The sequence below is a fragment of the Saccopteryx leptura genome, chromosome 5 (assembly GCF_036850995.1).
Source record: "Saccopteryx leptura isolate mSacLep1 chromosome 5, mSacLep1_pri_phased_curated, whole genome shotgun sequence".
Taxonomy (NCBI): Eukaryota; Metazoa; Chordata; class Mammalia; order Chiroptera; family Emballonuridae; genus Saccopteryx; species Saccopteryx leptura.
The window spans coordinates 202,162,443-202,269,334 of NC_089507.1; the positions used below are offsets into that span (position 1 = coordinate 202,162,443).

Sequence of the window (106,892 nt, forward strand, 5' to 3'; positions counted from 1 at the left end):
TGGAAAACCTAGAGGAGACTGCCTTCAGGTATGGCTGAATCCAGGAGTTCTAATAACACTGTCAGAATTCAGTATTTCAATCTCTGACTATTTTTCCCCATATTTGGCTATATTTCTAGGTAGTCTATCCAATTATGATGAAACAAAATTCTAAGACGTGAATACCAGATGCTTTCAAATAACTTATGGTCTTTTCATTTAGAAAATAAAAGTTCTAAACCGGGCACTGTGCAGAGCCTGAGGAACCAGAGAGAGGCAAGATAACCCCTTTGGACTTCTTTGGTTTTTGTATGCAAGGAGCACAGACTTAAATTCATACCAGGACTAGCAAGTAACATAAATGAGACAAGTGTCCTGAAAGAGAAACCTTAGGTGGAAGCAGAGACTGCAGCAACCTGGAGCTCACGTCCTGCCTGACGGGGACAGTTGTAGCTCAAGAGCAGTCACTGCTCGGTACCAGCCCTAGTTTCCATGTTACACAGGAATGCAGGCCCAGTGTTAATTACTTTCTCCAATTTTTTAAGAGAAGCCAGAAATCAGATTTTTATGTAAGCTCTTCTGATGTTTAAATCTTGACTCAAATAAAAAATACCATAGTGGCCAAAAAACACACGTCTGTAAATTACCAGCTCATAACCTCTGCTGTCTGGTGTACGGGATCACCCAGAGGCTTGGAATACTGCTTATACACTAGCCCAGGGGTTGGGAACCTTTTTGGCTGAGAGAGCCATGAACGCCACATATTTTAAAATGTAATTCCATGAGAGCCATACAACGACCCGTGTACGTTAGGCATTATCCAATAAAAATTTGGTGTTGTGGCCCTGGCCGGTTGGCTCAGTGGTAGAGCGTCGGCCTGGCGTGCAGAAGTCCCGGGTTCGATTCCCAGCCAGGGCACACAGGAGAAGCACCCATCTGCTTCTCCACCCCTCCCCCTCTCCTTCCTCTCTGTCTCTCTCTTTCCCTCCTGCAGCCGAGGCTCCACTGGAGCAAAGATGGCCCGGGCGCTGGGGATGGCTCCTCAGCCTCTGCCCCAGGCGCTAGAGTGGCTCTGGTCGCAACAGAGCGATGCCCCGGAGGGGCAGAGCATCGCCCCCTGGTGGGCAGAGCGTAGCTCCCTGGTGGGCGTGCCGGGTGGATCCCGGTCGGGCGCATGCGGGAGTCTGTCTGACTGTCTCTCCCCGTTTCCAGCTTCAGAAAAATACAGAAAGAAAAAAAAAAAATTTGGTGTTGTCCCAGAGGACAGCTGTGATTGGCTCCAGTCACCCGCAACCATGAACATGAGCAGTAGGGAATGAATGGATTGTAATACATAAGAATGTTTTATATTTTTAACATTATTTTTTTATTAAAGATTTGTCTGCGAGCCAGATGCAGCCATCAAAAGAGCCACATCTGGCTCATGAGCCATAGGTTTCCAACCCCTGCACTAGCCATTTCTTTTCTTTTTTCTTTTTTCAGATATACTCTGATATCAGTTTAGCTGGTTTAGGCTGTGAATCATCTCAGGGAATCAAGGAAAAAGTAATAAAACAGCTGTTTGCCAATTTTATATCTGTATACCTTGTCACCACCCCCACCAATAGGATCAGATATTCCTGAGGTTAGAGGTGTGTTTTATTTATAAGTTTCTTATATACCCTCCTACAAGAAGGTTTATTTATTCATTCAACAAATATTTATTGAGCAGTTACTCTGTACCTGGCATTGTGCTAGGCACTATAAGAATAGTGAGGCAGACACTGTTGATTGCCAACCCAACTTCAATCTCCACTTCTTCCTTGTTAAGAAAACTTCATTTTGTAAGGGAAGTGATGAAGTTAGGTCTATGGGAGTGAATCCTGTTCCTTTTGTCAATGATTGGTGTAGGAGTAGCCATGTGACCCATGGTAAGGAAATTGGCAGTAGATGGGAGAGTATAAAAAGAGAGAAGCATGACAGGAGAATTATTTTTGGCTGCCTTGGCCATCTTGTTCTTTGTGCCTTTGAACACAGTTTTATGGAGACTTCTGTAAGGAGAGGTAGGTGGCAGCCTTTTTGTGACTCTGAGGCAACAAACCTGGATAGAGATCCAACATAGTGTAGAAGACAAAGCATAAACATGGAAGAAATCTGGGTCCTTAATAACATATTTGAGCTACTGAATCAACTTTCATACCACCCTCCTTTGAATTTTTAATGTAAGATAACTAAATATCCTTATTCTTTAAGCCCCTATTGATTAAATCTTCTGTTACTTGAGATGAGCAAGACAGACCAGCTCCTGCCCTTGAAAAGCCTATAATTTATCAGATAATGAGAGCTAGAAATGAGTAATTGCTTTCTATAAATTCCTCATAATACCCTATAAAGGAGGCACTCGCTTTATTCCCATCCCCATTTTACAGAGAGAAAAACTGAGGCCCAGAAAGATTAGACTACTTGCCCAAGGTCGTTCTGCACGTAAGTAATGACACCAGTCATTCTAACCCCAGAACTTGCTCTCTGAGCCACTAGGTAAGCTACACTGTCTTCCTGAGTAAGTTTGCACTGAATCCTTATTGAGTAAATGAATGGACAAATTGTAGCAACAGAGCTGTTTGCTGGTAAGTGACAGAGCTCTTTCCACTTTTTGTTCCAAAATTTAGGTGTATCCAGATGTTTTTTATCTGAATCTGGAGCCAGACTTTTCAGGAATCAGGCCACCTAGAGGGAAGAATCTGAATGACATGGAATATCTAGCACTAGCCTTGACTAAGGAATCACCCCTGTCAGAACCTTGTGGCTGTGAAATTGCCCAGCCACCCCCACCACCATCATCTCAGTCCAAGCCCTATTACCTCTGGTCTGGGCAATTGAAGAAACCTCGTGATGCGTCTTCCTGCTGCCACTTTTTGTCTCCCAATACTCCATAATGTACACAGCAGCTGGAAGAATCACTTCAAGATATATATCAGCACGTGGGACTTTTCTGATTAAAACTCTATTACGGCTTCCTATCATGATTTCTAAGCTCAAGCTCATTCTTTAACCTTTAGTATAAAATCCCAATGAAGCTCTACAAGTCTTGGTCCTGTTCACCTCTCTAACATCCCTTCTCAAGCTCGTTTCCACCTGAGGGCTTTTGCTCTTTCTGGTTCCCTTGCCTGTACCCCCTTCCTCAGAACTTCACATGGTTGTCTGCTCCCTGCCCTCAGGTACTCAGCTTAGATGTATCACCTCCTCCAGGAAGCCTTTCCTGCTTGATTACTCTATCTAAAGTTGCTGACACCTCTCTCAAGAATGCTCTATTATTTCCTCTTGTTTACTTTCTACATAGCATTTGTTATAATCTGAATAATCTGTTTATTTATTTCAGTGTTTATTAACCAAGTTTCTCACCGGAATAGAAGTCCATGTGTATAGAAACTACCTTTTTTATTCCCCTTGTATATCCAGTGTCCAGAGTAGTGCTTGGCACATAGTAGGTGCTCACTAATTATTAGTTGGAAGAATAGCATTTCCAGACTAGGACATACTTTAACTTATATTAAATTAATCAAGGGTTTCTCAATCTTGGCACTACTGACATTCAAGCCTGGAGAATTCTTTATTGCTATGAGAATGCTATGTATTGAAGGCTATTTAGCCATATTCCTGCTCTGTGCCCACAAGATGATGGCATGTTAGACAAGGGTCACAATGGTGGAGGTGATGAGAAGTGAACAGATTAAAAATATGTAATAATATTATGCTTAACTCTATGGAAATAAACCCCTTTAAATTTAGAAATGAAGAAAAGGGCCAGACTCTCCAGAGAGAGTCTGGAGGCCTGGTGGCTTATTCACAGCTTTTCTCCTCCAGAGCAGAGGTCTCACTGCTGTATCCCAAGGCCTATGATTTTCATGCAGTTAATATGTATTTGAAAGAATAAATGATAACATGGTGGGGGAGGGGATAACTATGGCATCCTTAGCAAAGCTTTGCTCACCTCTCCAGGTAAATACTTTGGTTCTATATTCACTTTTGGGGATTACTTCATTGATTCTGTCTCCTCCACTGGACATGGAGCTCCAGGGGAAGACATTTCTTCTATTGAGACTGCCACAGGACCTGGCACACAGGAAGCTCTCAATAACTAGCCATCCAATATAACATGAATGAATGAATGACCAGGCTATATAAGCTAAATCACCCCTATCTTTCTCCTCACCTAGCTTTATTTTTCTTAGCAGTTATCACCGACTGCCACATTGTATATTTGTTGATGTATTCATTGTACACATTCCGCCCACTAGAATTCATTCTAGAATTAGATGTCAGAATCTAGGATGGAAACTCATGAAAACAAGGGCTATTTAAAATTGTAATTTGGCCCCAGCACCTGCCTCTATCCCTCTCCTTTGCTTTATTGTCCTACCCCCCCCCCCACACACACACACACACGTGTTCTTTGACTTCGGTTTTGGTCTGTCTCCAGCCAGCTCCACAAGGGCCTAACGTTTGTGTTTGGTTCACAGCTGAATCTCCAACGCTTATCCTAGTGTCTTGCACGCAGTAGGCACTCAACTCACGTTGTTGACAGGACTAAGGAAGGCGGGATTGTCATCTAGGTAGTGGAGGTAGCGCAGGTGGAAAGGTTAGGACTGCCAGGCTCCTCCTCGCTCGAACCTTCAGCTCGCCCCCATCCTCACCAGCAGGCTAGGCCGGGAAGGCAGGAGTTAAGGGGAGCGCACGCTTGCTACCCGCAGGTGGCGCCGTCCCACCTCGGTGCCGGACTCTGGGCGCTCTGAAGTGCGGGACAGAATCGCTGCGAGCGCGGAGCCGAAGCTCAGCCCGGACTTGTTGATCTCGCCCCAGCAGCCTCCACCGCCGCCGCCGGAGCAGGAGGAGGAGGAGGTGGAGCAGGAGGCGCCGCCGGAACGCGGTCCTGCCACACACGCCGGCAGCGTCGGACTGCGCCCCCAGCCTCCGAAAGCGCACCCGGCTTCGCCGCGTCTGCAGCCTCGGCGCGTCGCCGGCCCGGCTGGCGTAGGCCCGGCCCGACCCGGCCCCGGGTCCGCCGCTGCCCGCGGGCCGGGGCGCCCGGGCGGCCGGGGCGATGCGCGGTCCCTGGCCCCGGGAGGCGGCCGCCCTGGGGGTGAGTGTTGGGGCGTGCGGTCTGCGGCGGGGGCTCACGGGGACACGAGTCGGAGATTCGCCTGCCGCACGGCTCGGCCTGTTGGTTTACCTAGGCTCCGCGGCTTGAGGCTGGGGGGTGGGGTGGGCGGGGGGGGGGACGGACAAGGGCTGGGGCCTGGGGAGACGCACGATCTCATTCCGGGGCTAGGGGAGAAGGCGTGAGCCTCACTGCCGAGGGGCTCAGAGGAGCCCCCGAAATCACCAGTGCGCGGTAGGAGAAGGGCACGTTTTAAAGGGCCAGAAAATTCAGCTCGTTTCCCCGCCTCCCACCTCCCCCACCCCTTCCCTTCTAAGCCCCGGGAAAGGCGCAGAACCCGGAGTTATAAAAAGCCATCGCGGGAGAAGAGCGAGGAGGAGGAGGAGGAGGAAGAAGAGGAGGGGGGAAGGAGCGAGGGGAAGAGGGAGCAGGTGCTATCCCTAGGACTCTGCGTGCCCCTCCTGCGGTGGGTTAGGGAGCCCAGAGGGAAGGGTGGGAACCCGCGCAGAGCGTGGCTTTGCGTCTTCAGAGCTCATCTCTTCGCCAGAGCGACCTCAAAAGATGCTCCCGTGGCTCAGGGAGAGGGGTCGCTCCAGGACAGCGGGGCTGTCGTGACTACCTTGTCTGTTGTGGCCTCCGACAGGTGGGCACCTAAAACCCCCTCAGAGTTCCCCTGAATCTTTTAAGGTTTAAAGAAAGCAAACCTGCTACCATCCAACTAGCCCTCAAATCTCAATTATCTCGGGACAGAAGAAGGGAAAGATGAGCAGTCTTAAAAAAAAAAGAGAAAAGTTTTTCCTGCAGCTCCCCTCTCCCCATTTCGAGACTAGGTTCGAGCTGGACGGGGATGCCCAGAGAAAAGCGAGTTTCAGCACTCGACAGGGCGGACAGCGCCCCGGGCGGCTGGTTTGGGCCTGAGCCGCAGAAACCCTGGCGGGGGCTTCCCGGGTGTCTGGGGTACCTCTTGGGGGCCCTCTCCCAGCTCCGAAGGTCGGTCCCTTTCCCAATCCATGGGGTGGGGCGGGCTTCAGCACCGGAGGGAGGGACAGCGCCCAGCCTCTCTGCCCCTCTCCTCTGAGCCGCTTAAGCCAGGAAGGTCAAGGCCAGCTGGGGCCCGGCTGGAGAGCTGGGGAGGGGCCGCGCCCAGCTCCGTTTGCTGACCTGCGTCCGCTTTCTGCCTCGCAGCCGTCGGGATGGAGGTGAGAAGACGGCCGTGACGCGCGCCTGCGCGGCCCCCTGCACCCCCAACAGCCCACAGCGCTCCCTGCCCCCCTCCCCCACGGCGGCCGGCCTTGCAGTCCAGTGACAGCGGCCTGGGGGGGCAGGGGGGGCGGGGGCGGCAGGACCAGAGATGCCGGCGGGCATGACGAAGCATGGCTCCCGCTCCACCAGCTCGCTGCCGCCCGAGCCCATGGAGATCGTGCGTAGCAAGGCGTGCTCGAGGCGCGTCCGCCTCAACGTTGGGGGCCTGGCGCACGAGGTGCTCTGGCGTACCCTGGACCGCCTGCCCCGCACGCGGCTGGGCAAGCTCCGCGACTGTAACACGCACGACTCGCTGCTTGAAGTGTGCGACGACTACAGCCTCGACGACAATGAGTATTTCTTCGACCGCCACCCAGGCGCCTTCACCTCCATCCTCAACTTCTACCGCACTGGACGGCTGCACATGATGGAGGAGATGTGTGCGCTCAGCTTCAGCCAAGAGCTGGACTACTGGGGCATCGATGAAATCTACCTGGAGTCCTGCTGCCAGGCCCGCTACCACCAGAAGAAGGAACAGATGAACGAGGAGCTCAAGCGTGAGGCTGAGACCCTGCGCGAGCGTGAGGGCGAGGAGTTCGATAACACGTGCTGCGCGGAGAAGAGGAAAAAGCTCTGGGACCTACTGGAGAAGCCCAATTCCTCTGTGGCTGCCAAGGTGAGCCTGGGATATGGGGGCTGCTGAGCTTGGGGTTTCTGTCTGTGTCCCCGGTGCTGACCACAGCTGGGGGACTCTGGCTTGGTTCCCAAATATGAAGACCAGGAAGGGGGAGGGGCTATAGCTGAGACCTTGGCTGTGAGGACCAACCCCTTCAGATTGTTCCTGTGTGGTATTGGTCACCCTGTCTTTTTATTATTCAATACTTTATACACCGACTTTGTTGGAGAAAAGAACTTACAGAGACTTATAAAAACCCACAGCAAGAAGATGGACACTGCAAATGAGAAAGAAAGCACAGAGAAGCAATTAAGTTTAGTCCATTTTACATGATGCTCCCTTGTGAAGTCCCAGATCCAGGCTGGAGAGGGTGTCACCCTGCAATTTTAATGCTTGGCCCTATATTTATAACCCCACTTTGCCTGCAAGAAGGGAATGAAAGCAGCTTATAGACTTGCTTGGCGGACATTGAAATACTGTCAGGCAGTTTTAACGCAAGTAGGAAAAATGAGGCAAAGGGACTCTGAGGGGTGCGTGTGTGCATGTGTGATGCATGCAGCTGGCTGTGGATGCTGGTGGGCGAAGGGTCACCCCCGGTTTGCTCTTTATTTATGTGGTGAGTTTATTCAGAGAATGGTTTGATGCAACTTGTAAAGTTGCTTTGGCTGTTGGAAGAGGATGTAAATTTCAAAATAGGTGAGAGAAATGAAGCAATGTGAGAAATAAAGCAGAAGAAGGAGGCAGGGATGAGTTTGATCACACCCGGGGGGCCAGGGAGTCCTGTGCGCTGCCAGGTAAAGGCAAAGGCAAAGGGTGTAAGGGACTGAGAGAGGCTCTGAGTGGGGGCCAGGCCAGGGTGGGAGCAACCTCTCTGTGTCAGACTGGGATTCGGGGCTGTTTTGGAGAGATAGGGGTCTGTCTTCATGTGGCCAATGTACTGGGTGTCAGAATAAATGGCAACGTGGTATGTTCAGCACTATGAAGGAGTTCATCTGGGGCCCAGGGGGAGCCCAGAAAAGAGAGGTGTTGATGTCAGTATCCAAGAAGACCAAGTTGGGAAAGCTGTGTGGAACACAACTCACCTTCTGAAAGCAGAGCCAAACGGTGCATGGGTGGGGGGATAGGTCAGTGTATACATGGAAAAGGGGAAAGAAGAAGGAGGAAGTCCATGTGTATTAGCTAGAGCTGCCTTCACCCAGCCTGGCCCCTCATTGTGCAATGCCCCTGGCTCAGTTAGCTCCTCACTGAAGGTTCATCTGTGGGGCCGCATCTGAACGGGACCCTGCGGGGTCCTTTCCTGACTACCCGAAGAGAGGGTTAGGAGAGAGGATGCAGGAGGAGGTGACCAGTAGGAGTGTGGAGGGAAACCGGCAGGTTTTTCCTATTCCCTGTCAACCCTAAAAAGATGGAGAGATTCCTGGGCCTGATGTCCTCTCGGGTGCTGTGGGCTGCGTCTGGTTATAATCCTGCCCTGGGTTTTGTGTCCTAAAAGCCACCCTCTTAAGACAGAGTCACTCACCCTTAACCGGCTTAGGATCAACAGACTTATTTTGCTATTTCCAGGCCTGACACGGGTTCCTGCCCTCCACATCCTGTTTAGGCCCAGATACACTCTCCCTCCTCCCTGTTCTGTCCCTAAGACAGGAGAGTGAGGGGCAGGTGGGGGGAGGGCTGCCCTCCCAGAGAAGAAGCAGACAAAGGGCAGTGTTTAGGTCGGTGTCCGGCAGCAAGGCAGGGAAGCTCAGGCTTGCAAAACACACTCTTTGGGAGTAAACAGCCTCATCTCTCCCTCGGGTTAATCTGCTCACTCGGACAGCTTTGTGACCTCTCTGTGATCCCAGGCTCAGCCAGCACACAATCCTGGCAGATGGATGATCTAGGATACTCAATGGCCAGAGTTGAAATGGAAAGGCAGGCAAACTCATTGCCTCTAAACTCAGTATAGAAATCCTGACTGCCATTGATCAAACACCTAGTATGTAAGAAGTATAACAATGCAATTAGTTTTATTTACTGATTCACTATTATTATTCTTCCTTTCTCAAATAAGGAGACTAAGAGAGGTTAAGTAACTTGCCTAAAGTCACACAGCAAACAATACAGAAGTAGTCAGAAATTCAAACTCAAGTGTGATTTTTAAGGACCCTGTTCTTTCCATAGTGAATAAGTGCCATAGTCCCATCCCCAGTCTTGCCCCCGCCAATCTCCCTGCTTCCACTTTTGTCCCTTGCAATCCACTGCCTACACAGTGCCAGAGTGAGCTTTCCAAAATGGAAATTGGATCGCATTATTTATCTGCTCAAAATCCTCCAGAGGTTTGCTGTCATACTCAGAATAAAATCCAAGCCTTCACCATGGCATACCAGCCCCTACTGAATCCAGGCCCATGACGTCTCAGCTCATTTCTTCTCCGCTCCTCTAGTTCACTCACTCCAGCCCCACTGGACTGTTTGCTGTTTCCTAAACAGATCAGGCTTTATCCTACCTCAGGACCCTTGCACTTGCTGTGCTGGCTGCCTAGAATGTTCTTTCTCAGATTATCTCTTGGCCAGCCACTTCCCCTCATTCTCCCTTATTTAAACAGGTTCCTGCCCAAATATCTCCTCCTTGGAGAGACCTTTCCTGAGCCCTGTCTAAAACAGCTTCCTTCCCCTTAGTCTTTGTCACGACATGTAGTGTCTTTCCTGCATAGGCTTTAAGCACCATCTGAAATGGTATTTACTTCCTTTTGTCTCTCTGTCTCTCCCACACAAGAATGTGAGCGCTACGAGTTGTATTTACTGCTCTGTTCCCAGCCCCCATCATGGTGCCTGGCATAGAGGAACTCAGATGACTAAATGCAGAGTAAATAAATGGATCAAGCAATCAGTCAGTCACTGTGTCTCAGGGTTTGGGGATCTGTCACTCCTTCCTCACTGCCCACCTGCAACCTAATTCCCTGTGCTCACCTCTTCCCATCCATCCCCCAATGTCGATGCCTTGCTCGTTAGATAGTGAGGCCTGTGGAAAGTTCTCAGATGCCACGAAAAGAGAGGGTAAAATGGAGGACCATGTCTTTGTGGTTGTGAGATACAGAAATGGTCATATCTCATATGTTTAAGAGCGAGGCCAGGCTCCAGCACCCTCTGCAGTTTCTGGCCTTAGGCAAGTTCTTCAGCTCCCCAAGCCCCAGCCTCCCACCTGTAAAATGGAGATAAAAGGCCCACCTTGCAGGGTCATCATGAAATCATGTTTGCCAAACCTTCGCATAGTGCCTAGCACACAGATGTGCGGCCTGTGGTTGTAAATAATAAGGAGCAGAGTCCTTTCTCGATGACGGGGTGGGCTGAGCCACGGCAAACCCTCTCCTTCCGATAGCAGCGCTGGGAGGCTGGGCTGACGCTGTTAATAATTGATGGGATGTTCTGGCAGTGCAGAGACAAACCAAAGTACAGGCCGTAGCCTCCACCGTCAGGGCAGTGAAAATCAAAATCCATTAGGCTAAAGGCAGTGTGATTGATTCTTGTTTGGAACTGGGGTCAGCCCCAACAAAGTGACAGGGTTTCGGCTACCACTGGGTTACCACGGGGCTACCACTGGGTTTCCACTGGGTTTCCGCTTTCTTGGAAAACTCTCCAGGCTTTTGTCCGTAGGAGAGAGTGGGAACTAACTCACCAGGCTTGGAGTGTTTGTGTTCCCTGGAACGGTCTCAGGATTCCAGCCTTAAGATAATTCTTTTAATATCCAGAGTAGCTGCTGTTTATTATGCCAAGCACTGATTAGTGGAACTTTCCATCCACTACCTCATTGAAATCCCTTCAACAATCCAGATAGTCTGCCTGTCCGGGCTGCAAGTAACACAAAACTCCAAGTGGCTTCTATAAGGGGGAAGTTGTATTATCTCACATAATAGGAATTTCCAAGGTAGCTGATTTGGGGCTAATGGCTCCACGGTGCCATCAGGATTCTAGATTCTTTGCATCTGTTGGCTCCTCCAACTCCTGCAGGTGGCTGGTCCTCAGGCTTGATGCCTTCATATCACAAAATGGCTACCCAGCCCCAGCCTTCAAATGTTGACACATAATATCCAACCAGTGAAGAGGAGCACTTCCTCCTATGTGCCACATTTTCCCCTGAGAGATAAACCTTTCCTAAGAGCTTGCTTAAATCTCATTGGCCAGGACCAGGTCACATGCTCATTCTGTAGCCACAGGAAGCCTGGGAAAGCACTTGTCTGGCATTTGCAGATGAGGGAGAGAATGGATCTGATGAGCGGTGTTAAGACTCTTACAAAGAGGAAATAGATGGAGGCACTGAGAGGTGGAGTCACTTGTGGGAGCTCACACTGCGAAGTGCTCGGTAAACATTTGGCAAAGTAATGAAAATGGCAGAGCCAAAGTTTGAACCCAGGGTGGTCTGGTTCCCCCAGGCCAGTGTTTCTTAATCCTGGAATCATTCGAGCTCTCTGAGCTCCAGTGAACTCATCTGCTGAATGGTGACCCACTTCTTTGGGCTATTTAGATGATTCAGTGAGATTTCAGATGTAAATGTAATTTGCAAATGGAGCGTACTTTATTATTGTGAATTATTGTTATTCTTATATTCAAAAGAGGGAGTATTCTTTTTTAGGGACAGTGTTTAGTATTTTTCCCACCACTGACTTGATTAAGAATCAACTCTGGAGTCTAACAGATGTGGTTCATTTCTCAGCTCCCCAGGAATTTGATCTTGGGCAAATTCCTTTCCTTCTCTGAGTCTCAGTTTCTTCTTCTAGAAAATGGAGGCCACCAGGTAGGGCCACTAGGAGATAATCTGCATAAAGAGCTTATCCCAGGGCCCAGCCCATGGTAAGCATTCTATCAATGATCATGAAGATTATTTCGGGGCATCACTGAATTCAACTATTCTAGCTACATCCTGGTTGGCAACGTCCCCTGTTGCAGTGGTTGATTGTGGGGTCACTGCCTGCCCTATCAGGATCCCACGCCTCTAGTGTGATGGCGCGTCTGCCTTCCTGACCCGAACCAGGGGGCCCATGCATTCTCATCAAGAAAAAGGAGGGAAACCAAATCAGGATTCAAGGGTTTCTCAGTGCCATGAGTCGTCTGGCTGGGCTCTTGCTGGCCCCGGGTTGGTCATCTGGATGCTTGTATTAATTCCTGAAAGGCAGTATGTCAGAGATTCAGGCAGTAAGTGAGAGATTCAGAATCCTAGCTGTGGAGTCACACAGACCTGGGTTTGAATCCCAGCCCTGCCATGTGCTAGCTCCGGACTTTGGGTAAAGCATTTCCCCTCCCATAGCTGCCATTTCCTAATCTCTAAATGAAAATGGTAATAAAACCTACTTCACAGGGTTGCCCAGAGGATGAAGTTTGATAGTACATGTAAAGTGTTGAAGCTCCCTTCATAAATCCAGTACCCCAGTTTGATAAAGGGAAACATGGAGGATGCTTCAAGGACTTGCCTGGTCACACAACAAGTTGGTAAAAGACCGGAGACCATTTCCAGACCTTTCTGACCCCCCACCTCGTCACCCTCATTGAGGCTCAGGGATCTTTGTGTTTCTCCAGTATGCTTGACCAGGGGGAGAGACCTTGGCAGCTGGTCTCTCGGGGGCTTTGAAAGTCTCTGATAGGCTAGGGAATGTGGAAATGCTTAGGAGGAAAAAGTGATGGCCAAAGGAGCAGCTTGGCCAACGCTTAATTAACAAGCGTGCATTAAGCACCAACCCATACTCAGCACTTTGTGTACTTCTGTACCTGATAGCATTATGGAGAGGAGCCCTGATTTTAGCGGTGGATCGCCCAAGTTCAGAGTTTGGCCCCTACTCCCTAACCATGTGATTTGGGGCAAACTACTGCACCTTCCTGTGCCCGGTTTCTTTACTCATAAAATGTCTGTTCTGTTGGACTTTGGCCTTTCCTGTGAGCCGCTGAGTCTCCACACTGGCCTCCCGGCCTTCAGCCGTCTCCTCCAGTCCATCCTCTGCGGGGAACCAGAGCCATCTTTCTCGTGTGTTATCTGTTCATAAACAGATGACCCGCTTCCAAAAATCCTTCCATGGTTCTCGCTGCCCCCAGGATAAAGTCCAGACTCCTCAGCCTGAGCTTCAAGGCCCCAGCCAACAACTCCAACTTCATCTCCTCCCACCCCCGCTCCATGGTGCGGTCTGCCTCCACCATGCCCGGCTTCGGCATTCCTTGAATCCTCCATCCTTCCCCAGTCCTGCTCCACACCTTTGCCCAAACTGATTCCTCTGCCTTGCACCCTCTTCTTCCTCTTGTCTGTCTGCAGCCTCTTTCCTCCCACCTTTCAGGGCCCTGCTTCTTCCTCCTCCGCCTCCCACACCCCCTTCCGGCAGCACTGGCTGCTCCCTCCTTTATGCCCTGAATACCTGACGTTGAGAACTTCCTTGCACAAAACACTGTGAAGAATATCTTATGGGTTGTTCTGTGGATGCCAGGACTAAACCACAGACAGGACTGCTTAACAGAGCAGTCTCTGAAACCTGACTGCGTGGGTTCAAATTCCAGCTCAGCGCTTTTGAGCTGTGTGCCCTAAGGTGAATGACTTCACCTCTCTGATGAATTTCCTGGTCCATAATTTGGGGACTTCCACAACCACCAATTCTATATGAAGCACTCAGAGTAGTGCCTGGCACTCAGTGAGTGATCAGTACAGATTAACTAGTGGTGTTGCTGTTGTTGCAGTTAAGTGGTAGTAAACATTTGTGAAGTAAATAAATGGGAAAATTTGCACATGATCTTAAGATGACTGATCAGAGGGGTCTCCTTTACAAGGCAAGGGTCTCCCTCATATACCCCTCCATCTCCACCTACCTTCCTGGCTCTCCCTTCCCACTACGATCTCCACACTTCCTAGACCAGGAAGAAGTGATCTTCTGTCTTCCATTCACAGCAAGGAGACCGGATTAAATTAGACACTTGAGGTGTTTCCTCACACCTCGACTGTTCTATTTTGCACTGCAGTGAGGCTGGTATCTGCCATAATTGCCCACCATAGCCTGGCTAGCAGATACTGTCTTTGAGAGAATAATGTTACATTTGCCAATTCCACACCATCCCTCACATCCGCCAGGTAATGGACCTGGAATCAAACATTCTAAAAATAAACTACCACATTTCACTAATTGCTACCTAGGGCCCTTCCCAGAGTCTTTCCAAGGCCTGTATGATCCTTGGAGCCCTTGACCTTGGCCAGCATTTCCTCTCAGAGTCCTTGCAGACCCAACTGTACCAAAGAGGCAGCCTATTATTGCCCTGTCAGGGCATATGAGAAGCAAAAGGAAAGGCAGAGATAAGATGACAACGTTGAACCAGCCTTCCATTTGCTTATCATGCCTGGAGTCCCCACTGTCTCTTTGAATGGATCAATTTTCTTTTATCTCCTATGCCTTGGATAAGTTTACACATCCTTTATTGTTCCTTGAAATACTGACTGCAATTTGATTCAGTCACTCCCTTCTATTCTTGGGACAATCTTTTTGGTTTCAAAGTGAGCTTCCTTTCTAGGCTTCTCTGATCCTTGTAACTTTATGTGGGTGTATGTGAGTGTTTTGAAGTCCTGCTTCAATGTCACCTGTGCTTTGTATGACAAACATTTATATGCCGGGAACAGTGCTGGCTGCTTGAGAAGCACTATGTGTATCTATTAGTTAGGATTCTTTTGGTTGCAGGTGACAAAAATGCAGCCCAAATGGATTTAAGCCAAATATAATTGAGAAGTCCTGGGTTAGGTAAGGCTTCAGGTAGGGCTGAACCCAGGGGCTTAAATCGGTTATCAAGACTTGGTTTCCGCCTGACCAGGTCAGGCGGTGGCGCAGTGGATAGAGCGTTGGACTGGGATGTGGAGGACCCAGGTTTGAAACTCCGAGGTCGCCAGCTTGAGTGCGGGCTCATCTGGCTTGAGCAAAAAGCTCACCAGCTTGGACCCAAGGTCGCTGGCTCGAGCAAAGGGTTACTTGGTCTGCTGAAGGCCCACGGTCAAGGCACATATGAAAGAACAATCAATGAACAGCTAAGGTGTCGCAACGAAAAACTAATGATTGATGCTTCTCATCTCTTTGTTCCTGCCTGTCTGTCCCTATCTATCCCTCTCTCTGACTCTCTCTCTCTGTCTCTGTAAAAAACAAACAAACTTGGTTTCCAATATCTCTAAGCTCTCTTCTCCTCTGTGGTGGCTTCTCACCATCCCTTAGCCAATCACATAGCCAGATGTGGATCATATGTTGATAGCCAGAGCTGGGATGAAACTGAGAATGGGAATGAGGTGGTTCCCCAAAGAAAAATTGAAGTACTGTTTCTAAGAAAGGGAAGAATAAATGTAAGCTGGCAAAAAAAAAAAAAAAAAAAAAATCCACAGCCATTACGGAGTTTATACCCTTCTGGAGAGAGTTAGACATTAAACAAGTAAAAAATCAAATGAAAGAATAAGCACACAGTATAGTATATATGCTATGAAGGAAAGAAGCAGGGTGGTTTTATGATGAATAACAGGCATGGTCAAAGAGGGCCTCTCAGTGTGGGTGACCCTTTCTGAGAACCTGAACTTGGTTCTTCTCCTTCCTGAACTGCAGAAATGATCTTTCTTCTTCAAATTCTGTTTCTACCTCTCCTGCACTAGTTAGCACGGTCCTTCTTGTATTTGATATTCTTCCCAACTTGTTTTATATCCTCAACTAAAGCAGGATGTGTGTTCTCAAAGTCGAGGACTATATCTTATTTATTTCTGTGCTCTAAAGCATGGTGGATGGGCTGCCTGGTTTATAGACGAAGTTTGTTGGTACACCTGCCACATTCATTTCCCTGTTACCTAAGGCTACTTTGGGTAGTAACAGCATTTATAGGGAAAGTTTGCAGACCTGTGTTCTAAAGTCCCCTCAAGGCCTCATGCAGAGGGGCTTTGTCAGAGAAGGTTGGAGGACAGGAGGGAGGAAGAGAAGACACAAGCTAGCTGAGTGACCTTGAGCAAGTCACTGAGCCTCTTTGGGCCTCTGGCTCCATATCTTGCAATGCTGGCTGCCCCTTCTCATCCTTCGGATCTCAGCTCATATGTCACCTCTTCAGAAAGGCCCTCCCTGACATTGAATGATCAGTTTGGACCTGGTGGTGTTTCCACTCTTTCTGCGATAAAATAGCTCTGGTTTATTTTGAGATTAGGCCCACTGGGGCAGGTGCCCTTCTCTTCCTCTTCACCGGTATCTTTTCTCTTCGCCTACGCCATCACGCCATCATCCTGTTTGAATAAGTAGAGAGATCTCTGGTTTGGAACTCTGGAGACCTGGGTTTCTGATCCCAACTCTGCCACATAGAAGCTGAGACAGACCCTTCACGTCTCCTGGCCTCAGTTTCCTGCCCTGGAAAATGGGTGTGGTAACTTTGCCAAACAAGAAAGACAGGGCACTCAGCTGTGCCTGAGTGGCCAGCACTGTGTAGCCAAGCACGACGTTGGCTGGATTTTCTTCTCCGCTTTCTCAAGAGGGAGAGAGGGAAGAGCGCCTACCTCGATCTTACCTTGGTCTGGCCTCTGATGACACCTTGCTTGCTCAAACTCTTCATATAAGGTCTGTGCCAAGGAGTGTCAGAGGGTGGGGGGCCTGGACCTCCCCCAGCCCTCTACCCAGTCTCCATCCCACCCTATAAAGCTCTGTGCAAGTGCAGCCCGAGGCGAGTCTCCTAGTGTTCGTTCCTCCCTCCAGGATGCTGCCCCAGGGTTCCCCTTCTGTATAAAAATTTTAGACCCTTACTGGCCTCATGACCAGGAGAACAGGCCAATCCAAAGAGGTGGTCTTCCAGACAGATTGAGAAGTCCATGGTGTGTGTGTGTGTTGTGTGTGTCGTGCGTGTGCATGAGTGTGGTGTGGTGTGTGTGTGCTGTGTGCCCCTACTATTGAGTGATCCAATGGCAGGGCTGACTACAAAATTTGGGAGACGTAGTACAAAATTAAAACGTAGCCCCCTTGTCCAAAAATTCTTGGAGATGGTGGAGCATTGAGCCAGTGGGTCCTTTCTAAGCACAGGGCCCTGCCTTACTCTGCAGGTGGCAACCCATGAAGCTGGCCCCGCCCTGTGGGAAGAATGACTCAGAAGGCCTAGGTGAGGAGTAGCTGGCCCCTCAGTCCTAGAGAATCTGCCAAGGAAAAGTGCCTCCTCAAGCTCCTGCCTAGGGACATGGAGGCCAGAGCGGGGACCTCAAATTCAGATGGCTGCAGGAGCCAGGTAGCTGGTGTTAACGAGTGAAGCTATTGGATGGAAGAACTGTAGGGCTGTAGGGCAGGTTCCATGAGGAAGTCCGCTAACACTCAGACTTAGTGTCAAGGAGGCAGCAGGGAGCGGTGGGGACTGGGGTGAGCTGGGCCATATCCTCCCATCTAAATAGACAGCTGCCATCCAGCTCCAGGCTGGCTTCTTTCCTGAGCCCAGCCAGAAATTTTAATTTTCATGTGAGAGATCCCAACTTCAATGATGGCAAGTAATTTTTAAAAATGAAAGCACACGAGTGGGTCAAACAAAATCTGTCTCGGGGCCACATTTAGCCCCGAGGGCTCCAGGTTTTGACGCCTGGAGCATAGAGCACATAGAGCATTCAGACGGCTGGCAATAAGAGGGGCAGTACTCGCCTCTGAAGCCCTCCCATCTGCAAGGGGGAGATGAAGAGAGCAGAGGTTGGGTGGCAGAAGCAGCAGGCGCCTCCCCTCCCCTCTCCTTACTCCTGGCACCAAGCACAGCACAGGGTGATAAGTGTTTTTTGAGTGAATGACTGTCCCACCCAGCTGGGACTTGGCTTCAGAACCCAAGGCAGCTCATACCTGGTGGATGCCAATACAAATCCGGCAAATGCATGATAAATCCTTAATTTATTAGCTAATAGGACTCAGCGTTCCCCTACCCAGTGTCAGCCAGAGCAGGAAGAAAAAACTGTTGTAATAGAAAAAGCGCTGGATTTTGAGTCTGCAAACCGGACAGGCTCTGAGCCTCAGGTTCCTCATCCGCCCAATGGGAATAATGAATTCCCTGGGCTTGTCCAGAGGAATGAATGACATAAAAGCATGTAAGGTGTTCAGCAAAGTTCCTGATGTACAACAGATATGAGCTGGGATTATATTTATTGCTATTTTGATCCTCCTGTTATCATTATCTGAGCGTTTGGCTTCTTTCTAAAAGCTGTGGGGTTATTGTGTAGAATTAAACTTTATGTCCCTGTGGAGTGATGTCAGCTCTACAACCAGGCTGGAAAGCTTGGGCATTCAGAAATTCTTGGTAGAGATCAGGGTGCCAGGGATTGGCACTTCTGCGGTTTAGGGATGGAATTCTGGCACTGAAGATCCCTGCTCTGATATTCATTGTCGGAGCACCGATACCCAAGGTCACAACTCTGGGGTTCAAGGTCAGGAGGCTGCCATCCATGGTCAGAATCCTCAAATCCATAACTAGACCCAAGGAGTACGAGGCCAGAACTTCGCTACTTGTGATCAAAACTAGTGAGAAACAAGGTCGGAATGCTGATTTTCTAGATTGGAACTCATGTTCAGAGTCGGAATGCTGAGGTTCAAGGTCAGGACGCTCTGGTAATGTCCACGGTTGGAATTCTGGCAGACACATTTAGAACACTGATGTTTGGAGTCGGAACTCTTGTTCCCACTGCGTTATTTTGTGGGTCTCGTCCCTTATGTGTCATTAATGCTTCATCATCCACAACTCCTGGCAGCCATTTCTGAATAAATGAACCACCGGAGGCCCCCAGACCTCCATTTAGCCAGCGGGGTTCTGTTACTTATGTCTCTTTTTCTTATTGTTTCTGACACCCGTCCACTTGGGAGGTGCCAGCAGAGGTGACATGATCCTCAGGAAGACAGCTGAAGAATGGCTCCCCTGTCCCATCCCTGCCAAAGACCCTTGAGTCTCTTGTCAACTTCATTTAAATCCACTTTTTCTTGCTGGCTGACCTGGAGCAGGCCCAGGGAAGCAGGTCTGCCAAGCCTCAGGGGGCACCTGGATAATCTCACCATCCTGTTCTTCAGAGAAAGGCAAACAGTGTTAGGCAAAGGTCGGAACGGAGTGCCAAGGGCTTGTGGCTGCCCGGCCGGGAGATGTGTGGCTGGCAGCAACACGTGGGGAAGTGGAGCAGTTTGCTGGTCACTGCGGTCTCAACAAATGCATTGCTGGGGCCCACTGGAGAGCTTCATTGATCACGAGGAGGAGAGGTGCTAAAAATCATCTTTAAGCTCTACTTACAATGGTGCAAGTAGTGGGCACTCAGTGGAAAAGGGGCGGCAGCGATGGTTTGTTTGCTGTGTCACATCCCCTGGTTCATGGTGACAGCACACGCACCCCTAACCTTCAGGCTCCACCCTTCACCTTTCTTTATTTTCTTTCAAGGCCCTTTTCACCACCTTGTATATTACATGTTTACCTGGCTTGTGTCTGTCTTACCCACTACATTTTAAGTTCCATCAAAGAAGGACTTGGTCGGTTTTACTTATGTATTCCCAGGGCTAACACAGTGCCTAGTATGCAGTAGTTACCAAATAAAAATTTGTTGATCAAGTGACTGAATGAATGAATGAATGTTGCCCCTCGGATATGGTGAAATCACTCCATGCAGAGCCCATGTCCAATCTCATCTACTCTATCTGTATAGAGTTTTTGGATTGGGGTGAGGGGGAGCAGCAATATGGAGGGCCATCATCCCCTCATGGCTTCTAATTGCTCTCAGGATAACTTCCAAAATCCTTATCTGGCCACAAAGGGCCTGTAAGAACTACCACCTACCTTTGTATTACATATACAGCATATGGGTCCCTATCTTATTTCTCAGATCCTTAGGACACCATTCTGGGGTCTTGCCTCAGGGCCTTTGCACATGCTATGCTATGTTGACTAGTACAATCTTGCAGCCTTAACTCATCTTTTAGGACTCTGCTTAAATACCCTTCCCTTGACTCCCAAACTTGATGTCATTCCCCTCGTGATGGGCCCTTCCTTGTTCACTGCTTTTGGATTCCAAAGTTCATCACTGTGGGGATAATCTTCTCTGAACTGGAGGTTCCTTTTAAGGGAGGTGGTCAGAGCCCATTCCTTTTTACTCAGAAAAATGCAAAACCTGGCTCCGCTCCTACATATGCGACATTCTCACTCAAGGGAGGAGTTTGGTTTTCCCAGGGAGATTTCTTACCCATTCTTCAAGGTCTGTCCCATACTAGCCCAGGACTGTGGTCTGTCCCCTCAGTCACTCTTCACCCTTGAACTGTCTCAGCTGAGCCCAGGGTCTCCCTGAGGAGTCTGAGAGTTTAGAGGGTGCAAGCCAGCCTATTCCCTGATGACACCCATGTAGCTAACACACATGTATCACCCTACAGGTGTCAGTGGCTCATTTAGCCCCCACAACACCTTATGAGGAAGGTACTGTTATTATCCCCATTTTACAGATGAAGAAACTGAGCCCCAGAGAGGTTGAGTTACACTGCAATCACACAGCTAAGCAGTGGCAAGGTGGTGTTTTGAAGCCAGGCTGTTATCTCCTGAGTCAGCACACCCCTCTTCTCTCTTCTTTATAGCTTTCCCCTCACTCTCTTCTTCCTTTTATTCTTGGGCTCTTGCCTCCTCTTTTTGCTTTTCTCCTTAAGTAACTCAAATTCCTTGAGTTATTAAACAATCTCAATTATGTGAATGTCTAGTTATATTTCTCAGAATTCGCTGCTGAATGGGTTGGGGGGTGGTAACCCTCCTCCTAGTGGCCTGCAAGGCTCCGTAAGGCCAGGGCCTTCGCCCCTCTGTCTTTGTCTCCCACCATGATCTCCTGGCTTTCTGAGTCCAGCAACACTCACTCATCTCATACTTAGTAAATTCCTTCCTGCCTCAGGCCTTTGCATATGCTGTTTCTTCTGCCTGGAATGCTTTTTCTCTCTTCTTCACCTGGTTATTGCCTGCTCATCCTGAAGCTCCCACATCAACCGTCACTTCCTCTGGGAAGCTTTCTCTGATATCCAAATAGGTCAACTCCCCAGCTATGGTGTTCAGAGCTCTACATGCCTATCTTGGGTGGTCCTTGTTTCCATTAGAATTCCACATCCATTTAAGTGATTATCTGATAAATGCCCGCCTCCATCCACACCAAGTAGACTGTGAGCTCCCAGACAGCAGGACTCGTCTGCTGTATTCTGGGCCTACCTCTGTGTAAGCACACCACAAAATTGTGTTGAATGAATAGGTGGGTGGATGAATCCATAGGCTAGTCACAGTTGGCAGAGAGCTAATACCACACTTTTTTCAGTGGGGAGTGGATTAGATAGTCTGAAATGTCTAGCTGAAACTCGAACCAGAAGGTCCTCATCATCCCAAACTGAAAGGAACAAAGGCACCATATCTGTCACAAAGAGCCAAGTGTCTCCTCTGGAGCTCACAATGTGTGGATGGAATGATCACAGCATCTTCTATCAGATTTTTAAAGATACCTGCCAAGGTTATATTTTATAGGATGCTATTGAATTTTCCTTAAGCAAACACCAAATGAAGACTCCAAACCCAGGAGACAGAAGCTCTGAGGGGGGGTTGAAAATGAAGGATCTCAGCAAATTCACCAGATACGTGGTTTACTTAGATGTTGGTTCAAATCCCAGCTCCACTGCTAGTGCCTGTGGCCTTGGACTGGCCACTTCCCCTCCCTGAGCTGACATTGTCTCCAAACTCCATCCTCTGAGCACCAAGGATGGCAGAAAGAGAGGCCTTCATTCCCGATGGGTCCAGCAAAAGTCCCAGGACTGGCTCTGATTAGACACACTCAGGCTATGTGTTCATCTCTGAACCAATCTCTGTTGGCAGAGGAAGACATAAGCGTGGGGCCAGCTGGGGTCATAGACCACCACTGAGCCCAGGAAAAATATGTAAAATAAGAATTTGTTTAATATTCTTCTTTAAATTAATTCATTTATTTCATTTAAATCGAGTTGTTTTAAGAGGAAACTTGACATCATGAAGAATTGGTACCATTTGCCATGAATCATGTTATGAAATTCTAGCCAGATGCCAGCTCTCCTTGGGCTTAACGGGAAGATGTATGTGTTTTGGAGAAGTGTTAACATCCCATTAGCTTCAAACTGGAACCCTCCCCTTTGGGGAGTCTGAAGGTTGGAAGGAGACTTGGAAAGGCTAGCACCTTCTCACTCGGAATCAATGTGGTTTGGTGTGTTGGCCCTGTACATTTAAACCAGTCTTGGCTACACGTGAGAATCATCTGGGAATCTTTTAAAAGTCCTGATGCCAGGCCACCCCCAAGACCAGTTAAATCAGAATCTCTGGGGGTAGAACCCAGGGATTGGCATTTTTCAAAGTTCCCAAGGTGATTCCACTGTGCAGTGAGGGTGAGAAATTCAGATTTCAATGCATCCAGCACTGGTAGTATGTGCCCCACATTGGCACACGCAGGGGTTAAGCAAGGCCATTGGGCTACAGGAAGGGGCTCACTGGGAGGCTGGGGTGCCCTGGGCTGGTCAGGGTGTCTCAGAGAGCAGGCGTCCGGGAGGGTCATTTATCACTCTTGAATGGGAAGGAAACAGGCATCCATCTCTCATCCAGAAGGGTTAGATTCCCCAGATGAAATTCAACTCTCACCTGATCCTACCCCCACTCTCCGGGGTCCAACTGCTTGTTACCTGAACTGGCTGTTATCTCTCCATCTGTCTGTCAGCTGTCTCAGACCTAGCTCTGCTGCTTGCCAGCTGTGTGGCTTCAAGCAAGTCCCTCAGTTTCTCTGGTCTTCAGGTTCCTTGTCTGCATAGTGGGAGCACATTGCTGGGCTATGTGATCTTTAAGGGCATTTCCTCCCTGGGGACCTGTGAGTGTTCATGAAGAAGCAGCCAGAGGATCCTTAACCCCACACCCAGCCCTAGGTCGGGCTCTCAAACCCCAGCAGGTCTGCCCCGCAGACAATAGAACCAGAGTTTCTAGTGGCAGCCCAGGACCTGTATTCTAACAAGGATCTCACTCAGTTGGTTCAGTTGCCGATGGTCCTCGAAGTATGATTCTAAAGCATATCCCGTGTCCACCACCAAAGCCCCTTACCCAGAAGCCCAGCCCACATGAACCGCACCCTCCGCCAGCACCCTTCCTACAGGCGAGGAAACTGAGGCTCAGAAAGGCCAAGTCCTTTGCCCAAGGCTCTGCCGTGAGTACCTGGCAGAGCTGGGATTCAAACACCGACCCTGCTTAACCCCAAAGCTGGTCTTCTCCTGCCTCTCACCATCCATTTTTAAGTAACAGTGTCCACCTCCTGCACTTTCTCCCTTCCCTACTTTATTTTTTTCCAAAGCAATTATTATCCTCTTCCCACCTCAGTCCTGGAGCACTTGGATGTATGCTCTGTGTGAGCATACATTCTGTTTTGTTTACTAAAGGACCCCAGCTTAATGAACACTTGTTAATGAAAAAAGTTCCAGCGTCTCTCTAAGCCTCAGTTTCCCCACGTGTGGAATTTAGTCCTTGACTCACCCCCACCTCCAAATGCTGACCAGATTGGTGTTTTGCTTGCTGTAGAGTGCTGTACCCAGCTCAGGCGGCTTTAGCTCGCCTGGGTGAAGGGGAGGTGTGGCCCTGCCCTTGGCCCTGCTCGGGGCGGGAAGGTCTGGTGCCTTTCAAAGCTGGCATGGGGGCTGCAGGCCAGGCCCTCGCCTTCCCAAGGCCCCTCTGCCCCGTCTCCAGCTTTGCCTCACCACCTTCCCCAAGATCAGATCTCGCCATCCTCCCATGGCCTGTCCTGGGACCTCCCCTGAGGCCTGGCCGGGCCGCTTTGTCTTTCTTGCCCTTGTAACTTCATCTGCGCAGCCTAGTCCTCGAGCCGGGCCCCATCCTGCCTTTCCCCGGTGAGTCCTCCCCAGCGGGCTTGCTGCTCGGGGCTCCCGAGAGCTACCGTTCTGACATGCTACCCTCAGTGCCTCCCCAACTAGAGCCCTCCGAATGGAAGAGATGTGACTTGCACTCTGTTAGCCCAGATGTGTGACAGTGCCTTTTTTGTTTTGTTTTGTTTTTGTTTTTATTTTTGTTCTAGCACTGGATTCAATGGCCTTTGAAGGAGGGAGGTAGAAACTGAACCTGTTTAATTCAGTCTTCTCCTCATCTTTCTTCTAAGGACTGGCCTTACGCTGAGGAAGGTTTAGGTCAGGGGTCTCAAACTCGCGGCCCGCGGGCCACATGCGGCCCGCCGAACAATTTTGTGCGGCCCGCGGACTAATCCACGAAGTTCAAAATATTTTGGATAAAATTAAGTAAGCCTAGGGGCCTACTTGTATTTTTCATTTCTCTAGCATCCTAGCTAGATATTAGCTTAGTTAACAGCAGTTGTGATGCGAACTACAGTTTCTGGTCGTTTTGTGACACTGAGTAAACTGCATGTACGATTGTGCTTGTTGTACTGATTTTTTTTTGTTTGTTTTCAACTGCAGTGAGAAAAGTGTTGCGTAACAGTTGCCTTTTGTAGACCTAGTGCGGCCTGCCGAACGGCTGTGATCTTGCTCTGCGGCCCACATGCTGAGTTGAGTTTGAGACCCCTGGTTTAGGTGGTGATGAATTAACGCAGAAAGGGTGCAAGCAGTCAATGTAGCGGATGCCAGAGGCACCTCGCCCCCATGCCCTTTCTAGATTGGACACCCCACCTGCCGATAGCTTACAGCTGCTCCTCCTCACAACGGCCCTCTCCTGCAGTTTCCCTTGGCCAATGGGAGTCAGCTGCTGGCGGGATTGCAACCTGTAACAGCTCCGTCCTCCCACCAGGCAGGCTGTAGTCAATGACTCACTGAGGCAGGGGTACAAAAGCTCAGCCTTCTTACTGTAAGAGGAGATCAACTCCGCCCCGTCCACGCTCCTGGGCTCCCCGATGGATCAGGCCGCAGCTAGCTTCCTGCTGAGACTCGCTTCCCTTGCTCGCTGTCTCCTAAAGGTACTTCCTCAATGAATCTTGTACGTGAGAACCCTCAGGCTCTGCTTCTAGGGGACACCCGCCTAACAGGCATGTGAGGGAGTGATCGTTGTGTTTTAAACTTACACCCATGTACAAGTACTAGGCACTGACAACTAAAAGTGACCCCCATCTAGGGCAGTCTGCTCCCACCCCAGCCCCACCTTCCTCTCACGTCCCTCCATCTTCAGGATGGACAGTCACCGACCACGCCCCACTGTCCCGCTGGGCTGAAGTTTTGCATCTTCTGCTGACTTGGTGCAGACATGGCCAGAGTGGACTGCCGTCCAAGCATTTGTTTGCAACGGGCTTTTAAAGGCTGGCCACCCCCTCCCTCCCGGCCCTCTGTGCCAGGAATGCTCCCCAGCCCCAGCGCAGAAACTCTGGCAAGCTGGGCCTTGTTTGCCTTCCCCCAGCGTTTTCTGAGGTTTCTCTTGGCAGCCTTCTGCGCCGACCTTGGACCGTGTAATGAAGTTGGGAGAGGCTCCACGCCAGCTCCCCATTAACGTAGCCTTTGAGAGTGCCTCTGGAGCTCCAGAATCTATTGGCCTGCTCAGGGCAAGAAGGAGAGAGGGTACGCCAGGCGGGGGGAAAACGATGGATTCCATGGTGCCGAGAGGTGTGACTTTGGACAAGTCGCCCCCTTGCTAGGTCTCAGGTCCCCTGTGGGATACAGTGTTCCTAGTGGGGAAAATAGAAACAATGTGAGAGTGAGAGTTCGAGGACTGGGAGTCTTTCCACTGCCGGAGCCTCAGTCTCCTCGTCTGCAAAAAGAGGTTGTTCTGAGTCATCACCGAAACAACGAATGGAGATATGTCCGCGGTAGTAGCCATATCTAACATTTACTAATCACCTGCTGTGTGCTAGGCAGTGGTCGGCAAACTCATTATTAGTCGACAGAGCCAAATAGTAACAGTACAATGATTGAAATTTCTTTTGAGAGCCAAATTTTAAAAAAATTAACTATATAGGTAGGTACATTGTTATTAATTTAATTAGGGTACTCCTAAGCTAGCCTTTGCTAAAAACGTCCTCAATCTGATAGAGCCGCATGTGGCTCGTGAGCCGCAGTTTGCCGACCGCGGTGCTAGGCCATAGACGTAGACAATAAGCCTCATAGTCTCTCCATGAGGAGGGATGCTGTAATGGTGCTGAGTGAAGGCTCTGGAGCCAGACTGAGTTCCAAGTCAGCTCTGCCACTTCCTCTGCTGTGTGACCTTGGACAAGCTGCTGGACCTCTCTGGGCCTCAGGTTCCTTACCATAAGAGAAAGGTCATAACTTTATCTAGATTCTAAGGTTGCTGGGAGGATGGAGTGGGCTAGGACAGTGCCTGGCACATAGTAAGTGGTCAGTCCAGGGGAGGAGCTGAAGGAGATGTTGAAGGAGCCTCCCCATGGGCTGGACCCTGTGCTGGGGCTCCCTCATCTCCCTTAGCCCCTTAGAGAGACTAAGCTGAGCTGCAGACCAAGGCTGAGGGAAATGCTTCTTTCTGAGTGTGTGCGTGGCGTCCATGAGCATCCAGACACAGAAGTACAAGTGTGTGTGGCTATGCACGCTTGCTTGCACACATCTGAGCATGCATGATAATGGTCGAGAAGAGCACACTGTATGATTCTATTTACATGTGCTCCCAAGAACAGGCAAAACTAAACTGTGGGGAGAGAGAGTTCAGAACAGTGGCTATTTTTGGAGATATTGACTGGAAGGGGACCCAAAGGAACTTTCTGGGTGAGGGAAATGTTTTGTACCTTAATTAGGGTGGTGATTACACAGGTGTATTCATTTATCAAAAGGCATTGCACAGCGGTAGAGCGTCGGCCTAGCGTGTGGAGGACCCGGGCTCGATTCCCGGCCAGGGCACACAGGAGAAGCGCCCATTTGCTTCTCCACCCCTCCGCCGCGCTTTCCCCTCTGTCTCTCTCTTCCCCTCCCGCAGCCAAGGCTCCATTGGAGCAAAGATGGCCCGGGCGCTGGGGATGGCTCTGTGGCCTCTGCCTCAGGCACTAGAGTGGCTCTGGTCGCAACAAGGCGATGCCCAGGATGGGCAGAGCTTCGCCCCTGGTGGGCGTGCCGGGTGGATCCCGGTCGGGCGCATGCGGGAGTCTGTCTGACTGTCTCTCCCTGTTTCCAGCTTCAGAAAAATGAAAAAAAAAAAAAAGGCATTGCACTGGACACTTAAAACTTGTGCATTTTATTATGTGCAAATTATACCTCAACAAGTAAGAGAATATTGAAGGAAAAAATGACCAATAGGTTCATTTATTGAGGGCTAACTAACCACGTGTCAGGTACTGTCCTAGGTACCTACAGATATCTGTTATTTAATCCTTGAAGCAGCCTATGTCTCATGCCTGTTTGTACATGCATGTACATGGTCCTGTGTGTACCTGTCTGAGGCTCCTCTGCAGGCTATGAGTGGCTTCCAAAGCATGCACGCACGCATGTATACTGATTCATTTCCACACTTAGGGACCTAAGCAGGCATGCGTGAGGGTGCATGTGTGTCCACAGATGTGTCCACGAGAATAGATGCCTGCCAGTGCCTGTGTGCTACGTGCAAAAGCATTAATGAACAGCACTCCACACACTGGGCTGTAGTTAGATGCTAATTGCATGCTAGGGCCCTGGTCTGTGTAGACAAATCAAGCACTGTTATCAGACAATAATGGCAGGGGATCGACAGCCAGCTGTCTGTGCCAGGGAGGAGTGGGGACTCGTGAGCACCGGGCAATTAGCATCTCTAAAGGGCACCCAGGCTGAGCAGTGGCTAATTTGCAGACAAGGCCCCATCAGCCAAGTGCAGCAGGAGGATGACTGGCCTCCCTGAGGATTTGTGAGCTACTGTTAGCTGCGGGTTTTGTTCTGGGCGGAGCTCACAATTTAAGGATATGAACAGAGTCTGCCTTCCCATGCTACCCCTGCCTCCATCCTCTCCACTGCCTTGTGAGCTGGGAAGGATGTAGAGGCTCAGAGAGGGTGAGCAGCTTATCCAGGGTTAAACAGCCAGCAGGCCATCGACCCGGAGACTGAGCTGGGGTTTCCAAACTTGCAGGCATTGCATTTCTCCCAACACCATCTGGCACTCACATGCATCTTTCATGATTTCCTGCCATTTTCTTCCACTAAAGGTACCATTATTTTCTTAGTATTTTCCCTTATTTAGATCACTTTTTAAATTTAAGTAAATTTATTTTAAAAGGAACGCACCAGTAATAGAAAACTAGTATCTGGTACCCATAAATTGAAGTAGGGTGACCAACTGTCCCTATGCTCTTTTGCCTGGGACTGAGGCAGTTCCCTGGACATGGAACTTCTCAGTTTTAAAATTGGAATGATCCCTACAAACCAATTTGAGTTGATCACCCTAGATGGGAGACAAAATAATTACCATGAAAATGAACTAGATTATTAAACTCTAACTGGCCACTGTGGCCTGCCACAGACTCTGAGCCTGGAGTATGTTCTCTGTGCGAGAGAGAGAGAGAGAGAGAGAGAGAGAGAGAGAGAGCTCCCTTAGGATTGGGGAGCGCCCCTTTGCCTATACTATAGTCCCTGCCTGAGCCCAGGACTCCCTCTGATTGGCTTAATTTGGTCAGCGCCCACACTGAGCCAATCATCATTGCCAGGAGAATGCACAGTTCTGATTGGCCAGGTCTAGAGCCAGCTTCATCCAAGCCACCTGGCTCCAGAGTGGATAAGGGATGATTCCCCAAAAGGATGAGAGAATTTGTTATCAAAAGGAAGCCCCAAGACAGCCTGAAACCACAGATGCCCCTTCACCCTTCCAGGCCCTGGCCTCCAACTTGCCTCTGCTCCTTGTGCCCCTTCCACACTATGGTCCTCAGTCTCCCCATCTTTAAAATGGACGGTTGAGGGAGGGTAAGCTGAATGATCAATCTCTAAGCATCTTCCAGACTTTGAGGTGATGGCACTTGTCTTCTTTGGGGAAGTTATTACTGGAGCTGGGGTGGTGGTCCCTGGTTTTCTCCCTCTCACTTGCTCTTATGAAAGGAGTATAAGATGCTTCCAGGTTTAAATTTCAGCCCTGGCACTTTCTGGCTCTGTGATTTGGGGCAAGTCACTTTATGTTTCATCTCAGAAGTAGGAAAGAATAGTATCTATATATTTACAAAAATAACGATGAGGATCAAAACCGGTAAAAAAATCTTTGATAAAGGAAATATGCCTGTGAGGTAGATTTGAGTGCAAGAAACAGAAAGTCAGATCAAACTGGCATAAACAAGAAGGGGCAGTCACTGGATGGTATAATGGAAAAATCCCAGTGAGGTGTGATCTGGGGTAGGGGAGGGTCATGATGTCTTTGTCATGTCAGTGTGATGTCTGTGATTCACTCTGCTGTGCCTTCTCTCTGTGAGTTAGTCTGGCTCTCGGGCTGGCTTCCCTCATAGGAGCCCCAAAGGCACCCCAGGGCTTCACATCTGCACACCATGTCACCCAGGAGAAAACTGAATTCCCACTATTTCAGCAAAAGTCTCAGAAGTCAATCCAATGGGCAAGTTTAAGTCACATGTCCCACTCTGAGCAGTTTCTTCATCTAGAGCAGTGATAGTCAACCTGGTCCCTACCACCCACTAGTGGGAGTTCTAGCTTTCATGGTGGGCAGTAGCGGAGCAACCAAAGTATAAATAAAAAGATAGATTTAACTATAGTAAGTTGTTTTATAAAGATTTATTCTGCCAAACTTAGCAAAAATCCGACATAAAATACTTGGTAAGTAATTATTATTATATGCTTTAACTTGCTGTAACTCTGCTTTATCAATTTTATAAAGTAAAGTTACTTCCCTACTTTATAAATCACCATTACTGTGGAACCGGTGGGTGGTTAGAAAATTTTACTACTAACAGAGATACAAAAGTGGGCAGTAGGTATAAAAAGGTTGACTCCCCCTTGTCTAGAGGATACAATGTGCTGACTGGGGCAGGGATGGTATCCGCTTCCTCAGACCATTGGGGTCTCCAGCAGACCAGGGAGAGGTTGGGGAGGGAAAATACATGCTTGCCCAGAGATGGTCTCTGGTGATGACAGCTATGAAAGGGATCTCAAGGACAGCTCTCTTGTCTTCACTATTATTTTATGCAGTGGGGAGACTGAGGCTCAGAAAGAAGAGGCTGGTTCCAGGTGGGTGTCACTTAGATGATGTGACCCAAGATCTGTCTTTGGCTGGGTTGCTGTAAGACCCCACTGAAAGGACAATAGTGCTATAAGAAGGAAAAGAAAGGAGGAGGGGCTAGAATGTATTGCACACCTATTACCTGAGGCATTTTCTACACCATTATGTTACTTAATCCTTATAGCCACCCTGAGAAGTTGGTTCTGTCCATTAGTCCCATTTTACAGATCTGAAATGGGAGGCTGAAATGAGCTGGGGTGGCTTGCACAGGGTCATATGCTAGAAGGGGAGGGAAGCTGGCTCTGATTGCATTCCCATCAGGACACTTGCATTTAGTATGCACCTGCTGTGTGCTAAGGGCATCCCAGACCACTATATCTCACTGGAGTGATCCATGGGTCTGCCCCCATTTTCAGACAGCCTGTCTGCCCATAGAAGCAGGTCGTGTACTCAGAAGCTATCAGAGATCCCTTCTTGGCTTCCAGAAATGGTCTATTTTTCAAGCTGTCTCTGCCGGTGGGGCCTTTGTGACGTCTTTCTTGCTCTTTCTGCATCTTGCTCCCCACTACCCCCCCTTCCAACATTTTCTGGCCTGGAAACTCTCGGTCTTACAGGTTCCTGGTGCCCAGCCCTGGGGCTGGGTGAGGAAGTTTCTCTGCAGATACCCAGATCTTTGTCTGCCTGGGCCCCAGGGCTCAGCCCTGCCCCCAGCAACCCCCTCCAAGGCCTCTCCCCAGCACTGGTTTTGTGCCAATGTTTGGGCTGCAATGGCCCTGGCCAGGATCGAAAAAGGAATTATTTCTGTCTCCTTGCATAGTTCTCAGCCCAATTCCCAAAATGGGAAGTGGCCTAGGAGGGCCTCCCAACCTCCGGCTCCAGGGGAGGGGGGAGGGAGGTAGAGAGAACTTGGCGGAGCCTGCAGAAAGGAGGGGCCCAACATAAGACTCCACACACCATACCCTCTAACACACCCACACACCAGCCCCTTCTCTAGCCCTGTGGCCTATAAAAATAGTAAGCCTTTGAGTTCTTAGCCTGTTCCATGCGCGCATCACAGGGAGAGGGGGTGGCTGCCGGATGAGGAGGGAGCGGGGAGGATAGAGAGGTAGGGGAACGTGTGTGGACCCCAACCTCATATCTAAAAGAGGACTGGGGTTAGAAAAAGAGAAGATACAAATCGGAAAGTTGCCTCAAATCCTGGCTGGGGGATGGGCAGCTAGCCGTCCCAGAATGCTTTGTTCTTGCCTGCTGAGCCTAGTCCTTCTCCCTCCTCTTACGGGAAGCTCTCACTGACTACTTATGGGGCTGAATCAGGGTCTTGAGAAAAGTGTTCAGACCACGTACGTGTCCCACTTCCCAGCATCCTTCACAGGGCCCAGTTATAACTCTACCCAACCTGGGTCATCCTAATGACCAGCTGAGTCACTGGCCAGGGGCCTGGTTGGGTCGGACTGACAGTGTCTGACTGTCTGATTTCGTCCTCCATATCACTGACTGACAGGCGGAATGTCAGAGTGACCAGCTGCCTGCCTTCCTGATGGTCCATTTAACAAACTGATTACATGCCGAGGTCATGTAACCAGCTGGATGGTCGACTGACTGGAAGAATGGCTGTCTGTGTCTTTCTGTTCATCTAGGTGTCTGGCTGACTTGTTGGACTGAATGGGTGGTCAACTGTCTCTGTGCCTGACAACACTGAACGTCTAACTAAATAGATGTGAAAGTGACAGGCTCCCCATCTGACTACATTATCCAAGCTCTGACCAAATGGATGGCTGACTGTCTTTCTGCCTGTCTGTCGGTCTGACTGGCTGTCATAGCTAACTCCAGCAGGTCCTTGAATAAACATCGTTTTGTTCAACATCATTTCATTATAACATTGATGAGAAGATAAAAATCAACTCCCAGCCAGGGCCGCTGTCTGTGGAGTTTGCATGATCTCCCCAGGTCTGTGTGAGTTTTCCCCAGGGCCTCCGTATTCTTCCCACATCCCAGCGGGGATGCACAGGAGGTGAATTGGCGTGTTTACATTGTCCCGGTCTGAGTGTCTGAGTGAGTGTGAGTGGCTCTGGATGGAAGGGCCTCCTCCGGCCATCCTAGACCCTGAACTGGAATAGTGGGTTGGAAAAGAATTCTTTTACTTGTTTGTATTAACTATTCTTAAATGTATATATTGCTCACATTTATTTCAATGTTTAATATTAGAAATGTTTTGAAGTCTTTCTTTATTTAGAAGTTTGGTAATGTTTTGTGACCAGAAATATGCTGTAGAAACTTACTCTTATTTGTATCAATTAGCCTGTTGTTAAATTGGTTTCATTTTGTTTAAAGTTTAAGTTTTCAAATACCTATGATGATGTTAAGTGACGACTTACTATAATTAGATGCATAACAATGGCCCTTCTGTCCATTTCCTTGTGTAGATCCCTTTTGAAGTGTCTGACTGACCATATGTCTGTCTGAAGCCCCAGGCGTCTGACCCTGTGCTGAGCGACTAATAGATGATATGTCTCTCTCCACGTCTGCCTGGCTGACAGTCCGTTTGACTGTCTGGTTTCCAGGGTGTTTGGCTGGCTGTGATTAGAGGGCTGATATGACTGAGCCTATCTCTCTATCTCCTGGTCTGACTGCCTAGCTAGCTGCTCCATGTCTGACTGACAAGATGGCTGACAAACAACCTGTTGTCTGTCTGTCTTCTGGGTGCTTGTTGTATCTGACTAATAGATGATGACGAAAGGTCTGTCTGTTCATTGCATTGTCCAACGGACTGACTGACCATTTGTCTGTCCACCTGGCCATCTGACCATGTGCCTGGTCAAGGGAGTGTCCAATCCCTGAGTGACTGACTGACATTCTGCCTCTCTCTGTGTCTGACTGACAAGATGGCTGACAGGAGGACCAGCTGTTTCTCTACTTCCATGTCCCACTGACTAGCTCACTGGATATTTGACTCTTGACTCCCCAACTAGGATGTAAATCACAGGCTGTCCTAGGTAGGGGTTGGCTCGAATGACACTCAATCTGGAATACTCCCACACAGCCTCAGCCACCATGCTCCTCCTGCCCGCCCCCCAGGGCCCAGAGGAGCTAAGATCTTTCCCTTCCAGAGGATGGAGGGGAACAGGGTAAAAAACAGCCTCTGCTCAGTCTGCTTGATTTCAAATGTTTGCACTCTGTGGGCATGAGGAAGGTATAATGGATGTGTGTTCCTCACCCCATCCCCCACCCCCATTTGTGGGGATCTCCCAGAGGTCTTAAGGAGGAAATATTATCCATCAAGGAGGCCGCATGGCATTCTCCAAACATGGCAAGCCCTGCCAACCTTGGGAGTGCCTTGGGGGACACTTTCCGAATATTTACACCCTTGTCATTCAGACACTGGGGCTGAATCTTGGGACGGGGGGTGTGAAAATCCCGGCCATCTGAGGGGCACACAGCTGCTGCTAGGAGGACAGGCTCCCTTTGTCAGCACGCCTCCGCCCGCCTGTCAGGAACTCCACAAGCTCAGCCAGGGGAGAGTGAGTAATGCTTTGAGGGGAGGGATAGGGCACAGTCCTTTCTTGCTGGTGGCACTTCTTCCTGTTAATAGAATTCTGCCCAGCTGGTTGGTGGACTGCTGTCTGACCTCCCTTCCTTAAAAACAGAATTCTGCTGATGAATTTTATTTCAGGATAAACATGTGCGTGAACATGGGGAAAGGAACTGGGCAAGGAGAAACAGCAGCGGGAGCCTTCTATTGGCAAAGGGGCCTCCCAAGAATTTAGCTCTGTCTAAACCTGTGGTTTTCTGTAGACCGGTGGTTTAAAAACACTGGTCTAAATCGTGCCTTTTCTGGTCTTTCTTAGGACTCCCCAGGTCCCCCAGATTGGCCCTAGGAGATGGCAGACAGGACAATCTTTGCCCAGGTGGAGAGAATGACTGGTCCCTACCTCTCTGGGGGAAGAGGGAAGAGAGCATTCTGAGAGTTCTTCAGCCCTGGACAGTAGATAACTGCATTTCGAGATGGGTATGCATCTGAGGCCAATGTAAACTCAGTGTGTGACCAGGATCAGAGATCAGTACATGACCAAGGTCATGGCCTACCAAGGTCATGGCTGACTCTGTGGCCAAGATCAGGGCTCAACCAATCAGCAGGGTCAGGACTCAGTGTTTGGTGAGGATCAGGGCTTATTCATGACAAGGATCAGGACTTGATCTGTGGAACCTGTTCATGGCTCAGCCTAGGACCAGGTCTGTGACCAGGACCAGGGCTTACACTGTGATGAAGGTCAGGGCTTAGACTAGGACCAGGAATCTGTGGCCAGAGTCAGGCTTCAGTGTGACCAGGATTAGGACTCAGTTTGTGACCCTGGCGAGGGCTCATTCATTCTTGGCCCTAAGAGTCAACTCAGGTCCTTATCCCTACAGGACAGACAGGCAGAGGGACCAATGTGCTACTGGTGGTTTGTGTCCATTCTTGGGCTCTGAGGACAAAGCCAAACCTGACTTGTGAGGCCATGGGACAGGTGAGGGTGCAGAGGGTTGTCCTCCAGTCCCTGATGTTCTGCTGGAGGGAGGACCAGCGGGCCACCCTTATGTCTGGGAGAGGGCATGGAGGCAGAGGACTGCCCCCAATAACCAGGGAGGAGAAAAGAAAGACATAAGCAGAAGCTGTCACAAGTATGGGGTTGGGGCAGACTACCTGGGTTTCAATTCTGGTTCTGCCACTTGCAAGCAGTGTGACCTTAGGCAAGTTACCTACTCTCTCTGTGCCTTAGCTTTCTTACCTGTAGAGTGGGGATGAAAGTAGTATTTACTTCATAAGGTTGTCGTAAGGATTAAATAAGTTAAAACATGTAAAGTGCTTACAGAGCACCTGGTTGGTCAAAAGTTCTCCATCAACTGTCTTACTAGCTCCAGAGAGACACAAGGTCCACACCCTGCGAATAGCCCAGGATGGAAGTTAGAGGAAAGAGAGCTTGAGGCTCCTGACCTCTAGCAATTTCCCCAAAAGTATAGGCCTCCCCTCTGTTAGTTTCTGATATTTCCATAATCCTCTGGACGTCATTACTGCAACACTAGTGATACTCTAATCACTGTGCCTCTGCAACTAGAGTGTCCACCCCCTGAGGGCAAGATGTTTGACCTTTCTTGCTCACCACCGAGTTCCCGGTACCCAGCACAGTACCTGCACATAGCAGGTGCTTAAGAAATGGTTACTGAATATGTGATCATCATAAAAGCAACCATTTACGGTGGGGCAGAAACTGGCTTTGCCTGCCCTCTAACTTTTCGATTCAGTCTTTTAAAAACTGGTAATTAAAATGAATCCACACACACAGTGAAGACTCATGCAGATAATAGAGAATGATATACAATGGAAATATCCACATTCACTCCTACATCCCCAGGCTCGGAGGAAACCATTGTCTTATAAAAATCCTGATAAACATCTTCATGTGTTTACTATATATTCATATTCACAGTCCACAAGGTCCAAGGAAATCGGAATTTTTGTCTGTTTTTCCACTGCTGTATTTCTGCTTAGAACAGCCCCTGGCAAGTAGTAGGTTTTTCATAAAGATATGTTGAAAGTTCAATATTTTTTTTCTAATACAAATGGGATTATGTCATACAGCCTGTTCTGTACCTTGCTTTTTAACTAATAAATTAATAAATCTTAGAGATCTTTCCCCATCAGCAGAAATACATTTACCTCATTGGTTTTAATGGCTCCACAATCTCCCATGCCATGGACATACTGTAATTTATATAAGTAGGCTCTATAGTGAAATAGTGTCTGATTTTCATTCTTTTCCCCCACTCATAATGACAATATCTTACTTAAGCATCACACCTCAACTCTGCAAGCAGTTATCTCTGATTTTGGCCAAGAAAACTACATCTCAGAGAGGTCAAGGCACTTGCCCAAGGCCACACAGCTGACTTCCAAACCCACTCCATCACCCGCACATTTTGTTCTGCTGTCCACCAGTGCCCCTCACTGCGTCTTCCCACCACCAGCCTCGGGGGAGGCTGCCTGCAACACTCCATCACCTGCACAGGGTGTGGTCCTGCGGCAGCATTTCCTTGGCCTTTGGCAGTGCCTCCCAGGAGCCTAAGCTGGGCTCAGGAGGGGAAGATCTCCGAGATGGGCCCAAGACTCATTCCTCCAGAGCTGTGGTTAAGGTAGTGATTCTCAACCAGAAGTGATTTTGACCCCTGGGGGGCCGACCCTTGGCGATGTCTGGGACATTTTTGGTTGTCACACCCAGGGGGATGGGAGGTACTGGCATCTAGTAGGTAGAGGCCAGGGATGCTCCTAAACAATCCTACAAGGCACAGGACAATCCCCCACAGCAAAGAATTATCCTGTCCAAAAAGCCAACAATTATATGGTGAGGGAACCTCATGTTAAGAGCACAGACTCCTGGGGCCAATCTCGGCCTGCCACTTACTGGCTGAGTGACCTTTGGCAAGTTGTTTAACCTCTCTGTGCCTCTGTTTCCTTACCTGTAATATGGGAGTAAGAGTAGTCCCTCTCTTCCAGGTTTGTGTATGTTATATTTGTAAAGCACTTTGCAAGTGCCTGACCCATGTAAGCTCTCAGTATGTGAACCCATAATTGGAATCGTTGCCCTAAGAATCCGGTGTCAGAGCTGGAGGAAGATGTGCTCCACTGAGAACACAGGACGGCCAGGCTGTCCCCTGCCCACGGCCCAGCCTCCCCCGAGGAGTGCATCCACAATCTTCAGATAGAAATAGAGCCCTCTGGTTGCGGCTGACCTCTGATTGGTCAGGAATGGAGGAAAAAATCGCTCAGAAGATGAGTATCATTCTGGGGGCTGAAAAAACAGTTCCCTCGGGAATTTTCCAGAAGCTGAACATGAAAACATGAAAGAATCTTAGAGACCAACAACTCCAAGCAGTCCATGTTTCAGATGGGGAAACTGAGGCCCAGAGAGGGGGCAGGACTCACTCACACAGCAGGGCAGTGGCAGATCTGAGCTGGAAGCCAGCCCGGGACACACACAGGTCTCTGCGCAGCTCTGCCCAAAGGCCCTCAGGCACAGAACAGCACCCAGGTCCTATTTACTCTTCCTCCTTGCTGAGAATCTCTGGAATCCGGTCTGTCTGCGAAGCGATGTCATGTGAGTGTTTACAAGCACCGCTTTGACATCAGACAGACCCTGGTTTGAATCCCAGTTCCACCAGGGACATGCCATGACCTTGGGCACAGCGGGTAGGGGAGTGGTAGTGGGGGTTGGGGAGTGAATCCAATGACGTGCTGTGAGGTGAGGGTCCGTGACGGCGGTCTGTGTGGCTGAGTCCTCTCAATGCCCTCCAGGCCAAGACAGGGTGGGCATCTGGAGCCCAGGTGAGCCCCAGGGTATTGCCTGAGGCTGGGCAGCCTTCTGAGCGAGGCAGCCAGTGGCCAGCTAGCTGGGTGTGAAAAACTCCAGTGGGCTCCAAGTCCTGACATGCTGGCCTGAGCCTGGGCTGCTTCCTGGCAGCAGTGGCCGACATTTGGCCTAAGCTCTGGGAACCATGACATCACTGCAGCTCCCTCATCTACATCACGGAAGCCTGGCAGGGTCTCCCCTCTTTCTATCTGCTCCTCCGACTTCTCTCAGAGGCTGTTATTACCTCCTTTCTACAGGTGAAGAAAGCGAGGCTCAGAGAGGTGATTTCCCAACCTCGGGACACCAGCTGAGCCCTGTGCTAACTCTGGGGACCCAAAGTGATGGAGACGAAGTCCCAGCACAATGGAATTCACACTCTGGTGGGAGAGACAGGGGGCACACAAGCAGGCAAACATGTGAGATAATTTCAGGGAGGGATTAGTGCAGTGAAGAAGAAGGGAAGGAAAGAGGAGATGAGTGATAAGTAAATTTAGATGACAGTAATAGTGCTAGATGTTTCTATGGTGTTTACCGAGTGTCAGGTGCTGTTTGAAGCACTTTACCTACATGAGGTGAAGCAATCAGTGAAGGCCTGTCTGTTGCAGAGAAGACAGATCGTGCTCCCCCACCCACATGCTTCTTGCTCCTTGAATTTAAACCAGAAAAAAGAAGGAATCATCTGAATAGCTGTGTGAGGACTCTCCAGGGTGAAAGCAGCAAGTGCAAAGGTCCTGGGGTGAGAATGAGCTTGGCAGAGTCTAGGAACAGTAGGGAGGCCAGTGTGTTGGTGTGGAGTGAGTGAACAGATGGTGTGACTTTATCAGCAAAGTTAGGGGGAGTACAGATCAGGGTGAGAGAACTCTCAGGTTGACATAGTGGTAGAGCCCAGATTTTAACAGGACTCAGGACTCCCAACCCAGTGCTGTCTTGGGGACCACACTCTCCTCTTCCATCACCCATGCTCTCTATGCGACTCCCAGGAAAAGACATATCCTAAGGCTCTGTGGGCATCCTACCTATAGGCTGGGAAGAGGCAACAAAACCACCCGTTTCTGTTCCCTGCTCTGGCCCAACATCGGCCTTTGTTAAATAAAGCCCAACTCTGTCACTTCCTGATTGTGTGACCTTGCACCTCTCTGCACCTCAGTTTCCTCATGTGCCAAATGGAGATAATCATAGGACCCACCTCAGAAGGTCGTTGTGAGAATTGAAGTAGGTTAAGCTATATCAAGTACTTAGAATAGCACCTAATAAGTGCTTAATAAATTTTGGCTTTTATTATTTTGACTTCTTTTTTTCTCCCAGCCTATGATGTTTATAATTCGCAGGGGTGGGAGTGCTCATAGCTACCAGAACTTGGAAGCAGGGATCATTCTGTGTGTGTGTGTGTGGGGGGGGGGATTGGAAAGGGAGGAGGGAGAGGGTACCAGCTCCCCCACCAGGCGGCAAGTCTGGCCCAGATGTCCAGCCTCCTCCCTGGAAGGGACAGGTCTCATCTGATACTGTCGGCCCAACAGTGAAAGCAGTGAGCAAGTGAGTAAGAAAGTGAGTGAACTTGCTGGGCACCAGCTATGTGCCAGGACTGTGCTAGGCAACAGAGGAGTGGGGGGATGGGCAGTCAGAGTCGGCATCATTGCCATTACCCCCCCCCCCCACTGCCTCGCCCACCCACAGGCCTGCAGCTCTGTGCTGACAGTGGGTGTTGTCATGGGCGCCCAACCCGCACAGTAGCTCAGGCTCCACGCTCAGAAGGGCCCCACACTTTGTTTAATCCTCTGCTGCCACAGTCTTGAAATTCATAACGATGTCTAAACAAGAGGCCTGGCAGTTTCCTTTTGCACTGGGCTCTCTGCACATTGTGCATCAGCCCTGGCTGACAGGGCGCCGGCCGGCACCCCCCCCCCCCCTTGCCTGAGCCAGCCATAATGGATGCTTTCTCTCACTGGGATTTAGAGGCACTATTGGTTCTATCTAGTCTAATCAAGAGTCTTGTGAGTTTTCTCAGACGGTCAAAAAAAGCATTTACCCTTTAGAGGAACGGCAATGCCCAGGAAATAGGGAGAGAGCCTGGAAATGCATTTAGCTGGGGGCGGGGAGCATACATTACCAGGGACTCTGTCCCCCGAGAGTTTCAGATAAACCACGCCTCTGACTCCCAGGATTCCAGAACCTTCTAGAAAGGAAGTGGATGGATGCTGCCGAACACTACTCTGTCGCTTCACTTAATTGTTATTATCAATATTACTATTAGCCCATTTTGCATGGGATAAAACTGAGATTACAGAAGGCAATGCTGATTACTTAAGACCCTATGGTTGGTGGGCGGAGGGAGAGGAGGCCCAGAAGGAGAAGGAGAAGGAGAAGGAAAATGGAGTGGGGGGAAGAGGGAGGCAGCAGAAAGCGGGACCACGTTATGAATTTCGTGGGCTCGGGGCCTTTTTGCCTTTTCTTCATAAAAAAAAAAAACCCAAAACCATTCAGCCTTCTCATTTTGGCTGCATGCAATAGACAAATGTATTCATATAACACATGAAAACACATTCTGCAGTCTGGAAGTTCATGTTTTATCCTTCTAATTATAAAAGAAATGTAAACCGTGCGGAGGGGACCCTAGAACTCTTGTGAGCCCCAGGCTGTGTGTCTCCCGGCCTACCGGAGAAGTGGGTCCCGGAGGAGGAGAGGCAGAGAGGGGAGATGAAGAGAGGAGGGAGAGGAGGGAGAGGCGGGAGAGGAAGAGGAGAAGGGGCTCCATCACGTAGTAAAGACATCAAGGCTGCAATGGGAAAGGGTGGGTCCTCTGCACTTGGCCACAGTTCCCACTCCTGGGGCCACTGTGCCCTGTGGGAGCAGATCTGCCCCAGGGCCCCGCATGGCAGACTGAGGGGGTTGGCCACACCCCTGCCCCCTCACCCCACCTGCCCTACATGCTGCTGCCCTACTTCACAAATAGGACCTGTCTCTTCTGATTGATGCCGTCACCTTGGCGGGCCACGCCTGGCAGGCAGCCAGCCAGTTACCTTTTGCTGCCATTAACGCAGCTATTTACTCCAGTGAAATGACCTTAATTTCCAAGGCATTGTGACTAATACCCGATGATTATGGCCATTAATATTTATGGCTGACTCTCCCAGGAGGGGACCTGGGTGCTAATTGACACTCATTCCTCTGTGTGCCTCTTTTCTCAATGAGATTTTCGATTTCCGCTGCTGTCCCGGGTTTCAGCCTCTTTGTTTCAAAGGGAGATGGTGCGTGGGGGCATTTCCTTATTTCTGGCTGATTCTCTCATTTCATTCCCTTATTTCCTTCTGGTTCTGTAAGCAGCCTAGAAATAGGCCGGATGCATTAGGGACTCCAGGGTATTGGCAAAAGGCTGGGGTCATAGCTGAGGGAAAGACGGCTGCTTTGAGCTTCAAGGAGAGTCGGTGCTTTTGCCCAGAGGAAGTGAAGGGGAGGGAGCCATCGGGGAATGTGAACGTTCGCCCAGAAACAGAGCCCCGTCTCAGACACCCACGCCTTCCTCTATCTCTAATCAAACATTTTTCTGGTCTTTTTATATAAGATGGAATCTAAATCAGCCCCTCCCAACGCCCCATCTCTAGGTTGGTTGAACAAATGGGGGTGTTTGGGGGCATCTACATTTGGGGCCCAGATTGGAGAAGACAGGATCATACCCTAATCCCCTTCCGGCTCTTAGGTTTGAGGGGGGCCGGGAGCTGACGTTGCCTGAGCTGAGAAGAGAGATGTGCTTGTCCGCGCTCTCGGTTTCAGGTGGAAGATGTGTTACAAATGGCAGTGTGTTCCCATGGCCACCAAGGCGCTTCCTTCTGAGAGAGGGAGGAGGAGACTGTCCTTCCCTGGAGGTCCCCGCACGCCTCATCTACTCATAGATGCCCCCTCAGCTGGGGCTGGGTGGCAGTCTCAGGATGCCTCTCGGGGCCAGGCAGGCTCACACGTGAGTGACGTGCCAGGAGGGCAGTGGGGAGCAACTGTCCAGCTCCAGGAAATGGCTGCCACACAGAAAAAACAGGCACAGTGATGCCAAACCTTCCTGTTATCCAAGAGAAGTGGGAAATTTGGATCATAGGCACACTGTCCCAATTTTTTTTATGGTTGGCAAGGAAGACAAATAATAAATTTTTAAAGAACTGTGAGGGACTAACAGAACCTGTTCACGAGCCGGCCATTTTGGTTGGCCAGTTCGTGGCCATTCTGCAAGCTGAGCAGGGCACGTCAGTGACAAAATAGTGGTTCCAGTCAATGTCCTTTTGGGGTTGTGGGGGTGAGTGAATCCAGGAAGACAGCTCTGTAAGGAGATGGGAGGTGGGATGTGCCCACATTCACTATATAGACTTGGATTTAGGATCTAGAAACTGTGATCAATGGGACATGTGCCTCTAAACCAGTGGTAGTCAACCTGGTCCCTACCGCCCACTAGTGGGCGTTCCAGCTTTCATGGTGGGCGGTAGCAGAGCAACCAAAGTATAAATAAAAAGATAGATTTAACTATAGTAAGTTGTTTTATAAAGATTTATTCTGGGCCCTGGCCGGTTGGCTCAGTGGTAGAGCATTGGCCTGGCGTGCAGGAGTCCCGGGTTCGATTCCCGGCCAGGGCACACAGGAGAAGCGCCCATCTGCTTCTCCACCCCTTCCCCTCTCCTTCCTCTCTGTCTCTCTCTTCCCCTCCCGCAGCCAAGGCTCCACTGGAGCAAAGTTTGCCTGGGCGCTGAGGATGGCTCTGTGGCCTCTGCCTCAGGCGCTAGAATGGCTCTGATTGTGGCAGAGTGATGCCCCAAGATCGGCAGAGCAGCCCCCCCTGGTGGGTATGCCGGGTGGATCCTGGTCGGGTGCATGCGGGAGTCTGTCTGACTGCCTCCCCTGTTTCCAGCTTCGGAGAAATACAAAAAAAAAAAAAATATTTATTCTGCCAAACTTAGCGAAAATCCGACATAAAGTACTTGGTAAGTAATTATTATTATATGCTTTAACTTGCTGTAATTCTGCTTTATAAATTTTATAAAGTAAAGTTACTTCCCTACTTTATAAATCACCATTACTTGGAACCAGTGGGCGGTTAGAAAATTTTACTACTAACAGAGATACAGAAGTGGGCGGTAGGTATAAAAAGATTGCCTACCTCTGCTCTAAACGATCATTCCAGATCTGCCCGTTGGTGTTGATGCTAGCTTAGGAAAGGGTCACAATGATTCTGGCCTGCGTCTGCCCCCACCTTAAGGAGTGACCTGGAGCTACGGTCTTGCCTTCTCTGTGCCTTGGCCTTCCCGTCTGTGCAATGACGGAATTAAACTGTTGTCTGGGATCTTGCAGGTGCTGACTGACTGCCCCTTCTATGCATCTTCCAGATGTTGTCCGCAGCATTCACTCTGTGTGACACCCAGCAGTCTCCAGAGTTGAGGTTTCATTGTCAAGAGCGGCTCTCCTCCACTTCATTTTTTTCTTTAACAACGGCATGTTGAACAACTGCTGCTACAGGCACTGAACTGGGAGTGAGGATAAAGCACTGAGTAGGACAGGTGAAGCTGCCCACAGGGGCTTTCAGCCCACTTGCAGAAGCAGGAAAGGTGGCGGGGTTGTCTGCATTTCTGCTCATTCGCATGGCCATATGCTAGGTTTGACTCATTACCTGGATTGGTTTGGCCAGTGTCCATCTTTCTAGACCCAGCTGAGTTAATAACAGCTTACAGGAAACCTTCCCTAACCAATTCCCCATGCCCTTCTGCCTTGTGTGCCCATCACTCAGGATTTGATTCTGATTGGTCTAAGGCAAAGTTTCTCAATGTTGGCACTGTTGACATCTGGATAAGTCTGTCGTGGTGGCTGTCCTGTACACTGTAAGATGTTTAGCAGCATCTTTGGCCTCTACCTACTAGATGCCAATAGCGTGGGTGTACGCGCGCGCGCACACACACACACACTACAACCAAAGATGTCTGCAGTTGTCCCCTGGAGGGAAAAATTACCCCTGGATAAGAACTGCTGGTTTGAGACAATCATGGTGGCACCATTTCTTTGGCTAGTGATGGTTTAAGTGTGGACATGTGATGCCATCCATCAAATCTGCTGGTGAATTTCCAGGAAGGTTTTTCTCTATCTAAAAATGATAGGAAGAGAAAATAATTTTTTCCCCACTCTTGGGTTTGGCCATGTCTTCATGTGATGGCTACAGCAATGGCAGCCCTCTTGAGTCCATGAGGTGAGCCAACCTGGGGATGGAGCCAGTCCTCTGAGGATGGTAAAGCAGATGGTAGAGAACTTGGATCCTTGTGATAGTCTTGAGTCCCTCAGTGATGGGGTAACCTTATTTCAGGACTTATATTATGTGGGATAATAAATCCCATTTGTTTGAGCCACTTCTACTCAGCATTTTCTACATCTTGAACCAAGAGCATTCTTCATTGATAGATCATATTTCAAATTTTATCTCTCATAGCAACTCCCCCAGAAAGCCCTCCCCTGTTCCTCAGTAGAAATTAGGTCCTCCTTATTATTCTGAAATTTTTGAAGTGGCATTCATCCCAATTTATGTTGATATCTTGTGTGTCAACTAAGGCCCGTCTTCCTTTACTAGACTTTAAACTCCACACAGAGCTTATTTTGTCTTCTCTTCCACTGTACTCAGTGACTAACACCGTGCCTGGCATATAGTAGACCCTCAATACATATTTGTTGAATTAATTAAGTAAATGGGGAGTTGTATGTATGGATGGGTGGGTGGATGGATGGATAGTTGGATGGATGGGTGGATGGATGGATGGATGGATGGATGGATGGATGGATGGATGGATAGTTGGATGGATGGATGGGTGGATGGATGGATGGATAGTTGGATGGATGGATGGGTGGATGGGTGAATGGGTAGATGAATGAAAAGACAAATGCATAGACATGAAAGGGGATGAATGGAAAGACAAATGCATAGACATGAAAGGGGGTGTTAGTAGCTCTGCCTGTATACTTTGGTGGGAAATTCTTCTCAGGTCTGCAAACTCCAAGGCTGAACCTAAAGTCTTAGAAGTAAACTGAAGGTCCCTGAAAAACATCTCCATTAGCACTGAGGAGAAAAAGCCTATGAAATTGCATTATAAAAATTCTGCCCTATGCAGTAACTTTGTATTCTTTCTTGAATCCCAACATCGGAGTTATTTGAGAACGACAATGTACAAGCAGCATGCCACGTTATAGAAAGATGATGTCGAGAAAAACAGCACAGATCTAGTCTAGAATCCCTAGGCAGGTGGGACCCTGAGAAAAGACATTTGGCTTTGTTCAAGTGAAATATGGAAAATCATTATATCAGAGGAAGGTGGGATGCTCTGGCTGAAGCCCACATTATACCAGTGAAGGGAGGTGAGCTGGGATTTCATGATCCACAGAAACCAAGGAACTGGCAAGTGGCCCAGATTGTAGTCTGGATGAGTCCTGTGTATTATGATATAACGGGGAATGCCACACACTGGCTATGCGATATTGGACAAGTCCTTTCTCCTCTCTGAACCTCCATTTCTTTGCCTGGATAATGGAGGGGGGTGGCTGATGCTCTCCAGCAGAGCACCTGGATCCTAACTAGTATTTGTCATCACACTGGACTCTTTTTCTCATCTCTGGTTGAGATATCTGGGAGGGCTGCCTGGCAGAGTTGTCCTACAGATTCTCAACTCCCTAGGAACAAGCCCTGAGATAAATCCTTGGGGCTCAAGGTTGAAATCCTGTTTTGAAATTCTTCCATCAGAAAGACTGCATCAGGCTGCTCATACTGGGGACATTTTCTCATTTGTGTGTTCCCCCTTCAAAAAATTCTGTTGTCATGGTAATGCTTTTCTTGATGCTATACAAATGGCTTGGTTGGGATATAATTTACATGGCATTATACATTTAAAATGTATGATTCAATAGTTTTTTAGTCTATTCACAGAGTTGTGCGGCCATCACCACAATCTAATTTTAGAACATTTTTATCATCCCCAAAAGAAACTCTGTACCTATTAGCAGTCGCTCTCCATTGCCACTTTCCCTCAGCCCTTGGCAACCGCTAATCCACCTTCTGTCCCGATAGATTTGCCTTTTCTGGACATTTCATAGAAATGGAATCTTCTAGTATGTAGCCTTTTGTGTCTGGCTTCTTTCACTTTGCATAATGCTTTCAAGATTCATCCACGTTGTACATGTATTGATACTTCATTCCTTTTTATGGATGAATCGTATTCCATTGTCTGGATAGACCACATTTTGTTTACCCTTCATCAGCTAATGGACATTTGGGTTGTTTCTACTTTTTTACTGTTATGAAGACTGTAGCTATGAACATTTATGGGCCAGTTTTTGTGTGGATATGGTTTTTAATTCTCTGTGGTATCTACCTAGGAGTGGAATTGGTGGGTTGTATGGCAACTCGGTTTAACATTTTGAGGAATTGCTCCCCTGCTCTCCCTCTTTCCTTCCAGACTGTGTTATATAGTTTCGGTCAGAGTTGTCATTGGGATCAAGGCTTTTACTTCATAGCTGAGCATTCCCAAGGTCTCTTCCTCTACCTGACAATTATAAGGGACTCCCCACCCACAGTAAGATGTTATGAATTCAAATCCTGTCTCTGCCACTTCCCGGCTGTGTGATCTCAGGTAGGTAGACAACTAAACCTCTCTGAACCTCCATTCCTCACTTGGAAAATAAGGACAGGCCCTGACCAGTGGCTCAATGGATAAAGCATTGGCCTGGCATATGGACATCCCAGGTTTGATTCCTAGTCAGGGCACACAGGAAAAGTGACCATCTGCTTCTCTCCCCCTCCCTCCCTTTCCCCCTTCTATCCCTCTTCTATTCCTGCAGCTAGTGGCTTAATTGGTTCAAGTGTGGCCCCAGGACCTGAGGATGCCTCAGTTGGTCCCAACTGAGCACGTCAGCCTCAGGTGCTAAAAATAGCTCGGTACTTGAGCATTAGCCCCAGACGGGGTTGCCAGGTAGATCCTGGTCAAGGCACATGTGGGAGTCTGTCTCAATATTTCTCCTCCTCTCACTTGGAGAGAGAGAGAGAGAGAGAGAGAGAGAGGAAGGAAGGAAGGAAGGAAGGAAGGAAGGAAGGAAGGAAGGAAGGAAGGAAGGAAGGAAGGAAGGAGGGAGGGAGGGAGGGAGGGAGGGAGGAATGGAAAGAGGGAGAGAAGGAGAAAGAAAAGAAAAGAGAAAAAGAAATAGGGCAGATGCCATTCCTGACATACTAGACAATCGTGATAGTCAAAATGAGGGGATATGTGTGGGAATTCTTTGTAAAAGCTGCAAACAGCTATAGGGATGTGACTTATTCATCCAAAGTATATTTATCAAGGGCCTCTTATTTGCCAGGTACTATGTTATGTGATGGGGACAGAGTTGTGACCAAGGCAGACAAAATACATGCCCTCTGAGATTTTACATTCTGCTATTTCAGTCACAGATTGTGGCCAACTGCTTTGTAATCTAGAACAAATCATGGTCCCTTTTCAGGCCTCAGTTTTACCACCTGCAAAATGGGTGAGCTGGGTCCCTCCAGGTGGAAAAGAGTCCCTATTTCTCCTCCCATCTCATCAGTAAAGTGGGCACAATGTACTGTACAGTAAAGGCTTCCAAATTCCAGATAGCATCTTTAGGGGACAACAAAGGTAGGCTCTTCCTAGCTGCTCAGAATGGTCAAAGATGGTCTGGCTAAGACAAGCATGTGGACTGGCATGAGCTACCTTCCCCCTCACCTCCTCGTCTCTGGGACTGAATGACACCAGCGTCCCCATGCAGCAGCTCCTGGCCTAATTGACAGGATTCTACTACATCTGCTGGTTCTTTCCTATAATGGATCCCAGCCTGGTGGTCCAGACCTGGCTGCTGGGCCACAGCTGAGAAAGGGGCCCCCTGGGAGTGTGTGTTCCTGGGAAGAACAAAGATGTAGGCAGTAGCCTAAAATAGACACGGAAAAACACCGCTTTTTGCTTTCTCTCTGGAAGGGTGGCTGAGTGATCCGCAGCAGGGGACCCAGAACGGTCTGCGTTGAAAGCAGCCAGAGGAGGGAGCTGGGAGCGGAGGCTGCCGGTGGAAGACCGCACCCCTGTCACCCCTGGATGCACTCCAGGCCGGGGTTTGGCCCCTGATCCAGACTTGATATCCAGGGTGATTGTCACCCCCTCCCTTCCCCACATCACTGTTCTCTCTGGTCATGTCCCTTTCCTTGATCTAAAATCACCCATGGCTCCCCATTACCCTCAGGAGATGTTGAAGGGGTTCAGCAAGGCACTCAAGGCCCTCCAGGTTCTGGCCCCAAATGGCTTTGCTGGCCTCTTCCCAGTCGAGACTTCTCATCGGCAGTCCTAGAACTTGCCCTACCTGTTCATGCCTCTGGCCTTGGCTTACCCAGTGCCTTCACCTAGAATGCCTGGATTAGTCCAGAAACTCAATTCTAATCGATGAAAGCAAATAAATAAATAAATAAAAATTGCTATGCTCCACTCCCTTGTCCCAAACCAAAGACCCTCAGAGACCTCACACTTGGAGGCCTGAACCACAAGCACAAAGACTCCCAGAGGCTGTTTGTGAGCACATAAACGAATGAGGAGGCCTCTGGCAGAGCAGACGCTCATGGCCTGGCCTGTCGAGAGCGAGAGCACGCTCTCAGCCCCGCCAGTTGCTGTTTCACATGCAGGAATGTGTAGCTTGATCTCCCAGTGTTTCAGGAAAGGTTTAAGAATTAGGATGTTAAATTGAAGTCTCCCAACTTGTAGATGTTAGCAACTAATTCAATTTTTTTTTTTTCAAAACACCGTTTAGACCAAACAAAACATATCTGTGGGCTAAATCCAATTTACAGGCCACAAATTCTCAGTCTGCCTCTCCTTGTTACAATTAGAAGAACTAAGTCACAATTTGATTTATATTATATTTATATACATATGTACTGGCCTTATCGCTGAGGCTTGATTGGGTGCCTTTTCCTGGAGCGGTCTTGATAATAACCTTTGGGTAGAAACCTAAAGGGAGTAAAAACCAGGCTGTGGCTGTCTGGGGGAAGAACTTCCCAAGCAGACAGAAGAACAAGTACAAAGGTCCTGGGGCTGGAAAGTGGAAGTGCCTGGTATGTTCAAGAAACAGCAACAAAGCTAGTGGGCTGGAGGGGCTAAGAGAGGGAGCCAGCGGAAAGAGATGGGGATAAGAGAAATAACCAAGTCGAGATCTCTATAGGGCCTGTGGGACCCTGAATTTAATTCAGAATGAACGTTTGAGAGGACAAACTGGTGAATGAATGAATGGATGGATTCCAAACTGCTTTCGTTGCAATATTCATATTTGGTGTGGGCATGTGGGTGTGGTGCGGTTAATTGGTCCTAGGTTGTAAAGTCCTCAGTTATGCTAAAGGACAGGTCTGTGGTTAACGTCCTGTGTTGCCATCAGCCTCTAGCTGTTGTAAGGGTACTTGGATAGAAGCCTCAGCCGAAGAGGGTTCTTTGTGAGAGTGGGTACCTATGAGAGAGACCGACAAACCGAGAGCAGCCACGGCTAAAAGAGACGGAGCTTGCCAAAATACCTATCAGCTCAAGTCCCCACATCCCAGCAAGCTAGGGACACCAGGCCTCCACGGGGGACTCTGACCTCATCGGTGCACCCACAAGACTTCTCACCGAGTCCTCACGACCCCCGCAGCTACCCCTGGCAAAGCCCACTGGTGATGGCATGTTACAGGCCTGCTCCTGTCCTCAGCTGCACTGGGCCTGTGAGAGTCTTTTCCGCTTTGATTCAGGTGCTGGCATCCCAGCTACTGGCAAGTGAGTCAGGTGGGGTTGCCATGGTGACCCTCAGGCATGGGTTCCCAAAGATACTCCCTGCATCCTTTGGAGCTTGCCACCGCTGATTGCTGGGGGAGAGCGTGACTCACCGTTAAATATAACTTGGGTGTCCAAAATTGGCTGCTCACCCCCAGCAGCCGGATGTGGGGAACAGACAGTATCTGGGTGTGTGCGGGGTGGGGAGGCAGAGAGGCACGACCTTCTACGTTTCTTTGGGGCCTTCCGCTCCTGTCAGCCCCAGCTGTTACCTTTGTCAGTCCCCTGTCCCGATCTGCCTCTCCCGATCCGTCTGGGTTTCCATCCCAGCTATGCCACTTGCTAGCTGTGTGACTTTGAACAAGAAGTTTCAGTTCTCTGGGCCTCAGAGTTCTCGTCTGAAAAATGGAGGCGATGTGAGTGCCACGTGTCAAGAACTCTGGAGGCTCTGAGTTTTTCTTTGCTTGCATGCTAACAAGCCAGCCTGCTTTCTTTTTTATTTATTTATTTTTACTTTTTTAGATTTTATTTATTCATTTTTATTAGAGAGAGAGGAAGAGATAGAGAGAGAACAGGGGGAGGAGCAGGAAGCATCAACTCCCATATGTTGCCTTGACCAGGCAAGCCCAGGGTTTTGAACTGACGACCTCAGCGTTCCAGGTCGACGCTTTATCCACTGCGCCACCACAGCCTGCCACCGTTTCATGGACACCAGCAGAAGACACGAGACTTGTGGGTCAAAGACAAAAACTTTGTTACAGCACAGCAGGCAGCATGAGCTTTGTGTTCGCATCAGTTCTCTTCACCCCGAGTTCCATGGGAGCACTGCAGACCGCCCAGACGGATGCGGCAGCACCTGGACTTGTCACAGCTGAGGATCCCCAAGCTTAGGACCCCAGCCAATCTTATAAGTGGGCTGCTGGCACACCTGCCCAGCCTTTGCCGCAGAAGGAGGCCTTTTCGTTATTATACTGGTTGAGAAACAACTCTGCCCACTGCCCCAAGGGAGATCCAGTCTCTATCTCCCGAGGCTGTTTGCTATTTGCTATACAGACATCCTCGAGAAGATAGTCCAGATCAAAGCTCTCGGTGTCTCTTGCTCAGAAGACACGTAGACACTGAGAGACCCATGGAGAATTATCTCCCAACACGTCCTCATGGGGCTGTTGGGAGGAGCAAGTGAGTTCATACATGTAAAAGGCTTCGCACAGCACCTGGCAGATACTAAACACTTTGTAAGTGTTAGCAGTTACCATTGTTACCCTTAGCTTTTATCCCTCTCCTGATACGATCTTTCTTTGACTAGCAGGAAGTCTGAGGTCTTCTATTCCATTTTTTCCCTAGTTAGGTGTAAATCAAAGGTTCGATCCCTTCTGACCAGGATGTATTCATTTATCTCCTAAACAAGCCCCAGCCCCAACCCCCTCTCCTCCCTCTGCCTTTCCTGGGTTCTTTTTTTTAAAACAACAGCTCTACTGGGGAATAATTGACATACCCTAAAATTCGTTCATTTAATGTGTACAATTTAATCATCTTTAGTAGGTGTACAGGGTTGTGCAGCCATCACGACACTCCAGTTTCAGGGTGTTTCCAAGGGAAACCTCGTGCCAGCTCCGCATTCCCACCCCCAGGCTCAGGCAACCACGAAACTACCTTCTACCTACGGACTTGCCTCTTCTGGACATTTCGTGGAAATGGGATCATACATCGTGTGGCCTTTTGTGCCCGGCTTCTTTCACTTAGCATCCTGTTTTGGAGGTTTATCCAATGCGTAGCACTTATCCGTAGTTTATCCCTTTTTATTGCTGAGTAGTATTCCACTGTTTGGATAGACCACAGAGGGTGTCCAGTCACCTTTGCCGGGTTCCTGAGAGTCTTTTCCAAGAGAACGCTGATGAAAGCTGCCCATCACAGAGCGGGCACTGAGTCTAACTGCTCAGTTCCCCCTGTTGGCACACTCGAGCTTGTCCCAGCATCATGGTCCTTTTGGGACTTCTAGCTAACTTAAAATAAAAGAAAGGGACCATTTGGCAGATGGCGTTTTTAGTGACTTTTAAAATCACATGACAAACCTACTTCTATGAAAAGCAAGCAAACCTACTTCCATGGAGCCAGTCCAAGCTCTAAAAAAGAAGTGTTGACGAAGATTTTATGGGCTGAACTTCCTCGACCTCTTCCCAGTTCCATCCCCATGGCAGCCCCATCCAATCAATACCAGAGAAGAACAGAAGGAGAGCTTTCTGGAGCTTTCCCACACAATGGCTTTATTTCCTTTGATATTTCAAATAGGGCTGTAGCCATCAGTCAACTCCATGTTCCATGAAAAATATCTAAAATCCTAAATTCAGGAAAAACATCTGTTCTCTACCTTTGCCACCTTCACCCCTGAGCACAAAGGACGTGGGGGTGTGTTCAGTTAACAGTGGATTCCATCTCAGATAGCAAAGGGTCCAAGATGATTCTTAGCTCTTGTTATTGATAAGACTGGAGAGAGATGGGGAGATGTCAGCAGATAGAAGTTTCCTGACTTGATTTATGAGTCCTCCTTCAAACAACCAGGCCTCTCTATTATTATTGAAGTTTCATATCTGGACTTGGGGCTCCTGCAAGACTCAGGAAATTCCTTCCAACTTGGAAAGGTGTAAAATCTTTATTTACTTGTTCATGAATCTGCAACATGTTCACTAATCTGCAAAGTGTTCAGGGCTGGGTGGGGCTGGTCCATTTCTGTTCCACACATGGCATCCCCCGGAGCAGCTCAGCAAGGGCTCACGCACATGGCCAGAGAGTGGTTCCTGGGAGCTTGAGCTTCCTCACAGCATGGCGGCTGGGTTCCAAGAGTGATTACACCAAGAAACAGGAAATGAAAGATGCCAGTTTCTCAAGGTTTGGGTCCTGAAACTGGCACCACATCACTTTGCTGTGGTGCACTGAACAAACAACTAATTACAGAACCCAGATTCAACAAGAAGGGACATTAAACCTCACTTCTTGATGGAGGAATGGGGAAGAATGGGGGGGGGGCGGGTTTAAGACTCCTATGGCTGTCAAGTTCATGTCATGTCAGCAGGTCAGGAAGGTTTGGAGGAAAGTGCTTCACAGGACTATTAAAGAGCCCATCCCAGGCCCTGGCCGGTTGGCTCAGTGATAGAGAGTCGGCCTGGCGTGCAGGAGTCCCGGGTTTGATTCCTGGCCAGGGCACACAGGAGAAGCGCCCATCTGCTTCTCCACCCCTCCCCCTCTTTTTCCTCTCTGTCTCTCTCTCCCCCTCCTGCAGCCGAGGCTCCATTGGAGCAAAGATGGCCAGGCGCTGAGGATGGCTCCATGGCCTCTGCTTCAGGTGCTAGAATAGCTCTGGTTGCAGCAGAGCGACACCCTAGATGGGCACAGCATCGCCCCCTGGTGGGCATGCCGGGTGGATCCTGGTCAGGCGCATGCGGAGTCTGACTGCCTCCCCCTTTCTAACTTCAGAAAAATACAAAAAAAAAAAAAAAGAGCCCATTCCAGAACAAGATACTCCTGCCACTTTATGTTGGCCAGAACTGGTTTGGGCCAAATTTCATTTTGCCTTGTAGGCAAAATGTGAGCAAAGCAGGTTTCAACCCTGTTTGTTCTATGCCCCTCATGTCCCTGCCTCCCACCCCTGAGAGGCTGTGAAATCCAGGTCTTCTGCCCAGCCTTGGGTTACAATGTCAGCTCAGAACCAGGGAGGCCCACAGGTGAGTCAGCGGGACCATGAGCATGTGGCGGCTCTAGGCCTCTAAGCACCTGCTTTAGAGGAATCCAGAGAAGGCTTTCCAAACACACCTTCCCTCGCCTTTCGCTGCAGCTCTTAGCAAAAAAATGGCTTGAGTTCCCTGGATGTCTTCCAGGAACACACCTAACCCCAGCCTGAACTCGGGGTGCTGCATGACTAACCATCTTTGTTGTCAGGAGACCCGGAATCCTTATTTGTTTCAGGCCCTGGCCAGCAAGCTTGTGCTTATCTGCATGGAGATCTTTTCTTGGATTCTGTGTGAGAAAACAAGGATTTGAGTACTGACTTCTCCTCTTGTGTCTGTGAGACATCAGGCCAGGCATTTTATGTCTCCGAGCCCTGCTGACTTTTTCTGGCAGGCAGAGAAACTATTCAAGGATGTTGTGAGGATTAAGTAGACAATGTACCTAGCACACTCCATGCAGTGCCTTGCCCATAATAGCTGCTCAGTTAATGGTGACTGTCATAATGAATGATTAGTTTCTGCATGCAAATGGTTTTTTGAAACGGAAGCCAATTCAAGGAAAGCCGACTTTGCATAAGATCTTACTTGCTATTTACAAAGAAATCATCCTGGTTCCTCTCTGCTTTCTTGTAAACCATGCATTTGGAGCAGGATTTCACTCTATAAATTTTACTTTGAGCTCTCAAATGTTCTCATTGAGTTTGATTGCCTTGAGGAAATAGAATGTGCTTTGCCTCCAGCCACAAAACACCCTGGCTGGGTACTGTCACTGTAGTGACGAGGACATGTGGCCAGCAGATAAACTGCTGGACCCCAGGAGGAAGCTGGGTTTGTATTTCTTGAAGACAAAGAGCTATGAGGCATTTCAGAGCCCGCTGGCCCAGTCAGAGTCTTGAAGAATCTATCTGAAAACCTGGAGTTTATTTGTTGTTCCTCTAACAAATCTTTATTTAGTATCTGCTATACACCAGCCCCTTGCAAGGTGCTAAGGATACAGCAATCAAGGAAAAAGATCAAGGCCCCTGCCCCACTATAGCTCATGAAGTTTGCATTCTAGAAGGAAGAACAATAAGCAAACAGTGAAACACAATTAAATATATACTAGCTATCCATAAATGTACTATGTCAGAAATAAGGTGACAGGTATTGATGGGAGGTAGGTGTCATATGAAATAGTCAGAGATGTGACTATTCACAGAGATGTGAAAGATGTGAAGAAAGGAGCTGGGTATATATGTGGAGGCAGAGGAAAACAGCAAATGCAAAGGCCCTGAGGCTGGGGAGTACCTGGTGTGTTCGAAGAGCAGCAAGAAGATCAGTGTGGCTGGAATGGAGTGAACAAGGGGAGCAGTGGAGAGAGATAAGTCAGAGAGGTAAGGGGAGCAGGTCACACAGGGCCTTGTGGGACATTGTTGCTTTGGCTTTTGTTCTGAGTACATTTGGAGACGTGGGAATGGGGGTTGAGCAAAAAGAAAAAAAAAGAAAAAAAAAGAAAAGAAAAAGAAATGATCTGGCCTAGGCTCTAACAGGGCGACTCTGGATGAATGTGGAAAATAGACCATGTTCTATTGTAGGGGACCAGGACAGAAGCAGGAAGGTAATGAGGAGGTGATTGCCGTTGTCCGGGCAGAAGGGGGTGATGGCCTATCCCAGGCAATCTCTTGGGGGCTGGTGAGAGGTGGGCATGTTGCAGATACCTCCTGAAGACAGATCTGGCAAGTCTTGCTGAACCAGTAGATATTCCGAGAGTCCCTGTCACTGGTGGCACAACATGCCTCCCCATGACCAGGCTCAGCGAGACTGTCTTGACTAGAGTCATCTGGCCTCTGCCTAGTGCTCTGCCCACTGGTGAGAAGGGGCCTCTCCCCTCCACGCCCTAGGGGCTGAGGCACTGAGCCGGGCCCACCCTCTTGCTCCCAGGTGGTTTCTCAGAGAGCGCTCTAAACTGGGGAGCCTTACCATGTACAACACTCCCAGCTCTGTGACCTTGAACCAGTCCTTTACCCACTCTGACCCTCAGCTTCCCTGTCTGGAAAATGGGAGTCATGAAACCAACCCTGCTGCCTCCTAGGTAGTTGTGAAAATCAAGTGAGATGCCGGCTGGGCACGAGCTTTGAAGACAGTGAAGTGTGACCTTCATGAATGGGTTAAATTCAAATACATTATTAGCAGTGCCATTTGGTCCTTTCTACCATCATGCAGGCTGTTGGGAAACTTTGACCTTGGTTTAAGTCAAGCCACAGCTGTGGCTAAATCAACATCTCTCACTTGGATGCAGTAGCTAAAAAGCCTGGGCTTGGGAGTTGGACAGAACTGGGTGGAGCTTCTAGCTCCACGCTGGGAGGGGCTGTTTCCAAAAGAGAGGGCTAAGAAACAACAGACAGTTCCCTAAGTTTGTAGCAAGACCAGCCTTGTGGGCTGGGAATTCCCTCTTGTCCACATTCGCCAGGAGCCACGTTCCCAGGGACGGGCCTGGCTGCCTCTGCACCCTGGTGAACTTGTCACGGTCCCCCAGGAGTGGCTAAATGTGGGACTGTGGGTTGACTAGTCCTGTGTTCTGAGCCTCCCTGCTCTCCCCAAGGGAGAGCTGAGGCCGGGTCCCCTCAGGCCAGCAGAAGCCCGAGAGACTTCTATTTTTTGAGACTCCCAGGACATTAATTTGTTTTAAAAAGAAATGAAGAATTCCTAAAGTTATGGTACGAAGTATTACATGCAACAAATCCCTGCTTTGGACCCACCTGCATGCAATTACAATGCAATGGAAGCGAGCGGCTCACAACATAACCACAGGATTTGTTTTGTGTCCTTATATATTTATATTTTAAATTCGTGGTGTTCTCCTGGAGCAGGTCCGTGATGGGGTGAAAGGGTAGCGTGGTCTGATCAACACAGTCTTTTCTCATCGCCACCACTGTGTCCCTGTTGTGTACGTAACCCATTTAGAACTAAGGCCAAAGTTCTAAAAATATTGAAATGTCAGATTTTTTTTTTTTTTTTGAGAGAGAGAGAGAGAGAAAGAGAGGAAAGGAGAGAGATGAGAAGCATCAACTCATAGTTGCGGTTCCTTAGTTGTTCATTGATTGCTTTCTCATATGTGTCCTGACCAGGGGGCTCCAGCTGAGCCAGTGACCCCTTGCTCAAACCAGCGACCTTGGGCTAAAGCCAGTGACCTTGGGCTTCAAGCCAGTAACCTTTGGGCTCAAGCCAGGGACCATGGGATCATGTCAATGATTCCATGTTCTGGGGAACTCAAGCTAGTGAACCTGTGCTCAAGCCAGCAACATTGAACCCCAAGGGAACCTGAGTCCCGGGTAGATGCTCTATCTACTGTGCCATCACCACCTGTCAGGTTGGAATATCAGATTTTTTATAGGTAGTATATTTTCTTACTATGAAAGTCAAAATGATCAAAATGACCCCCAGTGAAACGCCCTTCACCTGCCCCAGTCCCCAATCTTCCTCCCCAAAGGTGGTCACTGTTACTAATTTCTTCCAGAAATAATTTATGCATGCATAAGGACATCCAAAGCCATACATGTGTAGTTTTTTCTTTGTTTTACTGAAATAGGAGCTGGTTTACACATATTAATCTCATCTTACTAACAACATTCCTCAGGAATTATTTCCTACTTATGCACATGGAACAAGCTTGTTCTTTTTGACAACTGCATAGTATTCCACTGTGTAGGCAACCCACTGTTGATTCCATTTCTCCCCTGTTGATGGGCAGTGAAGTTGTTTCCACATTTTTTGATCCAGTAAATAATGGTGCAGTGAATAACCAACCTCACAGTTACATCACAAAAACTAATAAGACCCTTAGAGAGTGAGGTCTGGACATCATGACCCATCTTCTGCCCACCCCCAACCACTTCCTAGAAGCTGAGGCTTGGTTCATAGCAGCCTCACAGAATGAGAAAAGAACATTCCAGGCAGAGGGGACTGCAATGCAAAGGTCCTGAGGCAGAACTTAGCTCATTATATTAGAAGAAAAGCAAGAAGGTCATTGCAGGTGGAGTGGAACATGTAAGGAGGATAATAGGAGGAGGTGAAGTCAAAGAGGCCTTCAGAGGGGCAAGGGGACCATGAGGAGGCAGGAGGGAGTGAATGAATGAAGCCACATGTATGACAACTGGAAAGAAATTATATTCCAAGAGACAGGCATGGCTCTCTCCTGACCTCTGGTTGCTGGAAAGACTTGTGGCCCCTCCCATCTTGAATCCCCTGGATCTTTCCCTGAGGTCACCCACAAAGAGAAAACAACCCAGTAACCTGTCACAGGCCTTCAATGGACTTGGCTCTGGCCCTTCCCAGCACTCACGCTGGCCTGGGCCACGCACGCTAAGGAAGGATGGAAACTGGTAGGGAGCGGAGGTGGGGCTGGGCTCAGAATATCCCACTGCTTCAGCCAGCCCATCTGCCCCCTTATCGTTGCGTGGCCAGCTTCCTGTCTGTCTCAGCCCAAAGGTTACCTTCTCGGGCCACCAAATATCAAGTTGCCTCTCCCCCCTTGTCCCCACCCACCTACTCACTCACCCGTACTGTTTGGAGCCACCATGAAACCCCGTGGTTTCAAAAGCCAGACTGCCCAAGTGGAACCCCGCTCGGCCCGGATAAGCTGGTGCCAATCCCTGCTTTAAAAACTCTCTCCTTTTATTCATTTTCTTTTTTAATTTTTTAAATTTTTATTTATTCATTTTTTAGAGAAGAAAGACAGAGAGAGAGAGAAAGAGAGAGAGAGAGTGAGAGAGAGAAGGGGGGAGGAGCAGGAAGCATCAACTCCCATATGTGCCTTGACCAGGCAAGCCCAGGGTTTCAAACTGGCGACCTCAGCGTTCCAGGTTGATGCTTTATCCGCTGCGCCACCACAGGTCAGGCTTATTCATTTTCTTGTGTGTTGTCATCTTCCCCCTGAACCATGCACTCAGGAAGGGGTTGTTGCCAGGGAGGTTCAGCCTGTTGCCCTCAAGGGATATTTAAAGAGACCTTGAAGGAGAAACCGGAGTAAGCACAGACCTGACGGTTGCTGAGAGAGCACAGCCTCCCCGGTGGCCCCTGGGGACAACCTAGTGTGGAGAGGGGATAAGAGAGCTTGGGTTGGGGGAGGTGAGGAGTGTGGGGAGGAGAAAGGCGAGGAGGGCGAGGCAGGAGCTGTCCTTGGGCCCTGAGAGCCACAGGAAGGAGTCAGGACTTATTCTGAAGGCACTGGGGAGCCACAGAAGGCTCTAAAGCAGAGGGTGACAAGATCAGATCTTGTAGAAAGATACTCTGATAGGAGCAGTTGGAGGCCAGAGTGGAACAGAGCCTAATCAAAACAATATTGCTTTTCTCGGGTCAGACAGACTCTCTCTCTGTCTTTTCTCTCCCCCTCCCCCTTTCTCTTCCTCCTCCTCCTCTTCCTCCTCTTTCTTTTTCCTCTCTCTCACTTTCTCTCTCTCTTTCCTCTCTGTCTCTCATCTCTTCCACATCTCTCCTCCATCTCTCCTCTTTTTTCCTTCCTTTCTCCTCTCTCCAGTCATGTTCTCTCTCACACTCACCTTCTCTCCCCACCTCCTCCCCTAACAAACTGCAATCCATCGTTCCCAGTCCGCTGGCCCTGGCGCCCTTCCTCTGGCACAAATCGTTATTTTAATTAAACGCAGGCATCTGTTTTACTAACCTGACATCTTTGCTTAGGAAAACCAAAAGAAGAGTTGCCTGGGACCGAGGAAGGACAGTTGCCAGGGGATTGTGGAAAGGTTTCCAAGGCCCCATCCTAGGAAGGGGCCCTGCTTATCCGCCAAGCCCTTAAAGAGGCATTGAGCACAGCTGCTGAGGGTCTGAGGACTGGCCTGGCCTCTCGGCTCCATCACTTACTCGGGCCAGCATTACTCTGTGAGGCCCTTCCCTGATCTGTAAAGGGGGGTGGGGTAAGAGTTCCTTTCTTGCACGGTTTTGTGAGGTTTAAATGTGTTAACCGGTGCTTTTCAAACTGAAGGTCATAAAATCAATTGAATGGGTCGCAACCACCATTGAGAAAACAAGAACAGAACTGCCAGAGTGGTTCTCATGATAAGAATATGTATTGTGGGTGTTTATTTCAGGGGCATGTGCTCTCTGGGTTGTTTGTAAATGGTTCTCTTACTCTGGCTATCCTTCTAAAAGGCTTGAGAGCTGCAGTAAAGCACTTAGAAGAGTTTGTATAGTAGGTAATGAAACAGCGGTTGCTGGTATTTTCTAATGGAAGCAAGAAAAATTGCTTTTTTAAAATTTCTTTTTATTTTTTCATTGATTTGTGAGGGAGAGGGGAGGGAGAGGAAAAGGGACAGAGAAAGGAGGGGGGTAAGACAGAGAGAAAGAAGCATCAACTCATTCCAGTGAGTTGTTCCATTTAATTATGCACTCATTGGCTGCTTCCTGTATGGACCCTAACTGGGGATTGAACCCACTACCTTAGTGCATGGGAATGGTGCTCTATCCACTGAACAACCCAGCCAGGACCAAGAAAGTTTTCTTATTTCCCCGTAATGTCAGTGGTTTCACCCCATTTTATACATAGGGAGACTAAAGTTCAGAGACAGAAAATGTACCAAAACCACTGGACCAAAGCTGCAAACATTGGCTTGATCTGGTCTGAGTACCACCCACCCTCCCATCTATAATCTGTGGGAGGCAGGACTTGGGTTCAGAGGCTGAGTGGGGACTCTCGGGCTGGGCCACCCCCTTGGCTATGACCTCAGAGGCAGCACAAGCTTCCCACTCAGCCATCTTGCCCTTCCTAGCCCCCACCACCACCAAGTTACAGGGGAAACCACAGAGGGTAGAGACTGTGGTTTTTCTGCTTCCTAATGGGTTTTCCAGAAGCCAACAAGTCTAGAAGAGATCCCCATATGAGGCAGGGGAAGACGGAGCAGCTGGCGCAGGGCTGGGGGGGGGGGGCACTATGTCAGGGTCTGTAGACTGCGGGGACTGTCAGGAAGCTTCTGTGAGGCCATGACCAAGAATAAGCCTTTGGCTGAGAGGCCTATGTCCCAGCTTTTCTGGGACTCAATTTTCACAACTGTACAATGGATATGGTTGCAATGATGATATATATATCTATAGATATATATATACACACACACAGATAGATATATATATAGATTTTTTTTTTTTAAGGGATAGGAGGGGAGATAGACTCCTGCATGCACCCTTACTGGGATCCACCCAGCAACCTCATCTGGGGCTGATCCTTGAGTGCCGAGCTGCTTTTAACACCTGAGACTGTCCTGCTCAGATCAACCCATCCTTAGCACCTGGGGCCACACTCAAAGCAATCGAGCCGCTGGCTGCAGGGGGAGAGAAGTAGATGGTCGCTACTCCTGTGTGCCCTGACCGGAAAGTGAACCCGGCATGTCCATACTCTGAGTCGACGCTCTATCCACTGAGCCACTGGCCAGGGCCAAGCAATGACAACCTTGAGGAGGCTCACCACTCACATGTTTCAGAAATACTTCCACAGGTCTGTGAGTCTGATTCTGAGAAGTCTCCTCAATTTCTCTACTGGGGAAGGCCTTGTGTATCCATTCAGCTAACAGATATTTATTGAGCACCTACTGTGTACCAGGGAACTGGAGATACAGAGGGAATTAAGACAGACACAGTCCCTGCGCCCTCATGGAACCTACACTGTCGTGTACAAGGCAGTTAACAAGTCAAGAAAATGACTCCGTGCTTCCAGAGCCCTGAGAGAGCATCCTTTGATAACAAGTTAGGGGCTACTTTACCAAGGTGGCCAGGAAGTCCCCTCTGGAGGTGACACCCGAGCTGACACCTGGAGGGTGAGGATGGGGGAAGTGGCCAGACTTTTTGTGGCTAGCCCGCGCGACTCGTGATGGGCAGCAGTGAGCCCTTTCAGCTTACTGCCAGTCCCCCATACCTCTGTCCCCCGAAAATCTAAGCTGCAAGGACCCTGTCAGCTTGCAGCCTGTTTCCCACACTTTTTGAGGGCGGGGCCCACAGGATCTGCTGATGGACAGACAGCAGCTGAGGAGGACTCTCCAGTTTGTGGCCTGAGTATCCTGGGGGATGGAGATGCCATTTGCCAAACAGGAAAAACCCAGGTGGTAGGGGATCAAGCGCTGTGTTTGACCTTGTTAAGTTTGAGAAGTCCATGAAACAGCCAAGGTCTAAATGAACCTCTTCCCACCCAGCCTGGCCCCACCAGCCCAGATCATGGGTGGAGGGGAGCCCGTGTGTGGCAGAGATTAATTCCTATGACCCAGTTCCGTCGGCCTGTGGCTATCTGGGTCACCTGGGCCACAGGTCCTCGCCCCTCAGAGCCTATCCCACCCCCGTCCTTTTCTGTTCTGTGGTTCCTGCTGCCCGGGAACATGGAGGGAGGGAACCAGAGCTTTCCTCTTCTACTGGATGGATGGGTGGAGTTGAAAAAGAGAGGGGAGGTGTGAGAGAGAGCATTTCGATCTGAGAAAGCTGTCCTTGCACATTAAGTCATCAGTGAGGCTCCCCTCTGGCCTTGGGAGGGGGGCCAACTCTTTTCAGAAAAGATGGGGAACAGACCCACCATTTACTGAGTTCCCATTATGCACCAGGCATACTAACTCAATCAATCCTCATGAAAGCCCTATGAAGAAAGTACAGTTCTTATCCTATTTCTCAGATAAGAATACTAAGACTCAGAGAAATCAAGCCATGAACCACAGGAGTAAGAACCCCATGGTTAATCATAACACAGCCTGTTGGCGGGATGTGCATTTGAACCTATGGTAGCCCTGAGGGGTCCTCCCACCCCAGGGCTTTTGCACTTTCTGATCTCTGCCTGGAGCTCCCCACCTTAGGCTCTTCTCATGGTCAGCTCCTTCTCAATCAGCTCTTAGCTCAAACATCTCCTCTCACAAAGGCCATCATGGACCACCCCACTTAGTTTGCCCTCCCAATCATTCTCAGAATCATGTAGGAGGCAGATTTGGCTGTTGTGATAGAGACCCAAATAGCAGTGTCTTAAATAATATCAAAATTATTTCTCCTCTTTCTCAGTAAGGATGACCCAGCTGGGTAAGTGGCAGAGCTGAGATTTGAATCCAGGGTCTTCTGATCTCACGGCCTACCCCTTCACCTCCCACCCCATACACGTAACATGTGCCCCACTGCCTGAGGTGGCCCTGGGGAAGTGCCAGCATCCGTCTTTCCAAGGCCCAGATCAAAACAGACTTGGAGAGGGGAAGGAATTTGTCCCAGGTCTGGGGTGAAATCAGACACTAGAACCCAGGTCCGACTCTATGGCCTGTTTTCTCAGCCGTGTTGTGCTGCCACCCGAGTCCCCACCCTTCATGCTGCTCCTCCATTCCACCCAAACATGCCGCTGTCAGAAAGTCCTTCTGAGAGCTAACTCAAAGCGTCAACATGTCACCAAGGGAGGGAATTCAAAGAAGCTTCTGTTTCTGTTTCCCATGTAACTTTAGGGCTCGGTTCTAACCCTAAAGGCATAGAGAGTGGTGAGCAGAGAGGACGGAGAACACCTGAACCCCAAAGAGGTCATTTGTCAGAACCCAAGCTTCAAAGAATGAGCTGGGGGTAAGGGTGCCTGAGTTCAAATTCCAGCCCAGTACTTCCTTTGCTATGTGATTTCAGTCAAGCCAGTGACACTATCTGTGCTTCTGTTTGCCCGTGTAAAAAAAAGGGGGGTTTTAGCCTGACCAGGCGGTGGTACAGTGGATAGAGCATCGGACTGGGATGCGGAAGACCCAGGTTTGAGACCCCAAGGTCACCAGTTTGAACATGGGCTCATCTGGTTTGAGCAAAGCTCACCAGCTTGGACCCAAGGTCACTGGCTCAAGCAAGGGGTTACTCGGTCTGCTGTAGCCCCCCTGGTCAAGGCACATATGAGAAAAGCAATCAATGAACAACTAAGGAACTGCAACGAAGAATTGATGTTTCTCATCTCCCTTCCTTCCTGTCTGTCTGTTCCTCTCTCTGACTCTCTCTCTGTCTCTGCCACAAAAAAGGGGGGGGGGGGGGTTAACAGGCAGGGAGCTATATCCAGGGTGCTTTGAGTTTGAACCAGAGACATCAAAGTGTGAGTGGAGAGGCAGGCGTTGTACCCAGGGAACTTGAGTGACCAGGCCTCGAAGGGATAAAGCATGGGGACAAAACAATCAGAACAATTCCAGACAAGAGTAGAAATGCCGGTGATTAAACACCAAATACAAAGACAACAGAATCCTGTGGGGCCTTCCTAGGAGCTGGAATGGCCTAGAAAGAGGACTTGATGTTTCGGGCAGGCGTCTCAGCCTTAGCACTATTGCACTTTGGGTTGGAGAATTCCTTGTCTTGCAGGTCCCCCGTGCACTGTGGGATGTTTAGCAGCAGTCCTGACCTCTAGCCACTAAATGCCATAGTAGGCCCCTACTCCCCTCCATGCCCAGTATAACAACCTAAACTTTCTCTAGACTTTGCCACATGTCCCCTAGGGGTAAAAATTGCCCCTGGTTGAAAACCAGTGCTTCTGGATGTAATCTAAAATATTGGCATCTAATTTACCAAGTCTTTAGCTCTTGTGCAGGCCTCAGACATAGGTGATCAGCTCCAGTGTGTCCTCGCATCAGGCAGGTAACAACCACCAGCAGGTGGCATTCGGCCTGAGAGCTACCCGTTTGAGACCTCTGTCCCAGAAGGTCAGGCTGACCCTAGAGGTCACTCATTGTACAGATGGAGAGGCTGAGGTCCTCAGAAGGGGAAAGCCTTGGCCAAGGTCACACTGTAAGATGTGGCAGAACTGAACCTAGAACCAGACTCAGTTTCCCCGTATACTATATATGAGGTTACACTGGATGGTCTCCCCCCAAGATTCAAGTGGTTCCTTCTTCAGGAAGTCTTCCCTCACCCCTGGCCCCTATGGACTTGGTTTCTCCCGGCAGTGAACTGGCCCCTCACCCCTTGACCACCTCATGTTGCTTTACAATAATTCGTCTTTCCACTACTAGCTTTTTTACAAACCTGGCCCCCAGACCCAGAGCTGATCATTTTTAGCCTTGCCATAAAGTTAAGATAGAGTATATCAATTTTTATTTTCATATATATGAAATATACAGCCCTTCATTCATTCAGCCAGTGACCAGCATGCATCAGGCATCGTGCAAGGTGCTCTGGGTATAGCAGTGAGCGCAGCAGACTGGTCCCTGCCCTGGAGCCAGCCCCCAGCATAGGGCCAGAGACAGGCATTACAACGAATCATACAAATATCTAAAATCCTGTTGCCAGGGCCAGGAAGAGGGTGAGGCGAGTGAGGTAGCCAGGGTACAAAATTTAGGAAGGAGTGCAGTCTCAGGGTCGGGCAAGTACACGCCTCACCTTCAGCCAGACCTGCATTTTGGTTCTAATAAGTTTTACAGCGGAAAAGAATGACTGCTCTGAAAGCTTAAGCAGAGAGATGTGGCCCAATCAGGGAGGTTGGAGAGGGTCAAGGAAGGCCGCCCTGAGTAGGTGTATATAAACACACACACCATTCAGGGTAATTGTTCTCTACCCCCAAACCCTGAGCCCCCTTTCTAGATAACAAATACTTTAACTGGTGTCACCACTTACTTCCCCAAAATAAATTTGTAGGCAATATACCTTGCCTATGTACAGAACTTCCTCCCAAATTAATAGAATGTCCTAACTTTAATAGAAAGAATTACAAGAAAAGTAATTTATATTAAACATGTAGGCATTTCCATATGCAAATGCCTGGTCATAACAATGATACCAGAAAGTACCATGAAGGTATCATGTACTCACACTAAACATAGATGCACCGTGACTGTGACAGTGACAAAAACAGAGAGCTCCAGGTAGGTGTGTTGGCAGCTCAGACACCGCAGGTGGCATTGCCATCAGCTGCAGGATTTTGTTTCGATGTGGTGAAGAACTCTTGGCAAAGTTCTGAAGAGAAGAAAGGACCATTCTTTCCCTGCTTTATCCAATGGTTAAATTTCTGGAAAATTTGAAGTATGTTAAAAACCTCAGCAGAAGATATTGGGTGTGTTTATATGTAAAATGTGGTCTAAGTCTAGGTTCAGGAAATTGTAAGCAGCACTGTCTCATGCATTGCAGGTCACCTGGCATGTCACTTGGTATGCCAGCCTCTGCCCACTCAGTGCCTGAAGCATCCTCTCCCTTCCTTGCTGTATCCTCACAGATGTCCAAGCACATGTCCTTGTGGGCAGTCCCACCCCGCTGAGAAGCACCGCATCCAACCTCCAGCTAACAGCTAGTCTCTGGGTAGAGGACCAGCTTCGTATCTGTTGATCTTTCCACTCTCAGCTTTATGGTTTGTTTATTAACATGGCGATTATCAGGATGGCTTGTCTCCCCCCCCCCCCCAATTATGCACATCCTTGGTAATTATCCTTGGAAGTAAAGGAGGCAACACCAGCACAAATTATCTCCTGTCTGAACCAGCCTTGCTAACGACTCCCAAGGCAGTCAGCAGGCCCTGGCTGAAGCCACTCTGAATTCTCAGCCACTCCAGACGCACTCTGTGGATGTTAGCCAGCCCCGGGTGCATTTAGGGCCCGGAGCAAGCAGCTTGTAGGTCGGGGGAATCCCTGCTGATTGTTTCTTAGAACCAGAACGAGCTTTTTCACACACCAGAGACTTTTAGTTGGAACACTGTTTCTTTACCCAAGCGTCTAATTCGTGAGAACTGAATTTTTCTCACTTGAGAAAGAGAAAAATTCTTTATTTCCTCCATCACCCTTTCTCTCCCCCCCACACACACATTAGACACGTACCTCCCGGCCTCAAAGAGGGAGACCACATCCGAAATAAATCACTGTACTTCTTGTCTGTTGACCTTTAAATTTTCAAGTCCCCACAATTTAAAGGTAGGAATTTTCAATGGGTAAATGAGGAATATTCATCTTACATGGTTATTCTTAGAACCAAACCCATAAGAGGTGTGAACCTACTGTGTGTTATTTTCATCTTCCTTGCCACCTACAGGGTAGGTCTTCCCACTGCCATGTTGCTGATGAGAAAACAAGCTCAGAGGGGCTGTGACTTGCCCAAGGCCACACAGCAGGCCAGTGGCAAGGCTGGGGTTTGTGCCGGATCCACAGCCCCCAGAGCCCACACCTGTTACAGCCACCCTGCTGCGAAGTCCTTTTCCTTCTCTCAGGGGAGAAATACTGTTTACCCATTTTCTCTGAGCAGGTTTCCAGCGAGGACTCCAGAATGCGTGAGCAAGCCAACAAATTTATAAATACAGCACCTACTAGGGAACTTAGAGCTGCCAGCCACCTCCGTGTGGCTCTAATTAAAGGCCTGTCTTCTGCCTTACAAATCGTGGTTTTCCAGGGCCTATAATTTAACCAGTCACAGTCAAGGCCTGGCCCCATCTTACTGAGGCTAGTGATAGAGAGGAAGAGACCGTTAGTATGGCCTTGTGTTCGAACCCTGGCTCTGCAGAGAGAGTCAGGACTAGGGTGAGGCAGGTGAGGCACTCACCTAGGGCCCAAGGATCTAGGGTCAGTATTATTCATTTGTCCTTTTCCCTCAGATTCCAATATAGCTCAACACGGCAGATCCTATCTTTATAGAAGATTTCGTATTTTGTTCATCATGGATTTTTTTTGCATGATTTTCTAAAATATTGCATGAAAGTATCTCACAAAAATTAGGGAGATTTCAAAATGAATCTGAAGCAATAAAATATCCCCTAATTTTTGTGAGCAGTATATTACTTATTTGATTACTGAATTTTTTAGGATTCTCTTAAAATTTTGCACCCTAAAATTTTTTTCACCCTAGTCTGGACCCTGCTGCTGTGGAGTCACATCCCACACACACACACAAGCTGGAGCTGTCCCATCTATAAAATGGGGGCTCTACCAGTACCCACCACATCAGGCTTCTGGATCTAAAGTCCTTTGCATAGAGTTTGCACCAAATAATGGCTTCCATGGTGGGGGAAGAGAGAAAACTGGGGACATTATATTCATTGGGGGCATAATGCAGGACTGGTTGTGCAGGACATGATGTCTCTCCCATCCCTGGGTTCCGCCCACCCAACACCAGTAGCACCTGCACCCCATCACTGTGACAATCAGAAACACCTGTCCACCCTCCCATCTCCAAAATGCCTCCTAAGGGACAGTACCGCCACCACTGGATTAATCCACAGCCTTGGAGCCACACAGACCTGGGCTCAAATCCAGGTTGTCACTTAGCTGTGTGACCTCAGGCGTGTTCCTTAACCATCCTGAGGCTCTTGTTTTCCTCATTTGTAAAACGACAATAACGAAATCTCATAGAGGTGGTTCAAATGTTTGGATATCCAGTTTCTGCTAGCTGCTGCTATTATTATGTCATTTGTATTCAAAGCAATCCACTCTTCTTGGAGCCGACTCTCTGGTGGCAATTTGTGGGGGAGGAGACGACCAGCTACCAGATGAGCTTGTGAGGAGGAAAGGAGCAGATCTAGTGTGTTAATGTGTATTGATTGAGCTGAACTGCATTTACATTTTTTTCATTAATTGCCACCATTAACAATTTGGGAGAGTTCACACACACGAAATAGACTGTTTTGTTTGTCTTGAGAAACTGGAAAATTAGGCCACCCTTGGGGCACGTCTGTTTCCTGCTGGAATTGGTGAGAGGTGGCCGAGCACCACTCCTGGGATTATACAAGCAGCCAGCTCGTTGTTGCACTTCCTGCCTGGCCCCTCCGGAGGCTGAGTTTTCAAACCCCAGCTGGCAGTAAGGGGGAGGGACTGAGCACCACTCAGGAAGCCGGAAGGAAGCATGGAACTGGGACTGGGATGTCAGGGAAGATAAATCCTGTAGCAACTCAGGGTGCTTCTAAAAGTGGTTGAGAGAAACAAGGTTTTTGTTGTTTGTTCCATCTTGCAAGCTCCTTTGCAAATTGCTAAGAGCCAGAAAAATATTAACCTTCTAGGGAAGGGGGGCTGGGAAAAGGCGTAGCGGGAGCAAACCTAGAGGCTGAAATGATCCTTCACTGCTCAAGGAGAATAGGCCAGAGTGAGGAGACAGTCAGGTAAGGGACAGCAATCCAGGTCAGTAGATCCTAAATCCAGTCCTGGTTCTATCACATACTGGCTAGGAGGCTGCTTAGTCACTCACCTTTCCTAGCTTCCTACCTGGGAATAGGTGAAGGGAAGTGGTTGAACCAGGAAGGGGCCTTTGGATTCAAAAATTCTAGTTCATCTCTTTTGTTACATCCCCCCTTATGCCCGGTCCATGGGCTAGAATTCTAGGGAAGATCCCAAACACAGGCAAGGAAAAAAAAAAACACCTGTGAACGCAAGCGGGGGTGTCTTGGAGGGCTTGGGAGACAGACTATAGGGATAGGAAAAGGGGACTTGGTCCTAGTGGCCCTTGGTCTGGTTCAAATGTGCTTCTCTGAGAAAGGGATCAGGTGATGGTTATTTTATCCATGGCAGATGATACAGAGCTTCACATGCCTGAAGGATAAATAAATAATTGATTAAAAGAAAGAAGGAAACAAAGACAAATACAGGAAACGGAGAGAAGAAAGGAAGAATGGATGGGTGATAGAAGACTAAAGAATGTTTGATGCCGGATAAGTGAATGGAAGATGTATGAATTAAAAAATAAAGAAAGAGTAGAAGGAGAAAAGATGGAAGGGAGAGAGGGAAGAGAAAGAAGGAGAGAAGGAAGTGGAATAATGAACAGATTGAAAGTTGGGTAGATGGATGGATGGATGGATGAATGGATAAATACAACAATAGAAGATAGGTGTAAAAAATAAAAATTAGATGAATGTTGGATAAATGGAAGGATAGGAAGTTGGGTAGTTGGATGGAAGGAATGAGATCTAGTTCTGCCTCTGAGAAATGATGCATCAATAAGCATTTACTGAGTTCCTACTGTCTGCCCAGCCCTATGTTAGGCACTGCACAAAGACAGGGAAATAAAGTCAGGATTTCCAACCCCCTACTCCTATGCACCTGTCTGTTAGGGAAAAGGTTTCAGAGGATGAGTCTATTGCCCAAGACAGCTCAGGTAAGAGATAAAAATCCACAACGGTCCTTCAACTCTGCCTACAAACTGGGCTCCACCACTGTAGTCTCAGAACCCTGAGGTGGAGAGAATGATCCTGGCCAGGCTTCCTGTGTGGCCTTTGAGGGAGGCTCCTTGGAATGTCCTGGCGTCCACCGGACTGGCAGCTCACTGAGGGCAGGAACCAGGTCTGTGTTCACCGCTGTGTGCCAGCATCTAGTGGAGCCTGTCCTCGCACAGAAGGCAGTCAATGACATTTCTTCACTAAATGGATGAACAGGTGAGTAAATGGTTGAATGAAAGTCTGAGTAGCATTGCCTATGGCCGTAGGCAGATTCTATCACCTTTGTAAACCTCAGTTTCCTTGCCCATGCAATGGAACTGACAATACCCAGCATGCATTGTGAACTTTGTAAAGTGGGGAGAGGTTTACAAATGGACAGTGTGACATTAATAGAGATAAGAGTAGTAGTACCAGCATCAATCAAAGGAGCAGAAATAGCCCAGCAGTCACTGTGTCCACAGTGGCAGTGATGGTGTTATTACGGGCAGTGGTACTAGAAATATTCATGAAAGTAATGGTGAAGGCAGTGATGGTTCTCATCGTGGTGGTAATAAGAATAATGCTGTTGGTAGCAGGAGAGAAGAGGAGGGAGGGCATTCCAGAAGGGAAAAAAGTGCTCTGATTTTAGTCGCAAGTGACAGAAATTCATTCAAATTGGCTTGAGCTAGAAAAGAAAGGGAGAGGTGATTTATTGGCTCATGCAATTGGGAAGTCCAGAAGTAGCTCTGGCTTCTGGCCCAGATACACATGTCCTTGAACCATATCATTAGGACTTGTCATTGCATCTCAGTCTCTCTCCATCTTTTGTTTCTGCCATCCCCTCTGCCTGAATGAGCTTCACTCTCAAGCAAGCTCTGGGCTTCCAGGCTTCCAATTTCTCACCTGCACAACCCTTCTCAAAGGAGAAATCCTCCTCCCAAGTACATAGTTACAACTGGAGTCCCAGGATTCACTCTCATTGGCCCATTTGGGGGCACAATCTTATCCATTAGCCAATCACTTTCACCAAGAGGGTTGGAATGTGCTGATTGGACCAGCTTGAGTCACATGGCCACTCCCAGAGCTGGAGTGGACAGGGTAGTGTTATCAGAAAAGAAGGAAAAAGATGTGCATGGCAGGAGGTCAGTGGGTGGCCTTCAGAGATAGGGTCAGGTAAAAGAGGTCAAAGAGATGCTCAACAATGAATTTTTCTCCTCCCTGTGCTCCAAGGAGAGGGAACAACCCGTGTAAATTGGAAGATAGGACAGACCTGGATTTGAATCCCAGATTTGCTACTTGCTAGCTGTGGGGCCTTAGCCAAAGTACTTAACTTCTCTGTGGCTCAGTTTCCTCATCTGGAAAATGGGATGACAAAAATGGATTCCTTTGAGTATTAAACAACTTATTGCTTAGAGCAGGGCCTGACACAAAATAAGTGTTCAATTAATAGAAGTAATAATGCCAACTCCGATGAATCGTGAAGATTAAAATCTCGCCTTTCTGCCTGCATGCCCCTCTCCTGGATTGTCATACAGCTGGACCCTCTTGCTTCAGTTCTCAGCTCAGATGTCACCTCCTCAGAGAAGCAAGCCCTCCTGACCACCATCGCTAAAGATGCCTCTCTCCACCCCGTCACTCTATCCCATTAGCCCATTTTCTTGCCTTTGTAGTATCTGGAGTGACCTTAATGTATGTTTCCTCATATAATAGCTGCTTCCCCCACCCAATGTCAGTTCCTTAAGACAAGGTCTGTCTCGGTCACTGCTGTGATGCATAAATGTTTGCAGAATGAAAGAATAAACCCCTTTTCTTCCCTGACAGTGTTTTTGTACAGCGTTGTCCCCATCGGAGGACTCTAGGGCAGAGATGCGGGAACGGGGGAGGGGTACAGAGATGCACTCCCAAACTGGCAGGAGTGGAGGATTGGGGACACCTGAGTGAGCCTGCCACCCTCTGGCCTCAGAGGAGCGCTCCCTCCGGTCTCTGTCCCTGACTATGTGGAGGGTCTCAGTTCTGGGTGGCCTTGGGGGACTAGGGTATTGACCTTGACTTGGGTCATGCCAGCCAAGGTCAGGATAAAGCCGGCAGGACAGGACGCTCAGGCCTTGGATTACACATCTTTACACATCCGGCTGCTTAGCCAGGATTAGTACAGACACTCTGCCTATTCTGTCCCAAAACAGGGGTGCAGGCGAATGAGTCATGGGCTGCCTTTCCCTCCCACTCCTCAGGCGCATTCTGTCCCGGAGAAGCCTCAAAACCCACCAGAGACTGAGCCAGGGCTGTGGACAGTGTGACTGGAGTTTCTGTGCATTTTCATTACTATTTATTGAATGCCTCCTGTGTGCCAGGCTCTGAGCTCCCACTTTAGTCTCCCACTTTGTCCTTCAAGATGGAGACTGGGGCTTTTAAAAAGTCATTCTGTTCTTCAATAAATAGTTATCAAGCTATATAAACAGTTGTTGACCTACTATGTGCCAGGCACAGGTCTCGGCCCTGGGGATACAAAAGTGGCAACGATGATTCTACTTTCATAGAGCTTTTGGAGGGGAAGACAAGCACTCCAAAAGTAAATAAAGATTTTTGAAATGCACTTCAGCTCTTAAAGCTGGGCATGGAGGAGCAGAGTTCCATGGATCAGTGGGTGAGATCTCTTTAATCCACACCCTGGTCCCAGAAAAGTGGGTTGTACCCAGTAACCCGGGCTCCACTGTCTGGCAGAGGGCAGAATGTGAACCCTGTCCCCATAAATGTTTGTTGAATGGCAGAATGAACATTCTTCTATCGCTCAAAAGCCTTCCATGGCTCCCCATTGCCTGCAGGGTTACATCCAGACCCCTTGCCAGGCATTGACAGCCCGTCATGATCTGACCCCGACCAGTCCTAACTTTTCTGGCCTCTCCAACATGTTGTCTTTAGCCTTCTCACCTTGGGAAATGCCACCACCATTCTCCCAGTTGCTCAGGGAGAAACCTGGGGTCCCCCCTAGGCTCCTCTTTCTCTCACTTCACATATCTGAGTCATCAGCAATTTTGTTAGTTTCACCACAAAAATATATCTTGAATCTGTCTTCTCTATTCTTGACAGCCACCATCCCTCACCTGGACACCTGCCAGGACTTCTCACATAAATTTCTGCTTCTATTCCAATCTCTAAGGGCTGTTATAAAACACAGCTGGAGAATCTTAAAACCTACATGAGACCACGTTACTAGCCTGCTGAGAAACCCTCTGTGGCTAGTATGGTTCTCAGAATAAAAATGTCTTATTAGGTCTTTAAAGTCTTCCTCATTTCTCTCTTTGACCTCATCTCTAGCACCCCTGCCCTCCTTTCAACTCCTGGTACACTGTTCTCCTTTTTCTTCCTCTTACATGTTAATCTCTTCTCTGCCTCAGGGCCTTTGCACTTACTGTTACCTCTTCCTAGAACACCCTGTCCCCAGATCTTCTTATGCCCAAGTCTTTCGCATCCCTCAAACCTCCACTCAAATGTCACCTTTTCAGAGAGTCCCTACCAGGCCACTTGAGCTAAAGTAGTCACTCCTCCCCACCCTGTTTTTTTTTTTATCCCATCACTTTGTTTCATTAGCAGAGTGGGCAGTAGAGAATGCAAGAGGGCTTCAGAGAGGTTCAAAAGCAAAGAAAAAATGCAGCCAGGGGGCTCTAGGGAAGCAACTGCATGGCTTTCCTGTAGACCAGGAAGCAGGCCACATACAAATGGGAAAGAGGCTAGCGCAGACGGGATTCCATCCCATACCCCTGAATCAGAGTACCCTGTGGACCCAGCAACAGGCCCAGCATTCCCGAAGAAACCCATGACTGTTTCCCTGGCAGGGTTTAAACCTTTCCCTCGTCGCTGACCACACTTCTAATGATTTATTCCCAGGCTCACGAACCCAGGTTCCTGCCAAGGCCAAGCAGGCCTCATAAGCAACACACATGGAAGACTTGAACAGCGCAGGCCCAGATGAGCTGGTGTTCAGCTCTGGCCCAGGCGACATCACAGAGGAACATAGGCCCACAGTAGCCAGAGTTTCAGTTCTTTTTGAGAAGCAGGAAATCTGGATTCGTAGGGGGAATAAATGTTGGCAACTAATTCACTGCGTAGGCCAAAACAACCCGTTCCTGGGTCTGTGGAGCCCTCCAGCTGGCGGGTGGCCTCTGTTCACACTTGTCACAGCCACTTTCCCTTTGTTGGCAGCAAGTGGCAGTCCCTGGGGTACGCCTGTTCCACCCATGAGTTTATCGCCGCCTCACAAATACCAGTGTGGTAGGGACTGTTCTGCTCCTATTTTATTTTTTTAATCTTTTTTTTATTTTTCATTTACAGTTGACATACAATATTATATTAGTTTCAGGTGATGACTCCCATTTTACAGATGAGGATACTGAGGCTCAGAGAGATGACGTGGTTATCCATGCCAAGGTTCAGCCTGTATGTCAGGGGTCGGGAACCTATGGCTCACGAGCCAGATGTGGCTCTTTTGATGGCTGCATCTGGCTCGCAGACAGATCTTTAATAAAAATAATAATAACGTTAAAAATATAAAACATTCTCATGTATTACAATCCATTCATTTCCTACCGCTCATGTTCACGGTTGCGGGTGGCTGGAGCCAATCACAGCTGTCCTCCGGGACAACACCAAATTTTTATTGGATAATGCGTAAGGTACACGGGTCGTTGTATGGCTCTCATGGACTTACATTTTAAAATATGTGGCGTTCATGGCTCTCTCAGCCAAAAAGTTTCCCGACCCCTGCTATATGTAGAACTCAAGGCCCAAAAGCTGAAGAGCTCCCAAACTCTGCACTGAGAGCTTCTACCTTTGATTTCTATTTCCAGTCCTGCCCATTTCACAATGAGGGAAACCAGAACTCAAAGAGGTTAGGAAATGGACCAGAGGTCACCCAGCTGGCAAGACTCAAGATTGCAACCCAGCTCTGTCTAATATCAGTTTGCAGGCTGAACCTTTACTCTCTGTCCAGCTTCAGTATGAAGGCGCTTTGAAAAGTTCACATGGCCCTGGCTGGCTAGCTCAGTTGGTTAGAGTGTCATCCCAATAAGCCAAGGTTGCAGGTTTGATCCCCAGCTAGGGCACATAGGAGAATCAGCCACTGAGTGCATAAATAAGTAGAACAACAAATCAATGTCTCTCTCTCTTCCTTTCTTCCTCTCTTCCTCTCTCTCTCTCAAATCATTTTTTTTTTTAAAGTTCAGATGACTATAGGACCCTTGGCAATACTGAAACCATTATTTGTGCAAGCTCCTATAAGCATAAGAGTCTCTAAGAAGTGCTGGGACTTTGGACCCTTCCCTGGAAACCTCGACTTGCAACCCCTACCCTCAGATGACATTTTTTGGAGGGAGTGGGATCCTCTAAGAATTTTGTTCAGGCGCTGACATCCTGGCTACTGATTTACTTTATTAACCAGCTCTTAAGCTTTGGTTTCCACTCCTGCTGGACCCCAGCACAGTTTGGAGGGTTCCAGATGGAATCTGGGATCCGACCAGCAGCATGGAGCTCAGGGCAGGCCCCACTTAGTACGTCTCCTCCAGTTCTCCATTCTGCCCTCCTTGGTTTGTGGAGGAAGAGAACTGGCATTTACTGAGGACCTATTAGATGCCAGGTACCTTGTACGTTATATCTCAGTGTGATTCAGCTGCTTTCTGGCTGTGTGATCCTGGGCAAGTCACTTTACCTCTATGAGTTTTAGTTCTCTCACCTGTAAAATAAAGGTGAGAATTTTCTTAACCAGCTCACTTTTTATTTGCGGGGTCAAATAGGCCTAATCAAAAAAGGTCACTGATCTGTTTCATGTTGTTGGCGGAAAGGAAGAAAGAGTATGGAGAACTCACACCTACTCTTAAATGCCTCAGCCCTAAAGTGATATATACAACACCCCTTCGCACAGCCCACTGGCTACAGTGGGTGCGACAGTTCTCTACACAGAGGAAGTCGATTTCTCTGCTGTGCCCAGGAAGAAGACAAGAACCAGATAGGAGTAAGTGCTAGAAGGCTCTTCCACACCAAGCGAACGTGCACAGCATCAATGCAAGCAAAGATGTGAGAGTTCCCTTGCCAACCCAGCAGGCTGAGGCAGCCCCACTTTCCTCGGGCACTTCTGCTTCCCCTGGGAAGTCTGACACAGAGAGTGAGCGGTGAGCCATGTTGATGACTGGACTAAATGCCACTAACACTTGATTTTTTTTTTTTTATGTTAAAAAGTAGAAATGCCAGTTATTTCTTGCTTTTCTTTTTGTCTGCCTCAAATGCTTTTTTTTTCTTTTTTTTTTTTTTTTACAGAGGCAGAGATAGACAAGGACAGACAGACAGGAATGGAGAGAGATGAGAAGCATCAATCATTAGTTTTTCGTTGCACGTTGCGACTTCTTAGTTGTTCATTGATTGCTTTCTCATATGTGCCTTGACCGCGGGCCCTCAGAAGACCGAGTAACCCCTTGCTTGAGCCAGCGACCTTGGGTCCAAGCTGGTGAGCTTTTTGCTCAAGCCAGATGAGCCCGCGCTCAAGCTGGCGACCTCGGGGTCTCGAACCTGGGTCCTTCCGCATCCCAGTCCGATGATCTATCCCCTGCGCCACCACCTGGTCAGGCTCAAATGCTTTTTATTTTGTATATCTATCCCAATTTTTTATTATGTTTATTTTATTTTATCATGTTAAGAACACAACACGAGACCTACCCTTTTAACAAAATGTTCAGTGTACAGTGCAGTACTACTGACTGTAGGTACAATGTTGTCCACCAGATCTCTAGAACTTGTTTATTAAATGCCATTAATTTCTCTCTGCTCCCCCATGCTTCATAGGTGCACACAACCATGGTGGAGACCATCTCCTTAGCCTGTTATGTAGCATGTTAGCAGTTTCGAAGCTCTGTTGATCGCAGATCTCACTGCCAGGGGAGGGAATGACAGATATCAATCACTTCTGGGTGCATGGAATTGTGAATTATTCATGCTGTCCATTCCCCTGCCGTGGGAAGGGTGAAGGCCACATACTGAGATGATAGACCCACTGCATCCCTGAGTCACCACTTGGAAGGGAATTGTGCTGGAGACCCAACAGAGTCTCAAGTGAATGTTTCATGAGAAAGACCAGAGATGTGAGATACTTATCTAAAGATGCCCAGACAGAATTAAAAAGTAGGTCTCTCAACCACCCACATATCCATTTCACCTCAATATGAATCTCTAGTGAGATAAAAATCTTACATGAGAAACATCATTGTTAGGTCACTCAAATGCCTCTTTCTAAATTATGTTGGACATTAACCAGCAAGTCTGGCTATTGTCAGGGGTGACCATTCACAGAATCATTATTCTGATGTTAGCCAGAGTAGTACCCAATCCCAGCATCCAGACTAACATATTCAGCTCCCTTTAGCAACACCAGCCATGTTAGCCAAGCTCACAGAGATTTACCTTCTCCACTCCCCACCCTGCCAGACTCAGCATAACCCATGGATACTCTCCTTGCCTATCATTTCCTATGCTCCTTTTTTTTTGTTTCAATACACTGCTCACTGCAACAGGGATGGACCCATGCCATTCATCGCTGTTAAGACTGCCAGTCCCTTCCTCAGCTTCTCAGGCTCTTGGCAAATATAGGGAATTGGTGATCACTCAGGAAGGAAGGGCATTGCCCACCCCCATTTCTCCCTATTACCTCCTTCTTCTGCAGGGACCAGAGTCAAGTTCTCCACCATCACCAGAGGCATTGTCCTCAGATGGGCAAAAGGTTACAACATCACCAGCTCCCAGAATTTCTGCTTCTTTTTTTTTTTAACAGAGACAGAGAGAGAGTCAGAGAGAGGGATAGATGGGGACAGACAGACAGAAATGGAAAGAGATGAGAAGCATCAATCATTAGTTTTTCGTTGCAACACCTTAGTTGTCTCATATGTGCCTTGACTGTGGGCCTTCAACAGACTGAATAACCCCTTGCTCCAGCCAGTGACCTTGGGTCCAAGCTGGTGAGCTTTACTCAAACCAGATGAGCGACCTCGGGGTCTCGAACCTGGGTCCTCCGCATCCCAGTCCAGTCCAACGCTCTATCCACTGTGCCACCGCCTGGTCAGGCCAGAATTCCTGCTTTGACAAGGCTCATGGGAACTTAGCTGACCTGTTAGGAAGGGCTCGGCCAAGCCAGAGCTTGCTCGGAAGAGTCAGGTCACCTCGGGGAGATAAGTGTGGCAAGTATGAATCCTAGGTTCCTGTCTTGGGCAAATAGATACAGATCTTGTCTGGAAAGTTCTTCATATACTGTAGCAGATCACTAAATGGTTACTGTTTGCAGAGTTGCACCAGTCTGGGACTGCAAACCCAGTGCCTACAGAGACCTGGCTGATAATGAAAAGAGAGAAGTGGCCTGTGGCAAATTAGGGAGCAAAGGCCAGGGCGGCTGGCTCTTCAGCTCCAGCCAATGGCTGCCATCGGGAGTGCAGGTTGAATGGAGACACATAATCTGATTTTCCAAGGGAATCTGAAAATCTGGCTTTTTTATGTGAAATCTCCCAAGTTTGAAACTTGGGCAAACAAGTAAAAATAAGCTTCTCAGCCTCAAGGCTTCTTGGTGTATAATGCCTGGGACACCCAGCAATGCCACCGTACCTCCCTTCCACCTTGGTAACTTGGTTGCCCTCTCAGAATGAAGACCACTGTTGCCTGGCTCTGCCCCAAGGCCTGTCTTCATCCTGTTGTCCAAGCACACAGACCTCACTGGATTCTTTTCCCTTTGTGCCCAGGAGAGCCCCCTACAGGCTTCTGACTCCAATTCTGCATCAACCTCTTGTTGGTGGCCCCATCCGCAGGGGAGGGAGGAAACCGTCAGCCTGCTCCCAATCCCCTTAATCGGATCTGTGCCAGTGACCCTTATAATTAAAACTCCCTGGCTGTAATCCCCCCCTTAAAGCTGGAGGAAGCGGAAGCACCATAAAAGGAGAGAAAGGTTTGATGGTCAAGAGCCTCTTCCGCCTATGTCCTTGAAACTGTCGGGAGACCCACAGACCTGAGATGGAATCCTGAATCTACCGTTTGCAAGTTCTGTGGTCCTGGAAAAGTTACTTCGTTCTCTGAGCCTCCATTTCATTCACCTGCTTGTTCATTCATTTATCAACTATTTAGGGAGCATCTACTCAGCATGAAGCACTGTTTGGGGAGCTGGGGATATAGCAGCTGGGCCCTCATGGAGCTGAAAGTCTACTGTGGGACACAGGAGAAAATTTCAACTCAGCAAGATCAGAGGGATGATGGGAGAAACTCAGGCTGTGGGCGTCCAGAGGATGGGTGTACCCAACCTGAAGCTGGGGCTCAGAGAGCTCCCTGGAGCAAATGGCCTCTGAGCTGAGGCCTGAACAGGGGGTACGAATCACCCAGGAGAAGTGGGGGAGGAAGGGCATTCCAGGCAGAGGGAACCACATGGGCAAGGACCTGGGGGGTGGGCAACTTTGATGGTGCAGCTTGGGAAATGTAAGTGGTTTTGCTGGCATTCATTATGAAATATGCAGTGGGAGATGCAGGAAATGGTCTGGAGAGAGAGAAGAAAGATGGTCTTAATATAAAATCCAAATCTCTTTATCATGCCTCATCAGGCCCTCCTGCCTCTCCGACCTCATCTCCTCCCACTTCCCCCTTTGCTCACTCAGACCCCACACTGAGCACCTTTCTGTCCTCAATAGGCCCGCATCAGGGCCTAGGCCCATGCTGGGCCTTCTGCCTGACATGCTTAAATCTTTGAACTCCTCATCCTCATCCTCAAATCTCAGCAACCAGGGCACCTCCTGAGAGAGGCCTGCCCTGACCACCCCGCCTCATGTGGACACCGCCAGTGCTTCTTTACTGATCCCTCTGGCGTGTTTTTCTCAGTAACGTGCCACACATAACACTATCTGACATCACCTTGCTCCTTTATTGGTTTATGGGGGGGTTTTGGTCTGCCTTTCCCTACCAGCTTCTTGAGACCCAGGAAACTGTCTTTCTTGTTCATGCTGCATCCCCAGCAACTAGCATCACATTTAGTAAGCACTCTGTTAGAGTAACATATGCCAACTAAATGCAAAGGAGTCCGAACTTCCTCCGATAGTGCAGGGAGCCACGGCAGGGTTTAGAGCAGGGCTGTGGCTTGCTCGGGTTTCTGCTTCCCTCCTGTCACCTATCAGTGTAGTTGTGAGGGTGAAAAGCAATGGAATACCCTTTATGGAAATCACATTTTTTTTGGCTTTTGTGCAGCTTCTTTACATAGTATACAAATCCACCCATTTCCAGTGTGCAAGTTAATGATTTTTCAGTAAGCTTGCCGGGTTGTACAACCATCATCCTCCATCAGTTTTAGGACATTTTCGTCATCTTGATGAGATCCCACATGCCCGTTTACTGTTAATCTTATCCCCACCCTGGCAACCACTTTCTATCTCTAGAGATCTGCTTTATCTGCACATTTTATAGAATGGAATCATACAGTGTGCGGCCTTTTGTGTCTGGCTTCTTTCGCTTAGATAATGTTTTCAAGATTCATCCATATTATAGCACATATCAATACTTCATTCCTTTTTATGGATGAATATACTCCGTTGTATGGTACGGAAATAGCACAGTTCATTTTTCTAATCCTCGGTTGATAGACATCTGGGTTGATTCTACTTTTTGTCTATTGTGAAGAATGCTGCCATGAATATACGTGTTGCGTGTGAAAAGTAATTTGCAACCCTTAGACACTAGATCTCAGCTTGCCAGAGCTTCAAGTGTCACTGTACAGACTTGACCCCTGTGGGCTGTGTGACCATGAACGAGTCGCTTCCCTTTTCCCATCTTGCGGAGATGAGCCTGGGCCCTTGACTGCATGGAAAATCCACATTCCTGGAAGAGCAGGCCAGTATGCAGAGGAAGTGATAAACAGCCTGTGTTGATTGCTGGAGCCAAAGGTGGACTTCCCTGTAATCAACCCCCAGAGCTGACAGGATGAAGAGGGCCTGGCTTCTCCCAGAACTCCATAGCCCACTCACATATTTGGTGCAGACAAGTGGGCTCCAGGATCCAAAGCCTCCTTGCAGAGCAGGAATTTAGGGATAGCCTCCAAGTCCCTGGTCCTGGCTCCTACCTCTGCTACCCAAGTTCCTGGAGTCCTGCCCAAAGCTGATTGGGCTCAGATCCCAAGGAAACAAGGCTGGAAATGCAGAGGCCCAGGCAGGGGCCTGAGCTGGGACCAAGAGGACTTGGGGTGCTAGCTGGTTCCCCACTGTTGAGACCCATCTCAGAGACGTGACAAACACTGTTCATTTGGGTTCAAGGCTGTCTGTAGGATGTCTGCTGCTTTAGCCAGACTCTGGAACCCACAGACCTAGTCCTTAATCCTGGACCTCCAAAAGCAACCTGTCTGGGGTCAGAGGTGGGAATAACAATAAATTACATGATTAATAATTTAATATCATAATATATATTAAGTGACTGTTATGTATTAAGTGCTCAGTTACTTTCCTCTTCATTTTAGAGATAAGGAAATGGAGGCTCAGAGAGGGGAAGTGACTTGTCCAAGGCCACACAGTCAGGGAATATTAGTGCCAGGACTCAAACTCAAATCCCAAGAGAGCTTATACATAAGTGTAAGCCTATGAAGTACTAAAATCCAAAAGCTTTATGAGCTCATCAAATTCTTACTGCAGCCCTGCAGTGACATACACCTCCACCTTACATATGAGGAAACTGAGGCACAGAGGGTTTAACTCACATCTGGAAGTCTTCCAGCCAGGAAGTGTGGCCCTGAGTGTAGTGGGTCTCAGAACAATCTTGAGGGCAGGGCCAGGAGGAGTGGGTCAGGGAAGCTCAGGCTGTATCACTGCACATTCTGTTTGATGCAGGAAGGGGGCCTGGTGTGCTCCGACCCTCCCAACCCAACCCTAAAAGTAGGTGCCCACCTCCAGGAACCAGCAGGGCCTCTGCCCCCCTTTTCTTCTGCTGAAAGGAAGGGAAGAGGGAGGGCACATGCTCAGGCACAAAGGGGGTGTCTGCCTTAGAATAACAGCCCTGTCTGATCATGTGATGGCTCAGTGAATGGAGCATCAGACTGGGATATGGAGGACCCAGGTTCAAAACCCCGAGGTCGCCAGCTTGAGCACAGGCTCACCAGCTTGAGCATGGGTCGTTGGCTTGAGTGTGGAATCATAGACATAACCCCATGGTCACTGACTTGAGCCCAAAGGTCGTTGGCTTGAGCCCAAAGTCACTAGCTTGAACAGGGAGTCACTCACTCTGTTGTAGCCCCCCAGTCAAGGCACATATGAGAAAGCAATCAATGAACAACTAAGAAACCGCAACAAAGAATTGATGCTTCTCAGCTCTCTCTCTTCCTGTCTGTCTGTCCCTATCTATCCCTCTCTCTGACTCTCTTTCTGTCTCAGTCTCTCTCTCTCTCTCTCTCTCTCTCTCTCTCTCTCTCTCTCTCTCTCTCTCACACACACACACACACACACACACACACACACACACACACACACACAAAAAGAAAAAAGAATAACAGCCCTAAGGACTTATAATAGCTGGGTGCATAATTCATGGGTCTGTTGGCAAACATCAATTATGTGGGCTTTCTCTGAAGTTGACTGGTGTTAGAAACTGGAGCAGGCTTCCCCCAGAAGCCTCTGGGGGAAATGGGACCTCCCAGCTCTTAAAGGAACAGACTCTCCAAGGATCTTCTTCCTCTCTTGCAGGCTCCCTCCTGGCTGGAGTTAGAGGCTACAGCAGCGACCTTGGGGCTCAGCCCAAGGCCCTGACTGGCTGCCCTGTAAGATCAGACCCACTCTGTGCCTAGCTAGCCCTGAGCTAGTAGCTATACAAGCACAACCTCCTTTCCCCCAATCTACACTGATGAGGGGGCTGACTATCGTTATATCACAGGGTTTCTCAACCTTGGTACTATTGACATTTGAAGCTACATCCTTCTTCATTGAAGGGCTGTCCTGTGCATTCTAGGACATTTACAGCATCCCTGGCCTCCACTTACTAGCTGTCTCTTCCCCAAGTTGTGACCACCAAAAATTTCTGCAAAATTTGCTAGATGTCCCCTGGGTGGTAAGATCATCCCCAGTTAAGAACCACTGGTATACCCCCCATTTTACAAATAAGGAAACTAAGGCAAGGAAAATTTCAATGTCCACGGCTACCCAGCCAATAAATGGCAAAGCTGGATTCCAAGTCCGGGGTCCATACTCCTAACCTTGATGCAGGAGTTCACAAAGTGTGCTTCTAAAATGTTTTATTCCAACGATCACATGTTTCTTTTGATGAATATTTAATACATATATCCCTAGCATGCAAAAGCAGAAGTTTTTTTCTTAGGATGAGGCTAAAATAAAACAAAGAAGGTAAGTGGGTTCTCTTTTTGTTGTTGTTGTTTTATTATTCAGGAAAGGGTTATACGAGCAGCAAAAGAACACATACAATCTGATGTCAAAACTGAGCAAAATGAAACGATAACTTGTCTGGGCATGTATATGTTTGTATTAAACATTATACAGAAAAGCAAAGGGATGAGAAAAGATTCTGATTATCTCCGGGGTGGAGGACATAGGAAGCTTTGATGTAATTGTTACGTGCTCTGTTTCTTAACTTGGGTGGTGGCTTCATAAGTGTTCATTTGATTATGATTCACAAATATATATAAATTAGATCTACTTTTGCACGTATCAGATATTCCATTTTATCAAGTGATTACAGAATTTTCTCATTCAATCAGTTTAAATCAAGAAAGTAAAACTTGAGTTTTTTCAAAAGACACTACTATAGCTAAAAAAAAAAAAGAGAGAGAGAGATCAAGTTGGTAGCACACCTGAGATTGGGGAAACACTATATCACGAGGTACTCCCTGTCCTATTCTGAGCTGGCCTAGCAAGACACCAGAGCTCTCTTGCTCTCTGCAGTACCCCAGTGCCTCACGTCTAGTAGATGATCAATAAATAATTGACACATTGAAAACTGAATGCTGGTCCTGGCCCTTCCACTTGTACCTCTGATCTATAGCTTTTATCTGATTTCTAACGCAGCCTAAAGAGCTCATGCTCTGGGGTCATTCTGACCCAAGTGGACACCTGGCTCTGCCACTTACTACCTTTAGACACCTAATGTTCCTCACCTATTCTTTTTTTTTTTTTTTTTTAATTTTTTTGAAGCTGGAAACAGGGAGAGACAGTCAGACAGACTCCCGCATGCGCCCGACTGGGATCCACCTGGCACGCCCACCAGGGGGCGACGCTCTGCCCACCAGGGGGCGATGCTCTGCCCCTCCGGGGCGTCGCTCTGTTGCAACCAGAGCCACTCTAGCACCTGGGGCAGAGGCCAAGGAGCCATCCCCAGCGCCCCGGCCATCCTTGCTCCAATGGAGCCTCGCTGCGGGAGGGGAAGAGAGAGACAGAGAGGAAGGAGAGGGGGAGGGGTGGAGAAGCAGATGGGTGCTTCTCCTGTGTGCCCTGGCCGGGAATCGAACCCGGGACCCCTGCACGCCAGGCCAACGCTCTACCACTGAGCCAACCGGCCAGGGCCTAGACACCTAATGTTCCTCACCTATTCTGTGCAGATAGAATACTTACTGGCGATTTTGTAAGAATGAAATAAAGTATTGCATTGGGAGTGCTAAGCACATACAATGAGCACCCAGTAAAGGGTAAGTATTATTATCATGGAAGCAGTCCCCACCCCACAATAGGGATGAACCAGCAAACTGTGGCCCACAAGTCAAATTCATTCCACTGCTTCTTTTTGTCAATAGTTTGAAACACATCTACATGCATTCATTTATGTTCTCTCTAAGGTCACCAATATGCCACAACTGCAGAGTTAAGTAGTTGCAACAAAGCTTTCACGGACTTTACTAAAAATATTAACCATCTGGCCCTTCATAGAAAAAATTTGACAACCCCAAGGCTAAACACTTGGCTTTAAAATCACTTCAATTCTCTGAACCAGTTTCCACATCTGTACAATAAATTGATTTGAATAAATCACCTTTTTTAGCTCCACCATCCAGTCATTAAGTGATCAGTGAGATGGGAAATGCTCCTGAACGTTGAGGAGCAGCACCCTGCGGACTCCGGGTATTAGAGTGAGCATCCTGTTGATGGTTGCTAACTAAATCCCACTCTCTTCTCCTCACAGATCCTTGCCATAATTTCCATAATGTTCATCGTCCTCTCCACCATTGCCCTGTCACTCAACACGCTGCCCGAGCTGCAGAGCCTTGATGAGTATGGCCAGACCACAGACAACCCCCAGCTGGCCCACGTGGAGGCTGTGTGTATTGCATGGTTCACCATGGAGTACCTACTGCGGTTCCTCTCCTCGCCCAAGAAGTGGAAGTTCTTCAAGGGCCCACTCAACGCCATTGACTTGTTGGCCATCCTGCCATACTATGTCACCATCTTCCTCACCGAATCCAACAAGAGTGTGCTGCAGTTTCAGAATGTCCGCCGAGTGGTCCAGATCTTCCGCATCATGCGTATCCTCCGCATCCTTAAGCTCGCACGCCACTCTACCGGTCTCCAGTCCTTGGGCTTCACCCTGCGGCGGAGCTACAACGAGCTGGGCTTGCTCATTCTCTTCCTTGCCATGGGCATCATGATCTTTTCCAGCCTTGTCTTCTTTGCGGAGAAGGATGAGGAAGACACCAAGTTCAAAAGCATCCCAGCCTCTTTCTGGTGGGCTACTATTACCATGACTACTGTTGGGTATGGAGACATCTACCCCAAGACTCTCCTGGGGAAAATTGTGGGGGGGCTTTGCTGCATCGCAGGGGTCCTGGTGATTGCTCTTCCCATCCCCATCATTGTCAACAACTTCTCTGAGTTCTACAAGGAGCAGAAGAGGCAAGAGAAAGCAATCAAGCGGAGAGAGGCTCTGGAGAGAGCCAAGAGGAATGGCAGCATTGTGTCCATGAACATGAAAGATGCTTTTGCCCGGAGCATCGAGATGATGGACATTGTGGTCGAGAAAAATGGAGAAAATATGGGTAAGAAGGATAAAGTACAAGATAATCACTTGTCTCCCAACAAATGGAAATGGACAAAAAGGACACTATCTGAAACCAGCTCAAGTAAGTCCTTTGAAACCAAGGAGCAGGGATCCCCTGAGAAAGCCAGATCATCTTCTAGTCCTCAGCACCTGAACGTCCAGCAGTTGGAAGACATGTACAATAAAATGGCCAAGACCCAATCTCAGCCCATCCTCAATACCAAGGAGTCATCATCACAGAGCAAACCAAAGGAAGAACTTGAAATGGAGAGTATCCCCAGCCCCATAGCCCCTCTGCCTACTCGTACAGAAGGGATCATAGACATGAGAAGCATGTCAAGCATTGATAGCTTCATTAGCTGTGCCACAGACTTCCCTGAAGCCACGAGATTCTCCCACAGCCCTTTGGCATCACTCTCCAGCAAGACTGGGGGCAGCATGGCCCCAGAGATGGGCTGGCGGGGAGCTCTGGGCACCAGTGGTGGTAGGTTTGTGGAGGCCAACCCCACTCCTGATGCTAGTCATCACTCTGCTTTCCTCATTGAGAGCCCGAAGAGTTCCATGAAGACCAACAACCCCTTGAAGCTCCGAGCACTTAAAGTCAACTTCATGGAGGGTGAATCCAGCCCATTAATCCCCGTTCTGGGGATGTACCACGACTCTCTCAGGTACCGGGGGGGTGCTGCAGCTGCTGTTGCTGGACTGGAGTGTGCCGCACTCTTGGACAGGCCTGTGCTGAGTCCAGAGTCCTCCATCTACACCACAGCGAGTGCTAGGACACCCCCTCAGTCACCTGAGAAACACACAGCAATAGCATTCAACTTCGAAGCGGGTATCCACCAGTACATTGATGCAGACACAGATGATGAGGGACAGGTTCTGTACAGTGTGGATTCCAGCCCTCCCAAGAGCCTCCATGGGAGCACCAGTCCCAAGTTCAGTGTTGGGACAAGATCAGAGAAGAACCACTTTGAGAGTTCCCCCTTACCCTCCTCCCCTAAGTTCTTAAGGCAGAACTGTATTTACTCTACAGAAACATTGACTGGAAAAGCCTCCAGTGGTCAGGAAAAGTACAAACTCGAGAACCATATCTCCCCTGATGTCCGGGTATTGCCAGGGGGAGGAGCCCATGGAAGCACACAGGATCAGAGCAGCTGAACTACCCTATGTGGAAGAGAGACTTGTGGCAAGGTCCAAAGAGGAGTGCTACTCAGCTGCCCTGCCACAGAGTTTTTCTGCATGAACTCTGAAACAGAAAGGCTCTACAGAGCCCCCAGAAAGAAGAGAGACTCCAGCAAGAGCTCCCTAAGACCTTGAGAGCCATGGCAGGTTCATTGGAATGAAGTTGGCCAAGCCATAGGATATGGCACCTCCTTATAACAATGCCACTGCCCTTTTTGGGAGACGATAATGAGCAGAACTCACAGCCACCAATTACCACATTCTAGACACAACCAAGGCCACCTACTTCCCATTCTTCTCTCATGACTCTCCATCACAGCCTCTAGGCAACATCTCTGATCCTCCTGGCTTGTGCTAGAGAAGGATGCTGGAACATGTGGCTGGTGTTAAAAAAGTGGGTTGTCCAATTTGGTTTTGATTGTTGTCTGGCCACCTCTAGGAACTCCTCCTGTCCATCACCTCCTGGATGGATCTCACTGTTAGTAGGCTGCAGGGACTGCTCGTGGCATGGAGAAATCTTTGCACCAGAAGCCACCATCCCAGCGCAACACCCTTATTCAAATGTCTTCATTGACTTCAGTATTTTGTGGTACCTGAGGTTTTATTTTGAGATATCATCAGGGTGAGTTGTACCACTTGTACTCAATTCTAATTGCCCCCTGGCAATCTGGGAAGGGTTCAGAAGGCGGGCACTTATCCAACAGTACGAACTCTGAGCATTGCTTTAGGCTTGTAGAGGGAGAACGTTTTCTGTATATCACTAGTATAGACTCAAAAGATATGCAAGTGTCAAATATGCAAAAGAAATAGCTTATTCAAAGAGACTGTATGTTACTGAAGAACAGAATAAAATCTGATGGGGTTTTTTTTTTTACCTGCAAAAATGAAAGAAAAAAACCCCGATTGAAAAGGAAAAAAAAAACCTTTCAGACTTTTGAATACTTCCTGCTGCGGCAAGGAAAGCATCTACTATAATAGAAATTCTTTTTTTGTTTCCTGTGGTATTCAAGTTTAAAAAAAGTTAAAATAAAAAGCACTTTATGTTTTTCAAAAATAGGTTCTACCAGGGACAGTGTCACCATCTTGCACTTTAAAAGAAGCACCATTTCCCGTGGGCCACTTTTCAAGACTCTAGTTGGGTTGTTGTTATATGCCTGTGTCCGGCTACCGAGGATGATATTGTGCTAGTATTGCTGTCTGCTTTGTCAGAGTCTGTGGGAGCCTTCCCTGCCCCCTGAAGCTTCCTCTTAGCCCCCTTGCAAGGAAGGGTACCTGGCCCTTGAGTGGGGCCTCTCATAAAGTCATGTGTACAGGAAACAGGCACATCTCAGAAGACAACAGTAGACAGTTGGGCATTGGGTGTTTACTCTGTTCTCTTTCTTGTCAACCAGCTGTTGGTGTGTTTTCAGTGTCACTGTCTATTACAAGCTCAGTTCTCCATCCTGCAGCCATCAATGCAGCCAGTACAGACAAAAGCAATAAGTATTTGTGTGCATCGTGAGCGGTTCTGGCGTATTTCTTGGTGTTGGTGTTCCTGTCCTAGTTTGATGCACTGGTGTTGATTGCAGTCTGACAGCGTGGTATTGCTGGCTGTTCCTCAGTTCAGTAACATTGGGTTGAGCCACTGGCTAGCATGACACCATGCTGTTGGCCCATCTGTCAGCAAAGATAGCATGTTATTGATCTGCCTGTTTTTAGTGCAATGGACTGATGTTGTTCTCCTAATACAATTTGGATGGATGATGTCCCAAGTACAATAGTGTATATCTGTCAGTCTTCAATTGTGACAGGCATTCGTCTTCCTGATGAAACAAAACATGGTGTCGTTCAGCTATCCTTCATACAATATCATTGATCCATCTGTTAGTACAATGGCACGCTCCACCTGTTTAGTACACAAATATCATGGAGTCATTCTGCCTGCCCTCCTTATAAAGGCATGAGGTTGGGCCACCTGTCATAGGTATGATGACATGGGGTCATTCCACCACCCTTACAAATGTGTGTCCTCTGCTGAATACACACCTGGTTCACGCTGCTTCTCAGTGTCTCCGGGGACTGTGAATCCCTGCAAGAGGGGACAGTCCTGTTCTTTGCCGCATTAACAAAGAAAACACGTGCCGAAAGTTTCTTGACTCTTCCAAAGTATCTTCAGAGTACTCTGGCAGTAGTTGCAAAGGGACATAAGAGACAGAAAGAGAATGAGGTCATCCTGTGCTGGTGACATGCCAGAAAGAGGGACCAGCAGCGCTCCTGGGGGCTTCGCCCAGCGCAGTGTGGGCTTGGGACCTGTTGAGGAATGGCCATGGAGCTGTCTTCCCTGGGCCGTCTCATACGTCTCTTCTCTGTTTTCATCACCATTTATGTCCGCCATCAGCACAAATGTGAAAATTCAGGGAAAACAAACAAATGCTTTTTGATAAAAAGTAAATAGTTGTGATTTCTGATTCAGATATTTTTAGAGCTGATGCTTATCTGTAAAAATTAGTAATAATAATATAGTCTATTTTACATATCAGGAAAGTGAACATGTTTAAATATAGCCATATATCGTGAGAAGGAACCTACCACCCCTTCTTCAAGTCAAGACATTTCATTTGTTGGTTGAAGCAGACAAGATGTATACAGATTAGAAATTCTTTTTTTTTTTTTTTTTAACTAATAACCAATTGGTGCAACTCTCCTTGTAACCAAAGGCCCTTTCTGCCTTGTGTGGTCACGTAGGACCTGGCCCTTCCTTCCTCATGTATTTTGTCTGACCTTAAAGTAGCATTTTATCGAGTCACTTTTGAAGGACGAATTCAGAAGTATCATGAAGAACCTACCTTTTCAGGCTGAATAGCCAGAGTCCTATAGAGTTCTTATAGAAACAGAATATTTGAAACTCAGCATATACTATGCTTAGAAAGTATTGTGTCCTGGTTTGGGTTTTTTCTTTTACTAATGTGTATGTATTGTGGGAATGTAGCTTTTATCCTGTCTGTGCCCCATTCGAAATAGAGTGCTGTACGTTTCCCCAGGCCCCCACCTGCCAAAAAGAAACACACCGAGATTTTTAATATGTGTACATCCTACCTGTACCTGTGTACATGCACCAGGAAATCTACCTAAGAGTCTCCACTGAGAAGCTAACCTTGATCAATGGGTCTTGATGGAGAGGAAAGCCATGGTTTGGAAGCAAGCACCACTTTACTTTGGTGGTGCATGTCCCACCCATTCCTGAACCAATGAAAGCGGGTGAAAAATAAGTAGACCCAGAGGAACGAAACTAGGGGCTGGAATTGGATGGATGCTTGGTCCCTTTAAGCAAACTCAGTGAAATTTGTCCAGAACCCAGCTGAACTTGAGTTCCAACTTCCACCATTTTCAGAAAGGGCTCGGGACCAGGTAGCTATGCATGCCAATCACACGGGGGGAGATTGGGGTCTGCGACCAGCTGAGAGAGGTGGGCAAGCTCTGGAGGAGTCAGTCCATTTCTTCACCTTTGTCTCTTTGGGTAAAGGAAAAAAAAAATTCAAACAGGACTTCGGCGCAGTAGATTTCTTGGTGCCTTCTTTAGGAATTTTATCTTAAGCACACTTAATGGGGAAAGGAAAAGAGCAGAGAAGATAGATTCCTGGAACCCTCTTTATCTGAAAGCATTGGGGACCAAGAACGAAGAATTCTATGGGAAAACAGCAGAATCCTGAGGAGGTCATTTCTTTTCAATGCACCTGGCTCACCCCTGAGAATTGCTGGCGATACAAACTTTTTCAAACTGGTTCCCAGTTTCTCTTCCACTGTGTCTTAGTAACCGTAGCCTCGTTTCTGCCTGTTCTGAAAAGACCCACCTTTCTAAGGAGGAAAAAACAACAACACACAACAGTATTCTCTTCTGTAAAGCTGTAATGTATTATGTTTGTGACTATTGTGTATTTTTTGTCTTGCTCCAAGTCACGGCTGGAGTGTCTAATCCATGGGCAAGGAGAAATTTAAAATTCACCATGGACAAGGGTCACTACAGCCGGGTCTCTAGCTCTCTCCTTATTCCTCTGCCAACTAGTCTCAGGCTTCAGCCTCCAATCAAGGAACTTTGAATCAAAAGAGAATATGGGGAAACGCCTCTAAGATTCTTTGGAGAAGGACTTTGTGGCTGTGAAGCTGGAAAGAGGAAGAAAGGGGCTCACCTGAGTCCCCGAGCAGGACACTGGAGGGACTCCAACCCTGAGCTGAACTTTCCTCGCCTCTCACTGCTTAGATGGCAGCATCCAAATGCTTTCATTCAGCCAGAGTGACCAAACCAGCCCTAGCTACACCCAGAAATAAGAGTTACCTCTGCATTTTTCTGTTGCCATTTTTCTGGCTCTAGAAGTATCTGATGTGTGACTACATCATAAATTATCCACACATCTCAGAGTAGTCTATTTTTCTGTTTCGGTAAATATAAATATATGTATTTTTAAGCAAATTTATAATAGGGCCATTGAGTCTAATTTCTTTTGTAATATGGAATCACATTTTAGGAGGTTGGTTGTTGGTCATTACCATAGTTAATATCTTTCTGATCTTTTTCATTTATTCTCATTGTCCCTTGGGCTGTGTTTTCTTTTCTTCCTTTTGATTCTTATTTTCTGGGAGTAGGGAAAGACACCAGAAATGTCTGACTCTCTGGTGGACATTTCCTGACACTAGGCCTAGAGTCTGTTGACACTGTTACTTTCTTCATGCTGTCTGTGTGTTTCTCCTAGTCATTGTTCTTAAGAATTCAGGGCACAGGTGCAGGATTAAGAGCAGATAAGCCTCAGAATCAGAATGGGATGTGGGCTGGGTCAGCTCATCCCACATACCTTTGGAGATCTGAGGGGACTGAGTTTTCCCATCCCCAAAGATTTCCGAACCAAAACTCCCATGCAAGCAAACTTCCCACCGGCATTTCTGAGATCCGGAATACAACCCGGGCCCTCCTGGCTGGCCTATTCCCACAGCCAGCACCCTGCTCCCTGTAACATCGATTGGATCTGAAGGGCAGAGCATCTTCTGGTTCTTGAGAACCTTGGAGAATATCGTGAGGTTCAGATCTCATCAACTTTTTATCAGTTCATTTCAGTCCATTGCCAGCAGCCTCGCCAAAAAATAGTGGCCAGACAGGCTTGCAGCCAAACCCTGAGAAGATGTGTCCCCAGAATCTGCCGTCTCATCTCTCCTCTTCTTTCCAGCTTCTGGCTTCACAGAGCCAGGGATTCCTGGCCAGGGCAGCTTCCACTCATCAAGGCCTCAGGGAGTTTCTGGACTGCCCTGATAATTAATCTTACCAGGTGGTTTCCAGCCACAGGGTGGGCATAGGACATCTCACGAAGCAGGATCTTCAGCAAAAGGCCAGTTTTCCATCCATCAACTCATGGAGGAAGATGAAGAAAGCTCAGATAATCTCCAACTCGCATTCATTTAGGTTTTCAAACCCCACCTGCCTCCCTGTTGGCTTCAGGGCTCTCGTCTCAGCCCAAATCACAGATCTGAGCCATTTCCGGGCCTCTAGATGGCAGCGAACCAGCCCCCTTCAAACAATCCCAAGAGAAAACCAATCCAAGTACAAATCTATTATTCTGGACTAAGAGTCTAATCAAAGTCTCCCCTGCCCCCACCCCCACCCCAAGTTCCTGGTAAGCTAGCTGTTTTGGATAAGAGCCAAACAAAACAGACAAGATTTGTTAAAACTTCTACACAAGAACAAAAAAATAAAAGTTGTTTTTCCCTATGGTTTGCTAGGTTTGATGCCCGGATAAGCAAACACCCTTGCCTGTGGCTGTTTGCAGCTAAAAAGAGATGGTATAGATTGGGTTTCCACTCACTGTCCCTGATATTGTCTTAACCTGAGAACTCTCGGGAATGCCCTAAAATTCCAACTGGAAGAAGTGAATTTGGAAGGGGCTCTGTTAATGGAGCAGCCCCTCATCTTCACCTCTAACTCTTCCTCTCCATTCTTCCCTGCAAAGATCCTGAACAGCTCTAAGGGCTGGCCAGGATGTGGGGGGCTGGGGCACCCCTGAAGAAGAAATCACCTGCCTGCAGGATGGCTGCCTGCGGGTCTCTGAAAGCTTGTCTTGCATGAGAGGACAGGGCAGTCGATTTCAGCTCAAATTAAGAAAGCTTTCAGAGCTCGATGCCATGTTGGGTAATGATTTCCCTGACACAGGTGTTTCAAGAGAGGCTAGATAATGTACAAAATGGATATTGCAGGAGGACCCTAACATTGCATAGCAACTGGGCTAAACAACTAGGGAAGTTCTCTCTCTCTGTTTCCGTGTGTGTGTGTGTGTGTGTGTGTGTGTGTGTGTGTGTGTGTGTGTGTGTGTGTGTGTGTTGTAGGTGGTTTGAACATCTGGGCACAGGCTCAAGCCACTGAAGCTAAGGCTGGGAGTGCTGTTAGCAGAAACTCAAATGATAGGATTTGGGGTTCTCAGAGGGGGTTCTAGTTTGGGAAGGTGGCACAGGATACCCTGTTCCCCTCTGCTCCATATCTTGAATGATTTCAATGACCTTGTTGATCACGCATCCAACCTATTCCCAGTCCCCTAACAGGGACCACACAGGTTGGGTTCACATGCTACCCTTCCCCAGCCCAACCAAAAAGCAATCCCATCTCAGGCTGGCTGTATGGCGGTGTTTCAGCCCTTCTGCCCAGAGCCTGTGTCCTCATTGGCCTGAGCCTGAGGCTTTCTGTACAAAAGACACCCACCAGCCAGCTGCCTAATGAACAAACTGCCCAGGCGATAGCAGCTGCCACCATTCCAGAAAGGCTTTCCCCCACCACCACCACCACCACCGCTGGAAAATAAAACAGGAAATCCCATTTAGATCCTTATTTTTTATGTTTGTTTTTTATTGAATTTATTGGGGTGACATTGATTAATAAAATTATACAGGTTTCAGGTGTACAATTCTATAACACGTCATCTGTATATTGTATTGTGTGTTCAGCACCCCATGTCAAGTCCATTCCTTGGACTTGAAAGACCCCACCTGATGAAGTTAAATCAGAAGGGCCAGGAGAGAGAGGCAGCTGCAATCCGGTTTTACAGCAAAACAAATCTTCAGCAGAATGTCATCTCCCACATCTAGAGGCCCTTCCCAAGGTCTGGATACTGCCTTCCCCTTAATTGATGTATGGTGGGTTCGAAGGAAGTGGGGCTTCATCCTCAGGGTGACCCCCAATCCAGGCAGTCTCAGGTTGTTTTATCACTAGGTAAAGCAGAATATTTTTGCATGGATAGACCAAGCAAATGCCATTTTCCAAGACCCCCTTTTGAGGCTCAGCCCTGTAGGAATAGCACAAGTTAGTATCTGCGATGACATGACAATTCTGAAAAATAAAAGAAACTCCCAATTCTGTCCCATTAGGATGCTCTCAAGGGTCATACATGGATCACCCCACCCTGCTTGCCTCCCTGGCCTAGTCCAGACTGAAAAACAAGATGGGAAGCACTGGAGAAGATGCCTAAGAAATTTGAACTTCTCCATGGGTTGGCTCATGGCCCCTGGTCTTCACTAGGGCTTTGGGATCTCTCTTAAATGAGCGTAACCTCTGAGCTTGGTGTGCCTGGTGGGTTGGAAAGAGGAAGATCAGCATCTGTGGAACTGGCAGCTGGCCTTTTACTCTCCGGACCCATCCTGGCTTTAACCCAAAATCAAGGGCCGGGAACACTATTTTCTGCACCAGAAACTCAGGGTTATCGCCCAGTGTATGCCTTTGGCACATTGTGGTCACCCAATCTGTGTTTTTGAGTAGTGAATGTATAAATGATTGACTTCTGAGTGAATGAATAATGAGTGAATGTGTGAGTGAATAGAGGAGTTTATTGGTTCTTACTTGGCTTAAAATATTGTTAACTGGGAAAGAAAGAGAAATGGGGGCCTCTCCCATTAAGCCTGTTGTCGCAAACCAGCGCTACTCGTCATTTTGCAGGTACCCCACCCATGTCATCTGTTCTTTGACTCAATCAGGGACCAAGATGATGTCTAAATTTGACACTTGTCTGCCCTAAGAGCCACAAGCTTCTTAGAGCTACATTACCAGGGGACTCATGGGGCAGCCCTAGCCTCCTTCCCACTCTCCTAGTCTGCATTCTCAGCCTCATGTTCTAGTTTAGCTCACACACAGCCCATGGGGAGACCACAAAGTGGTTTTCCAATGGGAAAAGCCAAGGGTCTGAAGTAGGGATTTTTCCTGGTCTGGGACTTGCTGGTGGCAGGAATGTGGGAGCTAACATCTGGAAACTGGATATCATTCCCTGAGCCGTGGGAGCCCAGCTGGAAAAGAGGGCCAGCCTGTCCTCCAGCTTTTAGAGCCAATGGTCTTCCGTTTTTCTGAGCCCCAAAGCCCCCGTGGTAGCATGTGCCCTATCCCATTAGTTAAGACCCTCTGTCATTCCCAGGAACCATGGTATGAGTTTGAGGCTTTTCTGCCAGCAAAGCCATTCTGATCACCCCACCCATGATGGGGGCCAAGCCAATCACATTAGCCATAAATGAGCAATGTCCTTAGCTGCTCTTTTCTCGGGATTGTGTTCTTGGGTCCTGTTCATCTCTCGTCAGTTGACGTCTCTAGTCCTTCCTGTAAAGGTGAAAATGAGCATTTTACACACACACACACACACACACACACACACACACACACAGAAACCAAACAAAAAAAATCCAGTGTATTTTTATGCATGTGATGAGATGAATTTGTGACCTCCAGCTGCTGTCCTGTCTTGTAAAATACGTCCAAATGTTTAAGAATTTCTAAGCCAATGGTCCCTTCATGAAGTCTGCAGAGTTCAATAAAAAGGTATGGAGAAAACAAGCTTGGTGGAAATTGTTTTATTTCCTGGAGGGCACAAGTAGGTAGAGGTATGAAGATCTGCAGGAGAGGCTGAATTGGGGGACTTGGAGGGGCAGCACTGGCTATTTCTCTTCACCTGAAAGAGTATGAAAATGCCACTGGCTTGTCACCCCAATGTGCAAACAGTAGTAGCCCACCCCATGCTGTGCTCACTGACCAAAACCCCGATTCTGATCATCTGGCTCTCATGTCAATGATACCTGGGTAGCCTTGGCCTTACCATCGTCTCCCACAAAGATGTCCCACACGCCTACAAGGGCCGAACACTGAACTCTCACAATCCAGCCCCTTCTTTGTTTCATTGTTCTCCATGACACCACCTCTGCAACAATATATTTTATCTCTTTATTTTGTTTATTGTTCACCTCCTTCCAATAGAACATATTTTCGGAAACTGAAAAGCAAAAGAGGACAAAAACTGGGAAGGGGGGAGCAACAGAACAGACTATCCAAGGACTGTGTGTGTGTATGTGTGTGTGTGTGTGTGTGTGTGTGTGTGTGTTTCACTTTGTTTTATTTTAGCCCACACAACTAGTAATGTACCATGGCCACTGGTCTGCACCTTGCTTTTCTCATTTCATACTAAGTATCTTGGAAATCATTTTGTGTCAACACATAAAGAGCTTCTTCATTCGTCATGTTCTGTTGTACACAGTAATTGCTAGTCTCCCACAGCTGAGTGTTCAGGTTGCTTCCAAACTTTTGCTATAACAGAGCTGAAATGAATGGCCTGTCAGCGGTTCCGATGGGCTCTGCCTTCAAAACAGGCCTGGCATCTGTACCTCTTGCCCCTCCGCCGCCACAGCTCTGGGCCGTGCCATCACTCTCTACTGCCTAATGGTTGTGGCAGCCTCCAGACCAGGCTCCCTGCTTCCAGCCTCGATCCTTTTCGGGCTCAACAGCGGCCAAAGGGATTCTCTCAAACTGTCACTCTGATTATATCACTTCACCACAGCCTTCCAAAGGCTTCCCATCACATTTTGAATAAAATCCAAAGTCCTTGACATGGTCTGCAAGGCCATACATCCTCAGACCCCTGCCTGCCTCTGAGCTTTCACCTCCCCTCCCTCCCCGCTCTCCCCTGAGGGTGCCCTGCGCCATTGTCCTGTCCCCTCACTGTTCCTCAAACATGCCCCCAGGGGCTCACCTGATACCACCCTTTTCCAGCCCCCTCCCAGACTTCTCTAACCTCTCTGACCTCCTGGCCTATTACTCTTCAGTCCCCTTCACTCCCCTTCAGACAAATCAATCACCAATTTTCCAATTCACCAAGTATACAGCCACCACAGGACTTTTGCTCTAGCTGTTCCCTCTACTTGGAACGTCTTTTCTAGGCTGGCCACATTGCTCACTCCAGCATCTCCTTCAGTAGCCACCTTCTCAGCAACCCCTTTATCTGACAATCCTATTTATAATAACAGCCTAACCAGGCGGTGGCACAGTGGATAGAGCGTCAGACTGGGATGCCAAGGACCAAGGTTCAAGACCCCGAGGTTGCCAGCATGAGCATGGGCTCATCTGGCTTGAGCAAAGCTCACCAGCTTGGACCCAAGGTCGATTGCTTGAGCAAGGGGTTACTCGGTCTGCTGAAGGCCCGCGGTCAAGGTACATATGAGAGGGCAATCAATGAACAACTAAGGTGTTGCAACGAAAAACTGATGATCGATGCTTCTCATCTCTCTCTGTTTCTGTCTGTCTGTCCTTCTCTCTGACTCTCTCTCTGTCTCTGTTAAAAAAAAAACCAAAAAACGTGTAATAGAAGCATAATGGGAACACAAGAACAGAAGGGGAAGAAAGAAAGGAACAACAGAAATACTTGATACAATAATAGCTGAGAATTTCAGCAAATTAACGTCAGTCATCAAATCACAGTTCCAGGAAGCTCAGAGAACACTAAACAGGATAAATCATCAAAAAAACTACACCTAGTCGTGTTACAAATCAAATTACAGAAAAACCAAAGGTAAGAAAAATTCCTGAAAGAAACCAGAGGAAAAAACAGGTCACCTATAGAAGAACAAAGATAAGAATTACATCCACCTTCTCCTGAAAACTTATGGAAGAAGAGAGTAAAGTGAAATACTTAAAGTATTGAGAGAAGGAAAAAAACACCAGTCTAGAACTCTGTACCTTTAAAAATTATCCTTTAAAGATGAAAGAAAAATAACAGCTTTCTCAGACAAACAAAAATTGAAAGAATGTGTTGCTAGTACACCTGCCTTGCAAGAAATGTTAAAAGAAGTTCTTTGAAGAGAAGGTCAATGATATAGGACAGAAACTTGGATCTGCCTATGAAAGGAAGACCATCAAAGAAGGAATAAGTGAAGATAAAATAAATTTTTTCTTATTTTTAATTTACCTAACAAATAAGAGTTTATCCATAACAATGCATTTGATTATGTATTTTTATATAGATATGTTATGTGTATAATGTGTATATGTTTATGTATGCTATATATAAGTGAAGTGAATGACAGAAATGATACAGAGGACAAGATGGAGAGATTAGGATTCTTTTGTTATTATTGGGTACTCACACCATCTGTGAAATGGTATAGTGTTATTTGAAGGTAGACTTGTATTAGTTGTAAATGTATATTGTAAACACCAGGGCAATCACTAAAAAAGTGTTTTTAAGTAGTATGGTTAATATGCTAAGAAAGGACAGAAAATGGAATCATAAAATGCTTGATTAAAATCACAAAAGGCAGAAAAAGAGTGAAAGACAAAAATAGGAACAAAGAAGAAAGGCAGCAAATAGAAAACAGTAACAAATATAGCAGATATTAATCCAATATTTAATAATTACCTTGAATGTCAATGGTCTAAATCAGTGGTAGTTAACCTGGTCCCTATCGCCCACTAGTGGGCATTTCAGCTTTCATGGTGGGTGGTAGCAGAGCAACCAAAGTATAAATAAAAAGATAGATTTAACTATAGTAAGTTGTTTTATAAAGATTTATTCTGCCAAACTTAGCGAAAATCTGACATAAAGTACTTGTTAAGTAATTATTATTATATGCTTTAACTTACTGTAACTCTGCTTTATAAATTTTATAAAGTAAAGTTACTTCCCTACTTTATTAATCACCATTACTGTGGAACCAGTGGGCAGTTAGAAAATTTTACTACTAACAGAGATACAAAAATGGGCTGTAGGTATAAAAAGGTTGACTACCCCTGGTCTAAACACACCAATTAAAAGACAGAGATTGTCGGCCTGACCTGTGGTGGCGCAGTGGATAAGGCGTCAACCTGGAAATGCTGAGGTCGCCGGTTCAAAACCCTGGGCTTGCCTGGTCAAGGCACATATGGGAGTTGATGCTTCCAGCTCCTCCCCCCTTCTCTCTCTCTGTCTCTCCTCTCTCTCTCTCTCTCTCTCTCTCTCTCTCTCCCCCTCTCCTCTCTAAAATGAATAAATAAAAAATAAACAAAAATTTATAAATAAAAAAAAAGACAGAGATTGTCAAGAGTGGATCAAAAAACAAGACCCAATGCTATGTGCAACACACACACACACATGCACACACACACACACACAGTACAAGTCTTTGTAGATGACAAGTGAGCACACACAGAAAGCTGACCTAACTGCGCAGGACTGAAGAAAGCACACTAACTTGAGCGTCCGGCACTGCCCTAGGAAAAGCAAAAGGGAGGCTGTCAGCACACAGCCTGGCTTTGCAAAATTGAGAGAAGGCGAAGAATCTTAAGAACCTCCCACCCACCCATAGGAAATAAAAAACATAGAACAGATGTTTCCATAGAAAAAGTCTAAGAAAACGTCTGAATCTGTATCAGAGCTGACAGGTAAAAGTATTTTTTTCCAAAGGCAAGTCATTGGGACTGGAGGAGGTGACTGCTTCTTCAACTGTGGATAGCAATGCAAGACCTCAAGGAACAACAACAACAAAAATATCCAGAAAACATGATACCACCAAAGGAACACAGTAATTTTCATGTAACTGACCCCAAAGATATGGAGGTCTACAATTTCCTGATAAATAATTCAAAATAACTGTTTTAAGAAAGCTTGGTGAGCTATAAGAAAACACAAAGACAAATCAACAAAATCAGGAATATAATACACAAATAAAATGGAAAGCTTGACAAAGAGATAGAAATCATAAAAAATAACTGACCAGAATTTTGGAGCTAAAGAACACATTGTGTGAAATGAAAGAAGCAATAGAGAGCATAAACAAGAAACTTAAACAATCCCGAGAAAGAATTTCTGAACTCAAAGACAGGTCATTTGAAATTATCCAGAGGAGACCAAAGAAAAAATAATGAAAAAGAGAAAGGGAAAAAGAAGAGTGAAGGGAGGCCGACGTAAATTATGAGATATCCTCAAATGAAACAATTTATGGGAGTCCCAGAAAGAAAAGAGAAGGAGAAAGGGCAGAAAATTTCAAGAAATATGGTGAGAGATATAGGCATCTAAGTTAATGAAGTTTATAGGTCCCCAAACAGATTCAACGCACAGAGATCTTCAATACACATTATAACAAAACAGTCTAACATTAAAGACAGAGAATTTTGAAAGCAGCAAAAGGAAAAAAACTCATCAAAATTAATATACAAAAGTCAACCTCCTTCCTACATACCAATAAACAAGTGAAATTTGAAATTTAAAAAACAAAATACCATCTACAGTAGCAACCCACAAAAATTAAGTAGGTATAAATCCAAAAAATATGTATAAGATCTATATAAGAAAAACTACAAATGTGTGATGAACAAAATTAAAAAACTAAATAGATAAAGAGATTTTTTTCATGTTCATGGATATGAAGACTTGATATTGTCACAATGCCCGTTGTTCCCAACTTGATCTATGGATTCCATGCAGTCCCAGTCAAAATTCCAGCAAGTTATTTTGTGGATATCAGCAAACTGATTTTAAAATTTATATAGGGAAGTAAAATATCCTGAATAGACAACACAATCTTGAAGAAGAACCAAGCTCGAGAACTGACACTACTCTACTTCAAGACAACTATAAAGGTACGATAATCATTCACTCAGCACATACTGGCACGTACATGTCAGCTGTGGATAGGTATTGCAATTCTGAGATAAATTAAGACATTCTTCCTCCTTTGTTCCTTTCTCCTTCCTTCCCTCCTCCTCCTTATTCATTTCCCCCCCTCCTTCATGTCTTCCTTCTTTCCATAAACATTTATTGAGAACTTCATGTGCTGTGGAAATCCAGGGCAGTCCAATAAAGCCCATGGATCCCCTTCTCAGAATAATAATTCTAAGTGCATAAAATAAAATACATAGGTTTATAAAGAAACCATATTCTATTGAACTTCAGTTATCAAAATGTTTTTAAATATGTGATGTAATGATTTATTATTATCAAATTAAATAACAAGATCTAGCAGTGGGTATAGTAACCATAATTTTGAGTTAGTGAAGAACGTAAATGCTATTTTGAGATATCCACAACACCTATCATGAAATACAAAATAATCTATGATTTTTATTAGTGACAATGCTATAAGTACTGCTAATACTACTATGACTTATTGCCTATATCCATAACTGAAGGAAGGATTTCATTTCAGCTACAGGTCAGTGAAAATAAAAATACAGAGTTTTGTCCCATTCAAGTTCACAGACCCAGATCCCTGCATTAAGAAATTTTTTAATCTATTTCATGGGTCACGACTAGCATTCTTTTAATGAGTGGATAATATAGACTAGATTAGACCAAAATAAAATCAGCATGCATTACTCATAATGAAGGTGAGTACAGATTTGTGAAACTTTCATTTCAATTGTGTGTGTGTGTTTGTGTGTGTGTATATATATTTTACAGGTCAAGATACAAAAATATTTCCTGCCACTCATGGTAAAAAACATCTGAGAAGCCACCGCATGGGGGAAAGCATGTCCAGCACAGCCACTGCCACATTGCAGGTGCAAAGATCTTTGTCCCTTCCCCTGGGCTCCTGTCAGCCTTCTTTGGCTCCGGTCTGCCCTTTTGCCCATACACAAGTAGACACACAAGACCATGCTCAAAAAAGGCTGTGTTGTCAATGACTGCACAACTATTTATGCCCTCCTTGGGGAGAGGAGCAGGTGTGGCAATGCCCATGTCCTGAGCTCATCACCTCTCTGGGGACATGCCCCTCCTGATGGCCACATGTCCCCACAACAAATACTAGGAGAGCTGTTTGTGAAAAGCCAGCTGGCAGCATGTCTGGAGGTGCCAGGCTGCAAAAATTTGGGGCTAATGAAACCACCTCTGATGAAACACTAAAAGGGACCTTAGGCCAGGCAGATATTTTTGTGCTTTTCTGTATGTGTGTGTGTTCTGATTCCCAATCCTGGATCTCGAAGGAGAGAGTTCAGAAGAGGATATTGGAATCGGCAAAACAACTTCTAAAAGAATCTATTTTCTGGTCTCCCAAGGGGAAGGGATCTTGACATTCTGCAGATGGGAGATGATGGAACAAATGATTTGGTTGTCAGATGTGTTGGCCATGAACCCGGTGTAATCAAGAGGAAACTTGCTAAAGGGAAAAAGATGGGCTTTGTGGGGATTTTAAGCTGCAGCTCAATCCAGTGGTTCAGAAGAGAAACATTGGTGTCTGAAGCATCTGAGTTCAAATTCTGGTGACACTACTTCCTTGCTGTGTGACCTAGGGCAAGCCATTTTCCTTCTCTGGTCCTGGGTTGTCTAGTCTGTAAAATGGGAAAATAATTATTATCAACTTCAAGGGACTGCTGGAAGGTTTCAATGAAAAGATGCAAAGTGCTTACCCCAAGGCTTGGCATACAGTGAGAGCTCAATAATGGCAGCTCTCATTGTTAGCATTATTATTGTTCTCAGGGCATCCTGCTGCCTATATCTGTTCCTTAATGAGGATTCATCGTCCAGGCTGACCTTCTCACAATGCCAGAAATTGTGGATAACATAAAATCATACTAGTTAGTATTTATTGAGCACTTACTATGTGCTAGGCACAGTTGCAAGCACCTCACATGCATTTGCTAATTAATTCTTAGCAGTAACCCTATGAACTACAACCTATGCAATTATCATCATGGGTATTATCACGGGCTTATCATCAGCAACTCTGTGAAATTATTATCATCCCTATCTTACAGATGGGTAGCTGTGTTATCTATTGCTGCATAACAAATGACCCCCAAAACTTAGTGGCTTAAGACGATGATAAACACTTAACACCTCACACAGTTGCTGTGGTTCAGGAATTTGGGGGTGGCTTAGCTGCGTGGTTCTCTGATGAGACAGTCAAGATGTTGGCCAGGGTTTGACTGGGACTGGAGGATCCGCTTCCAAGATGGCTCCCTCATGTGGCTGGAGGGTGATGAGCAGCTATTGGTACCTGGCCTCAGCTCTTTATAAGAACCCGCCCCAGCGTTTCTTGGGTGTCCTCCCAATATGGCTGAGGGCTTCCTCCAGAGCGAGTGATCCAAAAGAAAAGACAGAAGCTGCAATGTCTTCATCCCCCATTTTTTTTTATTATGGAAAAGCACATATAACACAAACGTTACCATCTGTAACCATTTTTAAGCAGACAGTTCAGTGGTATTAAGTAAACTCATATTGTTGTGCAACCATCACCATCAGCCATCTCCAGAAATTTTTCAACTTGCAAAACTGAAACTCTGTATCCATTGAACAACAACTCCTCGCTCCCCACTCCTCACACCCTCTGGGAGCCACCATTCTACCCTCTGTTGCTATAAACTTAACTATTCGAGGTGCCTCATACTAGTGGAATCATATAGTCATTTTGTGACTAACTTATTTCACTTAGCATAAGGTCCACAAAGTTCATCTATGTTGTAGTACATGTCAGAATTGCCTTCCTTTTCAAGGTGGAACAGTATTCTATGGTCACAATGTCTTTTTATTATCCAGCCTTGGAAGTCACACACGTGGTCACTTCTGCAACATCCTACTGGTCACACAAGTCAGCCTCTTCCCTGCAGAAGGGGAGAACACAGGGAGTGAATACTAGGAGGTGAAAATCATTGGAATTCATCTTTTTTAAATGTTTATTTTATTGATTTAAATGGGAGAGAGAAAGACAGGAATACCAATCTTCTCCTGTATGTGTCTTGGCTAGGAATTGAACTGGCAACCTCTGCACTTTGGGTCAATGTTCCAACCAACTGAGCTATCTGGCCAGGGCTGGGATTCACCTTGAGCCCAGCTACCACAAAACTGAGTTCCCAGAGGTTTAATGACTTAATCAAGGTCACACAACAGGCAAGTGATAGGCCTGGGATTTGAACCCAAGTCACATGACATGAGTGCAATGAGTGACCCCCACTCAATCCACACCTCGACATGGCTTCCACTAATGAAGGAAAAGGCACCTGATGAGGTGGAGGCTCCCTCAGCAGAAGGTCAGGAGGCTTCTGTTGGAGCCTCAGTTCTGGCACTAATTCACCTGTGACCTCAAGCCAGTCACTGCCCCTGTCCGGGCCTCAGTTTCTTTTTTTGTCAGATGGGAGCAATAACTATTTCCTATGATGTTGAGGTGAATAAATAAAATAAATACATCCTATAAAGCTTAGTCCACAAAGCAGACATGCAGAAAGAATACATCTCCTTTTTAAAATTTTATTTTCAATGTTTATTTACCAGGTAATAATTTCTCGTGGTACCAATTGGAAAGTTTCTTGTTGAAATATCACATTTCTTTATTTTCTTAAACCAATCTAATTTCTCAAGACCTGCTGAGCTTGGAAGATATCAGCTCAGTCCCGCTTGGGACTGGGGGGTCTGGGTCCCACCTGGCACCAATGCATGAAGGGTGGAGGGGGGGAGGCCTTCTAGTTGCCAGTTGTCTAACTACCTTAGTGACTTTGGGGATGTGTGTTGTCCCAGGTATGTAGAATGCTGGGAGCCAAGGGGAAGAGCTGGGATTTGAACCCAGGTCCTGAGCCCAAGCTCGGATGCATTTCATTAGTCCACTAAGCTTAGAGCATGAGTCCTGGCAGCATTAGAGAGAACATCAAAATTGCAAGCAGGCAATTGCTCAACAATGACGAATAGCACTGCCTCTTACTGGAATAATATGCATGACTTAAAATTTTAACTATGGATAATGTGAATACATTAAAATTCTTAAGCTATAATGTAACGTTAAAAATAAATAATTCTAGACACAGCTAAGGCACCAGAGAGATTTTGCCAATCCCTTCCCCCAAGAAGATTGGTATTTCTTCTGAACTCCGACAGGCTCCCACACCTGCTCCATCACAGCCCTCTGACATCGAGCTCTTCCTGTGACTTAGGTGCTCTGGTTAACCAGAAGATGTGGGAACCAGACAGCCTGGGTTCAAGCCCTGGCTCCTCTACTTTCTAGCTGTGTGGCCTTGGGCAAGTTATTTCACTTCTCTGAGCTTTATGAACTGATACTAGTAACCATAGTCCCGAGGACTACAGTGAGAATTAAATGTGTAAAGTCCTTGTCACAGTCACTAAATGTTAGTTACTGTGGATTTTCCCCCTCTGTGCCAAACTGTGAGCTCCAAGCAGGCAACAACCTTGTCTTATCTGTGTTCTGACCACCCAGCACAAAGCCTGGCTTTCATTCCACAAATAGTTATTGAGCACCTTCTCTGTGCCAGGTCCTAGGGAGACAAAGGTGAATGAATCCTGGTCTGTGCTGTCACAGGGTTTATATTCTCATAGGGACACAGTCATAAATAAATGGCAACTAAATAAATAAGAAGACATAGGCTAGTGCTCAGCACTATGGAGAAAATGAAATGAGTTTTGATATAGGGGAACTGGGGCTTGTCTAGATGGGCAGTCAGGGAAGGCCTCCCAGAGGTGATGTTTTTGAGACAAGTTCTGATTGACAGAAAGAAGCTAACCACAGGAAGGTCTAGGAGAGCAGACTTTTAGGCAGAGGGCACAGCAAGTGCAAAGACCCTGAGGCAGGAACATTCTCAGGAGGCCAGCTTGGTTGGAGATGATGAGCGAGGAGGAGAGTGGTAGGTAGGAGGTGGGAGAGATCAGTAGGAGCCCATCACACAGCACTTTATCAAGCAAGGTGAACAATGTGGAGTACTCTCTGAGAGCAGTGTGCAGCCATTGGCAGGTTTAAACCAGGGAGCAACACAGCCTTTGCATCTCTGAGCCTCCCATAACGAAAATGGCCCCATCCTAAATTTAGAGCACCTGCTCATTTAGGGCAGGGTCCGAACTCAGCCTGGAGCAGCTCAGCATGGAGTCACTACCATCCATCCTTGTCTCAGCCTCCTTGCAAGCCAAACTCAAGGCCCCATTAATATAAATGAGGCCCTTTGCTGACTCGATTTCCAAATGAGTCCAGCCGTTCAAGATCTCTATTCCAGGAAATGTGAAATTTATGTAATGAAAATTAAAAGAGAAACTGGAGAAGCAGCGCCTTAAGTGCCTTCTCCTGGGTAAGTGAGCCAGGTCTGCGCATCTGGCAGGAGATGGATGAAGGTGCCACCCAACGCTGCTAGAGCCTGGGACCCACAGGCGGGCAGGGAGCATGTTGGCTGCCGGCTGCGGGCAAAGCCCTCACACCCCTTTCCTTCCCTCAAAAAAAGCCATAATAATAACAGCACACGTTCACTGTTACATACTGCCCACCCTGTTCTAAGCACTTTACTTACATGAGTTATCTCATTTAACCTTCACAGCAACATGAGGGCATAGGCACTACTCTTTGCCCCGTTTTACATATGGGGAAACTGAGGCTCATATTGGAGAAATTACTTGCTCAAGATCATGCAGCAAAATAGTGGCCTCCCCCCAAAAAATTGCCCTGGCCAGATAGCTCAATTGGTTAGATGTACATTTCTTTCTCTCTCTCTCTCTCTCTCTCTCTCTCTCTCTCTCTCTCTCTTTCTCTCTCCCCTCCACACCCTTCCTCTCTCTTGAAAATAAATAAATTAAAAAAATTTTTTTAAATAGTCACCAAAATGGGACTCCAGTCTTTTGCCTTTTACCCCCACACATCCTCTTGTCCAGAGCTCAGACAATGTGGAATAGAAGAAAGGCTTTGGAGTCAAAGAACCCTGGGTTTGAATCAAAGCACCAACTGACCTGCTGTGTGACCCTGGGCAAGCTGTCCCTGCGGCCCAGTTCCTTTTTAATTACAGCCCCTTCTCCCACGAGATTGGGAGAGAATGTGTACAGACCACAAGCACAGGATCTCAGATGGCCTTTCAAACTGTTTTGTTTGTTTTTTTAAGGGAAGAATGTAAACTCTTAGAATGTAAAAGTCTTAGGGTAATGGCTTCAGGTATGTCTGGGTCCAGGGGCTCCAAAAATGTCATAAGGGCTCAGGTTTTTTTTTCCCTCTCTCTCCATGTAGTAGCCCCTCACTAGGAGCTCTGGGGTTATATCATTATTACAGCTAGATACCTTGGTTCAAAGAGAGCTTTTTTTGTTTCCAACAGGGCACCAAAAGTCCCAGGATTTACTCTGCGGACCAACTTAGGCCGCATGCTCATCCCATAACCAGTCTCTACAGCCTAAGGCAGTGGTCCCCAACCTTTTTTGGGCCACGGACTGGTTTAATGTCAGAAAATATTTTCACGGACCGGCCTTTAGGGTGGGACGGATAAATGTATCACGTGACCGAGACAAGCGTCAAGAGTGAGTCTTAAACGGATGTAACAGAGGGAATCTGGTCATTTTTAAAAAATAAAACATCATTCAGACTTAAATATAAATAAAATGAAAATAATATAAGTTATTTATTCTTTCTCTGCGGACTGGTACCAAATGGCCCACAGACCGGTAC

The 106,892-nt window shown here is 47.7% G+C and overlaps 1 protein-coding gene across 2 annotated transcripts; it reads left to right on the plus strand.

Moving 5' to 3' along the window:
* Nucleotides 1-4,396: 4,396 nt before the first annotated feature.
* Nucleotides 4,397-94,895, plus strand: KCNB1 (potassium voltage-gated channel subfamily B member 1). 2 transcript variants are annotated; one of them, XM_066387536.1, is made up of 3 exons: nucleotides 4,397-5,098; nucleotides 6,302-7,034; nucleotides 84,216-94,895. In XM_066387536.1, exons 2-3 carry the CDS (start codon nucleotides 6,468-6,470, stop codon nucleotides 86,223-86,225), a joined length of 2,577 nt encoding a protein of 858 aa, XP_066243633.1. In that variant the 5' UTR covers nucleotides 4,397-5,098; nucleotides 6,302-6,467; the 3' UTR covers nucleotides 86,226-94,895. The 2 variants fall into 2 exon arrangements, with proteins under 2 accessions (XP_066243633.1, XP_066243634.1); XM_066387537.1 differs by lacking the exon at nucleotides 4,397-5,098 and adding an exon at nucleotides 5,428-5,759.
* The last annotated feature ends 11,997 nt before the right edge of the window (nucleotides 94,896-106,892 follow it).

Coding starts and splice junctions, on each gene's coding strand:
- KCNB1 (XM_066387536.1), top strand. CDS start 6,468: ATGCCGGCGGGCATGACGAAGCATGGCTCCCGCTCCACCAGCTCGCTG. Junction 7,035..84,215: donor ATTCCTCTGTGGCTGCCAAG/GTGAGCCTGGGA, acceptor TTCTCCTCACAG/ATCCTTGCCATAATTTCCAT.